At 44.3% G+C, this 115,574-nt stretch overlaps 1 protein-coding gene and 1 long non-coding RNA gene across 2 annotated transcripts; one reads left to right on the top strand and one right to left on the bottom strand.

Moving 5' to 3' along the window:
- Positions 1–10,323: 10,323 nt before the first annotated feature.
- Positions 10,324–77,343, bottom strand: LOC125425982. The gene is made up of 4 exons (XR_007243482.1): positions 77,215–77,343; positions 76,705–76,905; positions 26,199–26,344; positions 10,324–10,431 (listed from the first exon to the last, which is right to left on the bottom strand). It is a non-coding gene; the product is annotated as an uncharacterized LOC125425982 (long non-coding RNA).
- On the top strand, positions 77,342–106,464 carry CARNS1 (carnosine synthase 1). Its single transcript, XM_048483937.1, has 10 exons — positions 77,342–77,464; positions 88,086–88,105; positions 89,215–89,467; positions 90,416–90,505; positions 96,339–96,826; positions 97,062–97,263; positions 97,760–97,845; positions 98,397–98,628; positions 101,512–101,783; positions 103,536–106,464. Exons 2-10 carry the CDS (start codon positions 88,100–88,102, stop codon positions 104,766–104,768), a joined length of 2,862 nt encoding a protein of 953 aa, XP_048339894.1. The 5' UTR covers positions 77,342–77,464; positions 88,086–88,099; the 3' UTR covers positions 104,769–106,464.
- Positions 106,465–115,574: the final 9,110 nt, after the last annotated feature.

Genomic DNA, 115,574 nt, shown 5'->3' with positions numbered 1-115,574 from the left:
AGGAACAATCTTCCCAGACTGGTTGGAGGACATGAAGCTGGAGGTAGCTTACCTCAGAAGAACTTCAGCTCTTATAAAACTACATACTAATACTGTAGGGCTAAATGGGACTCCTGAAAAGAAAGAACAGATGACACACCAAGGCAGAGTGGAGCTGAAAAACTATTCATCTTTAAAGGATTGTCTAGACAGAAGACAAAGACCCTATTGCTTGAACACAACAGGCTTGAACTGTTACATGTGAATTGTTTATTGCTATGCCTATAAATGTAAGCATCACAAGGTCACACTGTCAGATCTTAATTGAACCAACAATATTTCTTTGCTATACCTCTTTGAATCACACCGCTACAGCTCGATGGATCCAATAGGTTGCATTAGGGATTTTCCTGCTGATATGGTTGGTGCTCCTGTCAATGTCATGGTGGGGTGGGGGTGGGTGGGTGGATGGGAATGTGCACACAACCAACAATCTGACTCAAAGGGAATGTATGCTCACCTCAGACCACAAGTGCACAAATAGCCAATATTTCTCCACCATCATTGCATCTTCACACTGTAGACCTGCACAACTCTTCTGTGTGTACAAGAGCATGTTGGGTTCTGGCTGACAGGAGAGATGGGCCATTTTTGCATGACATAATTGCACCAGTGTGAGCATGGGAAATATCCCTGTGCAGTCGAGAATTCTGCATGGCTCCCAGAGCTGCAGCATTGCCCCATGATACTGTCTTTGCTTCGCCACTTCCAGAAATTGTGAGCAAGGTGGTACTTTTTAAATATCCCTGGGTGACCCCACTGCCGTGCAAACACCGTGGGAGCAGAACTTGGGCAGAACTAGTGTATTTTTTCTGCCTTGCTGTTCTGGTCCGCCCAATGCTTTCCATGCCTCCCCTCTTCCTCCGTTGCTCCTAGCCGTTGCTCCTAGACGAGGGAGATGCATGCCTCTCTACTGGCTTAGACCTCTTTGGAGCCTCCTTACCCACAACTGGGAGGGATGAGGATGAGGCTCCCCAAGAAGATGTGCTCAGAACCAATTGGTCAGACACCATCTTTGAAGACAAAGACTTCAACTTCTTGGGGACCTTTGTGATTTTGGCTGAAACATCTGGAACAAGAGAACGCTCATAAAGAGCAGCTTTGAGGCTCAAAGCCCTCACAGTGAGAGCCTTGGGGGTCAATTGTGCACAGGCCTTACAAGTAGATAGAATATGCCCTTCCCCCAGGTAGAGGAGGTACTCAGTGTGGCTATTTTTTGCCATCTTGCCTCCACATTTTGAACATTATTTGAAAAGGGCCCCTTCCTTTTCAATCTGGATAGAAAATAGAGCAAACTTTACCTCATACAATCAAGAACTACATGCTGCGAGCTGAAACACATCTTCTAATCATGGAGGCAAAAGTGAGGAAAGTGCTCCCTTCTCCCTCCTTCCCTCTCCCCTGATTAAGCAGAAGACTTTCCCACCTAAAACAGGGAGGAGGTAAAAGGAGTACTCAAGAGAGTTTCTAGAATGATATTCCCAAAGCTGACAAATCTTCTAGCATGGTTGGCTGTGCGCATGCGCAGACCCATGTGGGACTGCACAGAAGGCCATGAATAGGAACCCATGTTGACTGTCAGTGATCATGGCATTCCCTTCTAAGTGCTTACAGGCTGTTTGTTTAATTATCTGCTCCAGAATCTTTCCTGGCATTGATGTCAAGCTGACTGGGCAGTAATTGTTTGAGACCCCCCCCCCACCACTTTTTTGAAGATGCCCTCCTCAGGTCTGCTGGGACTTTGTCTGTTCTCCACAAATTCTTGAAGATTATTACCAGTGGTTCTGAGATTATTTTTGCCAGTTCTTTTAATTCTTTTCATTCCCTTGGATGTAATTTATCAGACTTGAATTCATTTAGAGTAGCCTAGCCTGGTATTCCAGTACTACCTCGGTATCTATTCTGTGCTGGGGACAAACCAGACAAAAAGATAGGTTGCCAGAATGTTTCGCAAATAGCTGCCTCAGTGAACTTGATTTACACTGGTGGAACTACAGTGTTGGGAGGTGGGGTTCGCTTCACCCGCATGCCATTTTCATGACCTTAGATCAGGGGTCCCCAAACTACGGCCCGGGGGCCAAATGTGGCCCCCTGAAGGCATTTATCTGGCCCACCAGGCATGGCGGCGATGGCTCCATTCATGTGCAGTGGGGGCTTGAGGGAGAGGAGGAACCGGCCCCAACGGCTGTTGACTGCAGTTACATGATGGCACCCCCAAATCTTCATGAATTTTCTGACCCAGAGTTGGAAACCTTACACGTGGCAACGCCTGCTCCGCCCTTCCCTCTCGGCTACTCCATGTGTTGCTCTCAGGCTTTCTGTTCTGCCTCACTCCCATTGGCATCAGCCAGGCTGGCGAATCGCTCGCTGGCTGCTAGGGAGGAAAGAACCCAGGAAGATACCTGATCCTGGGTTAGATGGAATGCTTCATTGGGAAAGTTCTGCTTTTTTTTTTTTTACAGGGGAAGGTATTCCACAGCCTCCCCAACAATATTTGGAGCCCACCCTGTACTTGACATACTTTGGTCACTATTCTAAAAATAGACCATGACAGAAAGGCTGAAAGGTGAAATCAAACATTTTACAATCATTTGTGCATAGGAGTTTGTTCATAGTTTTTTTTAGCCCTCCAACAGTCTGAGGGACAGTGAACTGGCCCCCTGATTAAAAAGTTTGGGGACCCCTGCCTTAGATAGATCGTTTCCCTCTTGTGGAAACCTGGGACAAATTTCAAGTGTTGGGGGGAGGATAATTAAGGCAGGAAAATGGCATGGAGGAAAAGAGTTTACCCTTGTCCCCCACCTCAAATTGCAGTCCTGATCCACACTAGGGCCTCCTGAGACTGCTATTTATAAAGGACAAATACACTGCAAACTCAATCAAAAATTTTCCATCCTCACGTTTTGTTTGGGCACCAGAGTAAACTTGTGTTTTAGTAATATCTGTGGATTTATCTGGAAGTTGCATAGCACCCTGTTAGTTCTCTTAATAAAGTGTCTTTGATTTGTTTTACCACAATTTCCCCCTCCCCAAGCAACAAGACACATATACTGAAAATGAATTGCAAGGGGAATTAAACTGCCCAAAGCATAATACTTTATGTAAATGCAAAGAACACAAACATCTTGCAGAAAGATTCAGAAATAAAATCCACAAACTAAAGTTTCTAACTTCATCATGCTTTGGTAATTTCCTTTTTGCTAGAGGACAATTTCCTTTCCTTAGATCAGCCATGACAAACCATTATGTACTCAGACCAAACATTAATTTCCCTCATAACGTTAGAGTATGTTTTTAGAAAAAGAGGGGAAATAGCTGAACCCTTAGTACATGTAAGAGTAGATTGGCCTAAATGGAATTATGACACATGCGACTGGCAGACCAGCCTCAAGGAGCGTTGCCAGTTGCGTGCATGGGCCATTCCAGTCTTGCCAAGACTCACATCTTGTGTATTTCCCCCCTGTTTCCCTACATGAAAGAAGGGGAAAAATTAACATCAGGCCCTCTGCCTAAGCGACAAGAATCCAGAGCGGATTAGTTCAGCTTCCCCAGAAAGCCCAAACCGGAATTCTGTAACTCACTTTAATTTCTACATTTCCTTTTGAAGTTCTTTTTAAGGCTCTGAGAGCAGTTCTGTGATCCAGTTAAGATGGCCTAGAGCATAGGTGTCAAACTCGCGGCTCTCCAGATGTTATGGACTACAGCTCCCATCATCCCCTGCCAGCATCATGCTGGCAGGGGATGATGGGAACTGTAGTCCATAACATCTGGAGGGCCGCGAGTTTGACACCTGTGGCCTAGAGCTTATGGCAGTAGGACTAGATGGGATCCAGCACAGCTCCAAGCAGGAACACCAGAAGTGCACTAATAGCAAGAGGAAAAAAAGAGGCAATGAAGCCACAATGACTCCCATTCCCATGGCCGTTGTTTTCTACCAAGCCTGCATAATGTGCACTTCTGAGTTCTCCAATAGGAAGTCATTTCCCAGATGCATAATCTGGATCAGGACCACATTGTGAAAATAGGAGTTTATTTCTCTGCGGCTGTTGTCTGTGCAATACTGTCTAGTGGAGCTTTTTTTGGGTCATGAGGGGTCTCTTATCTCAGCCTCCTGAAAATGTAGACTTAGAAAACAAGTTGGCCTGCCCTGAGGCTTTTGTGATATATTTTGAGGATCACGTCACTTGTATCTGCCTTCAGATACTACATTTAATGCAGTTCAGAATCAGGATGCCACTGGAGTGTAGTTTGGTCCTAGTTGTATGGATGACTTTCTGTTGTTAAGGACTGATAAAGTGGACAAGGTGCTCTGTAGTGGTATTAAGCCATGTTGAGTGGGTTGAATGGGTCCAGGAGGTACTGAACACCTCTCTGTGGGAGGGCATAGTTCCAGTTGTTTTGTAAGAGGCAGCTGTATGAGCCATCCTGAAAAAGGCCTATCTGGAAGCCAACATGCTTGAAAGTGCTTGAGAAGGTGTTGGCTATGCAGCTTCAAGCACCCTTGGAGGAGACAGATTATCTGGATCCATTTCAATCCAGATTCAGGCCTGGGTTTAGAATGGAAACAGCCCTGGTTGTCCTGATGGATGATCATTGCTGAGAGACCAATGGGGGAGTATGTTCCTGTTGATTTTCCTGGACATCTCTGTGGAGTATGATACTATTAACTATGATATTCTTTTGAAGAGGCTAATTAAATTGAGAGGGGGTTTCCATGCTTTTTGGTCCTCCAGAGTTCCATCTTGCCCCAAATGCTGTTTAGCATTTACATGAAAATGCTGGGAGAAATCAGCAAGGGATTTGCAGTAAGGTACCAACAAGTGGTTGATACCCAGCTCTACTTTTCCTTAACAGTTGAGTCAGGTGTGTTGTGGAAGTCCTGAACAGGTGCCTGGGGACAGTAAAGGGATGAATGAAGGCCAATAAACTGAATCTCAGTCCAGTCAAGACTGAGACTCAGTCAAGTCTGAATTGCTGCTTGTCAATAACAAAGTTTGTTACCCAAATAACTACCGGTAATACATATGAAGCCCCTTCTGCTAACAAGGAGAAAACATTCATCTTATAGGTATCAATTACTGATATCTTTATATATACCAGGGTCAGGAAATAGACCAACACCCAAAGAAATGAAGGGGAATAAGCTTCTTAAATGAAAGAAAATTATTGAATCAACAGAAAGAAAGCCAAGTTAAATCAGGTAAATAAAAATTGAAGTACTACAGAATGGAAATAACTGCTTATGTGAAGTACAGACACAGTTTAAACACTTAAAAAAACAACTACCCGCTATTAAGGGAGGAAATAAAAGAAGAAATGAAGACTTACAAGCCAGCTTTTTGAAAATGGAGGAGCAACTTGAGATCAGACTGGAGAAGCACAGCAGAATGGGGTGTAAAAGTAGAGGAGCCAACCATACAGTTGGGGTAACAGGCTGAGGAATAGCTTTTTATACATTTTTGCTGAGATTGAAGGGGGGGAAAGGGTGTTGGCTTTGGAATGTAGGAGCAATGAAAAAGTCAATCTCTTCAGAGATGACCTAATTTGAAAAAACTTGTGAGCACTGTGAAAGGGAGTTTTCTTCTTTTGTGTTCAAGACAAAAATATCAAGGAGAAGTGTTCCTTGGCAATTGAGTATTTTACATGAGAGAATATGGGCAGAGATCTTCCTGTCCAATCTTTAAAATAAGGAGGAAATAGCTCATTGCCCCATTATTTTCATTATTTGGGTCATTCGCTAAATCCAAATTATTAGGGAGGGGACTCCTTAAGTTCTTGAGAGAAATGCTCCTTCAGTTAACTTCCACCAGATATGACTTTTACATAATTAATGGAGACGGCTTCACATTCCTTGGATACCTTCAGTACGACTTACTCCCATTTTGATATCAGTTTGATCCAGACTCCATTTTTCATTACTAGGTCCCTGCTAAATTTGCAAGTATACAGGGATCAAAATGGGGGTCTCCAATGAGGGCAGCCCTGGGGCCTCAAACTCTTTGAGGACCATGGAGTCAGCTAGTGCTTGTAGCGGGTCGCATTCTCCCTGAAGGAACAGATGGATTATTTAGATTATGTTGTTTGGGGATAATGCTGGATCAGTTGCAGGCTCAAAATTCCTCAGCTTTGGCTGAAATGTCAGTGCAATGACCCCACATTTTCTGACACATTGAGGAAATGTTTCCCTTTGAAAGAAAATCAGTCTTCCCCCTTAGGAACTGAAAAGATCTTACTTCATGCATGTGTAACCCCCATGCCCAGAATGGGTTGGCCCAGAATGGGTTGACCCAGTAAGGGGTGGAGACTCAGAGCAGCAAGAGGCTGCAGGAGAGAGCTCTTTGGAGAAGACAAGGGTACCAGACTCGGACCTTGATTTCTATAAGCCCTTAACACCTTGTTAAGGTAATTGAAATATTGTTGGGAACTACTGGGAAGGTAGTTGTTGTTTTTGCTATGTTGTAAATGTTGGAGTTTATTGTTTCAGGGTTTTCTTTTGTGGTTGTAATGGGTGAGAGTTCTCCTGGAGACCTTCATCATGTTGCAACCTGTTCATCAAGCCCTTGGAGTCTTCAGGAGCCAGCCAACTTGCAAAGAAGAATTTGGACTTGGCAATATCAGTAGACTGTAAATAGAAGGACTTGAAATGCAACCTGAACAGGACCTTGAATTGTAACGTTAAATGTTGATGTTTTAAAAGTGTTAATTGTAAAGAAAAGTAAACCATTTTGTTGTTTAAAAATTGTTGTTGCAACTCATTCCAAGTACTGCCCCACAGAACCCAGAAGCTGAGGTTACACATGCAGCATGTGAGTGATGTTACCAAGGTATACAAATCTTGTCCCACCCTTAAAATATATCTATTCAATAAATTGGGCTCCCACCCCACCATTCCCCAGTCCTAAGGACCTTCTCAGAAAGCTGTAGAGTGTCACTGTATTTCCCCACTCTATTCCTTATTAGAAATGAATTGGCATTAAAGGCTTTTGAACAGTTAAAAAAGGGAACTAGAAAAATTTATTAAAACTAACTAAGTTGTATGGTGCTGTCACAAGTAAGTTTCAATATCAGGCATTTATTTACAGAGTTGTGTTGCTGTTTTAATTTAGACACTGTTACAAGATTAAGATACATTTCTCAGTCCCTGGCAAGATGTAACAAGTAAGTTAACATACAGAAAGCTTTCAAATGCTGACAGTTTTCCTTAGGATTTTATAACTCTGTTTAGGTCTGTGCACCTCCAGATCCCAGAGTTATCAGAACTCTATCACCTAAAGATAGCTTGAGTGACTACTTTCACCCTGGGGTAAAATCTTCAGCAATTTGATCTAACATCAGATTAAAGATAATCTACCAGAAGATTATTCCCTATTCACATGGATTATGATCAAGATTTTCCCTTCTGACCCCAGAAGAATCCATTCCCTCTTTGGGTCCGACTGAATTAGAAGCCTCACTGCCTCTCCTATTCAGCGTATCTTTCCCAAAAATAAACAATATCCCTGTGTGCTTTTGTGCTAAACAGCTATCAGGGAACACAGATCAGACCAGCAACATTGGTCTGACAATCTTATCAAAAAGCAAAGCTTTCAGCCAAGAGTATATTCATTCTGCCTCTCCAAAACTCTCTTCCAACTGTATTTTCTGTTCCAAATAACCACCCACTGATTAACTGGTACTCTCTCCTCCAGTCAATCAGAAGCAATCTCCCCCTCTCTCTTATTCTTCTATAATTAACTCTTTATATTCAGGTTGGCTCTGCTTAGTTACATGTTGGCAACAATCTGGAATCTGTCACAGTCAGCTACAGCTGATCTTTGAAAAATGTGATCTGGCTGCAGTAATTCATGCTCTGATTACATCCAGGTTAGATAATTGTAATGTGCTTTATGTGGGATTGCCTTCAAAAATGGTATGGAAATTTCAACTCATTCAGAATGCAGCAGCCAAGCTATTGTCATGGGGCAAGATATAGGGATCATATCACCCCATTTGTTTTTAGGCAGAATTCAAAATGTTAATTCTTCCCTTTAAAGCCCTAAATTACTTGTGGCTGAGGTACACGAAGGACTGTGCCTTTCAACACTGTCCAGCCTGTCAGTAAAGATGTGCCTCACAAGCCCTAGAAATTGGCAAAGGGGGAGGAAGATATATACTGTGTGCCATAGATGCAGTCCAAATAAGGCTCTGTATACCAGGGAATTGAATTCACAGACAGGAATTTACAAGTGCCTGTCTGATTAACATTCTTTGTGGTGGACCTGAATATGTCTAGAGGATAGTGTAGTTTGGCCCTCAGTCACCACCCACAATTCATGGTGCTGCTCATGAACATAGGGTGATTACAACATATTAGGATTGGGTGGGTAGCCTCTCTAATATTCCCCAACCATCTGAAAAATAATCCTATTCATAACATATGCACATGAGCATTCATTTTATTAAAGTCCTATTCATAACATATGCACAACCCAAGAGTGTAGAAACAAAATGACTTTCTGCACATGCTGGTACATCAAGCACTCGCTCTTTCTCCAAAGAGGTCCCTGCTCCCACAATTTTGATGTATATGGATGCTTGGGCACATGGACCACATGCATTATTAAACAACCGAATACAGAAATGTAGAGTTATAGTCAAGGGATTTTGTTTTAAAGCAGATAATTATGCTGCAGATTGAGACTGAAGAATAGGTAATAGCAGAGGACAGGTAAGCAGTGGAGGAACGATATACTACACTGCCAAGCACATCATACAACAAGCACATCACACAATAGTCTTCTAAGTAAGAGGAGAAGTAGAACATCAGTTTAAACCTCAAATGGCTGCAGAACAGTATGGAAAAACTCACTAAAACCAATTAATTGAAATAAGTGAGAGGATGACTGGAACTAAATTACATAGAAAGGTCAGCTAGGGAAAAACATTTTGGATGAAACAGCCTCTAGCTCGCAGGAAGAACTCAGCAAAGGGTGTCATTACTAGAAAAAAATAGCTAGCAAAAAGATACATACCAGTCTTTCAGGAGGTTCCAAATTCAGTCAGACTGACCCTGTTGCCAGACAGCTGAGTGAAAGTGAGGGTGATCAAATGCTGGAAGCAGCCCTTTTATTAAAACAATGCTCAACATGCATTCACCCCAGTCCACAGATTCTAAAACACAGGGGCAACTGTCTACAAGTCCCCCTGTCTATGAAGCAAATACAGGGGGTTAGGGGATAACAGGCTTTGGATGCCTGCACATTACCATGAAGTCTGGATGCTTTGGGCTAGGGTAGGGCTAGGGTAGGGCTAGGGTAGGGCAAGCTGAAATGAACTTCTGCAGGGTGAATCACAGGTGTGGTCCAGTCCCATGCAACTCTGATTTATGTTTGAACAACAGTCACATGACTGGAGCTAAACTGTTCCAGCATGGAATAAGAACCACACCCAGCAGAGCACTCTGGCTGTTTCCATATGGAGATATGAAACAGTACCCTCTGAGCAACAGAGAGTGGGGTGGGGATGGTGGTGTCTGCAGACCCTGTCCCCATGCTGGTCTTTGCTCTTCCTGCATCCGACTCCTCCAACACATTAGCACACAAACACTGGCACTCACGCCTGGCTCCCTTGTGGCCTGGCAAAGCCCCTTTCTTCACAGCCAAACAAGAGCTACAGTTCAATTCTAAACAAGAAAAAAGCTTCCGGGGGGGGGGGGTTAGCTGGAGCTGAGGTGGACTTCAGCTCCACCTCCCTTCCCAAATTGATGGTGATCAGAAGTCTTGTTCACAAGTTACAGCAAATCGGTGGCGGGGGGGGGGGGGATGGTCCCTGGGGCAAAATGGTGCCTGGGCCTGCCCCCCCCCGCACAGTGCCCCCCCACTTACCTGGGTTCAGGTGGCTGCAAAAAGCAGCCTGCTGAAAAAGTAGCCTGGTGGGAACTACACTTCCCAGGAGACCTTGTGAGAGGTCCAGCCACTTCTGAGAAGGAGGAGGAGCGTAACTGGGCCTCGGTGTGACATTCGCATGCTGCCCGGGCAGGCCAAGGTCCAACTACACCCCTCCTCCTTCCCCAAAGTGTTGGGGGTAATTTTTCTGCCCCCACATGACACCCACAGGAGTGCCTGGGGCATTTGTCCCTGGATATCCCTGTGGCAGCTACGCCACTGCAGTGAATGCACTTACAATCCACTTACACAAGTACATTTGCTTTTTCTTTGTAACTGCATTGACTAACTTTCATATTATATTCAGCTTTTTTTATGTACCCAAAGAGATTAGGAACAGATTTAAGCTCTTGCTTCCATAGATTCAGTCACAGGCACTCCTGAGGCACTCAACAATCTTCTTCAAACGTTGACTCTGCTCTCCAGGAAACCTCAACAGGGACTGCAGAAAACTCAGGAGTTCGGGGCCCTTTGTGTTAAAAAGAATGCGAAAAAGAGTCACTGCCTTTATGGAGTCAAGTGATGGTAGTTTTCTAGCAGTGCAATCGAGCTTGAAAAAGACTGAAGCTGCTTGCTCTGGAGCCTCTGGTCAGGTGGAGCTAACAGTATAAGGCTAGAGGGATAAAGAGAAGTCTCTTTCAGTCTGAGCTTGGCTGAGGCCATGCTGCTCCCATCTCCATGTGGAGATCGGGTATGGCACATCCAACCTCCAAGTGGAAATGGAAGTGGGGTGAGCTGGCTGGCCCTGTTCGTGACCTTCAACTGCAATCCCAAAGGGGGAGTTCCCAATCACAGCACAGTTGTGGGGCGATGCAGGAATAAACCCCCCCCCGGAATTTGGTGCCTAGTGGAGACCTCAAGATAATACCTGGCAGATAAGATGCCATAAGACTCTGTTATTTCTTCTTCAGCCGTATTTCTGCCTCTCCCTCCCCCAGCAGGGCTTCTACCTCTAACCAACAAAATCCAGTCCTCTTCTGCGGTTTCTGATGGAACTTAATTCAAGGATAAGACTGTCCATCTGGTCCCTCTTTCTTATCATGTTATTGTTGACACTTTCCAGCTCAGCATAAGATTATCCCTTGTCAGTGCAGCTGCACTGATTAAAAGTAGACGTTGCAAAAGTCACAAAATACTACCATCTCTGTCACTGAAATAATTATCTTTTTTAAAATGAACCTCTCCTGCCTTTCTGCCTTACAGTGGGACCCAACGTGACTTCCAGTAAGCCCAGACAATCAACCACACAACATAATAAAAACTCATGAGCAAGTGATGAAACCAAACTGGAAATTATTTCTTTACTACACATACAGGGAAAAAAGCCTTGTGGTTCAGAATGGCAAGATGCAGTGCTGCAGTCATGACAGAAATTGGTTTCAGGTAGCCAGTTTAAGGATGACTCTGCCTTCCATCCTTCTAATGTTAGTAAAATGAATAATCAGATTGCTGGAGGTAAAGTGTACATGTCTGGGGAAGGCAATGGCAAACCACCCTGTAAATATAGTCTGCCTAGTAATGTGATGTCACCCCAGGGGCCGGAAAGGCCTGGTGCTTGCACAGTGGACTATATTTTCGCGCATACAGAAAGAAGGGGCGAGATGTACCACAACAAGGGGAAGAGAAAGAGTGGTTTACAGCCTGCTGTCTCAACTTGGAGAAGAGCCTTCAAAGCTGTAAGGAAACTCACACTGTCAGTTTGGGGAAGAACTGTTACATAAGCTGAGGCTTTACACGCTATCAGTTTATTGCACACCAAATGTGCATTTGTTTTTCATTTGGTGCACATCACCCTCACATCTTTTATCAAGGTTTCCACATGTTCAAGTCATGTTTTCAGGTCACTCAAGTGTGTCTGGGAGTGTACAAGTTTTCCTACACAGAGAATATTAGGTGCTATTGCATTTGTTGCATTGAGGACAGGGGCAAGCACTGGGCATCCAGGGCAGCTGCCCCAATCAGGGAACCCCTGCACAGGGAGCCCCACCCTGTCTGCCAGTTGCCTGAGCCCCTGCCCCAAAGCCCCTGCCTCCATGGAGTTTCTGCTGATCCTGTGCTGCCTGAGAGGCAGATGCAAGAGCAAGGGTTATGAGCTGCAAGGTTGAGGTGGCCCTGACTACTCTACAACTGATCCCCTATACTTCCTGAGACTCGGGTGCAGGGGAGTGCAGTGATCTATAGGATGGTGTCCTCACTGCCCTTCAGGTGATCTGTCAAGGTCAGTCCTGATTACTGTGACTGGCAGTGGCTGTCTAGGATCTCCTGCTACCTGTTCCTTCTAACTAGCAGTGCTGGAGATTAAACTTGGGTCCTGTATGAAAGTCGATGCTTTACCACAGAGCCACAACCCCTCCTTCATCTATTCTGAATGGCCGTAGATCTCCATGGTTTCAGGTAAAGATCTTTCACTCCTTTACTTCCAGAGCCTTTTATTTGTGTGTGTGTGTGTGTGTGTCCAAAACAGAAAAGTCAGATCAAAATTACATTTAATTCTCAAGACCAAGAGAAAAAACAAAATTATCCATATAACGTTATACGAAATTTTTTAAAAGTCTTGATGCAAATTCTGATAATAATCCAAAATAACTGAAAAACCATTGGTAAATTATTGCTGCTATTACTTTCTATTTTTCCACATAAAATAAGAATGACGTTGATACATTATTTTTCATAATGTGATTAGTCATTTGTTTTCCCCCAACAATCTCCTTTCTATATATCATAAAAATTGTTAATAATTTATACCCATCATTTCATCAGTATTTTTCACATTTCACCATTCTTTCTTGAGAACAATATGTATAATCCACTTGTATTGAATTCTTTGATGGATCTCTTATTCACAAAGTTTGTTAATTTTGCCACTGCTACATATTCCACTAATTTGCTTCCCCAGTTTCCTTGACAAGGCATTCTTTTACCTTCCATTTTGTTGCAAGTACTGCTCTGGCTACGGTCGTTGGGTATTGAAACAGTTCTCCTGCGTCCTGAGCCTTTTTGAACTGGACATGCTACAGACTGAATCTGGGACCTTCTCCATGTGAAGCGATGCTCTGTCACTGAACCCATCCCAACCCTGTTTAGACTGCTCCTAGGAGTTAGTTAGGGGGAAGGGAGAGGGAGGCCTCTCCGGGGGGGGTGGGGAGTTGCAACCCTTGGTAAGGCAAAAGATGCATCTGTTGAGTTAGACTATGGTGAGCAAAGAGGAGGGGGAGCTACAGGTTCCTGAGGAGATGTTCAAGGATGTCAGTTCTATGTAGTGGGAGACATAGATGCCCAGCCCAGGTAATCTTCCTTGGCTCACTAATCTCCTTCCTTTCCCCAGCCAAGGCAGCCTCTGCTCTTCTTCCAATTCCTAGTCTACCTGCCCCGTGCCCCCCCCCCCCCGCCCTTAAAAGACCAAATATTGGCAGTGGTCATGGTAGGCTTCAGGCACATGAGGCTTCTGGGATCAGGGCACATTCTTAACATCCACACTGGGCAGAGGCATATTGGGGGGAAATGGCACTTGGAGACAACTCCTTCTCCAGGTGCCCCCCCTGTGCTTGGGGGCAAGACTTGGGTGTGGCCCTGATCTGAGCCCCCACTCCCCACCCTCCATGCCAGTCAGCTTTTGGAAGCCAACGTTTTTGAAAGCAGGGAGGTGGGGAATGAGGCTCATGGGTGGGGCCACCATCCAACCTCCATGTAAGCCAGGGGGTGGGCTTGTTGGGTGGGGGTCCCAACAAGCCTTTGTGCAGGCTAGCTTTTGAAAGCTGGAGTTTTTGAAAGCATGTAGGCCGAGGAGCAGGGCTTGGGGGCGGGGCCCTGCCCAGAACCCGCCCCTAGCCTCCATGCAGGCTGGGGACAGGCTTGGGGCTGGGTCATGCTCCCGAGCCCTGCCCCCCGCCTCCGTGCTTTCAAAAGCTGGCCTGCACGAAGCCCGGGGTGCGTGGCTTGGTGGCGTGTGGCTGGGGCATGCGCCATTTGGTTATGTTGGGGGGACCCCACTTCCTCAACTGATAGCCTTGGCCTTCCCCAACAAGCTTGATTTTACACAGGGGAAGAGAACAAGCCGAATTTTACAAGGGTAAGAGAACACAAATGGAGGGCCTGTTTATGTACATTATGTGCCATAAACTCGACCTCCAAAACCTCCTCCCTTTAACAGCCTCAAGTCATACAAACTAAGGGCTGTGGTTTCCTTTACTGGGACAATCCATCTAATGTAGAGTATTCCTCTTTTCCTAACATCTTCAATGTTTCCTAGCGTTATTGTCCTTTCCAGTGAGTAAAGTACAATAGCTTCAGTTTAGTCATTTTAGCTTCTAACAGCATAATTACCACATATTTTACTGGGCTGTACTTTATCAGGCCATGAAGGAAAATGTATTAGGTGTTTCCCAAGTCAAAATTATGTGTGCCGCTTTTTAAAAATTGTCTGGGAAAGGGCCAGGCTGAAAAACTTTCTCCTTGGGTTGGGTTTTAATGTTTGCAGAAGAATTGAGGGAATATTCAAACATTATAGATAATGTAAAAGCATAATTATTCTTTAACATTTCATGGAGGTCTACATAATTGATCCTAACATTTAAAAGAGTTGTTTATAATATATGTTGATTATATACGTATGCATTTAGAAAAATGTGTATGTAATATATGAGGGGTGTCATTTGAGGCCTGTCTGTCAGGATTAAATATTCAGGGGGAAAGGGTGCTGTGTTTGGGTGAATGTTCATGTTTGGAGGTCCAGACCAGTGTACTTACATGGAAATGGAGCCTGTACGAAGGACTCCTATCAAACTTCATTTGGAGGAGTGGTGACTCAGACCCAATTCTCCAGATTAGAGTCTGCTGTTCCTATTGACTACACTACTCTGGCTCACAATCAAAGGTCTGAATCCATATTATTTATATTGCAATACAAGAAACACCCACAAGGTGTCTCTGTGCTGTGTAAAAAGAAACAAAACAAGTTTAATGGAGTTGGGCAACCTATTTGCTTTTGGCTTGTAGCACTTGCCTTTCTGAGGGCCATCTGCACTTTGTCTTCTCAGCAGCAATGCCATGAAGCAGTGATGCAAAATAAATAAATAATGTAATTACAGTTCCACTGCTCACACTTCATGTTAGGAGAGCCAAATCCTGATATTGTTTATGAGGAATGAGCGCTTTCAAATATCTTACCTGAGAGAACCTTTTGTATACTCATTTATATACCGAGAATCCTGCATGACTGCCATGAAATCACTGCATTTTGTAAGGATTATGGATGTGAACTTTTATGGTACATTTTTCATTTGTGAAGGATGGTAGTCAGCTGTTTGGTGCAAATCATTATACATGAAAGAATAGGTTGTTGTAAAACGCACCCCAGTCTGCCTGCTATGCCTACTTATTATAATAGAAGACCAGTAACTGTAGACAGTCTGTCTTTCATAAAAACCTGCCTGCTGATGCTGATCTTTCATGGCAGCCACACAGGGTTTCTTGGCATGCAGACTGGAATGAGAAAGTTTCCCTTGGGTAAGAAGTTTGGCACTCAAAACTTTGTCAGAACACAGTTTGAAAATACCACAGGTTGGAGTGCTATTTCTTCCAAGCCTCCATCATGCAGATTTGCAATGAACCTGTGGGGTGCATTAGCTGTCCATGAGTTCCTCTTGATATGCCCTGGTTGTGCTAACTAAATATTTAGTGCCCAGGGAACATGTGATTATATAATCTGAACTAGCCAGTTATTCTGAGCTGTAGGGTTCAAAGAGACTTAGAATGGGCTAAACCCCCAGTGACTCAGCCACTCTTTCAGTCTGTTGCAAACTCCCACGAGGCCTTACAGGGGTCACATACATGTCAACTGGTATTAGGTTAGATTGCCATTTGAAAAGATAATCTTTTCAAACACTTGCTTGCAATGTATGAAAAGCTGAGTGCTGCTCAGATGGGAGAAACTATCTCAGAACAGGAGCTTGTTTGTGCATTAGAGTGTTGATAAGCTAGTTGGAGGTAGGGCTGCACAGTATTCACCTTACTAGCTCCAGACTGTAGCAAAATAGACTGATGGCACTTCCTTATGGTAAGAACACTCCATGTAGCTTTTGTTGTCTTGATTTGGAATGCCCAGGATAGCCCAGCCTCATCAGATCTCAAAAACTAAGGAATGGCAGAGTCATGACACAGAAGCAGGCAATGGCAAACCACCTCTGGATGCTTCTTGCCTTGGAAACTCCATGAGGTCATCATAAATTCATTGCGACTTGATGGCCAAAAAAGAAGGAAAGAAAAAGGACAAAGTGACAGCGCTTTTTGATTTTAATATTACGCTGATGATTTATACTTAAAACAAATATTCTGCAAATATCATTATGGTCATTTCCTCTATCAGCGCTGACTTCCATGTCTTCAGATCCCTGCTATAGCAATTAGTGCATGGAATTACAAATTTTAAACGGTGTTTATGATACAAACAAGTATCCTCACTACCTGGATGCCTTATTGACAACTTGTGCTTACACCTGGGGAGATTGTCAAGAAAGACAGGTGCGTGATCAGACATAAAAGGAACAAAGTCTGTTTTTTAATTGTCCAACTTCACTTGAATCTAATTTGTGTGACTTTCAGTTTGAACAATGGCATGGGATGGTTGATCTCAGACTCACTCTGAGATCTGAAGTTCCAGCTTGCGGTTCTAAAGAGAGCCACATGCCCCTCCAGAGCAAGGAGGGAGCATTAGAAAGTTATACAAGCTCCTGAGACAATCTCTCCTGGTTGAGAACAAGCAGAAATTCAAACCACAGAAACCAACAAGGGTGGAGAAGTCAGAGCTCACGGGATCGTCACCGTTCCCAGCTGGAGCTGCAAGCCCTCCTTCTTCTGTAGTACATGTCTCTCGTTGATGGAATGAAGAAGAAAAAAGATAATTAAAAGAGAAATCTGTTGCGGATAATCTCAGAAAGTATCAGAAGAACTCCGTAAAAGGTATGGAAGATGGGAAAAACTCGAAAGTCTTTAAAAAATGTAAAACAGACTGAGCTAATGGGGATTCTTTGAATTGAAGACATTGGAGAATGAGTGCTACTCTGTGACTGCATAATAAAACTGATCTGACGATTTCTCGAGCTGGTCGTTTGACAGAGTAAGACCGGAAAAGAAATGCTAATTTGAAAGCATCATTCCATAAGAGAGGAAGGCAAGAGTAGTTCCAGAGTTAGTTTACTGCTGATTGTGGGTGACTGTTGCATAGTGCCACCTAGTGGCCACTAGAGTCATTAGAGATATAATGTCCTCAACCAGAAAAGGCTTGGATTTATTGGAGATAATGGAGCTATCTGGAAACATGAAAGCTATGGCTGCTAATATACAGATTCTGCAGTCTGAAACAAACTCTCTAAAAAGCAGTATGTGCTGCTAGGAGGCAGGGGCATGGCCGGGTCTGACCCTGCAGGGCAAAGCAGGTGGCAAGCACAAGTGTGGTCAGGTCACAGTCCAGTGGGTCAAGGCAGATGGTAGGCAAGGTGTAGTCAGGTTACAGTCCAATAGGTCAAGGCAGGCGGCAGGCAAGGCATAGTCAGGTCACAGTCCAGTAGGTCAAGGAGAATCGAGGAGCAGGCTAGGAATCAATGCAGAACCAGGCACATAGCTGTGACAGGTAACACACTTGTTGCACCCAGGTAGAAGCAATCTCACAGCTAGGCTTATATAGAATGCCTTATTTAGGGGGCTGGGGTTCTGTGAGGAGTTAGTCCTCATCTGATGCAGACACTTCTAATCTCCCATACCTTGCTGCCAAAAGCACTCCTTTTGTGCTTCTGCAGCAGCAGCCTCTGCTTCTGCCTCCTATGCACAGCTGGCTCGTCACTGGGGTCCCTAGGAGGATCTGCAGGCTCCTCCACCTGAATGTCTTCAGGCAGGGAAGGACTGGACATTGGCTCTGCTGCTTGGTCTTCCCCAGGAGCAGCCAACTCTGGCTGCACTGTGTCCTCAGGTTCAGCCTCAGAGTCCTCTGTGTCCTGGTAAGTACCCAAGGATTGGCTCATGACACAGTATTGGAAATATTCCAAGCAAAGAATTGGGAAATATACCAGCAACAATGACTGAATTTTTTGGAGTTTAAAGAAATAAAGTTTAAAAAAAACTGTACAGCTGGAAGAAAAAAAGTTAAAAACAACAAAAGAGGTCAAACTCGGTACTAACTCTGTACAAATGGAACTTAAAGATCATGATCAGATCATACTTTGTCTCCAATGTCAGACCAGAGAGAAGACCTTAAGGCTGAGACAAATACCAGAACAAAATTCTTCAAAAGAAAACAATAAAAAGAAAATTGCCTCAGCACTGTCCAATTTTTTGAAGATGAAAGAAGAAGAGATTGCTGCAAAGATTGAAAAAGTTCACAGAGTTAATTCAAAAAATCCAAAAATCACAGGGATTTTGTAGAGAAAAAATTTAAAATCATGGGGATTTTGTCATTTTCCTTGCAAAAGAAACTGCTGATCAAATCTTAGGCCGTTTCCGCACGGCCAAAAGCAGCGACGCGATGACGTCGCAAATTGCGACGCATCCCAAAAAAAAGCGTTCACACAGTGAACGAAGCGGAGCTGCTTGGGCGTCCATATCTCCGCGAGAAATGTGACGGATTCGCGACGAAGCCGCTGCGGAAAGGCGAAGCTGTCTCGCGCGACGTTGCGCCTGCGCACTTGCATGGCCACGTGCAGGCCCGACGCCATTTGTGACCGACAGCTCCGTGGCATAAGCCTGTTACGCGACGAGTGCAGCGTCGCTTATTCCACAAATCCATGAGGGAAAAAAGAGTGGTTTTAAAAGCCGCTTTTCCTGCATACACCGTCTTGACAGCTCGGTTTAGCGTTTTCGCGACGGCGCGACTGCGCACCTCCGCCGCTGCGCGTGCGAACGCTCTCGCTCTGACGCTTCTTTTTCCGTTGCGACGACGTCATATTTTGCCCGTGCGGAAACGGCCTATGTGACTCATTGGAAATCACCACTCAAGATGGAGGAGAAAGATTGTGATGAAAGAAATACCTTTGTCTTGAAAAAGAGAAAAGATTATGCTTTTCTAGCTGATACTGTAAGGAAGAAACAGATAAAATTTACTTGGGTTAAATGGGAGAGCCTTCTTTTTACATACAAAGGACAGCAACAGAGAATCACCTCTGCAACAAGTACTAAAGACATTTTCAAGAAGAACATTAAGAATTTTACTTTAAAATATCCAGCTGTTGAATTATTGAAATGTTTAATGAAAGCTGATAAAATAGATTAAAATGTTAGATACGAACGTTAATAGAGAAATATTGAATATCAGTTTTAATTATATTTGTGGGAGAGATGTTAAAGGAGGAACAGAGGATTTTCATATATAAGTCTTCAATTTTGGAACTAAGGGAGATAAGGTTATAATATAGTTATATCTGCATTTAGTTTGCTATTTTCTAGAAACTGAATATTGTTTAAAGTACTTACTAAGATCTCAAAGATCTTTCTGGTTTTGATATTAAGGATATTATGGATGACTTCAACAATGGGTGATGGGCGGGAAAGTCCAAATAGTGACCTGTAATTTTTCACCTAAGTTCCCTTTGTAGTAAAGAGTGACTGAATCACTATTGTGTAATTGTTCTTATTCATTTTATTGTAGCTGTTATAAAATCAATAAACATTATTTTTTAAAATCTAGTGTGTGTTGACTCTGCTGTGAAACTAACGGGAGGTGAGTTCTTACAATGCAATCCCAGACTAAATCACATTTTTCTAATCCCATTGGCTTCAAAGAGCTGAAGAGGGTGGAACCCTGTTTAGGATTGCTGTGCTAAACTGAAAATAGGCTGCTTCTTTGTTGCTGAAGGTTTTTGCAAGTTCCCTTTAATGGGTAGCTCCCATCCTTATATGTACTCAATGATTCATTGTTGCCTCTTGGCACAAAGTGGTGAGCTGCAGTACTGCAGTCCAAGCTCTGCTCACCACCTGAGTTTGATGCCAGTGGAAGTCCATTTCAGGAAGTTGGCTCAAGGTTGCCTCGGCCAGCCATCCTTCCAAAGTCAGTAAAATGAATACCCAGCTTCTTGGGGGGTAAATGTAGATGTGGAAAGAAATGGCAAACCAGTCTGTAAACATAGTCTCTAGCATTTCCGTTCTCTTTTGTGGCTTCACTACAAATTAAGTGGACCCCTACTGGTTATACAGATAAGCTTGTGATTCCTACTTCATATTCCATGTTAAAACTCCTGACATGTGACCCTGGCCTATCACTTGTTTGGTGGCTGCCTACTTACCAGCTCTACTTCATATATGCTTACAGACACCCAGAATGGTTAAGAACATAAGAACATAAGAAAGAGCCTGCTGGATCAGACCAGATTCCATCTAATCCAGCTCTTCTACTCGCAGTGGCCCACCAGATGCCTTTGGGAGCTCACATACAGGATGTGAACGCAATGGCCTTCTGCTGCTGCTGTTCCCAAGCACCTGGTCTGCTAAGGCATTTGCAATCACAGATCAAGGAGGGTCCAGATTGGTAGCCATAGGTTGCATAGTTTCCATCAGTTTTCTTCTTGAGTTTTAATGGTTTTCATTGTTAATTAGGTCCTGTTGGCATTTGCAAGTGTCTGTCACGGATCAGAAGTTATAAAGTTACCTGACTTTTTTTGTTTGACTACTACTACTAGTAAGAGAATGTATATCTCACCCACGTGAGTGAAAGACCACACTAGCTACAAGGCTAGATAGAAAGCAAGATGTAGTCTAAACTGTGTACTTGCTAGTATAGCATTTCTTGTTTTATATCCATGGAACGTTTTCCCTTTTTAAGCTAGTAAACATTCTTTATTCAGCATCTCTGCATTTCTTTATTTTGCCACTGCGCAGTTCAGCTGCTTAAGTATCTCTCTGAATATATTGTTCAGAAATCCCAACAGGTACCCATACCTCACACGAGTCTAGCTGGGTTATTTTGAAGAACCCTGAATTTGGTCTGTTAAGGTTAACCTATAATGGACCAGTGTATTGTTTAAGTGGATGCAGCCTGATCATGTGATCTCAGTTATTTAGAGATACAATATCATGGTGGATTGCTATAATGCACTAGTTTGGCTGATGAGAAGACAAAGGCAGCAAATTTTTTACTTTTCAATTGATTGTATAATAAAGTAGAAGAGCAGTGAAAAAGCTCAAAGGTAGTTTTATAATAAACCAATTAGCACTGCATGCACCAGGGGCTGATAATGAGAGAATCAAAATGGACAATTAGGACAGTTCTTCTGATATCAAGGTGGCAGTTTCTTAGAAAACACTGGTCATGCTGACCCATAAAAATTAATAAGTGTTAATAATTACATAAACAGAGAATATTGTCACTTCTACTAAGAATGGAAAGGGCACATCTGATAAATGAAAAAGACCAAAGAAAAATACAGAAGCCAAACTTTCCTCTTGTGATTTCTGAGATTTTATTTCCATTTTTGGTAAAGTACCCTGCTTCCCCTTTTGCTTCTTGATTTCTCTGTTTCTTACTTCATTCTCTTCCAAAGTATTGTTATTTATTTCTCTTGCCTTTTTGAAGATAGTTTGGTGATTCCTCTGGGTGGGGGAGGGAGAACTGTGAAAATTATTTTAGAAAGAAAACAATTTACCTAACTATAGGTGCCAGCACACTGTAAACAGCAGTGTAGTGTGAATATAGCCAGACAGCATATTATTCTACCTGGTCAGGAAGAGCTTGGGGTCCTAGACAACAGTATGAAGCAGGAGCTGGAGAGCTCAGAGGCTCAGTTTGATTCTGGCCTCAGGGAGGCGAGGGTTGAGCTTTTAACTGCAGGCTTGAAACCTGCAGTTTAAAGCTGGACCTGGGCCACCTGAAATCAGCATCGAGGGCCCTCCCCATTCTCAAGCTCCACATGGTGTGTGAGAGCGGGGTAAACCCAGCTGCTGCCACTCCCACCTCTATGTGGAGCTTGGGGATGGGGCCAGCTGCCACTCCCAGCTCCATGTGGAGCTTCAGTCATGTTCAACCGCAACCTCTTCCCTGAACTCAGTGGGGAGTTTGGGGAAGGGGTGCAATTAAGGGGCATGCAGTGAGCCCCTCACATGATGATGGGGACGGCACCTGGGGCTAAGCTCTCCAAGGCTCTCTTAGCGACACCAGTGTCTGGGACTGGGACCAATCATTTTCTCTCATCCTAACCTACCCCACATGTTTTTGTTGTGAGAAAAAATGGAATCTGAATAATGTTGTAAGCTGCTTTGAGTCCACGTCATAGGGAAACATGAGGTATAAATATTTAAAACAAAATAAGTTACCTAAAATATTTAAAAGGTCTCATTTTTACATGTGCAGTATCAGTGCTGAAATAAAACATATTTTGTGGGTTGAGGAATAGTTTTTCAAGGGCTTCTCAGATAATATCATAACAGTACCTAGAAAGGAAAGAAAGCGAAGTATAGATTGCTTGTTTGAGGGTGCTGATTTGTTTGGACATAATAATTGCCAGAAGCTTTCCTTCCTTTGACTCCCAAATTGGCAGTCTCTGAAAAAAATTGTCTCCATTTCCAAAACAAAAGTGGATGTTCCCTAAATCTGGGAGTGCATTTATGTCAGTTGAGATAGGTAAAGACAACCACAAGACATGGTGATGGATAACAGGGCAGGAGGCTGCTTCTATTCCAGGAAAGTCAGCAGGGCCAGGATGTGAAAAGGGAAGAAGTCAGAATAAGAGGATTGGGTGGGAGGCAAAGAGTTGTTAAAGTGTCAGTTTTTCTGCCAGACTGATGAGATACAACCTGGGAACAATGAGAGCAAAGCACATCAGACCAAAGTTCAAAGCAAAGCTCTTCCCTGAACGGTATTTTTGATGTGTTTGGTAGTAGCGGAGATATGTATTACAGCCCATGCATACAGCATGTTCTCACATCTGTGCTGCTTCCCCCAAAATAAATCACTTCTTAGGAAGAAAGGGGATTAGAGCAGTAATTGTGCTGGAGAGCCAGCAGTCACAGAACTGGCCCTGTGTTCTCTCTCAAGTCTGTTTTTAAATCACTTGACTAGAATGGGGGGGGGGGGTAACCCCTCATTACTTGTCAGTTTTTCTGGCTTCAAGTGGGTGAGGGTAGTGTTCCAACAATTATAGACGTAATGAGTTAAAGATTGGGCTGAGGTGTGAAAAAATGCTGGTGTTTATTGAACAAATACAGGAATTGTTAAACCTTTAATGTACAGTCTTCTCCTGTCCTCACTACACACACTGTGCCAGATATAATTGCTCCTAAATCCCCTTGTAGCCATGAAACACTAGGTTATGCTGGTGGGGAAAATCTTTATTATGTGGAACCTTATCGAAAAGTCTTGTTGAAATGAAGAAATGAAGATAAACTGTATCTACAGCATTCCCCTGATCCAGCAAGGTAATAACTTTCTGGAAAAAAAAGGAGATAAGGCTAGTCTGACATGACTTGTTATTGGGAATTCCGTGGTGACTCTTAGTAATCATGGCCTCCCTTTCTTAATACTCTAGAACTGACTGATAATCTGTTCTAAATGTTTTCCAGATATGGACATCAAGCTGACAGGTTGGTAGTTTCTCAGATCCTCCTTTTTCTCTTGATGAGGATGGGGAAAACATTTGCATGCCTCCAGTCTTCTAGCCCATCAACTGCTACCAGTATCCAATGTTAAAAAGTATTTATTAAAAAGAAAATGTTCACAAGCATACTTTCAGCACAGCATCAGACTAAGCAACGGGTTCAAAAGAAATGAGAGATGAATGCAATTCATCTTTCTCTTTCTCTGTCCATACCCCATCAGTTGTTAAAGTTGGGCAGAATCTTAGATCACTACTGATCTCACAGAGTTCCCATTATCTGGAAGATTGTGTCAGCTCCCTGGGCAAGCACATTGTCAAAATGGCTGCCGCCTCCAGGACGGCAGACATGAGCTCTGTCTCCTTGTCAGAAGAGACACTCCTGCTCTGCTCCCAAGAGTTTTATCAATTCCCAGTCCCACCCCCTTGACCTGGTCAGTCTGGGCCAAGGAATCTTTTCCTGCGGGATTTAGGTGTCCTCTTCCTGATGTCCTTCCAAATCTGTGATACCTGCTTGGAGAAGGGGGGAGGGCTTAACCCATCCCATTGTCTCTCACTACCTGTATTAACATCTTTGAAGGGTGGTTGGGCAGGGATAGCAGTCTGCTCAAAGAAATGTTTAAAATGTTCCCTTCGAACCTCTAAGGGTGAGGGGATTCCATTTCTTCATAGAGGCTCAAAAATTACATCCACAAGTTATTTTAGTACCCTTGGATGCAATTCATTTGGCCCTAAGGATTTCATTTCATTTAATGAAACTAGGTGTTTATGTACTACCCCATGTCAATCCTAGACTACAACTCCCTTCCCTCATCTTATATTCTGTTTTTGCCATGTTCAGCACTGTTTCCCTTGCAAGAAAAGACTGAGGGAAGTAGGAATTGAGCAATTCTGCCCACCTGTTACAATTTCACTTTCCTGCCCCACAATGGTCCTTTCTGCAGAGCAGAAATAAAATGTCTTAGAAATCTCTCAGTAAGTTAAACAATTCTCCAGAGTGTGTGTGGGGTTACCATGGGTTCCTCAGATTCAAAATAATTGCAGAAGTCCTCCAACTCAAACTCTCCCACACTGAAGTGCTGATATTCCTCTACTAAGAGTTCCAGGGGGTCAGCTATTAATCAGATTCTACCTCAGAGTCCTCTGTTTCCTCTCCTCCATATTCAGATTCAAGGGACTTAGTATCAGTATGTAGTATGTAAAATATGTAGCCTACACTTGTTGAATCAGTGTTGGTGTACTACTGAAAAATCACCTGTGTAAGGGTCTGTTACTCCAGTCAATAATTGAGACTCAGGAATATTTCGAGAGCTTTATTGAACTGTGTCAGGACCTAGGCTGGAAAAAGCGGGAGCTGGCTCTCAACCTTTTGCAGTCAGTTTATATCATCAAACATTCAAACATCATCCATTCAGACAGTCTCCCCTCCCATTGATTCCCACAATTGCCTGCTTGAGAAAAGATACTGTGAATGCAGTCTTGTTATGAGTTAGCCCAAGGCCGTGACAAACTCCCTTCTCTAGGAAATGGGAGATGGGGAAAAGTATGCATACTTCACTAGTTACAAGCAAGCCACAAAGAGACAGAGTAGCGAGGTCCTTAGGCCACAGATAACAGCAAGTACAGGTCTGACCTTGGCTCCAGCCCTGTGATGCTAGGCCGCAGGAGAGCCAGGGCTGTACACCACTCTTATCTTCTTTGAATGATTTGTAAAATAATGCCACTTCCATGATGATGTGGAGTGAAGATACAAGAAAGGATTAAGCTGAATTTTGATCAGATAGGCTATACCAGGGGTAGGGAACCTGCGGCTCTCCAGATGTTCAGGAACTACAATTCCCATCAGCCTCTGTCAGCATGGTAGCCGTACCATTGGTGATGCTGATAGAATGGACCCTGATGAGCTATCTGGAAAATTGTAGTTCCTGAACATCTGGAGAGCCGCAGGTTCCCTACCCCTGGGCTATACTAAGGGATTCCCAAGATGAATTTTTCCAGGTGGTACAATTATAATGGGAACACAGGGGGCCTTAGACAATAAGTCTGGAGGTCCAATAAGTCTGGAGGTCCAGTCTGGAGGTCCAAGTGATACATCAAAATGACAAGCAGCTACTTCAAATAAAAGGTTTTCATCTGCTTCCTCTTGAGTACCATAAGGATAAGAGTCATTTGCCTACGCTAATGCCTCTAGCACACCTAACTGTAATAAACTATCTTCATCTAAATTAGGGGTGGCCAACCTATGGTGCTCCAGATGTTCATGGACTACAATTCCCACCATTGGCCATGCTGGCAGGAGCTAATTGGCCATGCTGGCAGGGGCTGATGGGAATTGTAATCCATGAACATCTGGAGCACCATAGGTTGGCCACCCCTGATCTAAATAGTCCTCAATGTTCATATTTCCTCGTTTCAGAACAGCATTCATAATCCATCCAGCAGCTTGGCGCCCCAGGTTTTCTCCAAGCCTCTTGCTCTTGGGGTTTCATCAGCTGCTAAAATGTTGGCTACCTTGCTGTTATCTGCCCCGCTGCCACCAGCTGGTGTTGCTGTCTTTCATCAAGTACAGTGGATCCAGCCGGTTCAGTGGCTGAGCTTTAATGCTGATGCACTAGCAATACCTAGAATGGTCCTTTCCACTTGGGTTCTAGGTAATGGACCTACGCACCTGCACCATACAACTCTGGCAAAATTCTGATACTCAGCTGGTCATCACTGGACCCCTCTCTCGGTTGTAGCAGAGCTTTCATTACACACCTATTAGGTAGTCGTGGACATATACTGCGTTGAATTGGTGTCTCATCCTGATGGTTCCTGTAAAAAGAATGAGCTGCCATGGATCAATATGGACCAGATTCCTGTAAGATTTAATTTCTAGTTATCAACTCTCTCTCACATACCTGCCTGCTTTAATCTTAAAAGGTAGGATCGAGGCGATGCTGTAGGCGGAGCAGCGGCGGAGGTGTGACCAGTCTGCAGAGGGGGCTTGGCGGGGCATTCCAGGCTGGGGCGGGGGCGGGCACTGCCGCAGCAAGGGTACAAGGTGCACGGGTGCCCCGGGTGGAGTTTCACCTCGCTCCGCCTCTGGGGTAGGAGCATCTATAATCAGCTTAAATGGACCTGACTTGACCTAACTGTAAAAGACCCCCCCCCCCCCGCATGCAGAATAATCTTAAGGGCAAAGTGATTTATCTGTATAAAGAACAATATCCTGTCTGACAGCCTTGTGATTTCTAACCAGATTGTTACTTCCTTTTTGTATTTCAGTTGTTTGAACCCACTTGAAACCTATTAGTATGCTACATTTCTAATCTACCATTAAGTGCAAAACTTTACTAACCACAATAACATTTGTCAATTGAACTGAAGTTTTCAAGGAAAGAGGGTTTGCTTTTGTCACTTTTATGTTTGTTTATTTATTTATTTACTGGTATTTAGTACTACTTTTATTATCCACTTAAAACACTGCCATTTAATCAACCTAACATCTATGTTATTCTATAAGGGCATTGATTAAATTATTTCTAAATAATATAAATTCATAACACTTGTATGTGCCCTGCATTGGACGATGGCTACCTTTTCTGGCAGCCTGGGAGCCTTTAGAAGGGCTGCTATTTCCTTTCCAAATCCCACTGTTAAGACAATATAACCCAATGCATGGACTAACCAAATAAATATTTGGAATTTGTGTAAACGTTACGTTTAAACCTGTGCCTGAGTGTACAGCCCAACTAAACATGATAATTTCTAGTCATGATGAGTTTCTCTAATTCTTGTATGCAATTGTGCTCCAGTTCCCCTTCAACTGGTGATACTCTTGCCGCATAGCATAGTTTAACGCATAGCTAGTTTTACACTGTGCCCCAAGTTCCAATATTGCTGGGATTAGATGAGGGCTTGTAAAACCGCTTTGGTCCTAATATCAGCTTAACAGCTTCTCAGATACGAGCAACAGGTTGCAACTGCGGCCTGCAAACAAACCACCAGGAAACTCTGATAAGTCCCTGCCCATGTCAGTAACTTATTGGCCACCCTCCTTTGTTTATGTACAACTTACTAGAATGGTTTCTGTGGATGGTGGGGAAGGGGGGATGCAGTACTTTCACTTCAGTACAGTACTTTAAGGCTTGTATTGCTTAGTAATATTCCCCAGTTAGTTTTAAAACTCACTTATATAGATTTACAATCCATGGTGGATTCCGCACAGGACAAATATAACAGATGTAGGATGCTGTATGAACTGTTTGGGGGAGGGACTTAGAAGAAGAAGAAGAAGAGTTTAGATTTATATCCCCCCTTTCTCTCCCTTGGCAGGAGGCGGGCTTCTTATCGCACCCTTCCCCCCCTCCCACGCCAACACTCCTGTAGAGATAGGTGGGGCTGAGAGAAACTCCAAAGAACTGTGACTAGCCCAAGGTCACCTAGCTGGCATGTGTTGGCGTGCACAAACTAATCTGGTTCACCAGATAAGCCTCCACAGCTCAAGTGGCAGAGCGGGGAATCAAACCCAGTTCTCCAGATTAGAGTGCACCTGCTCTTAACCAATACACCTTAGGCTGGTTGCAGTTCTCTCAGAACTCTCTCAGCCCCACCTACCTCACAAGCTTTGTCTGGGACCAGACTGGCAGAAGGTAAGATTGTTGACATCTGTAGTGATGATACATATGTCTTTGGATTAATGCCTAACTATTAAAATTTTATCATTCCCATATTTAATTTTATTGTTTCCCCCCTTAAGCTCAATTTATTACTGTCACCACTTGCTAGGTCCACTTACTGGTATAAACTTTTGCCTGACATGACACTAACTGTGAGGCCAGGGATTACGGTATAGAAATCCCATAAATAAATAAATAAATAAATAAATAAATAAATAAAAATAAATAACTGATGACTATCACCACACTGCTTCTGTTTTTCCTAGTTAGAAGAAGAAGAGGAGGAGGAGGAGGAGGAGATGTTTCGATTTATACTCCATATTTCTCTCCTGTAAGGAGACTCAAGATGGGCTACAAGCTCCTTTCCCTTCCTCTTCCCACAACAGACACCAGAGGTAGAGTGTGGGGAAACTGCGCCTGGGGTGTGTTTGCAACCTCTGCCCCTGCTGCAGCACTGCCCACCACTGTTCCACCCCTCCACACCCCCTGCATGGCTCAGCCATGCCTCTGCCACAGCTCCGCCCCAGGCATCGCACCTCCCTGCCCCATTGGTGTTACACCACTGAAACACCTTAGCCAGGATAGGTGGGACTGAGAGAGTTCTGAGAGAAGCTATGATAAGCCTGTCACCCAGCAGGAATGGTGGGAAGTGGTTCTACCAGACAAGTCTCTGCCACTCCAGATTGGAGGGAGTGGGTAATCAAACCCAGTTCTCCAGATTAGAATCCACCTGGTCTTAGCCTCTACACCACACTGGCTTATCTGTGAGAGCGCTATTATAATTCCGCAAATGAACCCTACCAGAGGAAAGAGTATAGTGGAGTTTTCACACATAGCCGGTTTGAGGTCCAACCTGCTTTTTAAAAAGAGTGTGGTTTCTTAACACTCCCTCCTCCCACTGATGGGGTTCCCAAGGTATAATAAACTAATCTTTGCAGTTCCAATCCCACTGGTAGGTGACATTTCCGGACCTCTACTAAGTCCTTTATTTTGGATGGTTGAACCCCTGGTTCACCATTCTCCCCTGCCCTGAGAGTAGCAATCTACACATCAGTGATGTGTCAGAGCAGTAGAGAAGGGATGCCCAGAGCCTTGACCACTCTATCTCTCTAACTGAAGTTGAATCCCCTGGGCTCATTCCGCACATGCAGAATAATGCACTTTCAAACTGCTTTCAGTGCTCTTTGAAGCTGTGCAGAATGGCAAAATCCACTTGCAAACAGTTGTGAAAGTGGTTTGAAAACGCATTATTTTGCGTGTGCGGAAGGGGCCCTGGAGTTTGAATTTCACAGTATAATGTCCTTCACTTCCAACACCTTTCCTGTATTAGGACTTCACATTTTTTCCTGCTTGTTTCCTATACACTATGCATTAATGCTGAGATATTCAGATCCATGGTTTATGTGCCATAAGGTTTTAGTTTGTTTACTTATCTGCAAGTTAATGTTTCCTCACATATGTGCCACTCCCAGCAAATCTTTAGTGTTCTTATCTGCAGTTACGGGCATCGTGCTAGGATTTTTGCCTTGCTCCCTCTTAGGATTTAGTTTAAAATCCTCCTTATCAGGTTTGCAAAGCTTTTACCAAACACATTTTTCCTACCCTCATCTCCCAATAGAACAGCTTCATCTTGAAAGCATAAGCCATGTTCCAAAAAACCCAAACCTTGTCTGATGATGCGATTCATTTATTCACAGTATTCTTCTTTCCCTTCCTAAGACATGGCTTTCCACGGGAAGAACTGAGGAAAACATAACCCATGTTCCCAGCCTCTTTATCTTTTTACGCAGAGCCACACAGTCTCTTTCAAGGGCTGTATCATTTGTTCCCACATGCATGAGAATGAAAGGATAATTTGCGACATTCATGAGTCTTTCTACCCTGGATGCACCTGGTAGACAACATACCTATTGAGACAACAAGCCTGGTCAGCACACTTTAGCCTTTACTCCTCTCAGCAGGAAATTCCCAGCTACCAAGGAAAATGTAATGAAGAGCCCCCGAGAGTAGAATAACAATCATGGCTGGGGCAGTATGACAGTCAGGATAGCAGGCAGCAGCATGTTGAGAGAGGACTGTTTGTGACTATGTTCTGTAACTTCTGTAAGGTTGTTGCCAAACGTGTCCAGCTATACTCGGTTGCTCATACTTTCTCGTTCTCTACCCAGTTAGTTTTTGTACTTTGTCAGGGGCTGCTGCCTGCTTGGGCCTCCCTTAAACCTTGCCCCAGCATACAATAACTACTAGCAAAGTTCTCAACAACTGCATGGGTGCAGCGGCTACCTCCTTGATTAGTTGGCATGCAAATCTTGTACTGTCCCATCTTTTCTTCTGCCTGTGAGGAAGATGGGAAACTTCGAACATGGCATAGCTGACAGAGAGAGAGAGAAAGAGGACCGCTGGGAGAATGTGGTGACAATGCTTCCTGCCTAGCACAAAGAAGGCTGCACCTACTGTCCCACGTATCTGAACCATCACCAGAGACCACAGGCAGGGATTCATCCCATCCCAATAATCTATTTGGCCTAATAGAACTGTCATATATTTTTGTTTCATTTATTGTAAGAACTCAATTTTTGCCAGGTTGGTGGTTACCAACCTGCGGGGCTCCTAATTTCTGTAGATAGAGGAACTGGGTGAGGTCATGGGAGAGAGTTATCAATAGGCCCCCCCCCCTTTTTTTTTTCTCTATCTTACTGGGCCTGCCTCTGTGTCTTTTACTTGATGTGCTGAAAAGATGAAACATTTGCTATCACTTCATCTACACCAGGAAATACATACTGGATTTATACATGCAATTTATTTTGTCTCTTTGCTCTCCAAAACTGAATTATTCACAGATAATCTATTCACAGTAACCTGGAAGCAATACAGTAGAATTTACAGATAGCACTGTTTTTCATGATATATATTTCAAATAACTGCTGCTTGCACAACCTTGCAGAGATCCAGATCACAGTTTGAAAAATGTGCCCATATAGAATATATGGACATTAACAAAGCCATGGGATGGCTTGGTAGTTTTCCATTAACATTGTCTTAAAGCCAAAATGATGTCAATCAGGTTTACAGCACAATCCTATGTATATCTACTTAAAAGTTCTCAGCAGGGCTTACTCTTGTGTAATTGAGGATAGATTTGCACCTTTATGCTTTTCTCAGAGGAAGCTCTGGAATTACATCCTTACAAGCAACATTGCAATATGGTTAACCATTAATTTTTTGGTAAGGAAGTAAAAGGGAAAAAAAGTTAAAGATCTAGTGGAGGCACAGCAGTAGTTTGGAGCATTTTGGAGCAAACTTTGAGAGAGAAACTGTGGTTCAGGAGTCTATGCAACAGAAGAACATTAAGAGGGGACAGAGACAAGCAGATATTCAATGGTTGGAAATGGGAACAGGAGGTAGAACTAAAAACTAATGGTTGTGGAGTATGTTCATATTTATTTATTTTGTGCATTTGAATTCAGCCCTTTTTCCAGTGAGCCTAGGGAAGTGTCTGGTTTCCCTATCCTTCATTTTATACTTTTATACCCTGTGAGGTATAGCAGCCTGAGAATGACTGGCCAATGTCACCTAAGGGCTGATGGGAATTGTAGTCCATAACATCTGGAGTGCCAAAGGTTCGCCACCACTGGACTAGGAGACTGTTCAAAATTATAACTGATCTCCAGACTACAGTTGAATAATAGAGAAAGTGGCTGTTTTGGAGGGTAGACTCTGGGATTATATCCCAATGAAGCCCTGCCCCCACAATTCTGTCCTCACCAGGCTCCACCCCCAAATCCCCAGGAATTTTCCAACCTGAAACTGGCCTAGTTTCTAATTGCTGAGCAAGATCATTTGCTCAATCAGTTTGCATAGCCAAATAGACATTGGTTACAGGCAGTGACGTAGGTATAGATTTTTTATGGGGTGGGTTCGGGGGTGGGGCTTTTATAAGCCTCAGTGCTTATAAAATCAGCTCTTTGAGGCCAGGGATGGCAGACTCCCCTGCCCCCCTCACCAGCTGGACTCCCAGCCAGCAGCTGACAGTCCCCTCTGGGCAGAGGCGTAGCTAGGGAAAATGGAGCCTGGTGCAAAATCTGAGTTTTGTGCATGCCCCCCGCCATGGGCAGCCGCTGTGATGCTGGAATCCACCCCAAACAGCATCACTTTCAATGGTGTTTAAACTAGAGAGTCCAGATTCTCCTTTTAAATCCACCTTAAGGGGAGAATCTGGGGTCCCCAGTTAAAACAACATTGAAAGTGATGTTGTTTTGGGGTGGATTATCCCCCCCCAAAAACAGCATCACTTTCAATGTTTAAACTGGGGACCTCAGATTCTCCCTTTAAATCAATACATAATCTAGGAGCTAAAATGGCGCCCGCAACGGATGCTTGTAATAGAGCTCCGTTTTAAATGCATTTTAATATCCCACCCTCTGGATTTTAGCCTACCAGGAATTTTTAGCCTAAGCCTGTGAGTTTAAGATAACTCCAGAGAGACTTTTTACCCACCTGAATGTGCTTGTGGGGGAGAGCAGCAACAATAACACTATCGGACCGGAGAAGCCTGGAGGAGGCCCGAGGAGCCGGGGATTACCGGGAGTTGTAAATCCGGGCGGTGCCGGAATGCAAGAGCAACGAGGGGCTGAGGGGGCGATGCGAAGTGGAGAGCTGGAGAGCCAGTGAAATAACTTTACAGCAGCATAACGAAGTACTGGTATGAGACTCACAGCGCCCGCAACCCCCCTGAACTTTATTACTTTCACTTTCTCCCTCACTTGTATTTTCGGCTGCCTTTATCTCTCGACGGCAGCTTGGAGCCCTATGTTGGATTGGGGCTCCATTGCCGCGCTGGTTTCCTCTGAGTTGCCTTGGCAGGCCGTGGCACCGGCGAATACAGCAAGGAGGGGACGGAGCAATTGGGAGCAGAGACGGCAACAGAGCAGCTCGGAAGACCTTGGTGAGAGCGGGATTGGGGTTGGTGGCAGGAACCCCATTTCCCCCACCCCAGCGGATCCAATCAGTCCGGGGTGCTCCAGTGGAAACGGGGTTAGGACCAGTGGCAGAGGTCCTTCCCCCCACCCCCATATACGAGCGGAGACCTGGTTGCACCCCGGGGGGATGAGTCAGCAGCTCTGTAAACAAACGCCGAGTTCCCTACGATCTGGAGAAGAGGCGGAGGAAACCGGGACATTCCAACAGGGCAGGGGGTTGAGGTCGGTGGCAGACGACACCCCCCCACTCCCTGGTTTCGCCCGAAATCCAGCTGAATCTACAGTGGTGGAGCCGGGAGTTTTGCAATCGGAGACGGCAGTGAGAGAACCAGACAGACTATGCTTGGGGACATTTATTTTAATCAATGAGCATCTGAGCCCAGACCTGCCAGGGACAACTATTGGCAGGAACATTTCATCAGCTATCTCATTAATTGAGCTACAGATCTGGGAACTGGTGGCAGCAGCTCCCATTTTGGGCTATGATTCTGATCTAGTGCCCTCTCCTGCCCCCCCCCTCCCCGGTGAATGATGACGTGGACGATGACGTCGCCCCTGAGACAATTAACCCTCCTACCTGTGCTACTCTGTGGTGTGGCCGCTATACGGATACCAGCTGTAGCCCACTGGTGAGAGCTCTGGGCAACTATATAGCGGCAGCACAGACATTCTATTGGCTCTGTTGCTGTATTGTCACCTGCACTTGCTACCTGTAATCCCATGCGGCTGCTATCTTTACTATTAGTATTTGTAACTGTAGTAGATTAGCTTAGAATAAGAGGGTGTTAATGTTAGTATTTTGTAAAGCTTAGGATGATTTTTTAGTTTTTAGTCAGTTTATATTGTAATATTGTATTAATATTGTAGTAAGACTAAGTCCACTTGTAGTGGAGGAGTCTATTAGGCTTTGATTAGATAATGGAGGAGGATGGGGGGGAGAAGGGGGCACCAGGGTTGGGGCTGAGGATCCCAGTTTTAATGGGACGGGGTAAATACAGCGTAGGCGGCGGCCATATGATAGACAGCGGGCGAGAAATGGATATGCTCGCTTGCTTTCTGACCTCCGACCTATCCCTAGGAACGAGGATGGACAGGTTCAGGGATACTCTGCTTCGTCCCTGGTGTTGATCAATGCCAGGTCCATAAACAATAAGACCGCAGTTCTCCAGGATTTTCTCGGAGATCTGCAAGTGGACCTGGCTTGTGTCACCGAAACCTGGGTCCGTGAAGGTGAGACCGTTGCTCTGAACGAGGTCACACCACCAGGTTTCGCGTGCCTCCACCAGTCTCGAACCCAGGGCCGGGGGGGCGGCGTGGCAATGTTCATCCGCAATTCCATCCCCTTCAGGGCAGTCCCCGTCCCGGAGATCACTGGCATGGAGTGTGTCGGCCTAGAGTGGTTGGCCACGGAGAGGTTGGCTATCCTTCTGGTGTACCGGTCGCCTAGCGCACCGAGGGACGGCCTTCTGCGGTTGCTGGAGGTGGTGGCCGACTGGGCGTTGCGGTTTCCCAGACTTATTGTCTTGGGTGATCTCAACGTCCATGTCGACACCGCCTCTTGTATGGACCTTCCGGCCACCTTAACTACAATGAGCGAACTGGAGGCTCCCTTGCCGTCTTCAGGCCCTAGTTTGGCCCAGTTTTCCCTGCTCTCTGAAGCCGCTGTTGACAGGGCCCTGGCTGCTGTTAGACCTACTACCTGTCCTCTGGATCCGTGCCCTTCCTGGCTGATTAAATCGTGCCGGGAGGAGCTACGACCCCATCTGTTGAAGATCATCAATGACTCCCTTGAGCAAGGAGTCTTTCCAGATGGGTTGAAGGAGGCGGTGGTCCGCCCGCTCTTGAAAAGACCATCCTTAGATCCTGGAGATCTGGCCAATTACCGCCCCGTCTCGAATCTTTCGTTTCTGGGGAAGGTAATTGAGAGAGTGGTGTTGGAGCAGCTTCAGGGCTTTCTGGATGACACATCGGCCTTAAATCCCTTCCAGTCCGGCTTCCGTGCTGGGCATGGGACGGAGACGGTTCTCCTCGCTGTCACAGATACGCTCCGTATGCAGCTAGACCGAGGCGGATCGGCGCTGCTGGTGTTGTTAGATCTCACCGCAGCGTTTGATATGGTCGATCACGACCTTTTGACCCACCGCCTGGCCGCTTCCGGGGTTCGGGGCACTGTCCTTCAGTGGATTGCCTCGTTCCTCCAGGGGCGTAGTCAGCAAGTGTGGTGTGGGGACAAAGCTTCCCGGAGGTGCCCGCTTCATTGCGGTGTGCCTCAGGGGGCATTGCTGTCCCCACTGTTATTTAACATCTATATGCGACCACTTGCTCAGCTGGTACGGAGCTTTGGGCTGATTTGCCATCAGTACGCTGATGACACTCAGCTCATTCTGTTGATGGAGGGGGGAGCTGCCGCTGCCCCTGCAGCTCTACAGCAATGTTTGGAGGCGGTCGCTGGTTGGTTACAACAGAGCAGGTTAAAACTTAATCCATCGAAGACGGAGATCCTTTGGCTTGGTCGTGGGGGTGAGATTGGGGATTTCCAGCCGCCGGTGTGGGAGGGGGCCATATTGGCACCGACCCCCTCCGTTCGCAGCCTGGGGGTCCACCTGGATTCGTCTCTTTCAATGGAGACCCAGGTGGCCCATATAACCCGGGTTGCGTTTTTCCATCTTCGACAGGCCCGTCGGCTGGCCCCCTTTCTCTCCAACACTGACCTAGCCACTGTGATCCATGCAACGGTCACCTCCAGACTGGACTATTGTAACTCGCTCTACGCGGGCCTTCCCTTGCGCCTGATCCGGAAACTGAAATTGGTCCAACATACGGCGGCCCGGTTGCTCACAGGGGGTGCCTTTCGTGAACACATCTCCCCTGTGTTGCGCCGCCTGCATTGGTTACCTATCGAATTCCGAATCATGTTCAAGGTGTGGGTGTTGACCTTTAAGGCCTTACGCGGCCCGGGACCCTCGTACCTTCGGGACCGCATTACCCCATATGTCCCGGCTCGTCCTCTGCGATCAGCAGAGGCGAATCTACTGGAGATCCCTGGCCCCTTGATGACGCGGCTGGCCTCCACACGGGCCAGGGCCTTCACAGCCCTGGCACCGGCCTGGTGGAACACATTACCACCAGCTATTCGGGCCCTGCGGGACCTTGGAGAGTTCCGCAGGGCCTGTAAAACCGAATTATTCCACCGGGCCTTTGGAGAGTCCAGCCGCCGATAATGCCCCGCCCCCCCTGCTAGTAGGGTCCCCTAACATCATTGGGACCCCTCCTCATTTTTGGAAGAGGGTGGTATATGGGTCTCGCGGGCCCTATTGTAGAATGTACCTGTTTTAAGATTTTTATGTTTTTTGTATGATTTTATGTTGTTCACCGCCCTGAGCCCTCCGGGGATAGGGCAGTATAGCAAGTTTAATAAATAATAATAATAATAATAATAATAAATCCATGTCGAAGGGGGTAGATTTAAAAGGAGAATCTGGGGAAATTTGGGGTGTGCCTGCTGTCAGGGGTGCAATTGTTAAGCTGGCAGCACCAAAATTTCAGGGTAGCTTTAGGAGACTCTCCTGATGATACCACCCAGGTTTGGTGAAGTTTGATTCAGGGAGTCCAAAGTTATGGACCCTCAAAGGTGTAGCCCCCATCTTGTATTAGCTCCCATTGGAAACAATGGGGGGTGGGGCACCCCCTTTGGAAGTCCATCACTTTGGACTGCCTGAACCAAACCTCACCAAACGTGGGTGGTATCATCAGAAGAGTCTCCCAAAAACTCCCTGAAATTTAGGTGCTGCCAGCTAGCCTAAAAGCTGCTCCCCCTACAGGCGAAAAACTGAAAAACACAAAAAATACCAAAAAACCCACAAATGGGGGGGGGAGCTTTGGACATATAATACGGGGGGGGTTGAACCCGGGAAACCCCCCCCTTACCTACATCCTTGGCTGTCATCCTGAACTTTGCTGTCCCCTGACCTCAGAACTCTTTGGATGACAAGATCCTGGTTATACTTACTCTTGCTTATAAGAAGTCTAAAGACAGCTTCAAACCCCTGTAGCCAGAGACAAAATAGGAACTTCCACAGATGCCTACATCTGGCGAGGGGCCTACCCTCCAGCCCTTGCTGTCTGGTCTGGTGGGACAAAGGTCCAGAGATAGAAATGATGTCACACAGTGTGTGATATCACATCCAGTTCTAAACACGGATGTGATATAACATTGAGTGATGCTCTGGCTATGATGTAAGCACATTCAATGATGCTCTGGCTGTCCCTGAAAACTGATGGCCTGAGCATTGGGTGATGCAGTTATGTCACATCTGGGTTTCTGGCTAGATGCAAGTCATGCATATGTAACCTCAGCTTGTGGGTTCTATGGGGCAGAACTTGAAATGAGTTTGCAGTAACAAAATTTTAAAACAAAATGGTTTACTTTCTTAACATATAACATTAAACATCAACATTTAACATCACACTTCAAGGTCCTGTTCAGGTTGCATTTTCAAGTCCCTCTAGTTACAGTCTTCTGATATTGCCAAGTCCAATTCTTCTTTGCAAGTGGGTTGGCTCCTGAAGACTCCAAGGACTTGGTGAACAGGATTCAACATGATGAAGGTTTCCAGGAGAACTCTCACCCATTACAACCACAAAAAGAAACCCTGAAACAATAAACTCCAACATTTACAACATAGCAAAAATAAACTACCACCTTCCCAGTAGTTCCCAACAACAATGCAGTTACCTTAACAAGGTGTTAAGGGCTTATAGAAATCAAGGTCCGAGTCTGGTAGCCTTGTCTCCTTCAATGAGCTCTGCAGCCTTCTGCTGCTTTGAGTCTCCACCCCTTATTGGGTCAACCCATTCTGAGCATGGGGGTTACACATACATCACACAACATTGGCCCCTTCCGCACACGCAAAATAATGCATTTTCAAACCACTTTCACAACTGTTTGCAAGTGGATTTTGCCATTCCGCACAGCTTCAAAGAGCACTGAAAGCAGTTTGAAAGTGCATTATTCTGCATGTGCGGAATGAGCCTTCATTTCCACCCCCAGAGCTGCCCCTAAAAAGTTCCTGGGCATGCTGGCCAGCAGCCTGGCATCCTGTGTGCCAACCCTGAGCGGCAGCTCTGAAAATAGCTTCTAGAGCTGTATCTTAACTTCAGTTCAGACTTGCTCTGTTCATTGAATTACCTTAGACTGCCATTCAGTCTACATGGGAGGTTAGCCTATTGAACGAAGTATTGTAATTTTTCCTGTTGATTTCCCATTTATTGTGCAGCTCTATCTTCAAAAAAGTTAATCTGCAAACTATTATGAATTAAAGCTGAAACATTTGCAGAGACCTTCACATGCTGCTCATGTGTTTTACTGATTATGGCTTGGATTACAACCTGCCTTGAATAACAATTCTGATGGGAAGGCAAGATACATTTTTTAAAATAATAAGTGAATAAAATGAATGTAGGTTAAATGTTGCAGGTAACAAAGGATGTAATTATAACATCTTCTTGGGAAAACTTTCCCTCCCACTTTCCATCATATTTGTTGAAGACTTACAAAGAAATGAAACATTTTAATGGCTTTGTTCTCAGGAAGTACAAGTGAAGCTGCCTTGAATCTCAACAAGAAAGGCAGATTATAAATGAAGTAAACAAATAAATGGTAACTTTATTGCTTCTCTTCTCTGTAGCATTATTGATTCCCCCCATTGGAGTCCCCCCCCCTTTAGAGTTGTCAAGTCTGGTATGGCACCCATTGGGAGACCAGGGAGGTGCGGACATCGGTGGTGGTATGATCTCCTTTCCTGGTAAAACCCTAACGTTTCTGGCAATTCCTAGAAGGGGCTAATGCCATTAATTTCCCAGGGAGGACCCTCTTATTATTCTACTAGGGCACGAGCCTAAGTCAAACTTTTAAAAGCAAAAATTGAAAAGCCAAAGAATGGCTTGAAGGCCAGTTTCTTGTCTAAATATGAATTATTATTATTATTTACTTTTATAAATTTATTTATTTATACCCCCACCTTTCTGCTCAATGGGAACCCAAAGTGGCTCACATCGTTCTCCTCTTCTCCATTTTATCCTCACAACAATTCTGTGAGAATTGGGATTAGGCTGCGAGTGTGTGACTGGACCAAGGTCACCCCGCAAGCTTCCATGGTGGAATTAAGATTTGAACCTGGGCTTCCTAGATCCTAGTCTGACACTCTAACCACTACACCACACTGGCTGCATTACTGTCAAACCACACACCAATCTAAGACATGGAAAGCTAAGTGAGGCAGGTGGAAAATGTTCTATTGAAAGTTGCACAGCTGTTTCCTAGGACTTCATTTTTCTTCCCATTCCTTATTATCCCCTATATTGCTTAAGTCAGCCTTCCCTGGAGGGGCGATACTCAAGATGATGTGATTTGAATAATAGGTGGGTGCTCAGTTGCACACTTGGCTTTTGGGTAGACGAAGAGAAAATTGGGACTAAAGTGCACAAATACAAGACAGAAGCTCCTTTTCAGAAATGCTGTGACATCATCACTACTCCAGCAAAATGACCAGATCATGTGGCACAATGCCAAAATGGCAATGACAAACATAACATGTAGAATACCTGTCTGCGAAGAGGTCATCAAATTTTGAGAAGGCTCATTCCATCACTTTCCATTGCACTGTGAGACCTGCAAGGCACCCAGTCAGAGAGGTCGTGTAAGGGAAGAATCACTGCAGGACAGGAGGGTATGCAAGAAGCTTACATATGTAGACTTCTCTATGTTTGTAGACCTAACAAGTCCCAGCCTCAGCATTCAACCCTGTCCCCTTGTAAACCTCAGTGGAAGGAACAAATGCCACTTTTTGCAGCCTACCCACAGCATATTGGCTTATCTTGGATGACTATTCCTTTGTCTTTTTAATTCCAAGCAAGAGGGACAGGAGCCCTCTCCCACCATTCACTGGTGAAAGATAGAAGAGCCAGTCAGCCATCTATAAAGAAGAAGGTTCTGAGAAGACATAGCCACTCAGCAGCCAAGATGATGGGATGTCTCAAGCTAACTTTTCAGTCCAACTATAAGAAACTTTTATTTTTATTAAGAACATAAGAACCGCCAGAACTAGCCTGCTGGATCCAGACCAGAGTCCATCTAGTCCAGCATTCTGCTACTCGCAGTGGCCCACCAGGTGCCTTTGGGAGCTCACATGCAGGATGTGAAAGCAAGGGCCTTCTGCTGCTGCTGCTCCTGTGCACCTGGTCTGCTTAGGCATTTGCAATCTGAGATCAAGGAGGATCAAGATTGGTAGCCATAGATTGACTTCTCCTCCATAAATATGTCCAAGCCCTTTTTAAAGCTATCCAGGTTAGTGGCCATCACCACCTCCTGGGCAGCATATTCCAAACACCAATCACACGTTGCATGAAGAAGTGTTTCCTTTTATTAGTCCTAATTCTTCCCCCCAGCATTTTCAATGAATGCCCCCTGGTTCTAGTATTGTGAGAAAGAGAGAAAAATGTTTCTCTGTCAACATTTTCTACCCCATGCATAATGTTGTGGAGCTTCAATCATATCATCCCCTCAGGCGTGTCCTCTCCAAATTAAAGAGTCCCAAGCAGCTGCAGCCTCTCCTCGCGGAAGACAGCCGATGCTTCAATCATCCCTGCATTTGCCCTTCTCAGCACTTTTTCTATCTCTTAGATATCCTTTTTTGAGATGTGGCGACCAGGGCCCCGAACACAGTACTCCAAGTGCGAATTAAGCACCACTGCTTTATACCGGGGCATGACAATCTTTGCAGTTTTATTATCAACTCCTTTTCTAATTATCCCCAGCATAGAGTTTGCCTTTTTCACAGCTGCCATGCATTGAGTTGACATTCCCATGGAACTATCAACTAAGACACCCAAATCCTTTTCCTGGTCTGTGACTGATAGTACTGACCCCTGTAGCGTGTATGTGAAGTTTGGATTTTTTGCCCCTATGTGCATCACTTTACATTTTGCTACATTGAACTGCATTACCCGTTTCTTAGGCCACTCACCTGTTATCCAAGGTCGGCTTGGAGCTCTTACGCCCGAATGCTTTGTGGACACCACCACCCTACATAATTTGGTATCATCTGCAAACTTGGCCACCACACTGCCGCCCTACTTCCGGGTCTGTTTATGAATAAGTTAAAGAGCACTGGTCCCAATACGGATCCTATTCATTCATTTGATGTTACAGGAGAACAAAGTTTTTTTAAAAAAAAAACATTTTTATTAATGTATTTATTTCCCGCCCAAGGACCAGTGCAGTGGCTGCGTCCCTGCCACAGCCACGCCCAGGAATGCCCCGCCCCAGAATGCTCAGCCACGCCCCCGTCATGCCCTGCCCAGCCCCATTGGCGGCGCTACACCGCAGTTTGAATCCCAGCACCATGGAAACCTGTTACTAAAATTTTTGGATCCCACCACTGGAAATAACCCACTCGAAACGAGGCCGACGAGGGAAAGCACAAAATGTCAGTCCCTCCCTTTGCTGCTGCCAGCCTCGAAAAGAGGCTGGTCCCTGCCCATGCAGCCTCTTATAGGCTGCCTGGCCCCTGTCACGTGCCAGTACCCGGCCACGTGACTGCCTCGGCCGGCCGGCAGGGAAGAGAGGCTTTCCACTCCTTCCTCCCCCGCTGCAATGGCGCCACCAGGCTGAAGCCTGGGGCATGATTTATCAGCACCTTAAAGGGGGGAGTCAAATTGTTTTATTCCCCTCACAGCTGCTACTAAAAGCACAAGAAGTCCAGTTTTGATGAGCAAAACTAAGCAGAAAGTGAAGGGTTAAATCCCCTCCTCTCTTCTCATATGCACGTAGATGACTGAAGGAGTAAAGCCATGCAAAATTTACTTTCAACAGACTGGTGGAGATTAGGTGTGTGGTTTCATTTTTGCACTCCAAATGAGTACTTTCAAAAGGATAAAAGTCATATAAGAGTATAAAATCTCCAGAATATGATGCAACAAAGAGAACCCTTCTAAACAGCCAATATAAAATGCCAAATCAGGCATTAATCAGAGTCTTATATTCTTACATTTCAAAAACGAAACCATGTGGCAACAAGCAAGAGCTTTATTTGGTTCTTTTAACAGAAATAATCATTGTATTTTGTTCTTAATGCAGCTCTATTCTCTTTTTCCTCTCCCTGCCACCCAAGTCGGTGACTGTTTGTTGCTGACAGAGAGAAAAAGCATATTCCATTAGCTCAGTTAAATATCAAAACAACTTTACATGTAATGCTTCATCCATCTGTTTTGCATCAATCTATCTGCTCAGTCCATTAAACCAAGCCATCCTAAGCAGGTCTATTTGGAAGTAAATTCCATTGTATTCAATCGGGCTTATCCCCTGTAATGTTTAGTTGAGATTACAGTCTTACAGCCTAATCTTGATGGGGAGGGGCAGTTGGGCTGTGGATGCAGTGCTGGGCTGTTCCACTGTCTTTGCCGCCTCCACTGGCACAGGGGTACCCTCACCAGTGGAGAAGGCACAGGCACCAGCAGCCTGGAAGCCCTCAACTCCATGGCTGTGGAACATGGAAGTGGGTGCCGCCACAGAGGAACACTAGCATCCGATAGGATGGGGCGGGGGCTGCAATGTTCTCAGGGGTGGAGCTGACTTTAGTTGGCTTCCACCCAGACTTTAGGGCCGAGGCCTCGTGGCCAGGGCTTCAGGCGACGTAACTCCATGAAGCCCTATGGAGGCCTTACAGGAAGCTGAGGGTTTTTTCTTCCAGCTGTCTCCCTGTGCCACCTGCAAGTCCTCTGGAGGCGGCATGATGGCACAGCGGCAGTACTATCCCTGGCCGCCCCTGGATCTGGATTGCACTGTCAGTGAAGTTGCTGAACTAGAGAAGAGAGTTTGGTTTATACCCTGCTAATTTCAACCATCAGAAGTCTCAAAGCAGCTTGCCAGCTCCTTCCCTTCCTCTACCCTCAACAGACACCTGATAAGGTAAGTAGGGCTGAATGAGTTCAGAGAGAAACATGATTAGGCCAAAGTCACCTAACAAACTTCATGTGCAGGCGCAAGGAAACAAACCTGGTTCACCAGATTAGAGTTCACCGCTCATATGGAGGAGAATCCAACCTAGTTCTCTAGATTCAAGTCCACTGCTCTTAACCACTACACTACATTGGCTCTAAGGACCTTTAAAGTATTAACAAGTAATGGTCATGTAGGTCATGGATTTGCAGAAACCTATTTTCAAGCTGAGGCCAATAAGTTGGCAGGGAAAGTGGTGAAGTGTTTTTTTCCCCCTCCTCAAAATTGCGGCAGCTGCATCTCATCCAATTCAATTGCTTAAAAAAGTTCAGGACTTGATGGCCAATTATGCACAAAGCATTTGCTGCATGGTGGAAGCAAAGGTCCACTGCAGCAAGATTTCTTGTACGGACATATTTCTTCCAGCTCCATTTTCACTTTCCACTCTTGCTGCAACAAGCAAATCCACCTATAGCACAATTTTAATTTTGCTTCACTGCCAGAGCAGGACAGATTTGCCAGTGGGTACAGCTTTGCCCTGGACCACCCACAGCCAGCCTGCCTAGTCGTACCTTACCCCACTCCCTCATGCTGCTTTGCATGCCTTCCTCTTGCCCTCCTTGCAGCAGTGGCGTAGGAGGTTAAGAGCTCGTGTATCTAATCTGGAGGTGACAACTCTGCCCCTTGAGTGTCAGTCACAAGACCACGCGATTCAGTTGCAAAAAGGCAAATGGTTGAAAAATCAGTGAAAGTTTATTACCAGAGCTCTTACAACTAGATCTAGTTGGGTCCAGGACCCCGTTTTGCAGCAATACATTGGGTTATATACTGGTATGTCAACAAGCATCATTGAATAAATGATTGGCTAATTAGTGCTTCACCTCCTCTTTCCTCCTGTCTATGTCTTATCTAAATTTGGGTGCTTTCCGGTATACGTGGGTTGGCAACCAGTTTGTTGACTCAAGCAACAGTTTTGAGATAGCTACATGTCAGATAACCATGAAGCAAGGCTCCCTAGGGAGGAGAAGAGTGCAGGTGGCTTTTCTGAGAATCACAAGAACACAACATTAAAGAGTATTTCTAAGAGAAACCTCGTGGTTTTGACACCTCTAGTACAGGATATAGATAAGCTTGGTCTCTGCAAGGCAAGAAGTTTGCGGTCAGGGCATCTTAGCATGTTTGCAAAAAGAATGCTTTTCAGAAAATAAAATGCTTTTCAAAGTTTTTCTCTGTAGGTTTCGGCTTAGCAGAGAGGCCTTTCAAAAAATCACAATTTTGGGGTTCACCTTACAATTCCCCCCTCAAGGACTCTCTGCGTTGCGTAACCTACAGAGCTGGGGTTAAGGGAATGGTATCAGAATGAGGAGGCTTGAAGGACCTCTGGACTCTTCTGAGAGCCATAGCTGGAACCGCAGGTTTTGGAGATGGCTGAGGTGGGGGTATCTGATGCAGCTGCATCTTTTTTTTATCAATCTGCTGAGAACAGAGACCTCAAGAAATCTCCTAGCCCCGTATCTTGAACACCAGTCCAAGGACTGGAACATGGGCCAGTTTCTTTATGCGGTCAGTGATCTCCTCAATAGCCTTACCATGGTCATCAATCTGCAGGCAGCAATTGGACAGGTTAAACTTGCCGCAGACGCCGCTTTCAGTCGCAAGGAAAAAATTAAGAGCTAGAGTAGAATCTGAATTCAAATGTGAGTCATCATGACAAGCCCACTGCCAAAGGAGCTAAGAAGTGACTAGACAAAGGGCAATATCTCCCAAACACACTGGGATCAGAACTGGGGCTTCTAGGGTGCAAGAACTTAAATCAATGCACAGAACTTGCACAGAACTTAGATCAATGTTAGCAGGAATTCTGTTTGGGGGCACCACAGGAGCAGGTTGTGGGAAATGGGGGAATACCCGATATTTAGAAACACTGGGATGGGGTTGTCTCGTGAACACTACTAAATAAACAATATCCCCCCCCTTGGGCCAGGATCATGAAAGGTATCAAGTGTGAGTTCTGGATGGGGACCTCCTGTCATAGAGTTCAGTCTTTTCAGCTGATGAGTCATTCACCTGAGCAGCCTGGGTGCGTCTCAGGGATCTTAGAAGAGTCAGGGATGCTGGGGGCTGTCACAGTTCACCTGAGCGGCCTAGGTGCGTCTCAGGGCTTTCAGGTGCAGAGACTTCAGAGGGATGCAGTTGTTCGCCTGAGCGGCCTAGGTGCGTCTCAGGACTTTCAGGAGCAGGAACTGTAGAAGGCTGACGCTTGAAGAGGAACTGGAGATCTTTGACTGAATCGTCTAACAGAGGGCGCACGGTCCAATTCTCGGGCTCTGGAACCTTGGTGACCACCCAATCACCAGGCTCGATATCATGAAGTGGACCGTCTAAGTTGAAGGGACGTTCCTGCGGGGAGAGAAAACGACAGGGGGCCAGAGACCGAGACAAAGACATAACCATTCTTTTCTGAATACCCTCCCCAATTTTTAGCTCAGCCTTTCTGGGTGCCAGGTGCCTTTAAGGGCCAAAGGTCTACTGAACACACGTTCAAATGGAGAGAGAATTTAAGTTTTCTCCGGGGTGTGAGGCAGATGATGGACAAGACAATGGGGAGTACTTGGGGTGTGGATGATTGTGAGCTGGGTTGACCTGTTGACAAGTTTGACACATTTGAACAATATGGTGCAACAAAGGGCGAACAGGACTTTGACTCTGGAAGTACTGTTTCCATAGTTCAATCAGTTTGTCTTCTCCAAGATGGAACTGCGTGTGTAACTGTTGACAGATGGAACGATCTGAGGGCATCTGGAATCCAGTGGCGTCGGGTGTCAGGATGAATGAGCCAAGCATTGTCAGCCTCGCTGTTTACATATCCCAGGGAACCGGCAAGTGCCTCCTCAGCTTCTGTATAGACAGGGGTATCATCAGGGAAGGAGATGACTGTTGCCACAACACACGAGTCATCGGCTAAGAGGGGCAGAAGGGCTGCTTCGCGTGCTGCCAAGTCCATGGCTCGATTTCTTTTGGCCACTAGAGTGTCTCTCTTTTGGTGTCCCTTGCAATGGACGATGGATAGCAGCTTTGGAAGTCTTACAGTTTCCAAGAGTTGGGAGACTGCAGCAGCATGACGGATGGGGAAATCCGGCTGATCTAGAAGTCTTTTTTTTCTCGCCAGAGGTTGGCAAAGGCATGCAGGACCTCTCAGACATACTTGTTGTCTGTATAAATGGTGACTTCTTTTTCAGCTGAGACTTTAAGGGCTTGCAACATGGCTTCGAGCTCGGCACGTTGAGCTGAGCAGCTGGCAGGAAGGGAGCCGCACTTGACCGAATGCCCATTTTCATTTACTACTGCCCATCCTGTGTGGCGGGAGCCATCCATCATGAAACTGGAACCATCAGTGTAAAGGATCTCTGAATATAATAAGGGAACATCTTCAAGGTCTGGTCTGGCTTTTTGTCTGGTAGTCAATGACAGACACACAATCGTTTTTTTTTTTTTTGGAAGGAGACATCTTTCATGGTGTCATTAGGTTCTGCTCCAAGAGGGTGAAGGAAAGTAGCTGGATTGTTGCGAACAGAGGTCTCAATGTAGACTTCTGGGTGTTCCAAGAGAACTGCTTGGTATCTCATCAGGCGGGCCGAAGTTAGCCAAACTGGTCCATGCACTTTCAGAATGGTTCTAATGGAGTGTTGAGACAGGATCTTGATAGACTCTCTAAAGGTAAACTTCTGGGCTTCTTGGGCCAGCAGGGCTGCCGCTGCCACTGCCTGTAAGCAAACGGGCCAGTCAGAGGCTGTGTCATCTAAGCGCTTGTTGAAGTAGGCAATCACCCGAGGTCCCATGGAGGAAGGCTGAGTCAGGACACTACGGGCTATTCTTTGCCATCAGCTCGGCACCCGTCAGCGATGTAGAGGTCGAACCCCTTCTCTGGGTCTGGGAGGTGAAGACCTGGAGCTTCTATCCGTCTGGCCTTCAGTTGTGTTACCCGGCGTCTGACTTTTGCGAGGTTCGGGTAAATAGGGAAGTCGTTGGTGGTCTGCTGTCGTCAGGATCTTATAGAGAGATTTTGCAATGTTCTTATAGTCCCAGATTTACAATCTGCAATAGCTGGCCAAGCCAAGAAAGGAGCACAGTTCGGCGGGAGTCACTGTGATTGGGAGCCTGTTGATAGCTTCAACTCGCTCAGGTGCCAAGGATCTCTGCCCGTTGCAGAGATCATGACCTAAAAAGCGAACCTTCTGTTGAACCAACTGGGCTTTCTTCTTGGAGACCCGATAGCCACGATCATGGAGAAAATTCAGAAGAGAAACTGATGCAGCATGGCACTCCTTTGCACTCTCGGCTGCCAGAAGGAGGTCATCAACATACTGCAGCAGGACAACGCTGTCCGGTCTGGCCCACTCACGCCAGATCTCGGGCTAGCGCTTGACCAAAGATAACCGGGGAGTTCTTGAAACCCTGGGGCAGACGCCTCTAACAGGCTCTGCTGGCTTCTTGACCCTGCGATTGGGAGCTAAAGGCAAAGATGAGTTGGCTATCGGGGTGCAGGGGCACACCGAACAATCCATCTTTCTGGTCAAGGACAGTATAATAGATAAGTTCTAAACATAAGGCGAAGAATAACGTATAAGAATCAGGAACGTTTTGGCACAAGTCTTCAGTACAGGAATTTATGGCTCGCGAGGTCATGCACCATCCCTCACTTCACTGGATGGTTTTTGAGCGCCAAGATCGGGTGTTCCAGGGGCTATCTTCTGCACGGAGAGGAAGGAGAACACCCCCCTCAAGGAGTCAATCAATGACCACTGCTAGACCAGGTAATAAATCCTTCTTCAGCCTGTACTGCCTGATATTCACTGGGGTGACATTTGTGTGAAGCTTGACCATAATTGGGGGACAAGTGACAGCTAATCCTGGCTTTCCTGTGTCCCAGACTCCTGGCTCAACTTTAGACCAGTCCCAATCAGCCAGCTCCTTTACTTAGGGAGCTGGAGGGACGTCTTTCCTCGCCAGAAATCTATTCCTGTTCTCAAAAGAATTCTGGTGGTCTGTGCCTCATCTCCCAAAACTCAATGACAGCCTTTGTAGAATGCAAAAGTTTCATCCCAATAGATTCACACAAGCTTCAGGTAAATAGATAAATTCAGTTCAAATGGGGGGTATCACAATTTGGGAGAGAGATCTCTGCAGGCTGATACTGAATGGTGGACTGTGTTCCTGTGGCTCCTTGGACCAAAATCCTACATTTTCAGTGATGGGAAGGGGTCGGTTTTACAGCAGAGAGAGCTGCTCCAGTATCAATTAAAAAGGTCATGGGTTGATCTGCCACCCTCACTTTTACCCGGGGCTCAGAGGGTGGACTGTGCCCCTGACCCCTTCAGTCTGAATCACTAACAGCTGTTGCCATCAGTGGGGTAGGGTTAGGCAGAATTGGGTGTTTGGACCATCAGGATCTTCAGAGGTAAACTGTCTAATGGCATCTTGCAAGCATTGGAGAAACTGTGCAGGGCTCTCTTTGGTATCTTGGAAGAGTTTTTCCACCCGGGGCCCCATTTCTACTTCTGAAAACACCAACTCGGCTAATGCTTTGACATCTTCCCAAGTTGGCTGGTGGATGGCAAAAAGTGCATTAAGTGTAGAAATAACTTTTTGAGGCTGACTGGAAAACTGGCCCTTTAATTTTGACAATTTAGAAATCTTTGAAGGTCCCCAGGCCTCATGCCGAAATGTTCTGACAGATGAGGAAGCCGCCCTTTGAGGCATAGGGGGAAAAACAGTGGTTTGCTGAACAAGGGGTAAATGGAAACAGGAGTCTCGACTGGGGTTTTCAGGGTCGTATCAACAGCCTGCACTTTGGATGGAGGGGCCGAGTCATTCACCGAGGCAGAGGGGTGAGACTGGCAGAGCCTGTTGGGGAGGTGCAGAGCAACGGAGGAGCTGTCTGCAGAGTATAACTGGGAGGTGGATCAGACTGTGAAAGCAGATCAGGCTTTCTCTGGCACTCAGAGGACGATTTCAAAACAACATTTTTGCTTTCTAACTTAACATTTTCATCACAACGTTTTGGGATTCATAATATGAAATACATACAAATATTAGAGTTTTGCCACATACAAATATTAGAGTTCTGCCAAATTTCCTCCTTAAACCAGTAAGTCCATGCCCGTAAAACATCTGGGTCAAAGGTGCCATTTGCATCCCACTGTGGGATCCCAGATGGTTTGTGCTGTGGCCAAATGGAGGTACAGTATTTTATTATTATTATTATTATTATTATTATTATTATTATTATTATTATTATTATTTATAAACCGCCCTCCCCCGAAGGGGGAGCCCTTGCCCAACTTTCTTCCAGTTCCGCAGGACACACTCCACTGGGTGTTGGTCCTGGGGCTTACTGCCTGATTGTCCCATGTTTTAACTCAGGCTTTAATACAATCACACAGGTTTAAACACAGTTCAGTTAACAATGATCTAACACCAACTTAAGTTGCACACAAAATGTCTAACAACAGATTCTACAATATTTCAATTACAATGGAACAAAATTCTTCACTTTTCTAACAATCAATTCTACAAAATTCAAAAGGACAAAATTCTTTACATTTCTAACAATCAATTCTACAAAATTCAATAGCACAAAATTCTTTACTTCAATAGTTTGTGCCTGACTACCAAGGCACTTCAATAACACAGAATTCTTTACTTCAAAAGTTTGTGCCTGACTATCAAGGCACTTCAATAACAAAGAAATATCACCATGAACAACAATGCATGCATTTCAAAGACCCTTGTTCTCTTAACAAGGTCTTTTTCTTCTTTACCAAAAGTACATCCTACAGACAGACGTCTCTGCCGACTTACGGAGTGTACTTACCAATACGTGTGCCAGGCGTTCAGTCCTAACGCAAGGTGGCCCTGAACCCGCACTTTCAACAACAACAAAAAATTCACTGACCAAACAGGAATCCGGCTGATGGTCTGACAGCGCTGGTCCCAATCCAAACAGAAAACCCCACGTCCTCAATCAGGACGAGAGCCGGCTTGGGTGTCTGGTGGTGCAGGGTCAGCAATGTCAGCCAAAAAACGCCGGTCCTGTCCCACTTGCCTGCTAGGGTCCGGGGAGCTGGTTGGGGCAAGTCCTCACCCCTGGCCTCCCGACCTCAAGGGCCCCACGTTGAGCGCCAGGAAACTGACAACTCGGCTCCTTGATTCTCAGTCACAAGACCACGCCATTCAGTTGCAAAAAGGCAAATGGTTGAAAAATCAGTGAAAGTTTATTACCAGAGCTCTTACAACTAGATCTAGTTGGGTCCAGGACCCCGTTTTGCAGCAATACATTGGGTTATATACTGGTATGTCAACAAGCATCATTGAATAAATGATTGGCTAATTAGTGCTTCACCTCCTCTTTCCTCCTGTCTATGTCTTATCTAAATTTGGGTGCTTTCCGGTATACGTGGGTTGGCGACCAGTTTGTTGACTCAAGCAACAGTTTTGAGATAGCTACATGTCAGATAACCATGAAGCAAGGCTCCCTAGGGAGGGGGTCAGGAGGAGAAGAGTGCAGGTGGCTTTTCTGAGAATCACAAGAACACAACATTAAAGAGTATTTCTAAGAGAAACCTCGTGGTTTTGACACCTCTAGTACAGGATATAGATAAGCTTGGTCTCTGCAAGGCAAGAAGTTTGCGGTCAGGGCATCTTAGCATGTTTGCAAAAAGAATGCTTTTCAGAAAATAAAATGCTTTTCAAAGTTTTTCTCTGTAGGTTTCGGCTTAGCAGAGAGGCCTTTCAAAAAATCACAATTTTGGGGTTCACCTTACATTGGAATAAGTCATGGGTAATAGGAACATCTAGATTTTTGCCTGTAAATCATGTCCAGATAGCAACTCTGTTCTGGGAAAAATTAAAAGTGAATATAGCCAAACAAGCACATGAACTTATGAATTTTCATAAATAACAAAATGGTAGGCAAGATTCCATGGTTAGATAACTTACTAGAGAAAGGGGTGGACTTCCTGAAAAAGGAATTGCTAACTTCTGTTCCATGTATAAAGATTGAACATGGCCAGTTCTTTCAGGAGGAGGGGGGAGTTTGGGAGGAACACTTGAACCAGCTCACATCGCCACAGAGCTAATCCCCCCCCCTTCTTGTTCCACGCGTAAACCTTGGGCATGGTCAGAGGTGTTCAACAGGGTTGCCAGCAGCAGGCAACTGGCAGGAGTCAGAGAGGGCAGGGACATGAGGTGTGTTCTTGTCATGATGGCAGTGTTAGATTTTTATGCACAAAATCTGGAGTTAGCAGAGTGCACAAATATTGTGCACAGCTGAGCCCATCTGATCTCTATGTTGCTAAGAACAAAATTACACAGTCTTTTTTGTCTGTTCAAGCTAATATACTCCCATTTGTTGCAGGAACTCAGTTTCTGAATAAGATAGTTTCCTAATCTAATCTAAGTAACTAGGATGGAGGGAGATACAGGACCTGTGTCCTGTCCTCATGGTAGCAAGATGGAGAAGAATGTAGATGCATGTGGAGGAGATGGGAAAGCAGGAAGTAAGGGAGTTTTCGCATGAGAGTAGCAATCTACACAGCAATCTACTGGATCCAGTACCATTCCAAGGTATAGCTTGTTGCATTGTTTGTTTGTTTATGTATACTATATTTTTGTATTGTTGTAAGCTCACTTTGGGTCCTAATCAGAAAGAAAAGTAAGGAATGAATGTCTAAAGAAATAAAAGAGCACAAATACCAATGAGAAAGAAAAAGGGGAGCAATCTTAAAAAGTCAGGGGAGCTGCATACAAAATTAAGTGATGAGCTGAAATTCAAAAAGAACACATAAGAAATAGGAGAGACAAATTATTAGGGACAATAAAAAGGGCTTTTAAAATAAACTTAAAGGAAGAAGCTAGAGGAAACAAACAGTAAATCCGTTGTTCAGTGAAGGTGACAAAGTGTTTTTAAAATATTTAAAAACATACTCCTGCAAAACACACACAATAGACATAATAAGAATTCCCATAAAATAATTACATAAATAATACATATATTAGAAATCATTATACTAAGATAATCATCTCCATTTGACACCAATCAACTATTACCTTAAGTCAGATTGAATAATATACAATAAATATAGATTCTCTCTTAGGTAAACAGGGTAAATAGGGCTCTACAGGCTAATGGGCTCTACAGGCTAATGGTTACTCTAATACAGAAATCAGAAGGGCTGCAAGACCACGAACAAGCCACATGAACAAAGATAAAGAGCCATCTAGAGGGAAAGTGTTCTTACCATACATCAAGGGAACCACTGATCGCATAGGTAAACTGATGAAGAAGCACAACCTACAAACCATCTACAGACCCACTAAGAAAATTCAACAGATGCTACGTTCAGCAAAGGATAAGAGGGATCCTTTAGCTACTGCAGGAGTCTATCGCATACCATGCAGCTGTGGACAAGTCTACATAGGAACCACCAAACGCAGCGCGCAGACACGTATCAAAGAACACGAAAGGCACTGCAGACTATTTCAGCCAGAAAAATCAGCAATAGCAGAACACATGATAAACCAACCTGGACATAGAATATTATTTGAAAAAACAGAAATTCTGGACCACTCTGAAAGCCACTACGTCAGACTACACAGAGAAGCAATTGAAATCCATAAGCACATGGACAATTTTAACAGGAAGGAAGAAACTATGAAAATGGCCAGAACTTGGCTGCCAGTGTTGAAAAATACTAGAGTCAAGACAGTGTCTAACCAGCTCCACACAAACACAGGATGACCATAGACAAAAGAAACAAAGGCCAGGATACTTCTATTCAGATGCTCCCACCAGTGACCTTGCTATCTCCATTGACACTCCCATGCTATAGTCTTCATTGTTACTCATACTTCTATTCAGATGCCCTCAACTATTGACCTGGTTGCCTTCTTTGTTACTCAGAGACAATGTTTCTCCACCCACCTTGGGCACTCCATCAGATATATATACTCCACTTGCTTTCCCAACATCAGATCCTCTGAAGATGCCAGCCACAGATGCAGGCGAAACGTCAGGAGAGAATGCTGCTAGAACACGGCCATACAGCCCGGAAACCACACAGCACCCAAATGAAAAAAAATTGTTTGGAAATATACCTATATTTCTAATTTCTTCTCTTCCCTTTTCCCCCTCTTCTTTTTTTCCCTATTTTTCCCTTATATAATTCCAACCCTTTTGCTTATATCTTCAAATAAATTATAAATTAAAGGAGCAGTTTTACAGCTTTATCTATCTCAATATACATCAAACTATACAATAATTCACTATATCCTTACAATCTCTCCTAATATCCATATATTTTTAAAAAGGTGACTAGTTTGTAAATGATAATTTGTCATTTACAGCATAATTCAGTAGGGCATTCAGCTATTCTTCACACATTGGTATCGTCTCCAATGTCCATTTTTTTGCCACCAGCTGCTGTGATCATATACAACAAAAAAAATATATTTTATATTTCCATGTACTTCCTAATCCTTTGCACATAATATTAAGCAAAAATAATTATTTACTAAGCTTAAGGTTAATATTCAAAATTCTAACTATCTTATCATGAATTTCTATCCAGAATACTTTTCTTTTTACAATCCCACCAAATATGCTCATACGAGCCTATTTCTTCCTCACGTCTCCAGCATCTGTTTGATTCAACATTATACATTTTGGCTAATTTTACAGGACATAAATGACAACTATAAAACATTTTCCCCTTAAATTAATATTTTGCGTAAACTTCACATCTTTCCATAGGTTATCCCATTCCTCCAGCTCAACAGTACGTCCTAATGTTTGCGCCCAAATAATCATATTGTTTTTTATCCTTTCTGTTTCCATTTCCTTTTCTAATAAGATATAAACTCTTTTGATCATACATTTTTTCATCTTTAAACAGAGCTTCCCATAGTTCACATTTGTTTAAAGCAAAACCCCTTTTGGCATCTTGTACAAATTTATCCCTTATTTGAAGATAACGGAACCATTGGCATTGCTGTCCATTTATTATGATTTCTTCTCTCTACTTTATCTTCCAATTGCTATTGCTTCCTGTTATTATATTTCTATATCTTACCGAATTATAAATTACATTCATTTGTCTTAAAGATACAGCCTCCTGGGGAGATATCCACCATGGAGTTTTGATGAGTGTTGAATTTTTGTAATCTTCCCATACCAGTCTTATGCTTTCCTAATATAATGATTATCGAACTCCTTATTGACCTTAACCTTGTTGTACCATAAGTTCGCGTGCCAACCATATATCAAATTAAATCCCTCAACATTTAGTATTTCTTTATTTTCTAGTGCCATTTATTCCTTTATCCAAGTCATGGTCGCCGCTTGATAGTATAGTTTGAGGTTTGGTGGTACATTTAAACCTCCTCTTTCCTGACTATCACACATATTCCTGTAATTTATTCTGGGTTTCCTATTGTCCCAAATGAATTACAAAGTGTTAACTGGTGACAAAGAGAGTGTAGCGCTGCTCAGCTCCTGTTTTGCTTCTGTCATCTCTCAAAAGGGAAACTCTGTGCAACTTAGCAAAAACTGCATGAATAAGGAAAGGAAAGGATTGCCATTCCAGACTGATAACGTGTTGGTCAGGAAATCCTTAACTACTTAGAAATTAGCTATTTGGGACTGGATACTCACATCCTTGGGCAGTAATGTAACTCAGGACATTTGTCTATAATCTTTGAGAAATCTGAGAGGATAGGCAATATTCCACAAGAATGCAGACTTTCCTCATCCTCAAAAGGGATCCAGGAAACTACAGTACTGTCAATCTTTCCTTGATACCACAGAAGATTCTAGAACAGATTGTAAACTGATTAATCATAATCATCTTTAAAGCATTGTAGTAATTAGTGGAAACCACCATTACTTCTCATTGATCATTCCTGCCAGACTAATCTTATCTCATTTTTTGATTGGAATATTAGTTTAGTGGATTATGGAAATGCTGTGGATATAATATATCGATTTCAGCAAAGCATTTGACAGATTTCCCAATGGTCTGGTAAACAAAGTGCCATGTAGAGACCTCTTTTGAGAGGGACACATGAAATCCACCTTCCCCCTGGCAGGATAACTTAACACTGGAAACAGCATACCTGCTCCCACTGGTCACCTAATCACTGGGTTTAGTGCTGGGAGCCTTGATGGCTCTCCTCTGGCCTGCCATGACAGTCAGGAACTGGCCTTCTCTACAGACCATCCTCAAGGTGGATGATTGGGGCTTCTGACAGGTGTCAGGCCATGGAGGCAATTACATAGTAAGACAGGTGATAGAAGAACCATACTCAGAGTTCATCAGTGGGACTTGACCAGCCAGACAGGTGGTTTTAATTGGGGTTTCAGAGGGTACTATTCCTGGTACTCTTGAACATTTTATCATTGACTTGGATGAGGGAGTCTTAATCAGAATTGTGAATGACCAAAAACAGGGATAAACAGCAAACACCTTAGAAGACAGAAATAAAATCTGAACTATGACAGGTTGGGAAACTGGTTTGAAACTTTAAAAAATTCAGTTTAGTCAAATGCAAAGTTCTGCATTTAGGCAAAAAGAATCAAATGTGCAGGTACAGGATGAAGGAAACCTGGCTTGACAATGTACACATGAAAAGGATTTTAGACAGTCAATCATAAGCTGGACATGAGTCCACAGTGTAACTGTTCTGCCCCCCAAGTGAATCTGTTTGAGGTGCCCTGTACTTGGCTAGGACAGAGTGGAGGAGACACAAGCCAGGTTCAACAGTTCTTATAATAGATTTATTACTGGAGAGAAACAAGACCCTAGCTCCTCCCTTGGATCTATTTGAGTCAGAGTACTTGCTTGTCTTGAGCAGGTTTGAAGCTGTAGACTGTGTCTTCTCTTGGTTGCTTTCAAGAAAGTCCACTGTGTCTTGCTTCCTTTCAGTGCTTTCAGTCTTTTTCTAGTTCTAATTGCTGTAAAACGTGACTTATGCTCTATGAACCACCATATAATAATATGGACGTCACAAATATTCCAGTATCCAACTACCCTTAGCACCTCCCTCTGACTGATTGGCTAGAACTAAAACAGGGGATTGCTGGGTAAAGAAAGGAAACTACCTATTGGGAAATGTGTTAAAGGGGCTGGGGCTAGGAAGAAGAAGAAGAAGAGTTTGGATTTATATCCCCCCTTTCTCTCCTGCTGAAAACTACGCTCCTGTAATTTAAGACCATCAAAGCTAGTCTTGTCCTCTGGAGTCACAGAGAACAAATCCATCTTATGTGTTACAGCCTTTCATGTTTTTGAAGTGTCCATATGTTACTTCTTAGTCTGTTCTTCTCCAGGCTAAATATACCCAGTTACTTCATTCACCTTTTCCTCATAGGATTTGTTTTCCAGACCCCAAAATTTTTTCATTGCTTTTTCCTGGATAACCACAATACTCCAGATGTAGTCTGATTAGCACATAATAGAATAGGATATTTTCATGATTTAGATATTATGCTTCCATTGATACATCCTAAAACTGAATTCAGCTTTTTTTTCTTCAGTTTTTGGGTTACTGTTATGCCCCCACAGAGGCTTTTGTTATTTCCCCATTAAGATTCAGTTTCCCCATAGTTAGCATGGTTTTAGTTCATTATTAAGTCTTCTAAGAGCCCTCTCTCTATTTTAGTTAGCCCCCTGCCCCCTTTAAGTTGCCCTTTCCACTGAAAGAGTCTTGGGGTAAAGAAGTCTTTACCTACAAAGAGAGTCATCAACAAAGGTACCCACCATACTCTCAGTTGTTATTTAAATTTTAATAAATCACTTCAATCAACCCATATGGCAAGCACTGTTATATTAATTACCATAATATAATAATAGCTAATTTGAGGAAAGGGGAAAGGAGAATGAAATCTCAAGAGATGGCAGTACCACAAGTGTCAGAAGAACATAAGAAGAGCCTTGCTGGATTGGACCTGTTAATTTAGTCCAGTATCCTGTCTCTCACAGTGGCCAACCAGTTACTCTGCAGTGCCAACTGCAGGGCATATAGGCCTGCTTCCCCTTATATTGCCTCCTGGAACTGGTATTCAGAGGTTTTCTGCCTATGAACATGGAGATTTCCTCTAATCACCATGGATCTGTCTAATCCCATTTTAAAGACATGTATGCCTGCAGCCATCACTACATCCTCTGGCAGTGGATTCGAAGGCTGAAGCAACACCAGCAAGTGTCACCAAAAAGGTAAGAAGTACCTCAGGAGGGAAGGGTTGCCAGAAATGGGTGGGGGTGAGTACTTACTGTATATGGGGGGTGATCTTCATTCCAGTGCAATTATGTCACTTCTACTGCAATCTAGAAGCACCAGCTTCGCACTGGAGTGATGCTCTAGCACTCACCTCAGAACTCTATGAAGTGTCAGGAGTCAGGACCAGTGTTAGAGCATCACTCCAGTGTGATGCTGGTGGTTCTGGGTCACACCAGAAGTGACATCATTACATACCAATGAAGATTGCTGCCCCCCCCTCCTCCGCCATTTCTCTGGTTTGCTTTTGCCTGCTCACCAGATGAGCATCTGCAGGCATCACCCATAATGAGTAGGCATTTGCCTGCCATTAGCTAGCAACTAGTAAGCCTAGATACACAACAGGGTAGTACAGAGCTTAGAAAAAGGTTCCATGACAGTGGAACACTGGGATTTTTCTATGGCAATTTCAGTGGTAACTTTATCCCTGGTAAAGACTCATTCAAAAATACTAGGACACCCCAGTAATTAATTCGTCAAAAGCTTTTGCTGAAGGGGTATTTAAAGGGATAGTAGACTGGGGAAGTCTTAATACCACTGTTGACAATTCACAATTGGATGAATGTACATTTTAAATGAAAAGTATTACCACAAACCATGGCTGGAATAAAAACAATACAGAAAACTCTGGAATATAGCCAACTTGGTAACAATAGTGCCTGGGTTCTTTGTAAAAGCTAGATAAACAAATGATGTCTATAATCCAATTGAGCAGTGGGTTGCTAAGGCATTTGTGTGGTTTGGCTCCCAGCTGCTAATGGGTATTTTTTACCTATTCAGACAAAATTGCTTGTGTCCTGTTGGAACTGCAGGACTCTGTTGCTTTTTTAAGAAAACTGCCTCCTCCCATTTTCAGGTCTTCCTTGTGCTTCTGAGTCGCTCCAGTGTGCCATTTGTCTGGAGGGTTTCTGAAAGGATTGCGATTTTTTCCCACCTTTTCCTTCACAGTATTCTTTTCTAGCTTTTTCCAGCTCTTTTGAAGATTTGTGCTATAGCGTCAAAAAGCTATAGTGTTGTAGCAGCACCTTTGATATGCCTGTTGCTGTAGTTAGAAAAGAACACACTGCCAAAAAAGGCTAGAAGACAATAGCAGTGCTGTTATACCTGAGCTCTTTGGAGCTGTCCCATAGGTGGATTGAAATGAGCTATATGAACGCCCCTCTCTGTATTGCTTTATTCAGAAACAGGCCAACAACATATGACATCCAGTCTAGAATGGTAATCTGAAAGGGGCCTAAGTTATGACAAACAACAAACCTGTCAAGGAAATCAAATAGTAGCTTGTAAGTAGTGGGGATAGACAGGATCCATCCATTACAAGATGAATCTCTTCAATGGTATCAAAGGGTGGGGAGAACAGAGGTCTGATGGCAGCTGCCAAACCACAACTGTCAGAGGTGTGGCTCAGTGGTATAGCATATACTTTGTCTGAAAAAGATCCCAAAATCAATCCCTGGCATTTCCAGTTAAAGTGCTTTTGGTAGTAGGCACTGGTTAAGAATTTGCTTTGCCTGAGCTTCCAGTCAGAGTGAATAATATTGAGCTAGGTGGACCACAGGTTCTCCAGAATATGGCTGCTTCATATGGTGAACTGTGCTCCTACACCACTTCAAGTGATTCAGTCGTGTTGACTGCCATATCTCTGTTTGACCATCAAATCTTATGAGTTAGAGTTCATTAGTCTTTTAAGGGTCACTCCCTGTCTAGTTTCTTAAAGTTGACTGGCAGGAGAAGGAACACCCAATCTGACCTTTCAGTAAGTTCTCTCTCATCATCAGCAAAGTGTACACAGAATAATCATCTAATGCAAAGAAGGACCTGCCCAGCTGGAGTCTCAGCAGCATTAATCTTATTTGATTCCAAATTCCAATTATTTGTTTAATGTATTTATTTTCACTATCAAGACATTATAAATGGAGTCAGACTGTTATTGGGGAAGAAAACCCACTAGAAAAGTGGCTTCATATGAAGATTATCTTTTTAAAGGAGTTATGATGTAATGACAAAGTAGTATATCTTCAAAAGCTGAGATTTTATGTATAAATGCATTCATTATAGAAACGCTGAATGTTTGGGGAGTTTTTGCATCATATATATTAGTAGCAACTGGATCTTTGAGTTGTTCTTTAAAACTTACTTCAATGTATAGGGCAGTGGTATAGTGGTTAGTGTCAAACTTGGCTGGGAAACCAAGAAATATAGGTTCAAATCCCTACTCATGCCATGGAAGCTTGCTGGGTCGCCTTGGGTGAATCACACTCTCAGTCCTGACCCCTGCCATATTTGGATGGGAGACCTCCAAGGAATACCAGGGCCATGATATGGAGACAGGTAATGACAAACCACTTCTGAAGGCAAATTACCTTGAAAATTTGCCATAAGTCAGCTGTGACAAAAAGGAGTGGGGGAGTTAACTAACTTTGTTCCCTTGAGACCCCAAAAAATTCCGGTCATTTGCTAGGTTGGATCATCTATGCACAGCGCTTCCTGACTAGGAAGTGGGGCTGCCAATCTCTAGGTAGGGCCTAGAGCTCAGTTCCCCCCCAAGACTATGGCTGCTTTGCAGCATGAAGTCTATGACACTATGCCCTGCTGACGTCCCTTTCTCCCCAAACCCTGCCCTCTCCAGGCTCCACCTCCAAACCTCCAGGAATTTCCCAAACTGGAGTTGGCAACCCTACCAGGATGGGGAGCAGCAGCAGCAGCATGTGACATTTGTGTCCTGGGAGGCCCGTGGCATTTAGAAGAAGGCAAGGACAGTTGGGTGAGTTAAGAACTGGTTTTTTACTCTGAGCTCTTGAGCTTCTTTAAGGCAGGCCCTGGGCCTTAGGGTGGGTTGATTTGGCTATCCTTCAATAATTCTGTGCAGGGGATCTGAACTAAAAGTTCACAAGGGCTTTGAAAATAGTACATCAGTTCATAAGTGAAATTGTGGTCAGCTGCAACCTCAGCTGCTATCAGATGGGAAGTCTCTTGTACTATTTATGTATTATTTAGTTAAGTTATTTGTAGTTCACCTTTCTCAGTGAGACTCAAGGCAGATCATACAGCTTAAATCAATATAATGCTATGTCTAGTAAGCAATATAATATAATTAGGACAGCAGAAATCTGAAAAACTGCCCTTTTCTTCCAGTTTTACTCAGAGCTAGACTGGGCCAGAATCAAAGCAGCTTCCCAGAAAAATGAGCTAGTTAAGCTAAGGCCAAAGTCTGTAACCTACCTCATACTTAAAACCCACTGCAGGGTATGTCTGGTTCACCTCACACAACACTATATACTGAATCTCTCTTTTCTTTCCTGCACCTATTATAGAAACAATTGCTTTGTAGTTTAAGGCTTCTCCATTCACTTCATCAAGCCCTGTGTTGTTAAGCCTTTTGTATGGTATTTGCTGAGGCAGAAACTGGGGGTGGGGTGGGGGAGATTGCAAGTTACACAATCAGTTTGGTTTTTGTTAACCCCTTTGGAAAGCTGAAATCGGATAAAAAAATCAGATTGTGATTATAGACAAAGCTACTTTCTTGGCCTTCATTTGCTTTCCAGGCTTTATTATTCACGATTTATAAAACAGGGAGACGGGCAGCTCAATCCAGATTAGGGGGTGCTGGACACTCATAGGGAGCATCAGAGAGCTGTGCCAATACATTTGACCCCTCCACCAGCACAAGGGGCACCCCCACCAGCATAGGAAGCAAAGGCACTGGTGGCCGGCCGCCCCTCAGATCCATGGCGGCAAATCCAGACCACTGCAGAGCAACACCTGCATCTACTTGGATGCTGGTGTATGTGTGTGTGTGGGGGGGGGGGGGGCGCAAGGTGTTCCCAGGGGTGAAGTCAACATTAGTCAGCTTCCACCAGTGTCCAGCTTGGGAATGGCAGTTTCCAGACGTTTGAACTTATGCCACAAAAGCCATTGGCGACAATGGGGCAATTTGGGAGGTGGGGGAGATTTCGAGTTTCCCTCCTTTCTGTGCCACCTGAAGTCCCTTTGGAGGTGATGCTGTCTTTGCCATGCTGCCTCCGGACACTAGCCTCCTCAGACAAAGAGTTCCACCAGGCAGAGACCATGACTGAAAAGGCCTTGGCCCTGGACAATTGGACTGCTCTTGGATTAGTGACTTCCAGTAGGTTTTGAGAACTAGAACAAAGCATCCTTTGAGAACTAGAACAAAGACATAGTGGAAGAGACAGTCCTGCAAGTATGAGGGTCCCAGACTATTAATAACTTGCTTAGGGCTACTCCCTATGCCTCTTAAATATTAAAACAATATATGTAATCATAACACAGACCCCTGTTGCTGCTATAGATATAGAATTCAGATGGGGGAAACAGGTATTATAGACTGGCATTTAAATGGACAGAGATAACTAACAAACAGTGTAAAAAGTTTTACACAGTAAGATAGCTCTCTTCACAATGCCAGTTGACCAAAAATCAATTACCACATGGGTTATTTGCCCCAGGTATTTTGAGGGGAAGCAGTTTTTTCCTGCTCAACCACTGCATTGTGGTGTATTTGTGTAGCTCCAGGGGTTTTCCTGACTTTTCTTCAGTCTTTCTCAAATGGGCTTACTGTGAAGTTTTGGGAAAGATCACAGTAAAGCCTGGATGACTGCCATATGGACAGGAAAGTTTAGACTTTCCTGCACACATAGCAGCTGTTTTCATTTACCCTGTCCCTTTAGCGGCCACTTCTACTCTCTCTCATCAACAGGCTTTTTCTTAAAATCAGCAGTTGAATATCATTATATTGATATGTCTCTGAATTCCCACCATTAATTTTTTAAGTCAGTCTCTATCACCTTTGACTGTGGACATACAAGCAGGAAAGCATATCTCTGCAACAAGAGGGTCAGATATTTGTAGATGAGAGAAAATAAATAAATTCAGGTAATCTGGTATACAGGTTGTTAAAGCATTATATCAATATGACAATATTCAATTGCCATTTTCAAAAAAAATCTGCAGTAGGGTTGCCAGCTGATGGCTGGTACCTGGTGGGAGTTGAGGAGGCAAGGACATGGAGCAAGGCACCATCCATTTCACAGTGTGACATCACTTCAAGGGAAAAGCAGCTGTGCCATTATGTCACATTAGAGATTTCTAGAAATTCTAACCAAGTATGGAGTAGAGTGGCCAGAAAGAACCTTTTCACACTCTCCCTAGAACTTGAGGGCATCCTATGAAGTTGACAAGACAATAGATTCAGGATGGACAAAAGAAAATATTTCTTTACCCAACAAGTGATTAAAACATGGAATTCATTTAAAGAAGATTCAGTGATGACCATAGGCACAGATGGCTTTAAAAGATGGCTTTAAACAGATTCATGAAGGAAAGGTCCATCAATGGCTTAAGACAGTACAATGGGGGAAAGGGGTTAGTCGATAGTATTACATTCGGGCTGGAAATGCATTACGTGGCATTTTGGTCCCTTCCAACTCTACCATTCTGTCATAATCACTATTTGATTTAGTAAAATAATCTCTACTTTAAGACAGCTCTGTGCAATGGGGATAACTTACAGAATCTTTTCAAGGATTAAAGCAAATATTTGTGAACTTGAAGCACTTGTACACTCTGGCCCTATATATATGTTAAGTGTTATTGCTACTATTTTTCACCAACTGAAGATTTGGCACAACCTCTCCAAGACAACTGTGCCAGTTATGGTGTGTTTCTATTTCATTGGGTACATCATGGGTTGGGAAGATGATGGGACCATCCTCTGTTAGGGTTTCCTTTAATCCCTTTGCTTGTTTACAAAGTGAGAAGGGAAAGAGTGCACAAAGGAAAGAAAGGAACACAGGCTGTCAGAGCAGGGCCTAGTGTGTAATGAAACAAATGGCAAGTGTTCCTTCAAACAAAGAATAAAGGCAGTTCCCAGCCAGTGGGGCCCACAGAGCTGCCTTTGTATGCAGGGCCTCAGGTGCCCCCGCTCTACATAGCTTGCTGCAGAGAAGGATGATTCATGCATCCCAACAACCAGAGTCAGGAGGGAGTTACCCCCAGGGAGGGTGACCTATAAAGGATCCTGAAAATATTCAGGTATGTCATTCAACTCCTTGCACAAGAAGAAACTGAGGTAGTTGTTATCTAGTGAGTTGGAACAGTTATTTTTTAAATCCTGAAATCTAGGGTGCTTATTAAAGAACTGATTATTGGCAGCCATTTTCTTATCAGAGGACATTTTCCACAATATGCTATGAATAATTAGATATGAACGAACAACACATTCAATGATCAGCTGAAGCATGAAATGTTGGTAAATCTGACTGTTTTCCAGTCAGCCTCCTCTCAGTTACTCCAAAACGACCCTGTACTGTGGAATACAAGGGTTAGGATCTACTCGGAGGTCATTGAGAAAGTTCTTGATACCTCTCTAGTTTGTTCACAGCTGATGTAGCTGAAATCAACCAGCCGGCCCTTTACATGAACACCCTAAGCAATTAGGTCAGGATCATCACTTCACATCCTCAGAAACCCTAGTGAATGGTGTAAGGTTCCCAGCTCTGCATTGAGAACATTTAAGAAATTTGGAGTGTGGAGCCTAAAGAGGGTGAAGTTTGGGAAGAGAAGGACCTCAAGTAAGTTATAATGCCACAGAGTTCACCCTCCAAAGCAGCAGTTTTCTCCAGAGGAGCTGTTCTGTGTAAACTGGGAACTACTTCTAATTCCAGGAGATCTCCTGCCACCACCTAGGGACTGGCACCTCTAGAATCAGGCCATTTTTTGGCAACAGTTATGTGGAGTTTGGCACATGGATCTATAGGCACATGGACTGGTCTTCATTTTCTCTTTTCTTAGTCACATGTATTTTCTGTGGTGCACTGAAATAACCCCATATCCAGATGGGAGATTATTATTATTCATCAGAAGCACATCACTCAGCCCTAGGGAATCTTGTTACCAAGTCTTTCTGCTTCTGGTTTAGTGTGTCTTCCCATTTTGTTACATTTTCCACACTGAAAGCAATCATTGGTAAGGAATTGGCAGATGTGAGGTGGGGTATAAACAAGGCGGAGTCCAGAAAATAAAAGGATGACCACAGCAAGATTAGTTTACCTTGCTAGCATGAGCCTATGCAAGTTGGATTAATCACTTGGACTCAGATCACTTGCCCAACACTGTCAACTTTGCAAGGTCCCAGGCAGAATTTATACCTTGTTTTTCCTCCCATTCATCCTATCAAAAAAAGCAGGCTGTGGTGGGAATCTCTCCCTTTCAGAGTGGGGAATTTGCAAGGACAGACTCTTCTCTTAGCAGGTCAGGCAAGCTCAAGATCTTGGTTGCCTATGTTTACAGAAATCAGCTTTTGCAAGAAACTCCACAGGACAGTGACTAAAGTTTAACCATTTGATTGAGGAATAATGGGGGTACACAAGCACACAATAATCAAAACTATAGAGCACACATACAGTTTTAGGATTTAAGCAGTTGTGAGGGGCTAGATCTGGAATAGATGATGGAATTGGGGAAGTTAGGGTTATATTCACCTAATTTTGGAGCAGAATGGTTTAATAACCATTGCTGGGCAAGCCACACGTTGTTCGGTAGAAGAACAACAGATTGTGGAACATAATCACAGACAGAGAGATTTCCAGAGATATTGAACGAAGGCTACTGGGCAAGGGGACTTCTTATAAGGAAAAAGGGCCCCTCAAGGTTATGTAGAATGATCCTTAATTTCCCAGCACAGAGAGAAGTCCTGCCTTTCCAGAAAAGACAAGAGACAGAAATCAACCTTAGTGTTTGTATTGTTAATCTAGTGGATTGGGACATCAGTTTGATATTCCAAAATTGTGAGTGTCTGAAAGGGAGAAGGTAGCTGATGAAATTATAGCTATAGAACAATGGCAATGCAAATGAGGCAGTCATTAGAGGAAGAAGTATTGGGTTAATACAACACTGGGCAGGCAAACACATTAACAAGGCCATTGTCTTCAAAGGGTGTAGGGTCCAGAGCATTATGCAAGGCTAATTTGGAGAGGACAAGTCCAGATAAGTTTTTACTTACTGTGTGTCCTTGTGGGTACACTGAGCCAATGCAGAGAATGGGTTCCCCATTGTGGCACTGCACTGCTAGGTACACCAAGGGTTGGCAGAATGGATAGAGGCATTACTGTCTTAAAACAGAGCCCCTGCCCCCCATACACACACACACCATGGGTCAGTCTGGCAACAGTGGGACAGTGATTAAGACAAGATAACTTAATGGCTATGTAGACATTTGAACCTATGTCTTTTAGATCCAAGTCTAACATTTTACATGCTACCCCATGCTGGTCTTGAGGAACATCCGTGCAGTAGCACAAAGCAGATTCATTGCTGGAACTGAGGATAGCCAACAGGCTTCCCTTTGTGCAATCAAACAGTCTTTACAAAGCATCTGATGTACCAACATGTGAACCTTCCTGGTGTGGTCAGTGTTTAATTGCCCAATAAAGCCCAGCATGTGCCTTTTAGCATGAACAACCCAGTTTTTGGCATAGTCACAATTTTCCCATGACACAAACTTATTTCTCCCAAACTCCTTATATGCAAAAATGCCTGAGGGAACTCATTACACTTGCAGGCAAGCGACAGTGATGAGGTTGCCAAGGGTAATAGTTGTTTGCCATGGCATGGTTCCTAAGGTAACAGTACCTCTAGGGTTGCCATGTTTTTGTGACAGAGATCCTGTGTTTCTAACAACTGGGTGCCTACAGTTTCTTTCCTGCCCTGGAGGGATTGCTGCACCTCATGAATTTTGGTTTGCTGTGCAACAGCTAAATTCTCAGGTTCCCTGTAAGTCAAAACGGCAATTTTACACATCAAGCGGGGTCCAATGCATGGGTACTCAGTACTAGAACCATTAATAGGACTTACTCCCAGGTGTGTGTTTGTTCATTTGTCTGTTTATACCTTGCTTTTCTCCTCAAAGGAGAAAACTTACCAAACAGCTTCTTTCCTGTTTGATTGGCTAAGAGTGTCAGGATGTAGGAAGCAAAGTAGGGATGCAAATCTCCTAGTCCAACACTTCAGTCATTACACCATAATAGCAAATATGCATGAGACAACAGCCTTAGTCCAAAGCAAATGTCAACAGCCACATGAGTTATTTTCTACTGTAGAAGTCTGTGTGAATGTCATGCGTAATGAGTATGTTACTCCAAGCTATTTCACCATGCTTGAACGCCCTTCAGCAAACAACAATGAAATCTTTGGTACCCGATGGACCGTTATGATGTCTCATTAGTGTGATGCTTGTACACAGCTCAGAGGATAGTGCTGTGCTAATTGTTCTTAATAATCTTTTCTTCCCAAACAGAAGGATATAGTAAAATGGGTTGTAAAATAAAGTTTGATTTTGTTATTTTAATTATTTTTTTAATAAAGAAAAAGCCATCTATTGTCTCCACTGGGGCAGCGAACTTCAAAACAAGCAGATCCATAGCTCCTAAATTGTACTATCCCATTTTATGCTCTTCATATAAATACATGTTCGTTAAAGAAAAGGTCAGTTGAGAGTTTTCAGCAGTTCCATGTCACAAGCTGCCCTGAGCCTGACTTTAGTCACAAAAAGTGGGATAAAAATCAAGCAAACAAATAAAATTTTCATTTGTATCAAGGTAGCCAGTAACATATACAATGCATGGATGGATTTTGAGCTTTTTGTAGTTTTGCTGTTTAGGCCTGCATCTATAAATGCAAAATTATTGTATTCTTTACAAAAATGAATCACTTTTGTCCACATTATTTGTTTTTTTAGGAGCATTAAGAATACTATGGTTATCCACTGACCAAGACTGGACATTTCTCATATATTTGCGTAGGATTGCACTCCAAATGAAACAATGGGAGCAACTGCATTGGATACAGAAATGCCACCTTTAGTCCATGTAGCTGTTGTTTTAGCAGTCTTTTATCTGCAGCAATTGGCAGGTGATATGAAATGTAATACACACGAACCACTTCTTCCACTGGTTCCTGATGTCAAATATTTTCTAAAGATATGGCAGCAAGTTGGACAGAGTTTCTTTCTGGCAAGTTGGCACCTCAACTCGAATCATTGTATGGTTATGCCAGGTTGGTAGTTTTTAGGTTTTTCCAACAGGAACAAGAAAGTGAGACCAGACAAAAACAATTCATTTGACTCCATCTTGGAATTAGTATACACATCAACAGCGGAGCATCAGTACAAGTCAGCCAATGCAATTCTCCATGATATATCATGCAATCTTGGTTTTGCTGCAAGTCTTAGACCAAAATTGCACATGCATTGTAAAACCCAGGATGATTTGAATGGGATTGCAAATTAATATTTCTGAATCAATTGATTCAGAAACCTGAGACAAACTTTTAAAAAACTGTCTATTTTTCACATGTGCACATCAACAACTTTGTCCGGAGACTGTGCCCCCAGACTCCTGCCCCAACTCAGAGAGGATTCAGAAGGCCTGAGAATAGTCCAGGTGAAAGACCCAGGACCTGGGCTCACAAGGTGGCAGGCAGCGGCAGGCAGACCCTGCAGAGCAAAGCAGCTCATAGGGAGGAACCACAGGGTTGTTTTGAAAATAAAATGGAGGAAGGGACCCGAATGCTGCTTTGAGCTCCTCAGAACAGCAAGATAAAAATGGAAGAGACCTCATCTTGTTTGTCTTTGCTGCAATTACTACACCCTGCTGAAGTTTCGGAATCTTCCTCTGGATGTTTATATTTCAGAGTGCTCAATGCTGAAGATGGGTAATTAATTTCCCAACTGTAGCCACTTCAATATAACATAAGGGTCTAGCAAAAAAAAAAAACTCTTGTGGTACTTGAAAGACCAATAGATTGATTGAGGCATAAGTTTTTGTGAGTTAGAGACTACTTTGACAGATTAACCAAATGAAAAGCAGGACATCAAACAGACAGAACTAAACCAGCTGATCTAAACTTCCTTATACTCATTTTTTTAATTCATCGCTAGACCTGTCTCCTACACCATAGCACTCGTTCATTTTCAAGCCAGTTAAAGCTGCCTCAAAGAGAGACCACTCGCCCACCTAGCTCAGGATTGTCTACTCTGAAGGACAGCTGCTCTACAGGGCCTGTGGAAGAAAAAGACCTTTCTGGGTACCTGCTACTGGGGATTTTTTATTTGGAGATGCCCGAGATTGAACCTGAGACCTTCTGCATATAAAGCATGTACTCCAAACACATCTTCTCCCTTGTTTAAATGCTGTGACTGCTGGCCATGGAACCCTATAGGCTGTAATTCTGTAGGAGGTGCTCTACAAATCAGTTTGTTTCCACAGAAGGAACCATGTCTGTGGGAATGTCCCAAATGAAGCTTTTGCTGTCGTTTGCATCTGTGGGCCAAAAGAAACCAACCCCATTCAATTCTTGCCTGTCACATGGGTGCTAAAGGGCACAGGTACTCTGCTAGAAAAAAAGGTAGTTTCCCTGTGGCATCATATTCATTTTTCTTGAGCCTGCTATTTACATCTGTCGAGAAGGATAAAAGGAAGGTGTTGCTTCATGTGTACATTCAGTTCAGATCCAAGTAGCCATGAAATCTACTGGGTGACCTTGGACCAGTCATTCTCTCTTGTCCTAACCTACTTCACAAGCTTACTGTGATGTGAAAATGGCATAGAGAGGATCAAGCCTGCTACCCTGGGCTCTGTGGAGCAAGTGTAGGATATAAATGTGCTAGCTCATTATATTTAGGCTAATTTGGTCAAGGTATGGACAGATGCCTTCTAGCCCTTGACATTTCTGCTTTTACAAAAGATTGGTTTGTTTAGCTCCATTAAGAAACAACGAAGTGTATCTCACCCTCTTGACATGCACAGTGCTTAACTGTTCCTCAGTTTCAGTATGCAAAATGTTTTTATGATCCTCATTTCATTTTTACAATAGCAACCTTGTGAAATGTTATTACTCCTTTTTATAGAAGTAGAATAAAGTGTCTTGTGTCAGCCCCGAGTCCAAGACTTTAATCCAGATCTTATGGAGTTACTTAGAGCTCAACAGTTTGTTCACCGGCCCACAATGATTCAGCTGGTGTACAGTAAACGAAAGGCAGTATACAAAATATAATCTGCTGAGAAAATGGGTAAGTTACTTGTTCAAGGTTGCAAGACTGAAAAAGAGTCTTGTCTCCCATGCCAGATCGTGAAACCGAGATCCAAATTCCTTTCAGACCACCTCTCATTACTAGGGCCAGCCTCACACCAGGAATAGAGCAGAGGAGTCTTGGCTTGTCATGACTTTGACAGAATGAATTTCAAAGCAGAACCCTGTGCCCTTCCTCTTGATCTCTTACTCCATCCCTTCACTAGGTCCAATTCAGTCCCTGGCAGTATTCCTTTTGATGCTAATAATGCTGAATCCAGGGAGCACCCTGACTTATGATGGGAAGACACTGTGTCTCTGCCACTGACATTAATTTTCCTTTTGTCTGTATCCAAGACCGTCATTTGATATCCAGTACAGTCGTATGCCAAGTTCTCTTGCACCCTGGTGGGGAGGGGTTGTCTGGGTGTCACTTGCCAACATTCCAACCTATATGGATGCTGGCAATTTTTCCTAGGGGGCCTGCCCATCAGCATTCCCCTAACAACTGCATACAGGAAGAAAATGCACATAAGCATATAAGAATTCAATGCTTTCGTGCAAGATGGGGGGAGAAGTTTCACAATATACTTAGCCACACTTGCTCCCTACGTGGCATTAATCACTGCATGCTTCCACTTTCTCTTCTATAGCCAGTGACTTGAGAAAGATGTCAGAGATGAGTTGAGAAAGGACTTTTGCATACCACTGTAAAACCTCAGAAAGGTAGGTATTTGGGCTATAATATTAAACAATTGTATACAGGGGCAGAGTAGAAACAGGAATGCATGCCATGTTGCTAGAGGTAATATAAAATTCATGGCTGTTCATAGGCAAATCACTTTCCACATTCTCCATCTCATCCACCATATAGCACAAGGTGGCCTTTCTTCTTCCAACAAATTTGTAGATAAGGTTAGAATAAGAGATTATGAGCAGAGTCAACAGTGAGGGAGAAGCAGTCTTTCCAAGCCCAATACTATTAATCCCCTGACTACAATGGCCCTTTAAAAGCGAGCTGTAGGTTCAACAGTGTTACTGCAGTGAAATCTTTTTAAGCTCCTACCTGAGAATGTGGAACCAGGGGAGCAATCCTAAGCAGGTCTTCTTGGAAGGATGTTCCATTTTAACTAATGGGACTTCGTCCCAAGAAAGTGTTTTTGAGCTTGCAGCCTAGGACTTGAGGATTGCCCACACAAGCTAGAATTCATTTGGCTTCATTCCTGCCTTCTTTTGTCTTGGGGGGAGTTGGTCATCTTTCTGCTACACTGCCAAGAACTTCTTGGCCAGTACACCATGGTTGCATTCTTACCACAAAAAGATCCATGCTCCTCTCAACCCAAAATAATATATTTTTTTAAGAAAGCAGTTCAATTCTGTGGTCAGATCACCTTTTACTACGGGTGCAGATTTGCAGCTGTGCCTTGGTACTGACATATTCCCCTCTTTAAGAGGTTCAGTGGCAGAAAAATCCTTGGCAGCTTAACTCTTCCTGCTTGCTTCTAAAGGACCTGTTCCTGTTTGCTTACGCAAAATAAGCTATTACTAAATCTGAGGACTTTGGCCCAATGATCTGTCTTAATTTGGTTTGAATCCTGTCTTGAGAAACCATTGGCCCCCATATTTTCCATTCACCTCACAAGAAAACTCATGTGATCATTGTATTAGTGCTTGTTTAGACTTCTGTGTAATGAATGAGCTCTAAAACAAATGTGGATGAAAGCACTGGATGGACTGGGCTCCAACTCTGTGCAAACGTGGAATGCAACCAAAATAGCACTGCAAACCCATAAGCTTTATTCCCATGGTTAGTGTGATTCTTAGAAATGCCCAAGGGGTTACACAATGGCCTGAACTGTGAGAATTATTGCAGTGATCCATCTAGCCCAGCATCCTATCTTTCACAGTGGTGTTTCATAATGCAAAGCAAGTACAAAATAGCATGATTCATTCATGCAATGCTGTCACTGCCCAGGTCAATCTTGCCATTAATTCACCAATGCAGTGTCTTAGGTCAAGGTCAATCCTCCTGGCTCTCAAAATCAAAATAGCTCCCACTTGCTCTCCAATGTATATTAGTACCCTGACCACCTGATCCCAGAAGAAGGAAAGCTTCTCTAAGGCTGATTCCGCATGGGCCAAAAACAGCAGTGTGAAAACGGTGTGAAAATGGTGTAAAAGAGTTTAAAACTGTGTAAAAGGGTTTATACTGTTTTCACACCGTTTTCACACCGCTGTTTTTGGCCCATGCGGAATCACCCTAACTCTTTTCTCAGCACTGCATTCATTCCTCAGTGACTCACAACACTGACTCTCCTGAATTCAGAGTTTCAAGGTATATACAAAAATTAGTGAAACAATCTCTGTCTCTTAAGAATCAGAACCATTAGAACTGATGAATTCACTTGAGTCTCCCACCTAAAAATGACACAACACTTTGTGTTCCTTTTTATAGGAGCTTGTGAGTCAAGTAGGAGATCTCAGGTTCAATCCCTAACATCTCCAGTTAATGGACCTCAGGCATTTATTTAGAAAATGTACACACCGCCTCTCTCCTGCTTGAGTTCACTCTCCTGCTTGAATGAACATCATCAAGCCATGAAGGCGAGCAGATACTGGGAAACACCTTTCTCTGCCAGTCAGTGGCCAGTACTGAGTTACATGGACCAGTTGCTTTACTCAGAAAAAAGCAGATTTTTCCATATGAACACCTAGAATCATAGAGCTGGAAAAGACCACAAGGGCCATCAAGTCCAACCCCCTACCATGCAGGAATATACAAACACTCCTGACGGATGGCCATTCAGTCTCTGTTTAAAAACTTCCAAAGAAGAAGACTCCACCACACTCTGAGGCAGTGAATTCCACTGTCAAACAGCCCCGACGGTCAGGAAGTTCATCTTAATGTTTAGGTGGAATCTCTTTTCTTGTATCTTCAATCCATTACTCTTTGTCCTAGTTTCTGGAGCAGCAAAAAAACCCAAGCTTGCTCCATCTTCTAGATGACATCCCTTCAGATATTAAAGCATGGCTGTCATGTCACCCCTAAACCTTCTCTTCTCCAGATTAAACACTCTCTAAGTGTCTCCTTGTAGGGCATGGATTCCAGATCTTTTACCATTTTGGTTGCCCTCCTCTGAACCCATTCTAACTTGTCATAATCCTTCTTGAATTGTGGTGCCCAGAATTGAAAACACTATTCCAAGTGAGATCTGACCAATGCAGAATAGAGAGGATTATGTCCCTCAATCTAGACACTATAAGAGAATCATAGAGTTGGAAGAAACCACAAGGGCCATCCAGTCCAACCTCCTGCCATGCAGGAACACCCAGTCAAAGAACTCCCGACATATGTTCATCCAACCTCTGTTTAAAAACCTCCAAAGAAGGAGACTCCACCATCTCTGAGGCAGTGAATTCCACTGTCGTACAGTCCTGACAGAAATATATTTCTAATGTGTAGATGGAATCTCTTTTCCTGCACCTTGAATCCATTACTCCGTGTCCAAGTCTCTGAGACAGCAGAAAACAAGCTTGCTCCTTCTTCAACATGGCATCCCTTCAAATATTTAAACATAGCTATCATGTCCCCCCTTAACCTTTGCTTCTCCAGACTAAACATCCCAGCTCTCTAAGCCTCTCTTCGTAGGGCATGGATTCCTGACCTTTTACCATTTTGGTTGCCTTCCTCTGGACATGTTCCAGCTTGTCAATATCCTTCTTAAATTGTGGTGCCCAGAACTGAACACAGTACTCCAGGTGAGGTCTGATCAGAGTAGAGTGTTACAATTACTTCACTCCATCTAGACACTATACTCTTATTGATGCATCCCAGAATTGCACTGGTTTTCTTGGCTGCCATATCACACTGCTGACTCATGTTCAGTTTGTGGTCTACTAAGATTACCAGATCCCTTTCACATGTAGTGTTGTCAAGCCAGGTGTCACCCATCCTATATCTGTGCATTTCATTTTTTTCTGCCTAAATGTAGAATCTTACATTTATCTCAGTTGAAATTCATTTTGTTAGCTTTGGTCCAGCTCTCTAATCTGTCCAGATCATTTTGAATCCTGTCTCCTGGTATTGATGTCAGGCTGACTGGGTGGTAGTTGTTTGGGTCCTCTTTCCCCCCCCCCCTTTTAAAGATGGGGACAACTTTAGTTCTCCTCCAGTCTGCTGGGACTTCTCCTGTTCTCCAGGAGTTCTCAAAGATTATAGAAATATACTCCTATTGATGCAGCCCAGAATTGCATTGGCTTTTTTGGCTGCCTCATGTTCAGTTTGTGATCTTCTAAGACTCCCAGATTAATTACACATGCACTGCTGTCAAGCCAGATGACCCACAAGGGGAAGGGCTAAAAACATAATAAATAAATAGTTGTCGTCGAAGGCTTTCACGGCCGGAATCACTTGGGTGCTGTGTGGTTTCCAGGCTGTATGGCCGTGTTCTAGCAGCATTCTCTCCTGACGTTTCACCTGCATCTGTGGCTGGCATCTTCAGAGAATCCTCTGAAGATGCCAGCCACCTAACGTCAGGGCATGCTAGAAAACTACTGACCCTTATTCTAAAACCACAACTGCATCGCCTCGGATTGACTAATGGTTGAGGATGCTATAGTTCTTTTAGGTGAATTCCGCATGGGCCAAAAACAGCAGTGTAAAAAATGAAGTAAAATGTTTAAAAGTAGTGCAAAAGAGGTTTACACATTTTTCACTGCCTGCTGTTTTGACTAGAATGGGGTTTTTTTTGCACCTGAGCATATATCCTAGATGTGTGATTTTTTTCTCTAATTGTTGTTTATTCCTGAACTTCCTCACCTTTCCTTCCAAAGTCAGCATAGGAATCTTGGAAAGATCTGCTCCATGCAGCACTTCTCTTGTTCCCATCATACATATATTAGGGTAAATTGTAGACACCAACTTTGTCCATTGACATGAAGACTTACTAGATATTATCAGTTAACAACATTGATACTTCTGTGTTGGATCAGGGTTGACTTGTCAGTGGAAATAGGTGGATACAAGTAAAAGGAAAGGTGGATTAAATCAGACATTAGTGGATTAAATCAGACATAGGTGGATTAAATCAGACATTAGTGATACTTTGTTCAATCGATGACAGAACTGCATATGAAGACAGATGTGAAGATGTTGTCACATTTCCCCTTATTTTTCTGATGGGGGGTTGGGTTACTCTACTTTGTTTAGATATAGCCCTATGTCCATCTGTCTATCCATCTGCCCCACTCATCATATTGTATAACTTTTTGATGCTGCTGCTCTGATCAGGGCTGGTCCCAGGCCACAGAGCTATCAGTGGATATCCCAAGTCAAACTGAAAGCCAAATTGAAGTGGTACACTAGTACTCCTAGCTCTCTGTTTTCACACTCTACATCCAAACCCTGTCAAGACTTGAATAATTGGTCAAAGTTGAGGCAGTAGGCATGAACTCCAGCACCTCCACCTAAAGAAATACATGTCCAGTGATTTCTTGTTTCTGAGCCCATAATGTAGCAATGTTCTGCTGTGCCATCAATTTAAGCCACTACTTCATGTTCATGATGTGTAATCAATGCCAAATATATCTTCCTTCCCTTTAATTCCTTATTCTTATATATTTAAACCACCGGTTCTAGAGCTGATGGTTGTAGGGAGAAACTTTGAAAAGTGAGCCTTATAAGAACTAATGAAGTAATAACAGTATCAAATAATACCCTTTCATCAAATATGCACCGTTTTATTTTCACAACAGTATTCCTCAAAAACAGTTCTGCCACTGAGCTGAAAAGTTCAAGGCCAATGGTAACATCTCCTGGGCAAGCCTGATTCAAATGTAAAACAGAACTTTGCTTATGTAGAAGATAATCCTGAGCCATTATGCCCTCCTTATCAATTCATACTGAAGTGGAAACTGTCTTGCAACAAGACTGTCACAGCAGAGTAGGCAATACAACAGGAATATATCCTGCTTCTAATATGAACACGCCAATTAGCCTTAGGTAAGGGTCTCTTAGCCCTCCTTCCACAGGTTTCTAGGGTACATATACAAGGTTATTAAAAGGATTAATGCACATTAAGTACCATGAATCGTGTCAAGAACTATGTAAATGTTTTATCACTATGCCCCAATATACAATTGCTATGTGTTAGAATTCTATCCCATTATGTATCAGCCTTGCCTTCAAGAGACCAAAATAGCACAGAGTGCACCGCAGTACAGAATCCTAACGACAGTGCTGCTTCTCTTCCACTGCTACCCCAACTCACCCTTCTCTTAATGCAAGCACATCTGTCACACCACCATCCCTCTCCCATAGCTTTAAAAACTCCAACTCCAGGCTCTTAAGGAACATTCTGAACAACCAGCCTTTGTACGTAAGGAGCCATCAAGTCACATCCAACTTATGGTGACCCCAAGTGTTTTTTTTCAAGGCTAAGGACTAACAGAGGTGGGTTGCCATTGCCTGGCTCTGAGTGGTGATCCTGGACTTCCTTGATGGTCTACATCAGTCTCTCTGTGTGTTATTCAGATTGGGGGGGAAAAGAAAAGCTGCGGAGGGGAACAATGCAGGTCAGGGATGTAGCATGGGAGAAGAGGTAATCTAGGCTCCCTTAAGCCCTAGTACAAAAAAACAATAATTTGGCACAATATGGGTACCATGGGGCCATGTCCTCCAAGACTTATTCCACGATGCTCTGTTTTTCCAGCTGTCAAGTCCTACCTCTCTCTTGAAATATAGTGTCAGATACATATTGTTAGGTGTGGCAAGTTTTGGGAAAGGATGGTGCTGCAGGCAAGCCGTTGCACAAGCACAAAATGCTGAGAATGTTTGCATCACTCAATTAACGGATAAGAGTGTGATGAAGAAAAAGAGTTGGTTTTAATACAAGTTTTTCTCTACCTTTAAGGAGTCACAAAGTGGCTTAAAATCACCTGTTCTCCTCTCCACAACTGACATCTTGTAAGGAAGGTGAGGCTGTGAGAGTTCTGAGTGAGGTACAATGTTTTCTTGCTGATGATAGGACTGTAGCTAAAGTTGTGCATTCAAAGATTTTAGAAACCCTTAAAATATTAGTATCAAGTCCCTACTTTATGGTTAACTTGCATTTCACTGATACTTACCATTTGTTGAGCTCTGTCATTGTACTAGGTACTGGAGAAAAGTCGCGTCTCAAAGAGCATTTTTCGGCAGTAAGAATGTTTGTTTTGTTTAGAGAAGCCTGCTGCGGCTCTGAAGGACTTTGGGTGGCCTCGGATAATCTGCTCCCTCGGGGCCTCACCTACCCCCAGGCCTGTTATGAGGCTTAGATGTTGCTTGGAGAGCTGCAAATTGAAATCAATAGACAACGGGGCCCGTTGGCAGTGGTACTCTCGGTTTCAGTTCCGGATCTGTAAAATGGGACTATGAACGACCACCAACTCAACATAACAATCATTGGGAAAGGAGTTGGCGAAAATGATGCATAAACATCCCTTCCATTCGCGGTGTAAGAGGGGAGCCAATAGCCACTTTCTGTGCGAAATTCCCGTGCTCTAACCCCCCTCCTCCGTAACTGTGGTGGAATCCCTCCCACGCACCCTTTGCATCCCGCTCCTCCAGCCCCCCGTGCACATTGCCGCTCCCACACATACAAACGCGCTCTCTCGGTCAATGGCTGTGGGAGTCTCTCGCGCCGGCGAGCGCCTGCCTAGCCCCGATGGCCGATAAGCAGCCTCGCCTCACTGGGCACGCCCGCTCCGTTTCTATATAAAACCCGTCGGAGTTAATCCCTGGACATTCCCCGGCTCCTTCCACCCCGCCTTGCCATCGGATTGTACCAGATCGCGTGGCTTGGCCTTGGCATCATTCTGCTCTGTTCAAGGGCCGCTGCGCTGCAACGAGGTAAGGGGTCGGGGGTGGCGCACTGGGGAGGGGGGAGAGAAAGCTTTTTCCTCGCTGTGCACCCGATGGCCTCGTGCAAATTGCAATGGTTTCCTGCGAGCAGAGTACCGGAGCGATGGTTGGGGGAAGGGCAACGGCGCGCAGCCTGTTGCTGAATGGAGGGGGAGAGAAAGGGGGTCGGGAGGGCGCCAAACCAGGTGCGCATAGCCTTGTGTTTGCGTTTCGATTAAAAAACGTTGTGTGGGGATGGAGCAGGAGCCTTGCAAGTCGCATCAAGAGCGCCATGGACTATCATAGATTTGTAACCTGTTCTGTGCGCGCCTGCAAGTTGCGGGGATGCTGGAGGAGAACTCGGTGGAAGGCCGCCCTGACCGCTCTCGCACTGATCAGGTTCCGGAGCAAGGGAGGGGGAGCACAAAGCTCAGGGACGTGCGGGAAGGCATCGCTGCATAGGGTGGGGGCAGGGAAAGGGGCTTCTCAAGCTGTTTGCGGGGTCCCTGCGTGACCTTAAGCCCCGCCCACACGGGCTGGTTCGCCAATCCCGCGGCGCGGCCCCTTCGTATAGAATTGGTTGGGGAATAAGAGCGTCAAGTTCCTATGGACAAAAAAAGGACGGGTAAAGCAAGGATCTCAGCGGATGCAGCTGGGCATGGGTTGCAGAGGCTTGGTTCTTGTACTCGTCTGCTTGCAGTGCACAACCACAAAAACCATAATCTTCGTTTTCCTCCTCGATTAAGCTGCCTGTTATAACTACATTCACACACAGGGTTTTGCCTTTCCTTGCAGTGATGGGAATTACCACTCCATACATGAACATGCACTGGAAGAGAAGACGAGGCAATCGCTTTGTAATCTTCTCCCTTGACTGTTATTGTGCTGACAAAGGGTGGAAGAGGGTGGAAATTAGTTGCCTGTAATGTGCCAAGGAGTCGTTTAAGGCACCTTTGGGAAGCTGCCATCTGCGCTCCCTGGTGAGTTTTAGAATGCCCTTTCTGCAAAGGATGAAGTATCCTTGGAATTCTTCCCTTGGATACCAGCAATAGCAAGCTGGCTGGGGGAATGTCCTGATTGCCAAGGGGCAGCCATCTGTGACAGCAAATTAAAACAATCCAGTGGCACTTTAAAGGCAAACAGTTTGTTTTAATATGAACTTTTGTGAGTCACACAGCTCACTTGTTCAGGTATGTTCAGACTGCCCTGCATGCAGTTCCACCATCTTCCCACTCATTTGGTTAGGTGGGTTTGGGATACTAGTGCCTGCAAGTATGTGGGGTCAAATATTATAAGAGCCATGTGATCCCTGAGACAGACACTGTAAAAACACTGATCCCTGAGACAGGCACCTGCTCAACTCCATACTTATTGATTAACATTCTCCAGCCTGGATCAAATTGTTATTTGTCATTCCTGAATGCCAGGTTAGGCATTGTCAAAGGAGTTCTATATGCCAAAGGAATCTCCAGGCTTCAGTCCTAAGGATTGGTAATCTTAGCGCTTGTCCTAAAGCAGAGGTACATTCTAGAGATCTCTAAACAGACTGCTGATCAGTTTGCTGTATAGATTGAGGTGACAAAATTCAAGACCAAACTGCCTCAGACTGCAAGTGTGGGTGTGGGAGTAGGGAGATTGTCTTATTTTTGAAAACTGAAGGAAAACCAAAGTGAACTATTCCAATATCTTGATGCTGCAGCCAGATTAGTTTGGGCTAAGAATTGGAAACTTAATAAATGCCCCTCAATTGGAATGTGAGAGTAAAAGTTGTAAAATATGCATAGCGAAAATATGTGATATGACACAACTTGAAGGTACCATGGAATTTCAAAAGGAATGGCAAACTTGGTTTAACTATATACAAACTATTGATTTAGATTTCAATCTAAATATAGTCGTAGAGACAATTGGAAGCAATCTGTCCTGAAATATTGTATTGGGATTTTGAGTATTGATATTGATGGGTCTCTTTATCTTATTTTTCTTCTTTTGTATAAATTATCAAGATGTTATAGCTTTTTTGTTTTCTATAAATGTATTCTTACCCTGTTTCCCCGAATATAAGACATCCCCTAAAAATAAGACATAGTAGAGGTTTTGCTGAAGTGCGAAATATAAGGCATCCCCTGAAAGTAAGACATAGCAAAGTTTTTGTTTGGAAGCATGCCCGGCGTAGACAAGAACACAGAAAAATAAGACGTCCCATGAAAATAAGACATAGCACATCTTTGGGAGCAAAAATTAATATAAGACACTGTCTTATATTCGGGGAAACACGGTATTAATTTTTTCAATTCTCTCAATTAAAAAATGTTTGGAAAGCTTTCTGCAGGGAACACACTATTTTACTAGAGAGAGGGTTATGCTAACCCTTGAGAGCCAGCATGGTGTAGTGGTTAAAGACTTGGAAAACCTAGGTTTAAATCATAATTTGAGTCATGGAAGTCTGCTGGATGACCTTGAACCAGTCACACACACTAAGCCCTGACCCTGGTTAGTGGGAGAAGTCCAAGAAATACCAGAGTCATGACATGGAGGCAGGCAATGGCAAGCCACCTCCTAGTGTCTCTTGCCTTGAAAATCCTATGAGGTTTTCAGCTGTGACTTGAGGGCAAAAAAAATCTGAGCCTTTCTCTCCAATGGGCTGATTGATTACATGCAGGAAGCTTTATTGGACAGCATTCCAAAATCTCTCCCACAGATCTGAAGACTAAAGTGGTACAGAATTCTGTCACCTCAGGTGAGAAAATATTTGATATTTTTTATTTTCTCAGCACAGGAACTGCAACAGCACAAATCCTGTACTGTAAATAGTATGTCACTTGAGGTCTTGAAGTAGTAAACATCTTTTTTTGGGGGGAAGGGGGATATTCATCTTCTTGTGGACAACAACAGTGAAGGAAGGCACCCTTTGTGTAGTAGGCTTCCAATCTTGAAATTGGGATGGTAGGGGGAATAGATACAGGCTTAAAGTGTAAATGTCCTTGTAGCTATAGCTTGAATGAACAATATCTTTCATATTATAACACTGAATTTTAGTCTTCTTTCCTTTAATAAATACTATGTCAGAGTGAATCTACATCATTTATCACTGGCTAACTTCAGCCATCCCCATCATTTAACCAACAAGGTAAATCAGTCAGTTCCTGTTACTATCTTAAATAAATCACTCTTATTGATAACACTGTGATTGCAGATAGCCATTATCTCTTGCTTGTAAGAGTGAGACTTATCTCTAAGTGATGGGCAAAATAGCTTTTGTCAACTGAAAGTTAGCAGATTCTTTTTTATGATTATTCAGGTGATCAACAGATGTGGAGGGACTGTGGCTTAGTGGTGGAGCGATTTTTTGTCTGCAAGAACATTCCAGACTCCATTCCTGGCACATCCAGTTAAAGGATCTCTAGTAGCAGATATTGACAAACCCTTTGGAGATCCAGGAATGTTGCTGCCCATCAGAGTAAACAATACTGGGCAGCATCATGTATGTACCGTGTTTTTCCGAAAATAAGACAGTGTATTTTATTATTTTTTGCTCCCAAAGAGGCGCTATGTCTTATTTTCAGGGGTTGTCTTATTTTCCTCCCACAGCTGCATGCTCTGGTGTTCTCTGTTAAACGGCGGGCATTCTTCCAAACAAAACTTTGTTAGATCTTACTTCCGAGGGGGGATGTTTTATATTTAGCACTTCAGCAAAACCTCTACTATGTCTTATTCTCAGGGGATGTCTTATTTTCGGAGAAACAGGGTACTTTAGTCATCCGTGGCATGTGGAGCATATAAGTTTGTGTTATGCCACATCAGACATTATTCCACCTTAACCAGTAGATCAGGGGTAGGGAACCTGCGGCTCTCCAGATGTTCAGGAACTACAATTCCCATCAGCCCCTACCAGCATGGCCAATTGGCCATGCTGACAGAAAACTGATAAGGAATTGTAGTTCCCTGATCTGGCCTCTGAAACACATTCTACAATGGAATCAGACATGTTTTGGACTAGTAGCAGTTCTATGGGATCTGAGTACCATATTTGGTGGGATGTGAATGATCCCTGATCAAAACAGTTGAGTGGTGCTGCTAGTATAATGTAGGAAACACCACTGGGAATGGGCATTTGACTCTTTCCTCCTGTGCTGTTTCCCTGATCTAAACTGTTCCCCTTTCCAGTTGCTATTAGTATTGCTTAGGGCAGGGGTAGGGAACCTGCGGCTCTCCAGATGTTCAGGAACTACAATTCCCATCAGCCTCTGTCAGCATGGCCAATTGGCCATGCTGGTAGGGGCTGATGGGAATTGTAGTTCCTGAACATCTGGAGAGCCGCAGGTTCCCTACCCCTGGCTTAGGGTGAATACTGGTAAGATGCCTGCTACTCCAGCACCACTTCCACAATCAAATTAGACCCATATAGTCCCTTTGAAATATATACAAAACAGGATATTTAGATCAGGCAAATCCTTAATCTAGTTGGACCCTCAAACAAACCTAAGAGAGTTGTAAATGGAGATGCTGGAAATTAAACCTAGATCTTGATGCATGCAAATACTCTACCGCTGAGCTGTGGGTATCCATACTGAGCAAGTCAGGCAGAGGAGCTAGTTTTAAAAAGTGATGGTTTAGTAATTTCTGTGGCATGCTTCAAGACTATCATGCAAACTGATCACATGAGCTCTCACCTACAAATCTGTAGTGATCTCACCAGCAGACGCCCCTCTACACCTTTCACGATTTGGGGCGCAACTCATCTCACAGATGTTGGCATCCCAGATTGTAAGGCTGCAGCTGCCTGCTGTGTATAGTATTCAGAAAGGCTTGAACAGGAGCGGCTGAAAGCTTTTTTAAGTGCAGGATCTCAGACCAATTGCTGTTCCTACAGTTTAGCCTACATAAAAAAAACTTCCTTTGATCACTGTACTAACATTTCAGTTACATGTGTTTGATAGTTGACCCCCATGAAGCTGGTGAGATTTATTTGTGAATAAAAATATACACAGGCTCAAGCTGCACAATGAAAGGAGGCCCCTTTGTGAAGCCAGGTGTTTTGCCATTTCAGCCTGTGGTTCTTTATCCAGTTTTTACTTGGAATTCATTACTCTTCAAGCAAACTCTTTGTTTCTATTGCCTTGCAGATGTGACATACATACAGCCAGCCACCAAGTTACATAAACAAATTACACAATCCCAGATCTTCAAACAACACTTTGTGAATTAGCATTTCATTATAATGAAATAGGAAGAGCATCTAGTAACTTCTAATGCTAACTTTTTGCATTCTAGTGAGAGATCTACATGCTGGTTATTTTGTGAGGCACTTGACTTTATATATTCATCTTATGTTTACTTTGAGGCTAAAAGCACCAGTTTCACTTAGTGAAAAAACATATATTGCATCGCCATAATGTTTCTCCCCCATTTAGAGTTGCCAACTGACAAGCGAAGCTGGTCTCATTGCTCACAGACTCCTACTAGCAACTTGAACTGCAGAAATCATATTGCAGAGATAACCAAGCAATAATCACAGAAGCAAGGGCCATTAAAACAGTGGCAACTCTATTCCCATTAATGTTTGTAAATCATCCCTTTCAATATGCTTTACTGAAGAACACTATGACACATACCTCTTTGACTCGTACATTGCATTGACCCAGCAGCAGCACATATATTCAAATCCTGTCCTTTGCTATGAGCAGGAGTTTGCCTAGATACTTTATTTGGAAGTATGCACAATTATGTCTGTTCAGAGGGAAGCAAGTTATTATTCTTTTTTGTGGAATGGTCTTCTCTATTCACTTTAATACTGGAATTTAATACTCTCACAATTAACCCTCTAGTTTCCAGGGATTATTCTGAAGCCAGTTAAAACAGATAACTTTGCTGTTTCAATGCTGACAGTTTGAAACTTTTGTAACAGATAGCAGTTAAAACACTAGAAGCAAAATCACGTAGTGCTTAGAAGATTAGCCTCAACATGTGTATATTGATTACAATAATGCCATTGCCACTTAATATCTCTTTCACAGTTCGAATTACAATCTTACCTAGAATGTCCTATTTTTTTAAAGTTGGCAGTCAAAGAACCAATTAATTATACTGATAACTCAATTAACACTTTCTGCCCTAGCTATTCTCAAAGTTTTTTGACAGATCAGAGCCCTAGATAGCAATGCTTCCAGCTGTAACTGATGAATGAGATTAATCAATAATTAATAATGAATGAGATTAATCAACTAAAGCTTAAATCATAATTTGATCATGAATTGATTGGTAGGGATGGCAATAAGTAATGACTCTGGGTCTTAAAAGATTTGCTGCTCTATAGAGCCTTCTCACAACAGAATTACTAAAAAAGAAATGTGAAGACACTTCCTTCTACTCAGTTATCAAAGTTCATAGCTTCCCTGAACTAAATCAGAATATGCTGTTGAAATTAATATTATTGTATTTCTGACATCTACAAAACTAATTACTCTCAGACTTGATTGACTGTAAGGGATGTTGTGTGCACGTTTAATGAAGAAAACATGAAAGGTAACTTTCTTCCAATAGTGGGTGATAATGTTTGCTCATTGAATTGCAAAGTACCCGTCCAGATATATAACAGGTCAAACTGGGATTGTGTAACAAGGGCAGAGATTCAACCATGTGCAAAGAAGGTTGTAATCCTGCTGCTTATCAGTGAGCAGCCTTGCACCCCCCACCCTGCCCCAATCTATGTTTATAGATGGGTAGGATCCATCATCAGTTCTCAGATACATTGCCTGTGATGTTACTTTTATTGGCAAAAATATCTATGGATATTTGTTACATCACTGCAGATTCAGACTTCTTCCCAAAGTACTTGACCTGATAACACTGGAGAACCAACCAATGGCAGAGAGGGTATAGAGAGAAAACGACACTTTGCCAGCTAGTGAGAAAGTACAGTGGGCTGAGAGCCAGCACACATTTCCCTTCTGCTTGCTGTTTCACCTCACACCTCCAGTGCCTCTCACATTACTTAAGGAGGCCCAGAAAAGGGAATGGGGATCACTGCCCTCCATGAAACTAATAAGAATATGGGTCATTTTGAACAAGTCTGGTTAATACAACTCTTATCCCAAAGAAACAGAAATGAATTTATTTGAATTATCGTGTTGCCTTATATGGGTGTGTCAGCCTTACATGTTTCACTTTCCTTATCAATATTAAATTGCTGTTTGTCAAACTGCAGAAGCATGTAGAGACTGGGATTCCGAAACCAGTTATATGCCTTGGAATCCAGACTCAGTGCTGGAATCTTGCTTTCCAGGTTCTGTTCTCCAGTATTCTTCTGTTGCAGGATACATTGCAGTGTAACTCACTATCAGCAAGCTACATCCTTCCTCCTTTCCGAGGGATCAGGTGCTGAAAGATGAGCCATAACAGTTTTTTTGTGTGTGAGTTTGTGTGTGTGTGTGTGTATTTTAGGTGAACTCACACTGTATTGAACATGAAGTTAACCAAGGTTTTCTATGTAATTGAAATCCTTAGTTAATTTAATTTCCAGTACATTGGATGAACTCTTTTACAGTGCCTCTGAACAAACAGTTACACCCTTCTATATTCATTGAACTTAGGAGGGTAAAACTCTGCTCAGAATAGCATTTGTTAGTATATTAGTTTGGTGGAGTGTCATTGCCAGCCTGGTGACCTGAAATGAGATCGACTAAAGCTTTCTTAGCCATGGAAAGTGGTGGGAATCAGCAGGTTTTCACCACTTCAAGAGAACCGGTTGTTAAAATGGTGCTTGTAAACAAACAGTTGTTAAATTATTTGAATCCCACCACCAGAACCAGTTGTTATATTATTTGAATCCCACCACTGGCCATGGAGGTATGCACGTCTGAAAAATAGTACTTCCTTCCAAAGGAAAGGAAAGGTTCCTGTCCAGAGATAGCCTATCTCTCACAGAGGTACAGAAAAAAATTGAGCAGAAATAGTTTGGGGGTAGCCACAGCAATGGAGTACAAGTATGTTTATGCTCAAGTTATTCCCAACATGAACAGTTCATTTGACTGTCATGTCAGATAGCCACAAGGAAGAGAAAGAGACTTCACATGAAATGTAAATGTTTTATGTGGCCAGCAGCAGGAGGGAGGACATATCTGTGGCAGGTGAGGAAGCAAAACAATTTTTAAAACCCACGCAGTATAAATTGCACATGTGAAACCAGCTTTTTTTTTTGCACAGCTTACAACATGCAAAGTGTTTGAATACAAAGAAAATGATTGCTGAACATTTGACTATCCTGATTGCAGTTTGAACATAGCTTGGGAACTGAACAGTCGAGTTAATCCAGCATTTCTGTTGGCAGCCTCTTCCTGTGACCATGCAGGAATCAAATGGTAGTATTTTCTATGGCATGGTAGTAAACTTACCTGTCTGATCATCCTTCAGTCCTGCTCAATACACAGCACCTAGGAGACTCTCGTAGCTTCAATAACAGGTCTCTTCACTGCTTCCAACTGGGACAGAACGCTTACAGATGGAGAATACTAAGACACACTGGAAGTTGACAACCAATATACATATGGATGGAATACACAATACATTCATAGGACAAGACCTTACTTTTGATGGCTTACATAAAGATATACACACATATATATACCGGTACATTACATAAGCCTCCTTTTTCTTTGGAAATTGAAAACAGATAACTGATCTTGCTTGCTTCCCCTCCCTCATAGCAGCCATTATGTGGTGGCACCCACTACTCTTTCTTAAAATGTCTAAAATAAAAATCAACCCCTGATTTAAAGGATACTGTGGCTTAATTTGGAATTACATTTTACCTACATCATGAGACTGTGAGACAGACTGAGAGAATGCCTTGCCCTTGGCCACCATGCAACCAGGAATTTGAAGTAGGATTTCAGTCACACAACCCCTACACTAGGATTCCTCTCAGGATTAGATGGGCCAGGCCGTCTGTTGAAATATATATAGTTACAAAATGCAGAACATATGCAGAATATGCTTTTAAAAAATGAAATATATAATTCTTTAATGACCAGATCTAAGGCAGAGATAATGGCTGCAAAAAATCCTCCATATGCAATAAATGGTAAACTACATTTTAATTAGGGTTTTCTGGGTTGTATGGCCGTGTTCCAGTAGCATTTTCTCATGACATTTCACCTGCAAGATGTCAGCCACAGATGCAGGTGAAATGTCAGGAGAAAATGCTACTGGAACACGGCTATATAACCCAGAAAACCCACAATACCCTAGTGATTCCGGATGTGAAAGCCTTCGACAATATATTTTAATTGTCTCTCATTCATTTTGAAGAGAGGTGAAGCAATTCTTATTGAGAAGGGACCAAACTCTAGTGTTTTCTCCATAGATATCTGCTAGTATGGAGTTAGAAACTTCCTGTTTTCAAAAAAAATCTCTGGATTTTGACACAGCCTCCAAATTTTGCATTTTCAGTTGTAGCCTATGCTCTGTAGCATGATCATAAGTGAATAATCTCTAGTTCATTAACCAGTGACTGGTAAAGTAGAAGTGAATCTGTAACCTCTTCGGTTGGAGACTACCAAGAGGGGTTTATTAGTACGATGGGGCACATGGTGTTGATGCTCATTTCTTGTGTCCTGATGTCATCTCTGGTCAAAGATTACACAAGCCTGTGAAAATCCATAGGCAGAGCTGAAGATGGGATGGGTGTACATATCGTCTTCAACTCTTTTAAATGTTCTAGAAAGTTAGGGCTTTGCTTTTCGGTATTTATATTTCTGCCTTTTCTCAATTACATTTTCTCTAGAAATCCCTCAAGCCAAAGGGTAACTGTGGGCCAGGGAAACCAAATGAGGGAGCAAAGAAATAGGGTCCTTTTGTGAACTATCTGAGCCAGCAGTAGTAGACAGAACAGGAGTGAGTGATTTACTACATGAGTTTAATTCCTAACTTCTTTTTTATCTTAATCTTCTTGAATAATTGGACAGTTCACACTTTGTTGAGTTCCAGGAGCATCTCAGCAAATAGTGCAGCCTGAGTACACAAAACAAGGTACTTGCTTGGCCCCAAAACACACCCAAAGGCCAGCACAGGGCCCCAGGCACATACCAGCCACAAGTATTTTATTGCTATCCTTGCTGCTCCATCCTTGACTGGAATGGGGATTAATTGTAAAGCCCTCATATGCCTCACTATTACTGCTCTGAAAAACTTCAGAGCCTGTCACTCAATAAACATTCACAAATCTGTTTTTGCAATGTCACTCCCACTTGCATCCTTTGAGGGAGGTTGCCATTGGTGCAGCCTGGAAAGGGATGCAAAATAGGCACTAAAGAACAGGTGATAAGTTGATTGTTGTTAGAGTAAAATTTTATTATACATTTTTTCCATGTGGAATAATTAAGTGTGGCCTTGAGATGACCTGTCAATCCATATAACCCTCTGTTCAAAGGCCAACAGGCCGAGCCGAACAGAGTAGCTGTGCTGTAGTTTTTCATTGGCCATGTGTCTTCTGCCTCATACACTAAAGTATGTTATCTGCACAGTTGAGCAGTGTATGCATCCTGGAGTCTCTGGGTTTGGAGATGAGTTAACAGCATTGGTCACAACTTGTGCAAAAAAAAAGTAATGTATCTTCTTTCTTCTCTTGCAGCATCTTCACCCTGAATGATGGTGAGTCTGTTTCTTCTTTGGCTTTCTTCTCCTCCTGCCTCGTATGTCTCCCTTCTTCTGCCCAACATGTATCCCACTTCTGTCTGTTGCTTAAGCCAACAAATATCATTTTGTTGTCTTTATGAGTCCCCTCTGACATTCCTGGAGGGTTTAGCATAAAGTACCTCGGAAGACTTTAAAGGCAGGAGACAGGATGTTTTCAATGGCGGTTCAGCAATGCTGTAGATGATGTAAGATACTTATCTCCAGGTGCTACTCCTCTGTTGTGTTCTGTTGGTTAGGTAACGTTCAAGTTCTTAAGTATACCAAATAGCCAGTCATGCTGAAAAGTCTCAGGGCCACAATTTCAGATGATTAGTGGCATTCTTCTTCTTCCTTTGCTTCCCATCACACACAGGCATTTGGCATTGTATTAATCTGCCATAAATAATTTCCTCCACCCTTCCCTGAGACCCATACTGCCAGTGCTTCTCTCTTTTCCTGTTGATTGATGGCATCCTTGAAAGCATCAGTGGGACACACATTCTTGCCTCTTGTCCTGCATAACAGGCCTTTGTTATCATCTGCATCTCTTCCTGGACATTTAATCAGCTGATCATCCTTGTGTCCTCATAGAATCATACAGTTGGAAGAGACCACAAGGGCCATCAAGTCCAACCCTCAGCAATGCAGGAACACACAATCCAAGCACTCCTGACATATATTCATCCAGCCTCTGTTTTAAAACCTCCAAAGAAGGAGACTCCACAACTTTCTGAGGCAGTGAATTCCACTGAATTCCTCATAATGGTCTGCTCCATTCCACCATAGAGGAATACTTTTGTCTGGTTCTTATAAGGAATGCAGGCCAAGCTACAACAGAATTCAGATAGTATCATCTGCTTTCTCCATACCTGAGACTATTTCAATGAATTCCTAGCCTTCTTAGCTCCTAACGGCTTTACAAGTCAAGCCCTTCCCCCAACATGCCCAAGCAATGGATTCTTTTCTTTTGGAACTTCCATTGTCCACTTAGTATTGCCCTTTCCCCAATGAGATCTTCACTGCAGCTAAGTTCCTTCTCCTTCACTAAGTACAATTCCCACTCCCCTGCCTTTCTCTACCTATAGCTGTCTCTGGACCAGATCCACACAGAGCCTCTCCCAACACCCAAGGAACTGGACTGGGCAGAACAGGGGTTTCTACCACCCCTGAGCCCTCTGCGCTGTGCCTGGCGCCGAGATGTGCCCCTGGATTGCAAGATCTGCCCTGAGGATGCGCAGGCACGGGCCTGGACTGCCTACTACTATGACCTGTTGCAGTGCACCTTGCAGCAGGAAGGGCTACCAGAGACTGTTGACCTCACCAAGGAGCCCCGGACAGGTGAGCTAGAGGACTCTGGTAGCTCACATATAGCTCCTTTCCAACATCTGGCAGGAGTTGGTGTTCTGATTTTATTTTACCTAGCAATTAACTTATATCTAAAATGTTTAGTGTTTATTTAATAATTTTTTCAACGTATTCCATTAAGAAAGACTATGTAGCCCCATCTGAGCTGGATTTTTTTAACTATTGTGGCTTTGAAATGACATAGTTCTGGACAGCTAGTACATTCTTCTTTGTGTCTGGTGATGATGACGTTTCTCTCATATGGAGGTTTGTGAAATGGTCAGCCTGTTAGGGAGAAACGTCTGCAATTCTTCTTAACCGATCTTTGGAGATTCAGAGAGGCAGGATGGGATTATTCAGACAAAAAATGATAAAACAGCAATATTATCTGGGAGGGCATACCTGACACATGACCTTTTCCTGTTATTTTTAGACCAAAGTCTTAAGAACTGGAGATGTGGAGTTTAGCATGAAATGTGAGCTAGGGCTTAAATAAGAATCTTTAGCAATATAATGTGCAGGGTGAATTCATGGAATCAGCTGAGATGGTGACTAAGTGCAAAGTGACTTCATGTGAATTCTTTGCTGCATCTTCCTCTCTGGGCTTATTCTCACCTTTCCAAGGAAACCTGAGCAATGGGGAGTGGTATTTCACCATTAGTGTGTGATGCACCAGAGCATCAAAATCATGCCGGGGAAATCCCCCTTTTTGGCTTCACCACTTTAGCTCACCTGTTCATCTGAATCCAAAAATAGTATTATTCTGGGAAATGAGATGTGGCTAAGAAGGCAGAATCAGTTGCAGTATTTTCAAAATCAGAATTTGAAACTGTAGAACACAGACCTTAATGTCCCAAACTTCAGTATAAGGAACATGCAGTGTCTATGTTTTTACATTTATTCCCTGTCCATCACAATTGATTATATTCTTACGTTTTTCAGGATTTGGACCATCAGACATCACCATCTGTATCTTGGGCTCCCCTACTGCATACCTTTCTGTGCTTCTGGAAGGTGGCAACCAATGTCCTGGTGAGTTCCACCTGGCAGGCATGACTTAGGCTAAGTGCTTTTTCTTGCGTGGGTGATGAGTTCACTTACATCAGTCAGCTAGAGCTGAAAAGTGCCCCACTTTACTTGAGAGGGCTACTATTACATTAAAATACCCACAAGAAGGGAGATTTATCTCAAAAGTGTTTGCCAATAACAGGCTACTGAAGTTGCTTTCTCCTTTCCGTCATATGGAAGGTAAGCCGTGTTTTCCTATATTCAGACCAGAAGGGCAGGGCAGGAGGGAGAAGAAGTGGCTAGTTTGCTGCTTTCTTTTAGAAAGGAGCAGAGAGTCTTCTCTTACCCCTGATCACTTTGTAAGACTCTTAGAAATATGACAAGTGTGTGTACATTCTGTCAAATCACAGCCGACTTGTGGCAACTTTATAGGGCTTTTCAAGGCAAGAGACATTCAGAGGTGGTTTGCCATTGCCTACTTCCAGGTGGGCTGAGAAAGTTCTAAGGGAACTATGACTGGCCCAAATCTAAAGTGCCTGCTCACTTTGATGGACATCCAAAAATTACACTGCTGAATACAGTGGTGCTCATATGCTATTGTGAATGGCATCTCAGGCTGACTTTTCATGGTAAAATGCCCCTTTGTTAGCATGGAGAATAGTCCAGGTCAATCGGGAGTTCTTTACGGCTCCCAGTGCTGCAGTGTGTCTGCCACATTGTTGCCCCGGCGCTGCCCTGTGGCATTAGCTTTGCTCCACGAATTTTAAAAACCGCCAAAGTTGAGGTTCTTTTGAAATGCCCCTTTGTTGCTCTGGTGGCTTCCGCTGCTGTGCAAAACTCCTCGGCAGCAGAACTTGGGCCATTTTCCCCACCTTGCCGCTCTGGCCCACCTCAGGTGCTGAGAATCGGTGCCCTCCCCCCCCCTTGCAGTGGGGAAAAAAACACGAAGGGAAAAACCTTGGGTTTTAGACAGAAAAGCGGCGTGTGCAGGCACCGCGAATGGGAGGGCGGCGATTCTCTCGCACAAGCAAGGATTTTAAATTTAGATTTTAGACAGAGAGGGGTGTAGGACGACAATTCCCTTGCACACGCAAGGATTTTAGATCGGGGCGGGGGTGCTGAGGGCACCAATTCTCAGTGCCTGTTTTGTGTTCAGAGTCATTTAAAACTAAGTGAAAGTTAGTGGGGGGAACGGGGGGAGATTCAGCCAATCAGAACGCGGGAAACAGTGGATATCCGCGCATGCGTGGACGACACTGCAGAAGAGCTTGCAGTGCAAATGGAGAAGCACCGGACTTGTGAAGCAACCGTTGGGGCATAACGCTCCAGCCCTGCCTCAAACCCCAGGAAGAACTGAGGAGCAGTGAAGAGTCAAAAGTCGGACAAAAAGCGCCGTGGCAGGTACGCGCCCGGATCTATCACGGGGCATTTTGACCATGAAAAATCAGCGTCAGTTGCATATATTTTACTAAAGAGATGGGGGCTGGTTGATTTGTTTTTTTGAACAAGTGAGATAAGCAGACTGTTGAGGAAAACACTCTGAGAGGCAGAATCTGAATTCCTGGGCTATCTGAAAATTCAACTTGAATTATCTTGAGTCCTCTTAAAGTTTTAACCTTCTCCTAATAGTTACTGCTCCTTTATTTCTGGAATGGAAGATGTGCAGCTGGTACATACATCAGTCTGCTTTCACATGAGGGTCATTTTATACTGCTGAAGGACTGTTCTTCTAACGTTAGCAGAAACAAAACTAAAGCTGTGGTTCTGCACTATACTTAGTCTGCTTCTGCACATAGCTCTTGCTCCATGTTCCCTCCTCCCATACCCCTGCAGTAATAGCTGCTATTTCAGAAAAGTTCAAAATCCATTTCCTCAAAAGTGGCCATGGCACAGAAGGACAAAAGAAATATGAGGACTTTTCTGCGTAGAGCCTACTATGTCCCTTGTTGCAGAAACTGCTATGGGATCCAATGAAGCTTCCCCCAAACAGATTGTGTGGACTCTCATAGACCTTCCTAGGGCCAGAGATTGATATATACACCTTGACATCATGTGCATATACTTTTTGTACATCTCCAATTATCGGTTGTCAATTTTGTTTTATGCCCCACTGGGCAACAAAAGGCAAGTGAGGCTATACATATACATATATGTGTGTGTGTATAAAAACATGTGGAGTTCTCTAACAGTGTAGTCCAGATTGGGTGGAGGGGGAGAGCCCTGTAGCAACCAGGGACTTTGTGTGGCACAGAAAGGAGGGTAATTTGAAAGCGCTCCTGCTAAACAAATTGCCCCATAGCTGAAACAGGCTTACAGTGCATTTTTGTGCGGTGTAAGTCTGCAGGCTTAGGGGGTGATGTTCCTGGGCTGGAACTCTGGAACAAAAGTCAGCTTCACCTCCAGGAACACCCCAGCCCACCCCCCTCCTGCACTGGCATCCGCTCAGCTGCCAGCATAACACTGCAGCAGCACTCACTTTGCCTGCTGTGGGGTGGCTGGATGCTAGTGTCTTTGCCCTATCCCCTTATGCAGATACCCCTTATGCTGGCAGAGGGGGTCAGCATGGCCCTCCACCATTCCCAGTGCCCATTTGCCCCCCACCCACCCCAAATCTTGATTGGGCTGCCTATCTTGCAGTTTTTCCCCATATGTAGAAGCTCTACAGGATGGAAATTCAGCATCACAATTCCTATACAAAATCAAGTGATTGGATGGATCCCAAAAAGCTAATTGCCCTTTCAGCCTTATTGACATGACATGTTAAATATGTTTAATGGTGCTTAATCATGACTAATGGTAAAGGGAGTGGTTCCATCATTTATAGACCTAGAAGGATAATAGTTTGAGTTTCTTTTTTCTGTAGTTGCAAGTATATTGTAATGAACCACTCTCTGCTTGGTGCCTGAAATTTGTCTGTAAATTCTGTCTCACTGCAATTCTGTCTGGACCTGACCATACATTCTCCCCACAGACTCTTAGGGCAGCTGTTGTTCCATATTCCTTACGTTCCTACTGTCTCTTCTCAGAGGCTGAGACAGAGCTGGTGTAACCAGAGCTCTTCTGGCAGCTGAGCTGCTCAGATTTCCCTCTGGCTAAAGTGCATACAGAAGCACAGGGCCAGAATGAACCAGAAGGTCAACTCTCTCTCTCTCTTTCTCTCTCTCTCTCTCTCATCCCCATTTAAACTAGATTGAAAAACTTGAAAAATAAACTAGATTTTTTTTTATAACCTTGGTTTGAAAAATAAAACTCTATTGCTAAGTGGGTCAGGGATCTGGAGAGCATTCAATCACAGGAACAATAAAAGCAAAGGTGTGGTTTTGGTTCAGGGCCTTATCCAAACAATTATTTTTAAAGAAAGAAAAGAAACTACAAAATACTATGAACTTCTTTGATGTAATTCACTGCCCAGCCCATTACTGATCTCCGAATGAAATGTGTCCAAACTTGTTTCTACAGTAGTGATCTCATGAGTGAGTAGCTCCATCTCTTAGTGTGCAGTAATTACCTACAAAGAACAACTGCAGTAGCGCTGGAGCTATAATGCACTACCCTGGTGAAAGAAAGAGGCCTGAAAAACAGCAAGGCCTGCCATCAGAAAGCTGCTGCTTTGGGAGTGTCTTTTTTCTCAGTATCTATCACCTTCTCCAGTCTTAATTCACAGAGAGTTCCGCCAGGTATCTAGAGCCCCTGTTAGTGTTTTGTAAAGCACAGAGTCCTTACCTATCTGAGAATCTTGTACATTCTCATACACTCTTGTACGTGATAATTCAGATTTGCCTATGACAGCACTAATTTTTGATACAAATTGTATGGTAGAAGTTCCCAGTTGGCTGGCAAGATCTAATTAAACTGGGAATGGGAGACTGGCATGAGTAGTGGAGTAGTATTGTCGAAGGCTTTCACAGCCGGATTCAACTTGTTGTGGTGGGTTTTCTGGACTGTGTGGCTGTGGTCTGGTGGATCTTGTTCCTAACGTTTCACCTGCATCTGTGGCTGGCATCTTCAGAGGTGTATCTCCAACGGAAGTCTTTTACACACTGTGTCCAGTGAGAAGGGAATGTTTAGTGGGGTATATATTGTCCGTGTCCCAGGGTGGGGAACCAATCAGTAAGTGTTTGGGTGGAACTTGCTATGCAAAGATGTGGTTGATAGTATTGTATTGCGGGTGGGGTTTCTCACTGGACACTAGGTGGGGTTCCCTTCTCACTGGACACTGTGTAACAGACTTCTCTGTGAAATACCTCTAAAGATGCCAGCCACAGATGCAGGCGAAACGTTAGGAACAAGATCCACCAGACCACAGTCACACAGCTTGTAAAACTCCACAACCAGTAGTGGAGTTGTTTGTTTTCTAGACAATCGTGGCTGTGATATGAGGACTTCAAATTAATAAGAACATAAGAGCAGGTTCCTGGATCAGTCCAATGGTCTATTCTAAATGAACATCCTGTTTTCCACATTGGCTCAGAAGATGACTCTGGCTGTCCCAGAAGGCCAGCAGTAGGGCAATCTAACTCCAGCTATAACCTGAAGGAAGCAAGTGACTTAAACAATTGGGGAACCAGAGGTGTTTTCTCTTCCCTCACCTCTCAGTAACTGTAGACCAGCAACCTAGAATGTAAAAGTTTTCCCCAGTAAAGTGTAATCAGAAAATGGAGGCAGATCAAAGATCTCTTTGGCCATAAGCAATGGCTCTTGAGTAGAAAATGTATCTTTTTTCGTATTGGTAGCCTTATCAGCTGTTAAACCATATGAAGAATCGTGCTGTATGAGACCAAAAGCCAATCTGGTCCTGCATTCTGTTCCAACAATGGCCAGCCAGCTTCTTCTAGGAAGCTCATAAGCAGGATGACTGAAACAGTATCCTCCCATCTATGCTGTCCAGCAACTGATATACATAGGCATACTGCCACTGGTACTTGTGCGCATAGATATCCATCATTACTAGTAGCCATTATGACAAGTAGCCATTGATATCAACATTTTCCATGAATTTGTCCTCTCTGCTTTCACAGCCTTCCAAATTGGTGGCTATCACCCCAAATGGCCCACACTGACATCAGTGACCCACCATTTTGTGAACATTTCTGTTTCATGTCCTTTTTATTCCACAGAACCTATGATTCTTTTGCGGCAATACCTCCACACAATAGGAAGATAGTTTAGAGACCCACAGGGCAAAACAAGCACTCTGAAACAAAGAGACAAGTCATATTCAAACATAAACAATGGCTTCAACTACAATTGGCATACTTGTAAACCAGTGAATATAAGATTCTGTCTGTGTATAAAAAGCTTGATATTATTCTATTTTTGGGGTGCTATTTTCTATCATGGACTGCAAGTAACATTACTGACAGATTTGGGACTTGCAGGCCAACCTTTCAAAGGTTATAATGCCCTTTGGCTCTTCATTTGGATAAACTCCCAGAGTCTCCCACCTGACTTATAACCAGTCCTGACCCACTTTAGTTTACGGGATTATAAATAGACCATCAAGACTACTGGCTACTGCAAAAAAAAAAGGTTGGATAGGTGCTAATGATGTCATGACAATTATTCCATTTCCCTTTCCTTGTAATCTCCATTTCCAGAGAACAAGAATAGGACAGACTTCAGCATTGCTGGCTTTAGGGCAGTTGTCAGAACAGATAATCAGGGTGTTGACGGCACTGAGTGATTGTAAGGTGCCAAATCACCCAGCTGCTACTGATTATTCCGTTGTATGCATTCTTGTCTGCCTAAGATTGGCAACCCCACCCAAAACTAGGAAGCCAGGGCAAATTTCTCTGGCGTGTGAGTCCATCTCCTGTATATACTTAGGAGCTGGATTTGTTGTTTTCCTTCTCCTCAGGTAATATGCTGCTGTGCTTATCACCCGCCTGGCTCTCCAAGGTACCCTCGGAGTCTCATCCAGGAGAGTCTTCTTTGCTGGTTTTCAAGGCTGTGACTTTTGACCTTGGTGGCCGCACAACACTGGAAGAATTTGCACCCCCACGTCATGTCACCTACTTCACAGGCTGCTTTGGGCCATGCAAGGTTCAGGGCCAGTCTGCTGCAGAACTGGCCCGGGACCTCGACTGTCCCACGGGGGGCTCAGGAGAGCTGGCTCGCCTGCTGGAGGATAAGCTGCTGACCCGTCAGCTCATGGACCAACAAGCTAGGGTAGCGGTGCCCGTCACCCTGGCTTTCACTTTCAAGCGTCCACTGCCCCTGCGAAGTGTGACTGAGGAGCAACAGGTCCGCATGGTAGAGCTCAGCGGCCGGGAGGGACAGGACAACCTGCTCCAAGAGGAAATCACTGCCTTCTTGCAAGGGAGTGTCATGGAACCCTATACCCAGGTGAGAAGTCCTCAACCTGATGTGAGGTGGCTAGGAAGGAAGAGTTAAGAAGGAGGTATGGTGGACCTAGAACCATGTATTTCTTGTCATCCTTTTTTGATTCAGCTCAGATATTGACAGTAAGGAAAACTGTATATGCAGGCAGTTTAAAAGTAGAAAGTGCATTTCATGGGGAAGGAGTTGATGCATGATCCTTTCCCATGCTTAAGGCCTGTCTCTGTTGCTTTTCTGGCAGGTGGTGGTGAAACCATCAGGCTGGCGGTGGAATGGAGCTCAAGCTGTGTCTTTCCATGCTAAGTTGGAACAGGGAAGCATCCTGCAAGCTGTCCTTGCATTTTTGGAGACCTTGGAGGAGGAGGAGAGCATTTTGCTAGAAGCCTTCATTCCTACTGCTCGTGTGGTCCAACCTGGCTCTTCTGACACAAACAACTCCCCATGTAAGGGATATCTTTTAGTTACCTCCCACTAAGGTCAGTTTACACAATGAACTGACCTCAAGCTCAGCTCCCATACTGTGAGGCTGGATCCACATTGTATCAAATACTGAGCTATAGTAATCTCTCACCTCCTGGATTTTCCCATCAGGACAGGAAATTCAAGGAGGTAAATGATTTCCATAGCTCAGCATCCAATGGCGGCTGGATCTTACTGTTGAGAGAGACACCATCCTTCACGCTTGCTCTACTAAATGTGAGAAGCTGGACAACTGATTGCACTGGCAGGGTGAAAAAGCTACCATGTTGGTATCCCAGAATCCTCTGGGTCATTTCGCATTACTTTTTTAACCCCAGATCAAAATATTCCTCTGCTTTTGCTTTCTAGTCCTATCCTTTTCACTCTCCTCCACGTGTTCTGCTTCTATCAGTTTGCTTCTCTGATATGTCCTATTGCCTTTCCCTATTTTTCTTCCTGCCCTACATCACTTATTCCTAGGCAACACATCTCCACGACCCAATCTGGCAGTTCGAATCTGTGCTGTTGTCTGCAGATCCCGAAAGGACCAGCCTCTACTGAGCAAGGTAACAGAAGTCCCGAGCTTGTGAGCATTTACAGCAGCCTTATAGATTGAGGCTGGGAGCCAAAGGCCCAGGTTGTCATCACTGGCAGAAAAGCTGTAATGTTTTCAAACATGACAAGAAAGAGACAGGGGTCTTTTCTTTTATCCCCCATTGTAGAGGGAATTAGTTGGCTGGCAAAGTATTGGAGCTTTTTCTTCCATGTTGAACTTTTTTTTGTTGCGGATGGGAATAGGCACAAATAAACAGAAAGTGCTCGTAGATCAGGGTGATCTTATGACTCTAGTTTTTTGCTTTGAATAAGACTAGATTGGCTTGCCATCTCCAGTCTCTCCCTGAATAGGGGATATACCATGTAGTAAGTAATCAGAATAGCACTGAATTTTTTTTCTTGTATAAATTCTGTGCATGATCAGAACAAAATAAAATGGAATGGCTCATTGAGATTCTTAGAATGGAAAAGCTGATTGGAAGATAGGGCATCTAAATGTTAGCAATCCAGGAAGATCTTAAATGTTTGTTTGTTTGTTTGTTTGTTTGTTTGTTTCAACCAGATAGTGTGTGGTGTGGGCCGGGCAGATAAACCCCTGAAGCATCAGGCCACCGTGCCGCAAACACTGGAAAGTAGCTTACAGCAGTGGGGGCTGAAGGATGAAGCCCAGATTGCAGCCATCCATGTCCAGATAAAACGGGAGGCTGAGGCAGCCATGAAGGCCTTCATGGATATGGAGGCTGGTCTGACAGCTGAACAAAGAGGTGGTCGTCGAGCACAAACTGACATTATCGGTGAGATTCTTCATCAAATATGATAGAATCTTTTCATGGGATATCATGGAGTACTTAAGTTTTGCTGCTCGAAAGTGCAGCAGTGTTCAGAAATGTGAAGCAGCTTCTTTAAACATCTACAATAATATGCTTTATAGAGGCGCCCTCATCAAGAGCTATAGGCTATAGGCTAAGAAAAGGCTCACACAATGTCTTGTTATAAATCTATATTATCTGTTTCTCAAATGTGGGCAAATCTGCAGATATCTAAATCTGCCAGTTGAGCCCACACTGAAAGAAAGGAGATCTTTCTTCATACTTGGGAAACACTCCAGGTTTGTAGAAGAATCCTAAAAATAGCAGCCCTTGCTCCCATCCACATTATATCTGTATGCATGCGGATTATTTGCCTGAGCCACCAATGCAGCAGTTCTGGAGGGCCTGCCAGCTGGCCAGGCCCTTGCTTCTACTGTGGGTGGGTGGCTAGAAGGGCTGCTTCTGCTACTGCTGTGGGGATGAGGAAGTGGCTGGGTGGCTAAGAGAACTGTTACTACTTCTGTGGGGAGGGGAGAAAAGCCGGTGATGATTGGCTGGGAGAGCTGCCACTGTGGGGGGACCAATGGGAGTCATAGAGAGTGATGCTATGGAGGGGCAAAAAATGAGAGAAAGAACGATGAAGTGGGGCAGACAGACAGTGAAAGAGTGATGAGGTGGGGAGATAGAAAGAGAGAGTGATAGGGTCAGAAAGAGAGAAAGGAAAAGGCAGGAGAAAGTGAGGCACGAAGTTGGAGAAGAAAGGAGGAAACAAAAGCAGGAGGAATGGGATAGATCCTCCCACGTTTCTTGCGAGTTTCTCCTTGTTCTTCTAATGCAATATGGAAATTGACCTTGTGATGAATACCACTTTCTGATCTCCTTCCACTTGGCTTCCACAACCACAGCATCCCCTCTTGGAGTCAGTGGCAAGTTATGACTCTTCTCCTTATGGAGTGCTGCTCTTTCCAGAGCCAGTACTTTAGTGCTGATATAGAAATGAAACTCCCTTAACTCATTGTTCTCTGTTGTGTACAAAATGTTCTACTCATAGCATGGTGACCCATCGATGAGACGTCTGCAGCCCACTGCTGGCAGACGCTGACTGACTGTTTTGGAAACTTTTGCTATAACTGTTTTACTGAACTCTGCCTCAGCAGTATTCCCAAGTAATAGGTTCTCATGGCAATAGTTTTTCTTAAACAAACAAATCATGAAACAAACCCAGCTGCCACCCATCCATTACATTTTTATCCCCCTTTATCAGAAACTCTGTCTTCTTTTCCTCACCTATTCATCACTTAGATTTATTTATTCACTCATCTTGTGATGCACGAGTGCCATCCTCCCTCACTGCCTGGTGGCAGCAGTCTGTGCAGGGACAAAATTGCTCCCTGCCCATAGGCGGAGCTATGGGGACATATGGGGCGCGGGGACACAAACGCCCTGCGCAGTGGTGTGTGGGGGGGAGAGAATCGCTCCCCATACCCCTCCCCTTGGGCCACCCTGTGGCCCAGAGCAGCCTGGCAGAGGATGGGCGCCCAGCGGCAGCTCTTTTAACTTTTCACTGCTTGTTTAATTCTTTTAACTATGGTAAGTGGGGCACGTGAGGGGCAGGGGCATAGGGGGGCCCCCCGGGCACCAGTTTCCCCTCATACGCCACAGCCCGACCATACAGTGTCCTCAAACAGTAGATGTTTCTTCTTTGTCTGCAGTCAGTAGCTTCTTGAGATACCTTTTTTTTCATTTCAAGATCTGGTACTAGTGTTGCTTTTGTGACCAACAGCACTGAAGTGAAATAAAAATGTAGTGATTTCTATTCACCAAGATCCTCCCCAGGATCCTTATGTTAGCTGCCAAAAGTCCCAGATCAGTCTTCCTCCTCGGTTCCTTTTCTCTACCCTTTGAGCAGCCTCTTAGAGCACAGTAGCCTCAAAGTGCAGTCCTAGCCTACTGATAGGTAGCATCTGTCACCAGAACCAAAGCATCAAGAAAGGATTATCCATTGCTCTTCCTGTCCTGTTTTATCTGCAAACCCTTTCTCCAACCAACAGTGGCAGATTTGACCTCACAAGAGGCAAGAAGGGAGGGCAAGTAATTTTATTAAGCAATTAATATGTTTCTGCCTTGTGGACATGGGGCATCAGGATGGAAGGCAGAGTAGTTCCATCTGTTCTTGATGTTTTCTTGTTCAAGGGACAAGCACCAGATTCAGCAAACAGCTCAACTTTTAGAAGGTTATTAATTTACTTGCTTGGGATTCCAAGGGGGTCTTATCTACCTAGCACGCTTTTATCCCAGCCATCCTCTAAGGAAGGTGTGTCGAACTCATTTGTTATGAGGGCTAAATATAAGGTAAATGTGACTTGGTTGGGCTGGGCCTGGGGGTGGAGTTGCATTGGCTGACCCTGGCAAGGGGGGTGGCTATCCCAACTTGAGAAGGCTTATCAGGCCTGCGAGCCAGCTGAGGCAATCCTCCCATGTGGGCTCACCAAGACAGATTGGAGCAGGGGCTTATTTGGCTTGCAGGCTTGATAAGCCCTCTCAATGGGCCGCATCTGACCCCCAGACCACATGTTTGACATCCCAATATAAGGTACTCATGGTTCTTCTTTTTCCATTTTCTCCTCACAACAACTCTGTGTAGTTTGGGCTCAGAGACTGTGATTGGCCCAAAGTTGTCTAGTGACTTCATGCCAAACCGAGTCACCCAAGTTCCTGTTTGTTATTATAATCACTATGCCACATTACCTCTCTATCCTGGTTTTGTAGTAATTAAATACAGTCATCAAAATGTCTGATTATCAGTGAATCCTAGCTGGTATCCCAGCCCTTGGTAACTGACTATATTTTGGTTTCTATTCTCTGCAGGAGTAGATTTCCTACTGAGTTCAGAAGACCAGGTTCTACAGTTGGTGGCCCTTGAGATGAACTCACAATTATGCCTGGAAACCTGCTCAGTCTTTGAGTCCATGGGCCGGGTGGTGGGAGCGCCAGCGGGTGTGGTTGCACGACCCCTGGTGGAGACGATGCTACGTCGTGCCCAGTGTCATCTGATGGAGGGCAAGCACGTGTTGGTGATTGGGGCCGGCGGAGTCAGCAAAAAGTTCGTCTGGGAGGCAGCCAGGGACTACGGGCTAAAAGTAAGATGCGGAAACCGGACTTATGCAGCCCTCCACAGGCTGCAGGATCGACTAGCTAGAGCAGCACCACTCCCTACAGTCCCTGTCCATGTTATATAAACTTCGTGGGTGTGGTCTAAGCACAAAGAGGAGAGGAAACCACAAATTTCCCCACTTGCCCCCACCACCAAAGGGGTCATTTAACTTATTCTAGCAGAACTTGCCTGCCCTATTTCTGGCATTGAATCAAAGCTATTCTTGGAGCCAGCCAGCCTCATAAGAATTACTCCTGTGTCTTTAATAGCTGTCTGGTAGGCCAACAATGAAACTTTTTCCATTGCTGCATCTCCAGCATGTCACAGAGCTGTTTGAAGGCACAGAAAATGGGGTGGGAATGCCCTATTGCCAGGCATCCAGGAAGCACCCAAACAACTTGTTCAGTAAAATCCTCTGACCTCACCCACCCGCCTCTCCAGATACCCACATAAAAACCATTATATTTATTCTGGCTTCTCCAAGCCCAAGATACAAATAGTTCTCTGATTAGTACTGAGAAATTGCCTTGCCAGTTTGTTTCCTCTTTTAGAGGAGATGGGAATATAGTGCAGTTTCAAGAATGAACTCTTGGGTCACCAAGCTTCTAGACCCCAGTTCTGAGATCTGTGGATCCCCTGGGCTCTCAGAGGCTTTAATATAAGACTCACTCGGTGGGTGGGAGTCCAAATGAGGCAAGATGTGTGGGCGTGGTAGTCTGGGAATGGGTGACATGGGTGGGAAGCAGGCAGAGAGAGTGCAACTGATGGTTTAGCCAGTAATTATTAATTTGATTGTTTTTGAAGGGTACAAGTGCCTTGATGCCAGTTTATTCCTCTGGGACGGAGGGTTGAGTTTGTCCATGTTGGAAGTTTATGGAGAATCTTACCTCCGTTCTCTAGCTCAGACCCTGAACAGAGCATATATTGGCTAATGGGCCAGAGTCTATGTCAGCAGCTGCAGTCTTCATAGTGGGACAGTCTGTATGCTTTACCCCAAGCTCCACTCAGAAAATGGTTCTTACAGGAAAATTCCTCTTACAGGAAACAAACAAAACATGCCAGTCTCCAGTTCCCTGAAGTGGTTGGATGTTCCTGCTTAAAAAGCATCAACAGTAAAACAGTTAATGCTGTCCCACCCATCTACTCCATGCTTAAGGCTCACACAGCCCAGTGAGCAAAATGGAGGCATCACCCTTGTCTAAACTGCATCCAGATAAGGAGGCACTGAGGAGATGGAGAAAGAGTGACTCCCTGTACATTCTCCATGCAGCCAACTGGCACCGCTTTGTCTTTCAAGACTCTGACCCTTTCCTCCCTATTCTGCCAGCCTCGATCTTGCCCCAGTATCTTGCTCCTCTCCTCCCAAAGCTGGAGGCCAATGGACTTCCTCATTTCTAAGCTCAGTTGCTGCAGAAACAGGGATCCAGAGAAAACTCAGATCCCATCTGCCTCCCCACAGACCTAAGGGTCCTGGAGGAATGATGATCTTCCCTAGAGCACAAGAATACTCAGTTTGATTCCTGCCAGGTGGAACCTCCTGCCTTGGAGGCTATTGTGCCACACTCGGTCCCAAGGAGTTGGCCTTCTCTGATACTGTCAGTAGTGATGCATCTCTGATTTTTCTCCCACCTTCTCTGCATCTCTGCCCTTCCGTGTCTGCCACTTCCCTTTTCTCAACCCCTGCTTCTATTCCCACCTCTCTCTGTGTCGTTCTTTTTCTCCTCTTTCCCATCCCCAGATCCACCTGGTGGACTCAGACCCCAACCACTTTGCCTCCCAGCTGGTGCAGACCTTCATCCACTATGACACCACGGACCACAAGAGAGACGAGGAGCATGCCCAGCGGCTGGTGGGGCTTGTGCAGGAGCGAGGCCTTCACCTGGATGGCTGCCTGTCCTACTGGGATGACTGCATGGTCCTGACGGCATTGGTGTGTGAGGGGCTGGGCCTGCGCTGCAGCTCCTCCACTGCCATGCGGGTGGCCAAGCAGAAGAGCCGCACTCACCTGCACCTGCTGCGCCGGCGCAAAGAGGGGGCTCGCTGGCCCTCAGCCGCATTGTATGCCGTACCTTGCTGCCACCTGGAGAGCCATTCTGATGTGGAGCGAGCTGCCAGTCACCTCAGCTTTCCTGGTGTCATGAAGCTAGAGTATGGGGCAGGGGCTGTGGGGGTGAAGCTGGTGGAGGATGCACAGCAGTGCCACCTGCACTTTGACAAGATCTCCAGGGACCTGCGAGATGACTCTGACCATCCAGGCATCGGGCTGGGCTGGGGCAACGCCATGCTGTTGATGGAGTATGTCTCTGGCACTGAACACGACGTGGATCTGGTGGTATATGAAGGGCGCATGTTGGGGGCATTTGTGTCTGATAATGGGCCCACTCGAGTGCCCAACTTCACTGAGACGGCAGCCTGCATGCCCACCTGTCTGCCCCCTGACCGTGAAGCACAGCTCATTCGTGCTGCCTACCAGTGCTGTTTAGGCTGCGGCCTGACCGATGGTGTCTTCAATGTGGAGCTCAAGCTGACGGCTGCTGGCCCTAAGCTCATTGAGATCAATCCCCGCATGGGTGGCTTCTATCTGCGCGACTGGATTCAGGAGATCTATGGAGTAGACATCATGCTGGCCTCAGTTATGGTGGCCTGTGGGGTGGCCCCCCTATTGCCTGCCCGCTCTCATCCACGCACAAACCTGGTGGGAGTGATGTGCTTAGTGTCACAGCACCTGCAAGCCCTCAAGTCCACAGCTAGCTTGGAGACACTCCAAGCCTTACATGAACGCGGTGTTATCCGCCTCAACTTGCTTGATGATGAGCTCGTGTCCACTGAGTATGAGGAGCCCTATTGCAATGTGGCTTGTGCTAGTTCTAGCCGCCGTGAGGCCTGCCTCAAGCTGCTAGGCATCTGCCAGGTGTTGGGCATCGACTCACCACACTATCCCGTCACTCACTTCCTCTCTCATTTCAAATAGCCCTGGAGATATGGCTCCCTCAGTCTGGAGCCAAGTTTGTTCCTGCTCCAGAGAGGGAGCCGTGCCTACCCCTCCTAATTTATCCTTCCCTGACTCCCAACCCATCACTGGGGTTTGCTTTATACAGACACCCTGTTTCCTACAGTCTTTCTCAAGTGGCTGCTGTGTCCCTCAGGAAGGAGCGTGGCACCATCTGGTGCCATCTCTGGTAAGTGCGGTGCCCACATCACCCACACACTTGCATGGGCTCACTCTCCTTTCTTGGGGGACCCTGTGAACTGCAGAGCCCCCCTCCTTCAGCCCTACCTGTGGAATCATCTTCTTTTCCTTTGCCTGCCATTCTGAGTAACCCCCACACCTTGGTTCCCAAATTGTTCTTCCCTGCTGCCATGAAAGGGGCATGTTCCAGCCTCTTCACCTTCCCTTTCTCCCACTGAAGAAAAGCTACTGGCTTCTGAGCCAGGCAAGCCCTGGACAGAACTTACCTCATGCTTCCAGAATCAGTGGAGGAGAGGGCTGGAGTCAGTTTTGTTTGTTTTTTTGCAGTTTCCAGCAGCCAGTGCTTCGCCAGTGATTCCACACTAACAAAATAGTACATGCTGACTCTGAGCACTAGCTTTTCTGTACCAAACCCCTGTATGCGAACTCTGTGCTCCTAGGTAAGAATCTACTTACAAACAAGCCCTTATATCCAGAAATGTACAGTAACAGAAGGACCACAAACCTACAGTAACAGACATTTACAGAGCAGTAGAATGTAAGACTTTTAACAAGCTAGTCCTGCTGGTTCAGCACTTACAAAGCTTTCGATAATATCCTAGCACCACAAAACATCTTTTTAGGAGCTATTTAGCATGCACAAGTCTGTGCTCGTAAATAACTGTAAGATAACGCAGGGCAATAACTCTGGTAATCCCTGGCATGCATACCCAGTGCTGTGGGAAACCATGTGAATTGTCAGTGCTCATAGGAGAATCTGCCCACAGCCAGCCCCTAAGAGACCCTATAGTCGTAAATCACTGTGATGGCACTTCCGAGTGCCCCACAATAACTCATTTGTGTATGCCTCTGAAGTGAAAAATCACAACACCAGCACTCCTGAACTACCTTAAAATAATAAGCTTTCAGCTGGAGTCCCTTCTGACCCTACTCAACTAACAATCTAGCGTTCCTGTTTCTGCAATAACAAGCCACAACCTTGCCACTATGCTGCACTGTGATGAAATCTTTGTGCATAGTTCTAGCAGTTCCAGACTCATATTGTTACCTAGAGTACCAGCATCCCCCAAAATGCCTATAACCAGCATAAAGGGCAAGAAGTGAAACGTATTTCTGATCGGCATAGCAGAACAGAGTCTCTGTCTTTTTACTAGCTCGCAGGCTTTCTGTCTGTCCCATGACAAAAAGGAAGAAAGTTGCAGGAAGGGCAACTTGGAAGGATCTGGAAGGACATTCCAGAGTCTGTGATGCCTAAAACGACAGACACCTTGCTCCCATTTGGGGAGAGGGGAGGCAGGAATCGGGAATGTCATGGTGCCCATGAGTGGATGACTAACATCAGGACCATTAATTAAGTTCACTCCTCCTAACATGGGTTGGTGACCCTGCCTTCCTGCCTGCCTGCCTATCTTTCCACCACTTGTGTAACAAGGCAGGCATAATAGTCCCTCCCCCAATAAAATGCCGTGTAAAAATATCTGGACTGCAGAGGTGTTATTTGCACCTTGCTCCACAGCTCAACATCTGACACTTAACTGCTTATTGGAGGTGAAGGAAAACCTGATGGAGAAGTTTTGGATAGAAGTAAATGAATTTTGGAGGACTTCAATTATGAAGAAAAGGCTTTCTGATCCTGTGGACCCATTCGCTTCTGGGAGGCCACCAAGAGCTTGTTGTGTACTTGAAGGTGAGGATAGTATGGCTAAACCTTACCTGAAGAATCAGACTGGCTTCACTGAATGGCTGTTACAGAAGCTCTTCTCAGCTCTGTGCTGCCCTGAGCATAGGCCCTCATAGCTATTATTTCCTAGAGAAATTTAAAGCATGATGTCTGGCTTCCCTCCCAGCTGACAGCTTTTTGCCACAACTTTTATCTTAAAATATTCTATAGGATCAGTGAGATTAAGTTCCTATAACTATCTTGTGTGACGAGGGCTGATGATGCACTGTGGGAGCTACGGCAGGCACAGTTGGCCCTTCTGGGCACTGGCCTTGCCTGGGCCTTAAATTTGTCTCTCACTTTAATCTATCTCACTCACTTGTCCTGCATGGGATGATTCAATTTTCTTGGCTTCTTTGGATGAAGCCTGACACTTGGAGGACTTGCCACCAGACCTGAAGTGTCATTGGCAGGATCCACACCACACGTTTCCTGCTTCTTTCCACAATACTAGCTTTGTACATGGCTCCCAATAATTCTAAACATACAGAATGAAGAACATATGAGGCATGTTGAAGAAAATAGGCAGACGTTCTTCATTTATGTAACTTTTGTTCATGAGGAAGCTCCATAACGTTGCCATAATGTTACAAAACTTGGCATAGACAGGTGTTACTAAGTAGTGTGAGAGAACCTCTTACGCAGAGAATTTGGGAGAGGGGAAAAAGATGGAAGCCCTAAAAGGGTCCTGTTGATTGTGAGAGTGAATCAGTGGGAAATGAAGAATTAAATGCCAAGTTACTTTTATTTGACTATGGAGATAGCATGAGCTGAAGCACTTAATACTCTATTGTCTTAAAACAGGGGTCCCCAAACTACGGCCCGGGGGCCAAATGTGGCCCCTTGAAGGCATTTATCCGGCCCGCCAGGCATGGCAGCGATGGCTGCTAGGGAGGAAAGAACCCAGGAAGATACCTGATCCTGGGTTAGATGGAATGCTTCATTGGGAAAGTTCTGCTTTTTTTTTTACAGGGGAAGGTATTCCACAGCCTCCCCAACAATATTTGGAGCCCACCCTGTACTTGACATACTTTGGTCACTGTTCTAAAAATAGACCATGACAGAAAGGCTGAAAGGCTGAAAGGTGAAATCAAACATTTTACAATCATTTGTGCATAGGAATTTGTTCATAGTTTTTTTTAGTCCGGCCCTCCAACAGTCTGAGGGACAGTGAACTGGCCCCCTGTTTAAAAAGTTTGGGGACCCCTGTCTTAAAACCTCCTCGGTCATCTCAGAATTCATGGGGTTCTGGATTTTGAGTTCTAGACAACATTAGGCCTCTTTCAACATGAGGGTCAGGCTTGATGTTCCTTTGCTGACACTGCACAGCAACAGTGTTTACAAGTTTGGGGAGGAGCACATCACATAGCCAAAATGTGTAGCCCCATACTGCTTTATATGTGGTGAGACTAAAGCTGATATAGTTAAATTCATCCTGTTCTGCATAGACCCTTGGATTGCTTACAAACCTGCATTGTATAGAAACAAGGGGAAACTACGTTGGTTCCTGTTCATTGATCTTAATTGATCCTACCTATTAATGGAATTAGGAAAAATTTTAATGTACAACCAGGGAAGGATTACTCTGGTTAGACAAATCAGGGCCTATAGCTCCAGGAGTACAGAGCCTGCCTAGTTTTCTTAGATCAACATTTGTTATTATCAAAGTCACAGATGATCAAGAATTCACTTGGAGGACTGCTTTAAAAGGAAATAACAAAGGTAGGCGGCGGCTGCATCACCTGAAGTGCCTTCTCAACATAGCCTGGCTGATTTTGCACAGTAAAAATCCCCCGTGCTATATCCGGGAGCACAGCTGTTGTGGGGCTTTCCCCCTGTTGACTTTGCACTGCTCCCTGGCGCTCCTCCACTTGCACCATGAGTTCTGCAATGTTTTCTACGCATGCGCGGGCAATTTCCATTTCCCACATTCTGATTGGCAGAATCTTCCCTCCCCCTCACTTTCACCAATTTAGTTTTAAATGACTCTGCACAAAAAAGACACTGGGAATTGGTGCCCTCACACACACACACCCATCTAAAATCCCTGCATGTGAGAAGGAATCATGGCACTCCAACACACACACACACCCCCATCTAAACTTGTGTGTGCAAGAGAATTGCTGCCCTCCAGTTTATGACACTTTTTTGCAAGGTTCCTCCCTCCGTATTTTTTATTCCACTGCAAGGGGGGGAGGCGCCTGTTCATTGGAGGGGCGGGCCAAAAGAGCAAAATATGAAAAATGGCCTCGTTCTGCTGCTGAGGAGTTTTCACGGCAGCAGAAGCCACTGGAGCAACAGAGGGGCATTCCAAAAGAGGAGGTGAGGAAAATTCCTGCACCTGAACCAAGCTTCTTAGGAGGTGAATCCGAGGAACTAGCAAAGATAGTGGTAGACAAGGAAGAAGTTCTGGCAGCCATTGATAAACTAAATGCTACCAAATCCAGATTGCATTCACCCAAGAGTTCTTAAAGAGCTCAAGCGTGAAATTGCTGATGTTCTCACTTTAATATGCAACTTATCCCTGAAATCAGGCTCCATCCCTGAAGACTGGAAGATGGCCAATGTCACACCAATCTTTAAGAAATGGTCTAGGGGGGACCCAGGAAATTACAGGCCAGTCAGTTTGACATCTGTTCCTGGTAAATTAGTAGAATCTATCATTAAAGATAAAATTATTAAACATGTAGAAAAGCAAGACCTGCTGAGAAAGAGTCAGCATGGCTTTTGCAGAGGCAAGTCCTGTCTTACAAACTTACTAGAGTTCTTTGAGGGTGTAAACAGGCATGTGGATAAGGGGAAACCAGTGGACATTGTCTACTTGGATTTCCAAAAGGCTTTTGACAAAGTTCCTCACCAGAGACTGTTGAGAAAACTCAGCAATGAAGGAATAAGAGGGGAAGTCCTCCTATGGATTAAAAACTGGTTGAGGAACAGGAAACAAAGGGTGGGAATAAATGGGAAGTTCTCACAATGGAGAGATGTAGGGAGTGGTGTCCCCCAAGGATCTGTTTTGGGACCAGTGCTCTTTAACCTATTCATAAATGACCTGGAAGTAGGGGTGGGTAGCGTGGTGGCCAAGTTTGCAGATGATACCAAATTATGTAGGGTGGTGAGAACCGCAAAGGATTGCAAAGAGCTCCAAGCGGACCTTGATAAATTAGGTGAGTGGGCTCAGAAATGGCAAATGCAGTTCAATGTAGCAAAATGCAAAGTGATGCACATAGGGGGGGAAAATCCAAACTTCACATACACGCTACAAGGGTCAGTGCTATCAGTCACAGACCAGGAAAGGGATTTGGGTGTCTTGGTTGATAGTTCCATGGGAATGTCAACTCAATGCATGGCAGCTGTGAAAAAGGCAAACTCTATGCTGGGGATAATTAGGAAAGGAGTTGATAATAAAACTGCAAGGATTGTCATACCTTTATATAAAGCCATGGTGCTACCGCACTTGAAGTACTGTGTTCAGTTCTGGTCGCCACATCTCAAAAAGGATATCAAAGAGATAGAAAAAGTGCAGAGAAGGGCAACGAGGATGATTGAGGGACTGGAGCACCTTCCTTATGAGGAGAGGCTGCAGCGTTTGGGACTCTTTAGTTTGGAGAAGAGACGTCTGAAAGGGGGAATTGATTGAAGTCTATAAAATTATGCATGGGGTAGAAAATGTTGACAGAGAGAAATTTTTCTCTCTTACAATACTAGAACCAGGGGGCATTCATTGAAAATGCTGGGGGGAAGAATTAGGACTAATAAAAGGAAACACTTCTTCACGCAATGTGTGATTGGTGTTTGGAATATGCTGCCACAGGAGATGGTGATGGCCACGAACCTGGATAGCTTTAAAAAGGGCTTGGACAGATTTATGGAGGAGAAGTCGATCTATGGCTACTAATCTTGATCCTTCTTGATCTCAGATTGCAAATGCCTTAGCAGACCAGGTGCTCAGGAGCAGCAGCAGCAGAAGGCCATTGCTTTCACCTCCTGCATGTGAGCTCCCAAAGGCACCTGGTGGGCCACTGTGAGTAGCAGAGTGCTGGACTAGATGGACTCTGGTCTGATCCAGCAGGCTCGTTCTTATGTCCTGAACCTTTGCAGTTGTGGAAAGTCCCAACCAAAGCCACTACTGCGGGGTGACGCTGGGGCAACAGTGTGACAAACCCGCTGCAGTGCCAGGAGCTGTGGGGAACTCTCCATTTGTGCCGGGGCATTCCCTGTGTCAACAGCGGGGCATTTTTAACATGCAAAATCAGTCCCCATTGCCTTACAAGCACTTCTGCAGATCATTTCCCTTTAGAATGGCTAGTGAAAAAGACTGGCAATTTCTCTGAAGGCACTGAATTTCACCCATGTTGCTGACCCATACTCGAAATCATGCAGTAGTAGTAGACAATTGGTGGAATTCAGAAAAGTTCTTGAATATGTTTAGAATGTAGTAAGAATCACCAAAATGTGATTCTGAATTTTTCAAACTGAAGAAATCTCAGGAATACCAAACCACTGGTGTACCTGCTCAAAACCAAAGATGAATTGGGCTTGCACATGCAAACTGCCCTCAGGTTGCTAGGTAATATCCCTTGCAGCAAAAAGTACTGTGCTGGGACCGGTCTACAGCTAACTAGAACTGGGAATCTGGGTAACTGAAGAGCAAGTTTTCCCACATAAGAGACATTATGTGCTTTCAGCCCTTATGATGACTGATGGGGTGGGGGGGAATCCTCCTCTGGAGCCAGCACAGCCTTGCATTGGTTGTGTGTGTGTGGGGGGGGGGGTGTTGCCCTGGTGTTGCTCTGCAGCACTTGACATAGAAGCCATTGCCCTTGCCTAGGTCCACTGGTGCAAAAAGCTGCATGGTTGTGGCTGGGGGGGGGGGGGGGGGGGGGGTGGAGCCAACATTAGTCAGCTTCCTCCTGGCCTTTGCCACCCAAAACCCGTAGAGCCCACTGGAGGGCTTCTCAGCAGTGGGGAGGTTTTTAGCCTCCTGTGTTGCCAAGAAGCCCTCTTGGAGGCGGTGGGGCAGTGCTGAAGTGGTGATGCAGCCCGCCACTGCAGGCTCTGGGTGGGGCTGTAAGAAACCCAGCTGGCTGCATTTTTGCCTTAAACTCAATTCTCATGAAAAATTATTTGAACACCAAATTTACTGCTCAAATAACCATGGGAGGAGCTGGAGGGGTTCAGAAGAATGGTTTCCTGTCAGCCCAAGTTCTCCTGACTTTTCAGCAGTCCCCACCTGTTACATTGTTCAAGTCACTTGAGGAATATGCAGCATTGCTTCCTTGAAAAATTGAAGTTCCCAAAAAGCCAGTGGGGCACATAGGTTAAGTGCATGCACACTGCGTGCAAAGTCTTGGGGTCTCTGAGGAGGGTGGGGTTTCTGGGAATAAGGAGCAGATTCTGCCAAATTGTCACATCCTTGAAAGTGAATGGCAGCTGTTCCTTTATATGGGAGAAAGTAAACTGTGGGAACTTGAGAATTTCACAGGTATGAGGTTAAAGCCTGCCTCTTGAAAGCTGGCGTGATGTAGTGGTTCAGAGACTAGATAGGAAAGATCTGAACTGGAACACCTGCTTGCTGCAAAGTACGCTGCGTGACCTGTTAGCAATCACATATCCTTGGTCAACTCAAATATCTTAGAGGAAGGACGGGATATATATGTTACAGTTAGAAGGACCTGAAAGAAGGTGTGAGGAAATGGACCTGTACTGAAACCATTTATATGCCACTGCTTCTATGCTCAAAAGCACACAAACAATGAAATGGCATGTTAAAGTAAACATAAAATAGCTACATTTTTAAACAAAAAACCAAACAATTAAATCACAAAACAACTACTAATCAAAACAACACAGCCTGTTAATTGCCAAATGCCAGCCTTACCGCCTTTGTGAAAAGCAAAGAGGGCCACCCTGTGACTGCAACAGGAAGACCTCTGGGCAGCTTTGTTTCTAGCTGCTGCTGTTCTGACAAAACTCCTACTAAAGAAGGCTGATACAAAGGAAGGGGCAGCCCCCAGAAGGCTACCTGGTTCTAGGATATGAAGAGCCTTAAAAATAAGTAGCTTAAACTGGGCCTGGAAGCAAACAGACAGCTAGTGCAGTTACAATATCAGTAGAATATGCTCATGCTTTCCAAGATTTCTCAGGAAGCAAGCGGAGGCATTTTGTGCTAGTTGTCCCTTTTGAGTTACCTTCAAGAGCAACCCCACCAAAACAGTAGAGAAGAACCTGATTCTGGAGGTTACAAAAGCAAAATGTGGTGAGGGCCAGAGGCTGTAATATAACAGGTAAAAGCACTCCTGGCTTCTGATGCTCCTATCAGCTTATCCAGAAGCAGGACTGAATCCAAACTATGAATTCATTTCAGATGCCCACTGTTTCCCCCACCTGTGCATCATGGGCAACTGATTCCCTGGGAGGCCCAGGACTTCCCTTCTGGTAGCTCTTCATTCTGCCTGGATTCACTTTAACTTATTTATTCAGCATCCTCTCAACCTCCAAGCACTGGTTTAAAGCAAAGCCATTTCTGGGTGCTTAGCAAAATAGACTGGGTGCGTGTCAGCATATTGATGGCACCAAGACCCAAACTTCCAGATGACCTCTCCCAGTGGCTTCATGTCACTGATTATGGACCTTCACACACCAATTTCTATGGGGCCAAGACCACATCACCAATTATGTGAGCAGCAGTGGCGTAGTAAAGAGCAGGTGTACTCTAATTTGCAGGAACTGTGTTTGATTCCCCGCTCTGCCACTTGATCTGTGGAGGCTTATCTGGGGAATTCAGATTAGCCTGTGCACTCCCAACACATGCCAGCTGGGTGACCTTGGGCTAGTCACAGTTCTTCTGAGCTCTCTCAACCCCATCTACCTCACAGGGTGTTTGTTGCGGGGGGAGGGAAAGAAGATTGTAAGCCCCTTTGAGTCTCCTTGCAGGAGAGAAAAGTGGACCTAAAATATAATAAGCAAATAAATTATTGGGCCTAGCTGTAACTTGTATGTGAATTTAAAATGACTCCTTTCTTCTTATGGCATACCTGGAAAAAAAAGTATTTCATTTTAGCAAATAATGTACGGTAACAATATTCAACTGCTGTTTTTTTTTTACAATGAAAAAATCCTGATGGTGTACCGAGAGGTGGGGTGCAGGAACACTGCTGGCATCTGGGGCAGAGAAATTGTGAGGAAAACCTGCTGTTTGGAATCCCCACTGCTGCTGCATTGTATTGGCAGCTGCAGCCGCAGTGGGGAAACTGGAAAACCTTCAAAGCCAGTTAGAATGCATCATTGTTAAAGTAAAGTATACAAACTTAATGTATTCCCTAGTTCCCTAGATGAGAGAACACTGGAGTTTATGGTGCTGTTATTTCTCCTTTAAATACAAATATACAAATAGAGCACTGGAGATGAAGAAGCACCCCTACAAGGCAGATCTGTGATTGCGTTCCAAGGAAGAGGGATACATTGAACATCATTGCTTTTTGGGCAACTCACAGTGCTGTCTGTCTGTTTTTTCCCTCTATCTCAGCGCTCTAAATTCCAGACTTTCAATTTCTCTTTACAGGCTCACACACCTAGCCATCCCCTCAAATGAAAGGGGCCACCCAGCATTAGTTTCAGTTTTTGGGAAAACTGGGTAAGATCAATGACATTTAGCTTAAACACAATAGCCCTCTTGTCTCTTATTTGCATGCACGCACTCTCTCACTCCTGGAAGAGGGAGTACAATGAGGACTTACAGTACAATCCCATGCAGAGTTATTCCAGTTCAAATCCATTGAAATGAATGGGTTTAGACTAGAGTAACTCTCCGTAGGATTTCACTGCCAGTCCTTCTATGAGTCCCAAATCTGCTGCAGTCTAAAGGGGGGGGGGGTCAGAGAAGAGGGTCTTAGGATCAGCAGTGATCCCTCCTGGGTCCCAGTTAATCACCTGATGATGCCCTTTTATGATGACCCTAGGGCACCTCTTCAGTTCTGATAGATTCTTGCAAATAAGAGCTATATGCAAGGATAATGTTTTCACAGCAGAAAATTCTGACTCATAATATCCAACTGTTTAAGAAGAACAGCTTGTTCAGAGGCATTATGCCTCTACTACTGCAATCCTAAAAATTACATCTTTCTGGGCTTCCAAGGATATAATTCTATACATTGGACTGCACTGTAAAGGTCAGTTGCTCAGGGCGAGGGCCAGAGTTATTATATGTCCTTTTGGTGGGAAGGAGCCAGTTGGTCACTGAGGAAAAACAGGACTGAAGATGAGATAGACTTTCGGTGCCCTCCAGCAGTTCTTCTGCTGATTGTATTAACTGGGACATATTTCTGAAAATTTCATAGCACAATAGACACCTGAAGCTCAAAAGGTCCAAACAGATCATCTAGTCGTAATTGTGGTTAGCAGTTGCATAAATTGCATAATCTCAGATTTGCATAATCTGAGATTGCAAATGCCTTAGCAGACCAGGTGCTCGGGAGCAGCAGCAGCAGCAGCAGCAGGCCATTGCTTTCACATCCTGCATGTGAGCTCCCAAAGGCACCTGGTGGGCCACTGCGAGTAGCAGAGTGCTGGACTAGATGGACTCTGTTCTGATCCAGCAGGCTCGTTCTTATGTTCTTAAGTTATTTATTTATTTAATTTATATTCCACTTCAGTGGTCTACATCATTCTTTCCTCCAATTTTATCCTCGCAGAACACTGTGAGGTTGGCTAGGCTAAGAGAGTTTGACTGGTCTCATCACCCAGCAAGCTTCTTTAGCAGAAGTTGGGGTTGAACCTTGTTCTCCTAGATCACGGGTCTACAACCTGTGGCTCTCCATATGTGCATGGACTACAAATCCCATTAGCCCCTGATGGGATTTGTAGTCCAT

Source organism: Sphaerodactylus townsendi, linkage group LG02 (assembly GCF_021028975.2).
Source record: "Sphaerodactylus townsendi isolate TG3544 linkage group LG02, MPM_Stown_v2.3, whole genome shotgun sequence".
NCBI classification, from domain to species: Eukaryota; Metazoa; Chordata; class Lepidosauria; order Squamata; family Sphaerodactylidae; genus Sphaerodactylus; species Sphaerodactylus townsendi.
The sequence above is the reverse complement of the archived record's forward strand: the minus strand, read 5'-3'. Positions and strand labels throughout refer to the sequence as shown.

What these genes read in the sequence shown, in the direction of transcription:
- CARNS1 (XM_048483937.1), top strand. An exon ending in CACCAAGGAGCCCCGGACAG is followed by an intron (nt 89,468 to 90,415) that starts GTGAGCTAGAGG and finishes TACGTTTTTCAG; the next exon opens with GATTTGGACCATCAGACATC. An exon ending in TCATGGAACCCTATACCCAG is followed by an intron (nt 96,827 to 97,061) that starts GTGAGAAGTCCT and finishes CTTTTCTGGCAG; the next exon opens with GTGGTGGTGAAACCATCAGG.